Here is a 144,179-nt window from a genome sequence, read left to right as displayed (position 1 = left end):
CTTCAACAGGGCAATAACTTTGGATTTACTCCAGAGCTTTGGGATGTTGTTGGTGCCCAAACATTCGTTGAACATTTTGAGGAGCCAGTTGAGGGCACCTGGTCTAAGTTGTTTGATCTGATCGCATAGGATGTCATCAAATCCATGGGACAGCCTGGGACATCTTGAGAGTTTGGATCGTCTGGGACCTCAGGGAGCATGGCTCTTCTGGGTTGATGGTCAGTGTTTCCCCGGCCTTTCACTAGGAGTTGATGGGCAACTTGGTTTGCAGTGACTTGATATATTGGTTGGGCCTTTGTATAGTCGTGGGCCCAGAATCCGGATCGCTTTCCATGCTTTCCTGCTGCTATGTGTCATGTCAGTGGATTGTATGAATAATTCCTGCCACTTCCTCCTTCTAGATTCACCAATTTCCTTGGTCAGATTTTCTCCAGATTCCAGTGTCTCCTCACTAAAGGGGTCCATCGGGAAGTGTTCGATGTAGTCTGCATACATCACTTTGGAGTGGTTCGTCAAGCCTTGAATGTAGCTTGTGCGACAGCCTCGGGGGATTTCGTTATGAACTCTACAAAGGTGTCGTAGTTTTTAGTTTTCTTGAACTAAACGCATAACAAAAGCCCTATTCTGGCCTGAAAAAAGTTGAGCATAAACGCACCGTTAGTAGCATTTAATAGAAGCACGCGCGTGTATTCATGTGTGCATGTATTGTGGGCGCGTCCGATCTACAGTCGCTCGTATCGCACGGATCATATGCATGTGCATATATAGCAACTACGAAGTCATACCAGGAAGTGGGCTGATACTACATTGACTTAACGAAATTTTGGGCACAACTCTGTGACCCCGTTGTCTGGTAGTCGAATATACAGAACTCGTTCGTACCGCAGAGTACCTCTTCCAATAGGCTTTGGTTAATTGAAAACTTGGCGACAGGCTCAAAGACAGGAGTGTAACTTCGGTTGGTGTGAGATTCGTGGTCCTTGCCAGTTTCGTAATAGAACAATATCGGATTCAGCTGCATCGATTTCCCCTGTGTTGATCAGGAATTGACCAAGAAATAACGATACTTACTCTAAAACTACCATGCATGTTCAAAATCGTAAACAAATACGCTGTGGAGGATATCAAATGAAGCCTGTAATAATTTGGTAGGCGATGGTCTTGCGTCCCCGAGGTTAAGGGGAAGGCCGCGTTCTTTGAAAGGTAATGAAATAATTTGTGAGCTTTCTTATTCTTTGTTTTAATTGTAATTTTGAGCAATATCATACATGTACTAAGAGGGTACACACTAGAAAAGGATTACTAATTAAATTTCGTCACTTGAAATACTACAAGCAATGGCTGACTTGTTTGGAGCAAACATGCAGGTGATAGGTATGTGTAGCCCCAAATGCCAATTTCGAGGTATAGTGCATGTGATGTACGGTCACTAAGGTTAGTCAATACCCTGTAGTTTTAATAACAAAACATATAGTGGACGCTTATATACACTTCATAATTATTTTGTCCAATTCACTTCTTAATGATTTCCTTCAAACTGTAATAGCATGGCCACATCTCAAGTACATTGGTATAATTTCATTTCATTTTCATTTCATTTTATTTTATTTCAACACGGATCACTTGCATAAGCCAATGGCTGTTTTTCAGCAAGTCCGTGCATACATAATAAAAATCTCATACAAAATAATATACAATTCAAATTAAGACGCCATACAAATTAACAATTACAACAGTAAAAGAAGAACGGATTTAAAATCAAATGAATAAAATATTATGAAAATAATCATAACGAGCATGATGAACAACATAATAAATACATACATAAAATGAAATAACATAAAGTAAAATTTAAGTTAAAATTAGGAATTGACAATTAAAAATTGATATAGCAAACTGGTAAACATTGATTATATATTGAAAAGGCAGCTAGTGTGATTGCACAGCATATTGGACAGATTGCGAACAAGAGGCATAACAGAGAGGGAGATAGTTAGAAATATTAGAGAGAGAGAGAGAGAGAGAGAGAGAGAGATGTGGGAGAGAGAGAGATAGAGAGAGAAGAGAGAGGGAGAGAGAGAGAGAGAGTGTTAGAGAAAGAAAGAGAAATAAATGGAGAAAATGAGCCAATCTAGTACTATCTCACTCTACTGTCCAATTTGAAATTGTAAAAGCTCAAAGCTTTTACATCATTAGGTAACTCATTCCATCGTTTTGCCCCACTGTATTGCAGACTTCTTTTTTTAAAGTTAGTTTTAATCGGTGGTAGTTTGAATTTAAAATATGAATGTCTTAAAACATAATTACTGTTACTAAATACAAATTTATTACATGTACTCTCTGGTAGCATATCATGTGCAATTTTGTACATGGTATGTAAAGTGCGTGTAATTCGCCTCTCATCAAGTCTTTTAACATCTAATTTGGTACATAATAGTTCAGACGGATACATCCAATCAACATCTAATACACAACGAAGAGCTCTATGTTGAAGTCTTTGTAGATGGTCGTTAAGTACTTTTCCTAAGTTTCCCCAGATTACATCCCAATAGTCAAATTTGCTTTGTATTAGGCTCTTATAAAATACCAATGCTGTCTGTTGTGATATAAATGGACGAATTTTTTGAGTAGATACAGACTTTTCCCTACGTCTTGTTTAAGCTTATCTGCTTGATTGCTCCAGTCAAGGTATTCATCAAGTACAATTCCAAGGTATCTAATTTTCGTTACTCTTTTGATTACATTTGTTCCTATACAAACATCAGGCACATCTATCTTTCTAATCCGATTTCTACTCCCTACCAACAAAAACTCGCATTTCTTTACATTCAACGCCAATTTATTTTTTACCAACCATTTGTTAATAGCTGAGAGATCATCATTTAGATTGTTGACCAGAGCGTTCACATTCTTATTTTCTACGTATATACATGTACCATCTGCATAAAGGGACACTCTGCAATGGTTGAGTACATTAGTCAAGTCATCAACATATAAAACAAATAGGAGGGGGCCAATATACTCCCCTGTGGAATTTCACATGTAATACTTTGAAAAGATGATTTAATGCCATTAACAACTGTACATTGACGACGTCCAACCAGATAATTCTCGAACCATTTCAAAACATTCCCATTAATGCCTTTTTTCTTTAATTTTTTTAACAATAAATCGTGATCTACTGTATCAAATGCTTTTTTTCAAATCTAAAGCGACTATCCCAACACGGTTTCCTTTGCCCAGACTATCTAGTATAATTTCAGTGACATTGAGTAAGGCAGTCATTGTTGAATGATTCGGACGAAAACCTGATTGTTGCGCACATAGTAATGAGTTTTCATTCAAATACTTATACACTTGGCTAAATACAATTTTCTCTATGATTTTAGCAAATACAGACAATATAGAGATGGGTCTATAGTTTCCCATGTCGGTTTTGTCACCCCCTTTAAATATAGGTGTGGCTCGTGATAGTTTAAACCGAGGAGGCATTTATGTAACAAATGTAATGTAACAAAGTGGTTTTACTATATGAGTTAAAATAGGTTTAATCAGTGAAGCGGGTATGTCATCGAGTCCTCCGGCTTTCTTACAATCGAGGTTATTGATAACTTGTTTAATGTCATCCTCAGTCACTTTCTTAAACTCTGATATTTCGTTTGGACACACCATTTCAGGATTAACATCAGCACTGTTTTCTACATCATCTATCATAATAGCATTTTGTATATTTCGTCCAATACTCGAAAAGTATCGATTAAATCCCTCTGAAATTTCTATTTTATCATCATAATCTTTACCATCATTCTTAATATGTTGGATTTTTGATACATTTTTCTTCTGAAGCATAACATAATTCAAAGATTTCCATACTTGTGTAGACTGACCATTGCTACTTGTAATTGAGATAGAGATGTAATCTTTCTTAGCTCTCCGAATTTTTGCTGTTACATCATTTTTCAGTCTCCGATACGATGCCCAATCATTAGGCGATTTGGTATGTTTTGCTTTATGCTTTGCCTCGTTACGCTCACGAATTGTTTCTATTATATTGTCATTGACCCACGTTGATTCTTTTTTCCTTATTCGAGTGCGTTTTAGAGGAGCATGCTTATCCGTTACACCTTTTAATACTTTTTCAAACAATTTATAGGCTTCTGTGACGTTCATAGAATGATAAACCAACTCCCATGTAAGTGATCTAATATTTTCATTATAACGTGTCATATTAATTTTCCCAATGTTCCTTGCCATCTTATATTTATGTACATCTTCTTGATATACCTTTTGTTTCCCCCATATACAATATATCATATAATGGTCACTTAGTGCAATGGGTACAACTTCTGCATTTCTTATTTTAGCTCTATTATTAGTAAGTATCAAGTCCAACAGGGTGGAGGTTGTAGCAGTAACCCTAGTAGGTGATTTTATTGCTTGAACAAAACCCATAGTATTCATCAATTCAAGTAAATATTTTGTTTGCCAAGAGTGGTGATTTGCTAACATGTCACAGTTTATATCACCAAGAACAATATAATCGTGCTTTAGAGTATCAAGCTTGAGAAGCACAGTTTCAAACAGATGAAAGTTACTCACATTAGAATTAGGGGGTCTGTACCACACCACCACAAAGAATGGTTTAACATTGGATTTGATCTCCAAAACAATCATTTCCAGATCAACTTCACCTTTATCACTCCGAACTTTGTAGTTTATTAAACTTTTTATGTAGATAGCTATACCGCCACCAGCACGATTTCTATCTTTACGTATGAGATCGAAACCATCTATACCAATTTCGGTATCACAAATATTCTCACTTAAATGTGTCTCACTGAGAGTCATTAGTTCCATGTCAGTTTTCTTCATTAGTAATCGTATTTTATCTAAGTTCTTTGTTAACGATATACAATTCAAATGAGCTATTTTCATTCCCTTCTCAAGGTGAAATGATTCCAATTGGGCATCAATGTTCATTTTTCCTCTTTGACTTCTACCCGAACTATTGTTCTGTGATTTTACATTTTTTTCCTCAGTAAAAATGTTTCCAGGGAGTTCGTTAAAGTAACACTTTGGACATATCCAGTCATCGGCACTTAAAAATACATCAATATTTTCACGAGAGCATGTAAGGTGACACCAGTTGGTACATTTGACACATAGGAGTGCATTCTGGTTGTTATATACATTTTTGCGGCATATTATACATGGATACTTAATTATCATAATTTGATGATACAACTCTAGAAATCATTCTACACCTCGAACAGTTCCTATAGTTTATCAATTTCATGTCTGGAGTTGATGTGAACACGTTTGTTTTCCTTAGTGAAGGCAAAGATCTTCCCGTCTTGTGACCAGATTGAATTTACATTGTTGTTCTGGAGTGTTTCCCGGTACAACTGAACGCGTTTGTTCGTCAATGACTCATGGATAAATACCTTCATACCTTGAGCGTATCTAAGCTTGGTGCGTGCTTTGTATAACGATACTAAATAACCTCATATTTGTTTGGTTTCAGTAACAATCCTATTTAGGCCGGGAAAATTTCTCCAGACACCGTTCCCCATTGGCGTCATAGAAATGAATATACGTTAAGTAAAATATGTAGTTTTGCTTCAAGTTCGAACAAGAGCTGGTTAGTGGGAAGCGTGGCGGCATTTCCGTGCACGGGCCCCTACCCTGGCCATCGAGAAGCTGGATTGATCCTTGCGAGGGAGGGGGAGCATACCGCCCTCCCTCACACTCTCGCACGCCTTATTTCATTTCGGGAAATGCACATTATCGACTGATGAAATCATGTGGACAATGCATATCGTAGTTCTAAAATAGTTTCAAAGGGTTTGCCTTAATTTAATGATGCTTAAAAATGTTGATATTTTATGACTGGGATAAAAAAAAAAATCCAGGTTGAAACGGTTAATATTCGTGTTTGTTACCAAAAAAATACCTTTCAAAATATAATTAAAAGATTTTCTATTAGGACTGTCCAATTTACTATATGAATATAATTAATAACAACATAACAATGAGCACCCACGCATACACGCACGCACACATACACCCACACGCACATACAACACACACACACAGACACACACACATATGTATATTATATCTATAAATACTTTACAGCTAACTTATTCGCTTGCTTTAGATTGAATCGAGGAGTCGAAAGTCTGGTTTGTATCGCTTGAGGAATTTCATGTGGGGAATTCCACGTTGGGAACAAGTGGGGCATGTCCGATTGAAGGCAGTAGTATTTGTTTTTCGCCATGTTTCCTATAATACAGTCAATATTCAACCGTGTGCGTTGCTGTTTACAAGGCAATGGATGTTATGAACTCGGTTTATTGTATTCGTATGCAGCTTGCTGTTTGGTCGTCGAGCTCTCCAGTATTAAAGTGCGGTATGGTATGTTTTTTTACCAAAATTGATTTGTTTGTTGTTGCTGTTTTGGCTTCAAAAGGGTCCCAATTGGCCAAGAATGATTGGGTTCAAATTTTCAGACCCCTCCTTCACTTCCTGGGGGGTCCATATTGGGCGACAAAATGGCTTATATAAAGTGCAATATGGAAATTTGGTGTCTTTCTTGAAAATTTGAACCCCATGAATTTCTGAAATCGGTCTTTGCTATTAAAAAAACAAATAAAAGAATGTAAAGCCCTTACAAAGTGGAAAAGTTTTTTAGATTTTCAAGATGTACTTTGGGGTTCGTACTGTCAAATTCCATTTCAGTCAACAATAGATATCAGCATGAGGTGGTTTCAAATCAAGATTTTAAATAGAATATTATATATAAAGGACAGTTTGTTAAGATTTGGTGTAGTGGCTGACAAGAAGTTTACTTTTTGTAGTAACAATCACACATGTTTTTTGCTTTTGTAACTATTCTTATGAAGTATGGTCAAAGTTAGAGTTCTGGATATTTCGTAATACGGTGGAAAGGATCAAACTTACAAATCAAAATAAATTGTTTGGATTTTGCGGTAGCAATAATAATGCACTCAACTGTGTTCTGATGGTTGTAAGACAAGAAATATTTTCAGCTAAATTACGAAATCAACTACCATCATTTGAAATAATTTTATCAGCTGTAAAACGTTATTATGAAATGGAAAAATATATATACCAAACAAATCTCAGAAAGAATAAATTGAAAAAGAAATGGTTTCACTTGAGAAAATATTTTGAGAGTGTTGGAAATGTGCTAACATAAACATGATCATGTATTTTATGTTTGATATTTTTTAATTATATATTTAAAGCACTAATTTTGTCATAAATGTTTGTTTTTATCTGCCACAAAGGTTTTCGGCCGAGATGATTATTATCTGTGTCAAGCCCAGCGCTCAAAATACACGGGGCGGTGGGCGATTTGCCCCCGTGAGCTCCATAATCGCCCCCGTCAGGTTGCTCACGGGGGGCGATTGCAAAATTAAAAATCGCCCCCGTGGAATTATAAAATAAGATTATCTTTTCTGATATAACTTTAACACAATATTTGACTATCAATTTCCAAACCTTGATTCAATCAAAATGGAACTTAGATTGCGCTTTCTCTCGCATCTCTATGAGTATTACCGATACAAAAAACAGAAGCTCGCAGTGCAGCTAGTGCGGCCGTCAGCAGTGGCTATACTGCTCCGGTAGTACCGGTGTGCACGCTGACGCCCAATATTTGCTGGAGCTGGAGACGATCGCGCAAGGACTGAAACATGGAGAAGTTTTTCGTTGTGAAAAGTGTGAATCCTCTGAAATCTGGTTATTGTAAAATATCAGCAAATAATGTAACTCGACCAGTAAATCAATATTGAGAAGAAGATCACCAAAGATGTTGCAGGGGCGGATCTAGACGGTTTAGGGGGTTTACCCCCCCCCCCTCCCTCCCCCTCTCCCCTCCCCTTTGGGCTGCCAAGTGAAACTGTGATGTGCATAGAAAAATGCTATCATGTGTCCAGACCTACACAGTATTAGTAGATGTCAGTAGATGCCAGGAAAACATCACTTACGGGGGTTCAAAATAGCAACAACAAAAATCGCCTCGCCGCTACGCAGCTCGTGGACGATGCTCCACATCGTATTTGGGTTACCCCCCTACCCTTAGCAAAAAGCTAGATCAGCCCCTGTGTTTTGGAAGGATATGGTAAAAACTAAAAGTAAAGAAAGAATGTAAATAAGGTTGCTCCGAATAATAAGGAGGACATTATGTGAAGAGCGGGAAAAAATGGAGAGAATGTCATAACGGAGATAAAAGTCAATAACAGCTTTGTAACAAGTAAATTTCTAAGAGGGAAATTGCCGACTTAAATAAATGATAATGATAAAATACCAAGGAATTTAGGAGTTTCATGGGTACCAATTCAATGGAAATTTGTATTAAGATAAGAGCCCCCGTCAGCACTCATGGGGGCTCTTTTTTTTGGAAGAGCTCCCGTGGACAAAAAATTAATTTGAGCCCTGGTCAAGCCATTATGTATGGAAATTATTTCTTTAATTATTTGTATATGATATATGGATATACTGTATATGATGGAATTTGTTTTGAAAATAAAGAACCCTGTGGAAGGGGAAAAAATAAAAATTCTGATAGCTTGGACCCCAATGAATCCAAAAATGTTGGCACAAAAGTCCTACGGGAGCTGTTTCAGTGACATACCGTACCACACTATTAGGGACTTTTAGATTTGCACGTCGACATAGAGGACTGCTATTTATTTATTTATTTTTATTTATTTCTGATCTTTTGACAGGGTAGCCCATTCACCAGCAAGTAGTGGTCTTCCATGGGGCCCTGAATGAACATATTTACATCGTTTATAACATTTATACAGAACAGTTACAAAAATAATACTCGTTTGCAAAATTAACATAATCATTAACCTAGTAAGCAGTAATGTCAATAGGAAAATATTAATTAAGTCGCAATTATGTGAATAAGACATGTAAATATTACAGAACATGCACGTAGTGTATGTACGGCTGAGCCATTCACAAATTACAACTTTGTTTAAACAATCTCTTAAATGAATTGACAGAGGAAGCCGTTCTCAACGAATTATCTAGCTTATTCCATTCAAATATGGAAGAAACAATTGGGCTACACTTATAACAATCAGTGTGAAATCTAGGCACACGTAAACATCCACTGTCTATTTGCCTTGTATGATGCTCATGTACATCATTAGGATTGATTAAGCCTACCTGAAGGTAAGAGGGTGCTAAGTTATGAACGCATTTATATATCATCATAACGCGACTTAACTCAAACCGCTTGTCTAGTGTCATCCATTTAAGACTTGTGAACAAATCAGCCGACGGTGTGTCATATGTCTTGTTCAATATTATTCTTGCGGCCCTCTTTTGAATTTTTTGCAGCTTAGTTGTATGAGAATGAAATCGGTTCGACCATACAACAGAGCAGTAATCTAATCGTGGCAACACTAGACTGTTATAAAGTAACTTTAAGGATTTTTGAGGCAAAAAACTCTTTGCTCTCTTTATCATGCTAATGTTTTTCTGGGTAAGTTTACTTACGTTTTCGATTTGTTTAGACCATTTCAATTCTTCATCTATCAAAAGTCCTAGGCATTTGGTGAATTGAACTCTTTTGATCAAATTGCCGTTTAATGAAATGGTGAAAGATTCAATTTTCTTGAGATTAGCAGGAGAGCCTATTAACATGACACAAGTTTTTTCAGTGTTAAGAACAAGACGATTTTCCTTAATCCATGCCATGACTCTGTTTAACGCAACAGTTAATTTTTCTTCCACAACAGTTGCATCATTTGCACTGACGGTAAGTGTCGTATCGTCAGCATACATATCTATGATACCTTCAGGAGTACATTCAGGTAGACTATTAACATATATTGAAAATAAAAGGGGACCAAGAATTGAACCTTGTGGCACACCTAATTTGATGGTTGATGGATGCGACTTGGCTCCTTTGAATTGGGTCACTTGTTGTCGATCCCCTAAATATGATTTGAACCAATAAATAGTCCTATTACTACAACCTATACAAGCTAGTTTATGTAGAAGTAGCTCATGGTCAACAGTATCAAAAGCCTTACGAAGATCTATGAAGGCAACTCCAGAAATTTCTTTGTTATCAATATTCAACGACCATTGATTTACAAGTTTTGCAAGGGCAGTAGCTGTTGAATGTTTAGGTCTAAAACCAGACTGATTAGGGTGTAATAATTTATTCACGTCCAAGAATTCACTGAGTTGTTGGTGGACGGCCCTTTCTATAATTTTACTCACGATAGGTAATATCGAAATGGGACGGTAATTATTCAAAGAAGAAATATCTCCAGATTTGAATATTGGTACTACCCGAGCCTTTTTCCATTCACGTGGAACAACTCCTGTAGACAGGGATTTGTTAATGATATCACAAAGAGACTCTGCGATAACATTCTTCGTCATCTTTAAAAGTTTACAGCTGATGTGATCTTCACCAGTTGCTTTATCTATACTCAGATTATCAATCTGTTTCAATACAAAATCCTCAGTAATCAAATTCAAATTAAATTGCGAATGAGTTGGACCAATATTATTGTCCTCGTCTACTCTCAGTTGAGACTTATTCCTTCGCAGGTCCTTTGTAATCTTAGTAGCATTAGAAATGAAAAAGTCATTAAAAGCTTCAGCAATATTTGCATTGTCTGACACATTAGCACCATCAACATTTATGCTATTGGGAGATATAGGTAATGACTTAGGCACAAGGTTTCTCAAACATCTCCACATTTGCTTACTATTGTTATGATTTTGCGAGATCTGGTCTGCATTATATTCTCTTTTTCTTTTCCTCATGAGATGAATAACTGTATTCTTTAGATATTTGTAGGTGTCCCAAAGATCATCACTTTTGTTAGCTTTAGCAGCTTTGAGAACTTTATCACGTTCCGTCATAAGCTTAACAATCTCGTCAGATATCCATGGACATGCCTTTTTTCTTATCCGCTTTTTACATACTGGTATGTGCTTGTTGATTATATTATTGAATAGAGTCAACCACATATCCCACGCAACATCAACATTATCTATATCTTTTATGACCTGCCAAGGAGTACTTCTCAATTCACTGTAAAATTTCTCCTCGTCAAGATTTTTAAACGAGCGAAATTCTGCGTATTCGGATTTGTTATGGATCTTTGCACTAAAATCGCGAACCGTATACACCAAATAATGATCACTTATGCTAGTTTCAAATATTCCCCATTCATTGTAAAGTTCCTTGTCTGATACAAATATCAAATCAATTAAAGTAGAAGAGGTATTTGTAACTCTTGTGGCAGTATCAATTAGCTGACTTAACCCGTACATATTTGTATAAAACATTAACTTTTCAGCATTCAGATCAAGTTGGTGTGGCATACAATCACAATTGAAATCACCTAAAATAATACAGCTCATATCTTCCGAGAGAGCAGAGTCCAAATTTCCGTCTAATTCTTCAAAGAAATCAACGTGAGAATTTGGAGGTCTGTAAAACTCTCCAACCAGGATGGGAGACTTATTTGGATAATGCAATTCAAACCAAAGGCATTCTAAAGTAGAAGAAATCAAATCATCCCTTCTTTTATAATTGAACCTCTTGGATATATATACAGCCACACCACCACCATGTCTCGTACGGTCTCTACGTAATAAAATATAATCATCTATATACAATTCAGAATCATCAATCATGGAGTCGCAAAATGTTTCATTTAAACCAATAACATCAAATGATGCATTTCTCAGAAGTAATCTAAGTTCGTCAATCTTAGCAACTAAGCTATGAATATTCAAATGGGCAAATTTTAAGCCCCTGTTTCTAAACGGAGGAACTGAACCACCTTCCAACTGTTTAATGTTACTCTTATTCAGTTCATGAGATTGATCCTGAAGATTATGATGTAGTATGCCAGTACCAGAGACAGAGTTTAACTGCATGTTGCCATGACGAGACGTAGATGCTCGTTCCACCCCTGTTGAGCTTTTGTCAGTGGAAACATTGGAAGAGCAGGTGCAGACTTTAGCCTCCCTCTCGGAGCAATCATCTCGAAATCCTGCGTTGAAGATCCAACAACTTCAGCGTAGGACGTTTGCTGAGTAGGTGTAGGTGGCCCTCGAGGTCGCTCAATAAAGTGGCGTAGATTAGAGGCAAGAACAGCTTGTCCTGCCTTATTGATGTGGACCCCATCTCTGCCAAGGTGCCTGTCACCTATGTTGTCGTTGCCAACGAAACCCCATCTCCTTTCACGGGCAGCTCTTCTCAATCGCCCATTAACCCCATCGACACTGCGCCTCTGGTGAACCGATTCCCATCTGCGGTGTATAACACCAGACAAGCATACATCACAGCCTTTCGCTGCAATCACGTCTGCTAATGCTATGATGTCATTGGCGGTTGATGTACTACCATTACCTTTCGACAAGTCATTTGACCCGACATGTAGAATGACGTCTCCTTTCGCCTTTACACCCTCAGTAGCCTTCTTAGAGGAGATATCAGCCACCGTTGCCCCTGGGTTCGGATGGCAGACTACTCTATGTTTTCGGCTCAGGAGTCGGCCCTCGATGTGCTTGATCATAGAGTCGCCTTCGATGACAACATCTGGTAGCTCAGACAAGCGGCGTTGGCGATGCCCTTGTCGGAACTCATTGGTTTGGTCGCTCGTCGACATCGAAGTCGAAGGCTTTGCGTCAGTGCCTTCGAAAACAGCAGCAGGTACCTCCAACAGGCGGCGCTGGCGATGCCCATCTCGGTACTGTTTCATCTGGTCGCTCCACGACATCGGAGTAGGAGGCTCGACGTCTGTGCCTTCAAGGATTGTGCCTTCAGATTCATGTAGCTCAGATAAGCGGCGCTGGCGATGCCCATCTCGGTACTCTTTCATCTGGTCACTAGTCGACATCGAAGTAGCAGGCTCAGCGTCAGTGACATGATTATCCGCAAGGACATCGAACCTATTCATCGTCGGGACGGTATAAACAACTCTTGAGATAGTTCCCACTATCTCATTGAGATCTGTTTTCTCCTTTACCAGATCAGCACTATCGAACTTAGCTTCAAGATGGATAAGCCTGTCGGCTAGTTCATTAACTGACGACAAAACTAGATTGAATAGGTCATAGAGATCAGCTTGCTCAGTATTCGTCTCCTGATTTCTTTTGTCATTACTCGCTTGATGGATATTGTCATTGATTGCACTTTGCAGCCTATTAACCAAAGTTTCTTTTACACCATTTTTATTTAGACCACGTTTCTGCAGTTCAGCTTTGAGTTCCTTCACACGGAGACTTCTTACGTTAACGATGGTCATTGTGACGTCATTTAAAATAATTGTTCACCTGTTTGCTGAAAAGTACTGCGTTAACATCAGTGCGTAATATACTGAGATAACTCACTAGCGCACACTTGCGTTGTATCTTTGCGCTCACTTGCGCTGTATCCAAGATGAATTCTGCGTAAAGTGTTTATATTGCGCTTAATGTTCAAAAATCAAGAAAATAAATATTTAAAAAATTGACCAAAATAACAGTATAAAATGGCCAAAATCTTTAAAAGTCTAAAAATTTGTGAAAAATAAATTACACAAATCTCACCACTGTCCTTTCGTCGTCAGTTTGGTATAAAAAGTTTCCTTGAGTCCATTATTTGGCTGCAGAAAAGTGCATTTTTCGGGAGCTCGCGAAAAACACGTCCATCTCAAGTTGGCTAGAGGGGCTATGTGTGACGTCATTTTAAGGCACTGGCGCAGTGTCTTAAAATGACGTTTATTTGAACTAAACGTACTTATAAATACTTTGTATGTTCTCTTCACTAATTACTTCACCTCTGAAAGCATGAAATTGCATTACCTTTTTCTAATTTTAGAAAGCGGTAATTTTGCCATTCAGAATCCACATCATAAAATGACACAGTACGGTGTGCCCTTATTAAAAGATTGTGTCTAAACTCGTTCACATGCATTCAATATTTGTTTGAAATCCTCTCATGTCCAAATCAAGTGATGTTCAAATTATTGTGGGCCTGTCTTATTACGGATATTGTCGGATATTAGAATGCCATTCGATAAATTAGTGGTGTTCCTTTTTGTGAAGATTCCTAAATGTCATCAGTATGTATCACGTCATTTCCACTTTTTAGTAATTTTTCAATAGAACAAATGAGATGTATACTAACTTTGTTTTAAGGATAGTACCATGATCCAATTGTTATTTATTTTTTCATCACTGCAACCATAAGGTTAGATTGAAAATGTAAATGATTACTTTGAAATGCCTGTATAACTGTACGGATTAGACGTATGCCATTTATTTATCATAATGCACAACACTTGCAATTTGTAAAATTTGAAGTATTTAAGGAATATTTAGATACATTGCTGTATCACAATAATAGTAACCAGGAACATTATTTAAAAATGCAAAAAAAGCAAGAGGATAAAGATTTCCTTTTCTTTTTGATAAATACTGGTATGCATACACGATTAGTAAATTCAGACACCTATTTTGCTAAGGATGTTGCCCCCTACCCGAAAAAGATATGAAGAATGAAAAAAAAACAAGAGCTAACGCAAACAAAAGCAAGCAAAATAAAGAACAATGATAAATGGTTGAAAATAAACAAAAGAAAACCAACATTCAACAATTGCTAAGGATTGCTTTTTTTAGGGTCATAATCTTTTTCTGTCTATTTCTCTTTTGTCCTCTTGTTTGTTTGCAGTCAGATCAGTATCAAAATGGATTGCAGATAGTTCTTCACAGTTTACAGAAAGGTAACGATTCGATTTTTGTTCTTGCATTCTAGAAAGCCAAGTCTGAGGCCCACCTTGCAAAAGTGTGTATATTTAGTCCACCGATCTATGCAGTGCCAAAACTTAAGTCTTGCCATCCCTTACAAATACAAAATGTAAATCCCTGATTTAAATTAGAAGTGCAGAAACATGTAAAAAAATTGGATTACTATCTCATTATATATTTCTAGTTTTATAGAAAATGTCATATTTAAAGGTAAATAATACAGTCATGGTCATGCGATTGCATTGTGAAAGAAACGGTGTGTAATCGATCAGAAAAGGTTGATCATCTGGCATATAAGTATTGGTGTGTACCGCAAGGTCGTGTAATCATCACAATGATAAGAAATTTGGCCCAGTCTTGGTAAAGTTAAAAGTACTGTACACAGAAAGATGTATATGGGACTACGCGATATCTATCCAGTCCGGAAAGATATAATAATTTACCAAACATATCAATTAGTAGGCAGTTTCCGGGCTAAATTTTGTATCATCACGTATTAGTCAAAACATATTCTTTCACATGATTGGTAATAAGAGCTACATTTCATTTTTTGAGAGGGGGCGTTTCCATAACTGGCCTAAACCTTTAAGGGTCAATGCTTGGCCTTCCATGAATCAATGGAAAGTCAACCCAGTGCTCAGTGCCCAGTGCGGTTGCGAAACTATTTTGAAATGGAGGTGGGGGCAATTTGTCCGACGAATACACATGTAACGTATAAAAGGAAAATGCTTTTTTTTTAAATTGGATACATTCTGACATTTTATTTGTTGTGGATTTAATGGATGGTAAAGGTGTTCTACCAGTTAATGAGTTAAGTGCGTAAATATTATTTAAGGATGGAAGGTGGTATAGTCAATATGCACGTATTAGAAGAGCGATTCAATCACTCGGGAATATGTTAGTACTTGCAGATATGAATGTAGAACATAGAGAGTAGGCCTATATGAAATTTAGATCCACAGCGTTTGTATACAATGATATAAAATTGATTGAGGATATGATTTCAGTTAGACAGTTGACAGTTAAAAGAATATATCATGAGTTAATTTAAACAAAAATCGAAAAATCTAGAGGGGAGGAATTTTAGCGTAATACTTCGGAAATTGAATATATACCTGTATGGTCAGATGTTTGGTTATTTAAGTTAAAACGTATAAAAGACAGCTTACTAATTAATTTCAATTTCAAATTTATGTATAATATTTTAGCAATACCATATAATTTGTGTAAATGGAAAGTTAATGCCAATGATCAATGTTATTATTGTAATCAAACAGGTGATTGTATGCTCTTTTTTTGTAACGAAGTCAGTATGTTTTGGAATGAAGTTGAAAGGACTATAAAGAAATATTTCATGTCTAATTTTAATCACAAACCATGTCATCTATTGTTTGGTATTAATTTTAATTCAAAGAAAGCAAAAAGATGTTGATATATTTTGAATTATGCACATTTTTACTATTTACAAAAGATTTGTTGGAAAATAATTAAAAAAGAAAACAACTAAAAAGAGGCTTCTGCATATTTTTATTTAACTATTAAGTTATCGTTTACCAACAGAAGAAAATATTAGAAAACCATGTATATCCCTCCAGAAATGAAGGCAAATGCTAAGAATGTGAATATGTTTATATTATTATGAAGAACAAAATAAAGAAGACCTGAAATGGTTATTTTACAACACCAACAACAACAAAAATAAAAAAAATAAAGTCAACCCAGTGCCTAGTGCCGTTGCCATACTATTTTAAAACGGGGATAGGCGGGGGGCGATTTATCTGAAGAATATTCTGTCAAGCTAGCTGAAATGTTTTCAAAAAATTGCTGACAAGGTAATAACAGTTGTTATAATTTTAATTTGCCAACATTTCGCCTCCCCCTATTACCCCCACCCCAACCCCCGCCTCAATAATTGAAATACATGAATGAATAAACATTTTTAGTGTCTAAGTTTTTCAAGTGCCTATACAAATGTTTAGTTACTGTCGACAACTACATTTGTCATAGAGAGCGGGAGAAGGGAGGGGTGTCACATTTCTGGCCAAGTCGTTAAAACTTTATACGCTTCTTTGAACAAAGTGACAAACATTAGTATTCATCTATTTAAATCCCTGGATAAAAGTTACCCACAAGGTATAGAGTTATTGATTTGGGTAATGTTGAATTGGGGGGTATGTTCTTGGTAGATTTGTTGATCGTGAATATTGAATTTCATATTTGGTAGTTTAATAGATGTTGTTGAACCTTTAGGGATTAATAAAAAATTAGTTTAGAAGTTTTGTAGAAAAAAAAGGTTAGAAAATTGAATAAACAAACTAATTTCATCAAACATGACACTTTCAAATGAATGTGGCCCTTGTTTTTTTTAAAGTTATATGTCTGAGAAGATGTATGTTTATCTTGCTTTCTATTTATTTTTATCGACACACACACACACGAATTGACAATTTTAGTTATGTACGAGCTTAGGGTTGATAATTTGTTTTTAAAGATTTTTGCACACGTTACATTCTTTTTTTCATTTATAGTCTGGATATTGATCAAACCAACATTCATCTAATTTGTTATATTTAATCCATTTGATATCAAACGTTTTCCTCCTGTTGCAGAAAATTACATTCTATTTATGATTATTCATTGTTTCTCTTCTTACAAGAAAAAAGTTTATCGGCCCTTATTGGTGATAACAACATTCTCAGATTTGTTGCCGAGCTGAAGAAACAGTTGCTGGAAAAAAAACGAACTCAGACGGTTTGGAAACATTTTCGCTAGACAAAAGCAGGAAATACAATAAAGAACTTCACTTCTGACCATGATACCTTGGTAATATATGTAGATTATTTTCTATTTTGCTTCCATAACATATTTAGAGATTTTAGAGTGCGTTTTAAACATTCACTTATTATTGTTGTTGTCATTCATTTTCTTCTTTTTCTTCCTTGTATTATAAATATTATAATTATTATCATTATCATTACCATAGTATTGTCATTTCTATTACCATCAGTACTATTAGTACAATTATTTCATTAGTATATTATTCTTGTGACAAAGAATGATCATTTCCTGAGGTGTTAAATTTATTTGATTTGGCGCTTGAATTTCAAAATGAATCAATGCCCAAACAAATTCATTAAACATATGCCTAATATTTCCATTGGATTGTTAAGTAAAACATGGTGCAGAAAATCATTGTTCATAATAATAGTTTATTGTTGACTATACTAATAATGAAGATTAACCTTTGGAAAATGGAAGAGTCATCTGTTGATAGCCAGAATGAGGTTAACTCTATGTTAGAGAATATGAGTCAGCGCAGTGCTGGCTCCAAACAAGGGTTATGTGTTTAATAATGCAAACTTTTGATAAAAAGAGTAATTAATGCATCTGTTGTAATTGACAAATCAGAGAGAGTGAGAGAGGGAGATAGAGAGAGAGAGAAAGAGAAAGTGAAACAAGAGAGAGTGAGATGGAGTTTGACAAATGTATTCAAAAGAAATATACTTGTCTTTCACAATTTCTGCATTAACACAACATGTTAAATAATACTGGACAACATCCAATGTACAAGTAGTACACATCCTTTTACATAAACGCATATGCATTGATACGTGGTATCGTTTTCAGGAAGAGAAAGAGAGAGAATATGGTGGGGTGTCCTTTTTCTGCTGCATGTTTTGTCCACTGATGGACTTTAAAATGAGATAATAAGCTAATTCAGGAAGTGGAATTTATGTTCACATATTGCACTGACATTTGTCAAGAAATGCTCTCCATGACAGTTTGAGTTTGAGTTGAGTTTTATTAACAACAAAAATAGTAACAAGTAAAACATAACTTATCAAGCTTTATTACATAAAATATATCAATTTAAGATGAATAACATTAAACATGAATGGGATAAATATTGTTTTACAAAGTATGTTATATAAATGAAATAAAAGATTATGTGTACACTTTTCTGTTAAATGGGGTACAAGAAGTTAGCACAAGTGGTAGTCGAGTCTGATTCCCTGTCTCTGGTATTAAATGTTTTTTTCTATTTGTTTACTATTAATATATTACATATAATTATATAAATGTAATATAGACTATAAAATGAAAGTAAATAGAATAATCTTTTGGAAATATTCCTTAATATATACAAGTCAAATTTATGTCGACATCCGTATCAGAACATCAAAAACCTTTTTAAAAAATACATCATTATTTACTGAGATGATCTTCTAGAAATTCTCTAATCTGAGATTTCTTTTTTTGCCATTTTAAGAAGTCATAACTTATGTTTAACTCAAAGTTTTTAGATGCTTCATTAAACCCTTTCGAAAAGCATTTTTAGATCTTATTGCTCTTAAGTCATAAGTTATACGATTCCATATTTTCACGCCCATAAATGATATTGAAATTTGACCATGCGTGGTGTTGCATTTATGCAAGTATAATTGTCCGTGTTCTTTGCCCCTTGAGCCATATTTGTGCGCTATTACCTGACAGCATTTAATTAAGGAGTGAGGAAGATAGGAAATGAAGGTTGTAAATATTTAAATTGTTTATCTTTTTGAACAGGGGTTCCGAATGGGGATATATTCTCATCGTCATTGTAGTGGTAAGAAAAAAAAAATTCAACTTGGTTTCGTATGTGGTTCCCCATACTTCAACTCCATACACAATATGTGGCTGGATTAAGGCTTTATTTCATAGCACTAAAATATTCTGTGGGACATATTACCTTATTCTGAACAAAATTCCGACTTTTGAACGAATATTTCGAATTACCATTTGTATATGTTCAATCCATGTGAGATGCTCATCAATTTGTAGTCCTACAAAAGATGCCTTATCTACTTCAAGTAATTTAGATCCAGATATTTCGAGAGCACCATTTATTTGGACAGATATCCTTTCGCCCTTTATTATCATAATTTGATATAATTTGCTGAGATTAATTGCTTATAATAATTGCGCAATACTAGAAAAAACAAGAACAAAGGGCTGCTCAAAATGTGGAAATCCCCTACTTAAAAAACTATGTAACACAAAAATAATTTGGAAACTGTACTCGAACATGAAACATTCGACTGAATGTGCCCATACATGAGGATTAAATGGTAAGTGTATACTGATGGGTTTTTACAAAAGCAGAACATTGAAAGAAACAGCTAAGTGAAAGTAAAAGATGAGAGTAAAATCCAACACAAAATAAGATAGTTATACATTTTTGAAATGTAATTAATATAAAGATCTAATTTGCAACACTACTGTTTTTTTAAAACTCCCATTTTATTAGTTTTTGATGAAGGAATTTTTGTTATCAAGTAGGGGATGTGTTACATGCATGTGTTTGCAATAATAATATATATGGTGTATATTGAATGACATGTTTTTATTATTACATATTTTCTGTAGAGGAAACGGAAAATAGATTTTGTTTTACTGTACAGGGCAAGCATATATATATATACATATAATACTATTTTAGTTGCGGTTTTACCTGCTGACCTTTCAATCAGTACCGTCAATGAACTGAAAGCATAAGTGAAGAAACTATTCTATGGTAACGTTATATTTCTCTCTATCTAGGTATTCGTGCTGAGCTGCTTTGGGTTTAATCATGGGCCTGCCAATGAAAGCCCCAGTGCATCGGCTCAGGGACAAGGACAAAATGGGGTGAATTTGAGCTGGATTCCTCCAAACAATATACAGAGGCAACACTCAAACATACAACAACATGTTGTAAGCGAGGTTTTTCGTTTTTTATTTTTTAAATGATGCCCATATTGACATATTTAGGGTCTGCATGCAAACAGCCCAATGTTCACGTTTTTAAATTTAAATCTGAAGTAGAATTAAGGGCTCATAGGAGAGCTGGTGACCGCTGTACAGCATTAACACTAGTGATCATTTAACATTTCTAACATAATATATGTTTAATGAAAATGCATGAATGGTGGGGTATGGTTTGGAAGTCTTGTTGTTAATAGCTGGTTAACCTTGACGCAGATTTTAAGAAGTGTTATTCTGTTTTGGTATTCGTACATATTTCTTTTACGATTATCTTCAGTATCCCCTTTGGATTGTTTTGAATTTCAGGGGAAGAAGAAGGAGAAGTCCCGCCGTCATGGGAAAGATAGACCTCATGAAGAAAGATCTCATGCCTCTGGATCTGCCCCCAAGCTGCGGAGTAGTGAAGGAGGTACGTTAACTGTCAGGGACAAAGGTCACCCGGACATCCACCTAGGTCAGGGAGATCTTCTGGTGGCTCATTCACCGTGATGTCGGTTGCCAGAGACAACGGTGGCACACCAACCTAAGAGCTTGATTCCAAAAGGAGCTAAATCTATATTTCTTCAATTTTTTAATTTTTTTTTAACCTGAAAGGCCCACTGCACTACTTGTAGATACTTGCGCCCTTTCTATATTAAACAATGCCTTATCGGTGACCATTGGTCCCCCATGATCGTATTTTTGTTATGTTAACTGAGAGCTAAGTTGATGAGATAACCGCCTGTCCAGTGACCTAGCAGGGCGGTCTAATCCCTCCTGTAAACTAGTACTGATAAGCTTTAAAATACTTATTTCCTACAAAGGAATACGATGCACCATATCACATTCTGAAATTTCGTCTTGAAATATAAAAAACAAATTAGTACAAAATAATGTTATTTCCACAAGGAGCTAGATCCAATTGGACAATCAGAACGCAGTAAAGAAAGACACCACTGTCCTAGGGCATGCACTTGACAGAAATAACCGTCTGATTTGGGTCGTTTCTTTAATAAAACTGACATTTGTTGACATTCACCATATACAGACGGGATCCCAGACGACTTTCACTGGGGGGGGGGGGGGGAGGGTAGATTGGCCAATTTCTGTACCTCATTTTACTCGGAAACTTTCTTCCCCGATTTTCAATATTTAGATCTAATTTTCTAATTTATAAATCAGATAGAAAAAAATATGTATATTTTTCTCCTATTTACAGTTATGCAACTTTTTATTACTTGTTTCAAAATGCGAAATTGACGGACTTACAGTGTATATGAGTTATCCAATTTTGTATCTCAGAACCGTGAAACGGTGCGTTTATCCATTCTAACTGGCTATCTATGACATGACCCGGCCAATATATTTCCGGGTAAACCTACCAAAACATAACGAATGACCAATCAGAGCACTCATTTAATATTGGGTTCATGAATATTCATATATCACTGGGTCAAGCCGGGCTGACTCGTATGTAGCTATTGGACGTTCGAAAAGAAAAATAAATATTCATCAACTAAAACCAAGATGGCTGACAACGAATCATGTTGGCTACGAGACTTTGTCGGATTAGACATTAATTTAGGATCTAAATGAGCAAGCTATCGTAAGTCAAAGTAGATATTTCTGTGTTATTTTTTATCTTAAATAACAATTAGCGTAATATTACAGCCAAATCTATATGAAGACGTAAAGAGTAAACAACTCGTTGAAATCTCATTCATCGAACCGACCCATTTGTTCCATTCAGTCCTCATAGGACGTACTTCAGTCTATGTATTGAGGTGGTCAGAGGAGCCAGATTCAATCTCAGCGGAACAACCGTCGATATCAGAGACTGAAGCTTTCGGTCTATGCATGCTCTGACTTTGTTTCCCCGGTGCATTTTTCATAAAAGTCATGTTTTATTCCTCCAATACCCCCCCCCCCCCCCCCAAACAAAAAACAAAACAAAACAACAACAACAACAACAACACAACACAACAACAACAACAACAACAACATCAATACAAATTTCATGAACATAATTATGCATCATATACATAATTATGCATGCGCACAATAAACACACACACACTGGCTTCCTTCTCATCAATTATGCTAGTATAGTAACAATAGCTGGAAAAGTTGTATTGTATTGTACTGCTGTTTTATACATTTCCTTTGAGCATTTCAATCTTCTGTTCTAAATTCGGTACTTTTTTTGGCAACAGTCGTCACTGAAAGTTTTAAATGTCATACCTTCAGTCGCTACAACTCTTATTAATTGAGAACTTCTGTTCTGAAGTCAGATCTTCACTGAATTGTTATTATTGATTCTTATCAACATTTAAGTTGTTATGTTTATCTAAAATTTAACACATCAAGTTTGGCCACACTTATCTTTAGATTCAGGAAATGACCCCCACATGAACATTGTGTTGTTACATGAAGCAACAATTACATTTTTGTAACGGAAGTTTTAGTTCAGGTAAAATATGATTTACTTGCTAGATTTGTTAGAACGATATATTATTGGTCAAGGCCTTAAGGGTAATCCCTCTAACAAATATCCAAAGATGAACATACACTACTAAGGGGAAAGTGGTATAATAGGAAGGGCGATTTACTCGGAAATACCGGAGGTAGATCTAGCTTATTTTGGAATTAAACTCTTCAAATACAGGATTGAACTCTCAAAATGATGCTACAAGCAGGCCAGGGACAAGTTCCACTAATCAGACCACAGGACACACTACCGCTAGAATGGATCATGGTCCACAAAATCCCGGAACGAACAGGTAAAGTTTACGATGTTTTCCTTTACGAATTCGTAGACAGAGACTGGCGATTTTACACTGACTTAATTGGTATCAACGTCTTTTGTTTTCTTCTCCAATGGTTGGGTTTACATTTATGTTTATCCAATTATTGATAGTAAGACAAGGAGTGTTGTATAGCACATTCTATTAAAACATGTATCTTCATTATTTTCACTTTCTTCATTGCAGTGTTTTCCACGAGTACCCGTATATTACTAATGGATGTTTCAATTCACTGTACTTCTTTCTGACCCACCTGACACACGTCACTCTGACCCACCTTTTTCATTCATTTTCTACAAAGTGGCATTTTTTTAGACAGGTTCTGTAATTGACTTTTTTTGCGAGCGATTATTCATACATGAGCGCGGTCATCTTTTCGTCGTGCGATAAATACGATACTTTTAACACACGGCGCGCGCGCTTGCTTACTATCGACTTTGTACATGCGGCCGAAAACTACCTCCGAAACATTGAACATGAAAAAATGAATATTGTCTTGGCAATTCATTATTTTTTTCAGGGATTCTTTTTTTCGTTCAAATTATAATAGTATTTGCTTCATGAGTTGAACAAGAAATGATAATAATTAGGAAGTAAAGAGTCCAAAAATAGGATTCTGTCTTAAGTGACCGAACCCCCCCCTTTTACTCTATAATAAAGCTCCGCTCATTTGGTAAGTAGATATAAATCTACCTCATTCAAATATAATTTCACTTGTCAATAAAGTTATGACAGTGCCTTGGTAGCTCTGGAACTGGACCGAGAGATGAGCAAGGGTCTACAGGGCCTAGATCTATACCACACATAGCTGCATTACTAGATATATCCTAGATGTGTAATAAAAGCTGTGCTATTGATTCTCACTTGAACATTTCAAACACCACTCTACAAAACTCAACTGATTTCACTAAAAAATCGGTACTTTTAATAGTAATGACACCTTAATAGCAGTAAAATACAATTATTTCAACTAACCGATGTTAAAAAGAATAATTTAAAAATTCAAAATATAAGTCTACTGTCAAACTTGCCAATCAACCACATCGTATTTATTGCGTGCATTTGTGTGTGTATTGACTATTCATGTGAAGGCCTAACATTGCTGCCAATTAGCCCGTTTGCAGCGTTAAAGGTTAATAGCATTATCATGACTCTCTATGCTTTGCTAGAGTGGTTTGGACTAGGTCGACAAATCGAACTCTTTCAATTTACATGGAGCGAAAGGCCGCCTAAGGCGGCCCTTTCTCGAGTCTATATTACAAATTGAGTAAGGAAATCCATTGGAGCCTAAAAAACTTTTAGGGTGCTGCACGCCTCCGGCTGAAAAAATGCCACGTGTCATTCGTTTTGACTGCAGATTGTTCTAAAGGCTGGGATTTTTAAAATAAGTTGTTTGAAATCTCGAAATGAAATATAAAAACTCACAATAGTTCATGAAAGAGGATGGCAACAAATATCTGTACTTGCGCTGAACAGTGAATGTACACTCTTCAAATTAAAATTGAGGATTATTAGCGATACCTTTAGCATGTATCTTCTTTCGTATGAGGTAGTAGCTATATCAGTATGTATAAAGGAATGGTTCCGCGGGTGAACATTTCTGTACTTGTCTATGGGATTTATTCTCTGCAACTTTTCACAGATAACTAAAATAAGCAACAAGTACGGTTGCGTTTGCTGGTGCCTCCCTCTATACGCGCGCACAGTACATAAGTGCTAGCATATTACATATCCCGCACTTACCATAACATGCCAGTTTCACTAAAGAACCGCATTTGCAATGGAAAATATAACCTTAGATATCACATTTTAGCGATGTAATCGGAGGTCCCGCTACCCGAATCTGAAAAATCGAGTATCTTACGCGTGTTTGTAAAGAATATGGGTACTATAAAATGAGTTTTTTTTTCAAGTATTTTTCAGATTCAGAGCACGATTTTGTGTGAGTCGCAAGCTCAAAGGTATCTCACCGCATGTATTAAATCAATGCAACCGGATTTGCAGCGCACACACGATATCTCTGTCTAATTCAGATTCCAATTTCTGATCACCGCAGGGGTAGTTTTTGGCGCGCCGAGCTCCGGCGTGGGATACCTGCTCCGGCCGCACGTGCTATAGATCAGCAGGGGAACGCACGGCGGGCGCTTGCTTCCTAATGACTTTGTACATACGTTAAAGGTCAATAGCATTAGCATTGACTCTCTATGCTTTGCTGGAGTGGTTTAGACTAGGTCGATAAATCGTACTCTTTTAAGTTACATGGAGCGAAAGACCGCCGAAGGCGGCCCTCTCGCGAGTTTACATAGTAACACTACCGCATAAGCATAATCGGTTTCACAACTTTGGGTTCAACCCTTGCGGTGCAGTGCTTCGGCAGATCCTTCTTCGCAAAACATCCTTCTGCCTTTCTTGGAACCTGTATCTCGATTGTTATCTTTCCTGGTCATGCCGCACTCAACGATGGGCATTTAAATTGTATTTTAATCACAGGCATAGGACCGATTGCGATTGCGGTGTACATCATCTATGCAGCGATGTTGACTTCTCTTATGCGAAAAGAACTCTCTACAGGTGTAGCACTTCAAGTTGTTGTCGTCAGCGACCCGATTCCTCATCTTGACATTCTGCATAAAGGAGACACAGACATGAGATAGATTGGATAAGTTGCAGTCCCAAATGTGTTACACATTACATAACAATCAGTGCTAGGAGGTTTTTTTTAATTTCTTGGGGGATTTCTTCTAGGAGCTGGGACAGGAAGCTTTCTTGGTCCTGGTTCAGTGGTTCAACATAGTTTGTAGCTTCCCCGTCGCCGTGATCAACCTCCTTCTATGTGTCTCGAGCACCATGAACATCATTGCACTGATTTTCACTGTTCTCTATCCATGACCGAAGTGATAACCCTTGGTAGGGTTTCAACCTGTCTACATGCACTACCTTCATTTTGCCATTTTTTTCTCCCGTATCCGACAAGTGACGTCAGCCAATTTACAAATGATGAGATAAGGCCCTTCCTACTTCCTTGGAAGTTTTGGGGAAATTCCTTTGGCCCTTGCCTTGTTGTGGAGCGTAAAAAGCTCTTCCACTACGATAGGATTACCTTCTGCCTTCGCATCATACGTCTTCTTTTGCCGCAAGGCACTTTCTGCGAAGTTGCCTCGGGCTCTCTGGTGTGCTACTCGCACTCGTTGCCTCAGGGTAAACGCATAATCCGTCTTCACATCATCCTCCTCACCCTCGTCATCCTTTAAGGCCTCTGTCGTCAATTGGTAGATGAAGCTCTCGCCCTAACATAAGCATGTTAGGTGTCTCTCTTGTGGAGTCTCGGAGAGCACTGCGATAGGCAAACAATGCAATTGTCAATTTTTCATTCCAATCCCTTTTTCGCTTATGTGGTTTTATCATCATAGAGATTATGTTCAGCAGAGTGCCAACAAACTTTTCAATGAGTCCATCAGACTTGGGGCTGTATGGGGTGATACGTGTCTCGTGAATGCCGAGAGCACGGCACATCTTCTGAAAGACGCACGACTCAAAATTTCGGCCCTGGTCCGAATGTAGTACTGTAGGCACACAAAACTTGCAGAGAAATTCGTTGATCAACTTGTCTGCAACCATTACAGCTGTTTGATTTGGTATCGGGTAGGCTTTCATCCACTTGTTAAAGAAATCCCCCACTACCAAAATGTACTTGTTTCCTCTTTCCGTCTCTGGAAGAGGACCTAATACGTCCATAGCTACCCTCTCCATGGGCATTCCAACACAATCCTGCTGTAAGGGGGCTTTTCGTTTCTTCGTCGGTGACTTCTCCGAGGCGCAGATATTGCACTGCTGAACTATCGAGCGGATGTCAGCATCCATTCCTACTCAATAGAACCTCATGCAAACTTTATTTCTGGTTTTGTTTATGCCCAGGTGTCAACTAGACTTGCCACCATGTATTTCCTTCACAACCATTTCTCGAAGCTTAGCTGGTAAGACAACATGCCATGTTATCATGTGGCCTTGGTCACATTCCCATTTCCTGTAGATAACGCCTTGCTTCATTTCCAACTGGGCCCACATCCTCCAATAGGACTTCTCCACTTTGGACTTTGAATCCATTGTTGACCAATTCGGCCTGTCCGCTGACTGCTTCTTTGCTTCCAGGATCCATTTGACTGAAGGATCTTGTGCCTGGTCTTGGATCATCTGCTCATCACTAATGCTGGGTTCTATCGTAACTGCCCTTGCCTCCGCTTTGCTATCTCCAGGTACCTCCACTTCCAGTGCTATTTATTCATCAAAGATTGCTAACTCCTCGAAGTTCCGCTTACACAGAGGACCAGGTCGCTTTGAAAGGCCATCTGCATTGGCATGTGATCGTCCGGCACGGCGCAAAATTGGGAAGTCGTACTCTGCTATCACTTGCAACCATCTAGCCATCTGTCCCTGCAGATCTCGGAAATTCAAGAGCCAACGTAGCGCCCCATGATCAGTCCTTACCGTAAATTTCTAACCATACAAGCACTGTCGGAACTGCTTCATAAATACTACCACGGCCAATAACTCTTTCCTGGTGAAGCAGTAATTCTTCTCTGCTTTATGCAGCGCCCTGCAGCTAATATACATGTAGGATATAACCCGCTCCTTCCCGTCAACCACTTGAGACAGGACAGCTCTAATTCCCTCGTTGCTAGCGTCTGTATCCAATATACATGTATACGCTTCTTTTGGGTCGGGGTTTGCCAATATTGGTGACTCTTGCAGTCGCTTTTTGAGTTCTTGGAAGGCATCTTCACACTCTTCCGTCCAGGAGAATGTTTGGTCTTTCCTGGTAAGACGATGTAATGGACGGGCAATGTTGGCGAATCCTGCGAATAACCTTCGGTAGTAGGAGGCGAGTCCTGAGAAACTCTGGACTTCCTTGACACTTGTAGGGACTGGCCACTCCCTCAACACTACGATTTTCCGGGCCTGTAGAGATGCCTCCCCCAGACACAACATGCCCCAAATACAGAACACTCTCCCGAAACAAGTGGCATTTCTTGGGCTTCAACTTCAGACCTGCCTGCCGGAAGCGCTGAAAAACCATACCAAGGCGAGCCAGTTCGTCTGCAATTGTCTTTGCAAATGCAATCACATCATCCAGGTAAACCATGAGTTCTTCCAAATGCAGACCTCTAAGAACCCGTTTCATCAATCTTCCGAACGTAGAGGGGGCGTTACATAAGCCGAAAGGCATCACCTTCCAAATACACAGTCCTCCTCTTACAAAAAAGGCCGATTTCTTCTTGGCTTCTTCCTCCAAATCCACCTGCCGGTATCCTGAGGCCAGGTTTAGAGTCGAGAACCATCTTGCATCTCCAAGTGTATCCAGCTTATCATCGATGCGAGGAATCGGATATCTATTTTTTTAAGTTTCGATAGTCCACACAAAATCTCTTTGACCCATCCTTCTTCTTGACACGTATTAGATGAGCATGTTCGGAATCTGTCGATCAATTTCCTCTTGTTCCTGACATGGGAATCTACGGGCCTCTCCCAAGTTCATCAGATGTTTTACAAAGTTTGTCTTTCCGATGTCTGTATCGGATTTTGCGAAAATATCCTGATTTTTGCACAACAACTAAGCCATTTTCTTTGAGATGTTCAGGGACTACATAGCTTTCTTCTGTAGGTAGTACGTTGCCTCCGCACTCTTCTATATCTGTCTCACTGATGACAGAAAGATGCCCTGCTAAGGTACCCTTGCGGATCATGCATGCCTTGGTTCCTGGATTGAAGACTCGAAAAGGTAGGGTTGCTTTTGTGGTCTCTACTACCACCCGTGCGACAGCAGTTCCCTTATTGAGAACTTAACCGTTATCCAGTGGTTCTGTGAGGGCAAATCCTGTCCTAATTGGTGCTCCTGTAGCGTTACCTGAAAGCACAACTTCCTGACCAGGTAGTACACTGATGCTAGTCCCCACCACAACCCTGGAACAAAATGCACCTCCTCGTCCATCAGTACATTTTAATCACTCTCCCTTGATCCGCGGTTCCTTGGCCTTAAAATCCGGAATTGCCTCATTTGGAACTAGTAGTCCAACCCTAAGAGTCCATCTATTTGATCGATATTACAGAAAACAACCTGAAGCGGAAATATGTATTTTCCCCAACCCAAGCTCCAGCCAATCAATACCTAGTGTCTCCATGCCTTTACCATCTGCATTCTTGACCCTGACCCCAGTGAGATTTGGTCTGTTTGCTAAAGAGACCCGATGATACAAGGATGAAGACAAAATTGTGTCCGTTGCTCCACAATCTGCCAAAGGTCTTTCTTTCACACCCCCCCCCCCATAACTTCTACTTCAACAAACAGTCAACAACGTGCCTGGTTTGATCTGTAATTTGTAGTTAATTGTCTTACAGAATGTGCTCCACTTACAGACTCTGTGTCTCTCCTGAGCCCGTGTTCTAGTCCAGCCTTCTCCCGGGCTCCTGATTCGGCTGAGTTCCTCGCCCATGAGGGCAATCCCATCGGAAGTGTCCATACTCGTGGCATTTGGAGCACTCATCGGTCTGTGTTGCTTTACTCCGCTTGTAGGCACTGGGTCTCGATTGTCTTGGTTCACTAATTCTGATGGGTGTTTCTTGCTTGAGAAATATCTCTTCTATCTTTTTGAGTTTTTCCAAGATCTTAATGATTGTAAATCAATATCCACAGTCCTTGAATGTCTTTGTCTCCGGCCACAACTTTGTTCTTCCAGCTTGACTAGTTGTCTGTTGCTAGGGCTGCCTGCATGGCTTTAACCATTGTTGCTGGCTTTGATCGGAAAACGCCTTCTAGGATAGATTCGCTTCCGAAAAATGTGTCCCAGCCAACCGATCCTGAGCATCTTCACTTAGCTCTGAATATGCCAACGAAGACGATTCCCTGATGGCCTGGCCTTACTCATGTAGGGTCTCTCTTGGCCCCTGGCGCCTATGTCGCAGTTCAATAAGGTAACTCTCAGCTAACTGTCTGGGCCCAAATCTCTTAGATTCACCAATTCGTGATGTGCGATCTGTGACTAATCTACTGTCTTGTTACCCATGATATTTATTACGGACCCCCTGAGACTAGCTACAAGGAACTCCTTCGCCTGACTGTCACTCCAACTATTTGCCATTCGGCAGGCATTCGGCAGTTATGTTCATATTCAGCTTGATGACTGACTGTGGCCGAAATCCCATTCCATCTTTAGGCACCTCGGGTCTGCGCAGCTGATAGTCTAAGGGTTTGTTCTGGGTGTGCCAACCTTTGGCATGTCCAAATCATGTCTATGTAGGATACTTGCCACTTGCGTTCCATTATGGGCTAGACGAGCAGCTGTAGGAGTGGTGGTTGGAGCCGACATTGCAACACGAAAACTTCCCTCTTTGGCTCCTGGATGAGCCTCCGTGGACTCGTGTTCATTGCGAACTGTAGTGGGCGCTGTCTCACCCTGGAGGTAGTTGGGAAAACTTATGGAGATTGCTTTATATGTAGCCTCTGCACTTGCAGACTGAGAAGTCGATTCTGTTCTAAGAGTTGTTGGTTTTCAATATTAGACTGTCGAAGATCCTCATCTCCATGCTGAACCTCTGCTGCAAGCATCCCAATTTCATCCTCCATAGGCACTCGTTGAGCAGCCATTATAGCACTCTGTATTATTTAAAAAAAAACGCAAAACTCCAGTCAGTTGCTATGCTTACAATGTATAGGCGCTATATCTGCCGTCGCCCAGTAGGCGCTATACTTCCCACGTATAGGCGCAATCACTCTCGGCGCCTACACACATTCGAAGCTCAATGCGCTCTACCTCCGACATGTAGTTCAAGTTCAAGTTCAAGTTTTATTTCAATTCAAGTCCATAAAAAACATATAAGATACAGATTATATACAATATAGAAAACACAAAATACACACAAAATGGAAACATGTCTACAAATATATCGGAATTATAAAAAGTTAAACAGCAATAGAAATGAATTGGGGAAACTGCAAATAAAACCATAAGGTTCTGTCGAGGCAGCTCCCTGTTATTAAAAGATACATATACAACTTCCAACAATTGGCTATAAAAAGTATAACAATAACAAAACAGTGTACAAAACATAGGAGACGTATTAACATGCAAATATTATTATAGATTTAAAAACAGATGAAGTATTTTTTTAGTTTAGATTTAAAAGAGTTTAAGAAAGCAGTATCACGTATATCTTTGGGGAGGGAATTCCATATTTTCGGGCCAGTGTGTCTAAAAGTAAATAAGGAATTTGTTGATGGACATTTTTCAATAAAATAGTTATCAGGATTTCTAGTATTATAATTATGAACATATTTTTTACATTTCATCATAGTGGTAAGATTAATCGGCAGTTTATCAGTTTTATGTTTAAAAACCATGAGTGATATACAATATTGATTCAATTGAAAAATATTTAAAAACTGTAGTTGTTGAAATAATGGTATTGAATGGGCATTGAAATCAGACATAAGACATATTCTTACTATACGCTTTTGTAATATATGCAGTCGTTGTAATCTCGTTGGGTATGTGTTGCCCCATACAACATTACAATACATTAAATACGGTAAAACCATTGTATTATACAATAAAATCAAAATACTTTGTGGCAAGATATGACGTAATTTGCTGATGACACCAATATTTCTTGAAATTTTGTTTGAAATGGTAAGTATATGAGGATTCCAAGTTAAATTTTGGTCAATAATTACACCTAAAAAGCTAGTTGATTGCACTCGTTTTTATCGGAACATCATTCATCTTTATATTTAATACATTCAATGAATCAGCTGAAATAATTTTTTGCTTATAATGAAAATATATAAAATTTGATTTAGATGTATTCAAAGACAATTTATTACTATTGAACCATTGCGATACATGCTGCATCTCATTATTTAAAGTTTGACATAAAATATTAATATCTTTATGAGAATAGAGGATATTGGTGTCATCAGCAAAAAGGACAAATTTCAAAATGTTTGAACAATAATTTAAATCATTTATGTACAATAAAAATAAAAGAGGACCTAAAATTGAGCCCTGAGGGACTCCACACGTGACTTGCATTGGGTCAGATAAAACATTGTTATATACAACTATTTGGTGTCGATTATTCAAATAATTTTTCAACCATGTGTAAGCAACACCTCTTATTCCATAGTGATTCAATTTATCTAACAAAATATTGTGATCTATAGAATCAAAGGCTTTGCTTAAATCTAAGAAAAGACCTACAGTGTGTAATTTATTACTTAAGGAAGATACTAAATAATCATGAACATCAATTAGAGCCATTTCAGTTGATACATTTTTCGTAAATCCATATTGGCAAGAATGTAATATTGTATTGTTTAATAAAAATGTATTCAAACGATTATATACAATTCGTTCTAAGATTTTTGAAAAAAAAGTTAAAACTGAGATTGGTCTGTAATTGCCTAAATTATGAACATCATCTTTTTTGTATATTGGGGTGACTCTCGCTATTTTCATATCAGATGGAATAATTCCTGTACTTAAAGACATATTAAAAATATGAATAAGAGGTTCTAAAATATAATCAATAACTTTCTTAATTACACATGGATTAAAATCATCTACTCCACAACTTTGAGTACTTTTTAATGATTGCACAATTGTAGTTATTTCATTTGCATTAACAGGTTTTAGAAATAAAGATGTAGCACATGGTTGAGGCAGAAAATCTCTATAATTTACAATATTATTTACAGGAATAGTATTGCATATATTCAATCCAATATTAATAAAAAAATCATTAAAAGAATTTGCAATATCATGTGGATCATGAATATTTTGTCCATTTACTATAAAATATGAAGGCAAAGTCTTCCTAGATTTACCAAATATTTCATTTATTACAGACCATGTTTGTTTAATATTACCTTTAGTTTTCTTAAATCTATTTGCATAATATGCCTTGCGTGCCATTTTTAATAATTTATTTACCTTGTTGCGAGCTTTATGATACTTAAGTTTATTATTAGAAGAAGAATTCTTACAATATATTCTATACAACTTGTTTTTATTTTTGATTACATTCAATAATTCTTCGCTTAACCAAGGTTTCTTGCACTTATTCTTATTTTTTTCTAGTAGAATACGTTAAGTTTTTATCATAATATACCATAAATCTATGTTTAAACCGACCATATGCTACTTCTACATTACTGGGATACATAACCCCATTCCAATCCTCATTATTCAAATCCAACTTTAAACTATTTATAGTACGTTCATTGATTATACGTTTTTTAGGAATATTACACACATAATCTCTATAAATAATTTTCCCTGTTATTTGAAATATTGGAAGATGGTCAGATGCATCATTAAAAAATATTCCCGGGGTTATACATGAAAAAACATTGTTTGTAAATATATTGTCTATAAGAGTTGCACTATTTACAGAAATACGTGTGGGTTTAACAATTAGTGGCAAGAGTGATGAGGAATGTAACATGTCTAAAAAATCAGCACTATATTTATTTGAACATTTTAAAAGATCAATATTAAAATCACCCATAATATAAATTAATTTATTTTCTTTATTAAGTTTTTGTAAACATACATAAACTGCGTTAATAAAGCTTTCTACTCTTGATTGCGGTTTCCTATAAATTATTCCAACAATTATATTTTTTCCAATCTTATTCGTAATCTCAATAAAAAGACATTCATTACCATCGCATTGCAATAAAATATCATTTCTAATTTTAAAATTCAAAGAGTCCAAGACAAGAAAAGCCACTCCTCCTCCTCTACCACTGATACGATCAATATGAATGAATGAATATCCTTCTAAATGAAATAAAATGGGAGTATTACTTTGAATCCATGTCTCCGTGAAACCATAAATAGAAAAAGAGTAACTTAATGAATGAATAAATTCACTTATAGCTAAAAAATTCTTGGATAAACTTCTTGCATTGAAATGTATAATACTAAAATCAGAATCTAATTTTGGTAAAGACATAAATTCATCTTCCAAATAATAATTACTTTCAACAATATCGTCGGGTAAAAAATCATCGTCATCATTGTCACACGCTGGATCACATTCTAAAGAATGTTTAAATGTATTTTTAAATTTATTTATATCAATTTTATGTTCATGCAATGGTGTTGAAAAAATATTCTTAAATTCATCATCGCTCAAATCAGAAAATGGAAACACTGGGTTTAAGCATATGGGATACTGTGCGTCATGTGTATCATCCATGTAAAAGGAGAACATTAAATATGACTATGACAATCCGTCTACATAAAGACAAACAACAAAACATAGGGGTACAATAAATACAGAACATAAAAAATAATATACTGTAATAACAAAGTATGTAACAAGTATTTTTGTTAAATGAGGGGGAAAAAAATTAAATGAAAAGTTCACTCACTTAGTTCAGAATGTGCCTACCCTAACCAGACTTTAAAACTTCCGTAGGTCGTCTTTGCACAAGATCAAGTGTTTTTTGTTGTTTTTGTCAGTCATTAGAATACGCCCATCTCGTGTCCATGCTGCTTTTACTTTCTCAGAGGTTCGTACATGTGCAAGCAGGTCTTGATTTGCTTTCGTCAGATCTTCCTGGATGGACTTCCGCTTACCGGCGAGCTTCCGTCGTTTGGAGATTACTTCCTGGCGCTTTCTATATGATGTAAACTTCGCGATGATTGGGCGTGGCAGGTTCTTTTCTTGATGTTTCTGCCTGGAGCCATTTCTATGGGTACGTTCCAGATCATCCTTGGAGAGATTGACCTGGAGAACTTCATTTGCCACTTGAAGAATGATGTCATCGGTATCTTCTTCACTGCGTTCCTCGAAGCCAAAGAACAGGAGACAATTTCGCCTGGAGTATTGTTCCTGTTGGTCGAGCTTGCGTTGTAGTGTTTTAATCTGCTCGTGTTGATTTTCAAGTTGGTTTTGGACGTTTGCGATCTCCTTCGATCTCCTGTAGGCGCTTTCTATTCCTTCGCCTACATACAGGCGCCAGCGAAAGCCCAGGCGCTTATGGTGGGCGGGACGTGCCATATTCATGACAACTATATATCCGTTCGATGGATGTATAGTTTTAACCAATTAGAACGCATAAAACTGTAAGACTATACAACTATACAACTATACGCATGTATTGTTTACAGCGTGTGGGCCGAAGTACCATAACCAACAGTTAACTAATATACAACTATACATCCATACGACTATACGACTATACAACCAGGGGTATTAGCCCACTGCACGTGCAGTAGTTTCTCTCTGCGCACAAAAACAACTGCTGCACGTGCAATTATCACCTCCGCAATTTATGGAGGATTCGTAGATTCATAGATTTCAAGACATGTCACCATGCTTCATTCTAGGTTGGATTATTGCAATAGTCTTTATTCTGTTGTATGTGCTACAGAAAGAAGGAAATTTGAAACTGTCCAGAATCGTGCCGCTAAATTATTTTTTGGCCTTGGTTCTAGAACTCATACTTCACCCTCACTAAAGGAGCTTCACTGGTTACGTCTCCACCAACGTGTTCTGTTTAAATTATGTTTGTATGCGTTCAAAATGCTCAATCATTTGGCACCTGAATATCTTAATGACACCCTCCAAATATATACACCAACACGTTATCTTCGTTCAGCAACCGACACATGTAAACTTATCATTTCCAAACCTAGATTCTCAGCAGCTGAAAAACTTGTTGCAGTAGCTGCATCAAAGACCTGGAACAGCATCCCTCTTTCATGAGGGAAATTACCTGTCTTTCCACCTTCAAAAGATCCCTCAAAACTCACCTTTTCCCCCAATAATCTATGTGATATACTTCCTGTACTGTCGTTTTTGTTCTCTTTTCATATATTTGTTTTTGTAAGCGCTTTGCTAGTTATTGTTTTTAGCCCTCCTAAATATTCGGTATTATTATTATTATTATTATTATTATTATTATTATCTATGTAAAGAAGAACGACGAACACCCCAAAATCCCAGGTGAATGTGTGTACAATGTGAAATGCGCGCGACACTTGTGTGTTTGCGTGTGTGTACAAAAGTTTTCTAAGTGCTTCGTATGTACAGTGCGTCCCAGAAAAAACGAAACCGAGAACTATCGATGTTTTATCATAACTTAGTCACATTTATAATTAATAAATGACACATATTTGGAAAGCTGAGATCCTCTTCTTTCATTTGATGCAACTCAATTGATGCATAACTTAACTCCGTTTCGTTGACAATCAGCCATTCATGAAGTCTTTAGTCTACGGCTGATTGTCAACGAAACGGAGTTAAGTCTTTTACTAATTCCGTTTGTTGCTACAGCAGACAGTCAGTGAAAACGAATTCGTTTTATCAATTTATGGAAATGCAAGCTCTACGATAAACAAACAAAAATTTGTAAATCCTAGCTCATTTTTCCTGACTGAGGTGTCATATTAAAAGGCAGAAACTCAACTTTCTAGAAATGTGATTTTCTCTTTGAAATTCAGATACCGTCTGCCAAATGACTTTTTGTTTTCCTCTCTTCAAATTTATTGTAATCACTCATGCGTGACATATAGATTATACGAGTTGCATCAAATGAGAGAGGAGGATCTAAGCTTTACAAATATGTGTCATTTATCAATTATAATTGTGATTAAGTTAAAATAAAACATCGATAATTCTCGGTTTTGTTTTTTTCTGGGACGCACTGTGTAGCAAATAGGCCTAGATCTTGAAGATCGTCGACTAAATCGGGGAAAGAGTAAAAAGCAATAAATATTTTTATTTTAGCGCTAGTAGGGCTTTCATGTCGTTACAGTCATCAGTGACTAGACGATACAGACGAATCAACATGATTGTGGCGTCTTTTGTAAACAGATGTCTGCCAGAGAAGTGGCTAAACCTCGAGAAAAATTGATAATTCTGTTGGAAGTGAACTTCATGCCAGCTCCTGTCATTTGTGTGTCTACTTTGCAGACCACCATGCTCTTTCAAAGTTGAATAAACAAGGGCTGGCAAATTTTGTGAGGAATGCTGTGTTGAATGTGCATTAATATAGTAAATTATCAAATGATTAATAAAGACCAATCACGCAATATTATCAATGCTATCTTTTTATTGCTACATGCAGAATGGAAAGGCGAATGTGTACGTGCGGTAACATTGTACTACATGAGCCATGGTAATCTAGGTACTGTCAACCATGGTAACGAAAGGTCAGGAGAGCCATGGTACCCATGTTACACCGAACCGTGGTTACCAAAGTTCCGTGTTACCATGGTTTTCGGTACTATGATTACCATGTTTTTTTTGTCCAAATTACCATCCACCCTAAGAACCATGGTAACCATGGTACTAAAAACCATGGTAATACCATGGTACATTTTTTTAAAGGAAAGAGCTGGAAGAGATTTTAACTCACACAATTTACGATTGAGGCACGTTTGGCTTCAAACAAACGATATATCAGTTTGACAATCGGTCTCGTGTACTTTTTAGAATACGTGAGATGTTAGTTAAATAGAAATTGTCATTGATTACTTGATCATATAGGTATACAATATGCAGGTATAAATATACATGGTGATGCTAACCCATTCATTTTCATTCGTTCCAAGAGATTCCGTTGCTGTTGCTGTATCTGCAGTTGATGAGGAAGACTTGCCTTATGATGAATGGCTTCAGGAACTGAGGTTTCAGGTGAACGAGGAAAGGGGAGTACCAGTACACACAGAGGTAACTACACTGCTACAGAAGTTACGCATGGAGCAAGAAGAATGTCGTTATGCCTTCCGACTAGATTATAAATATGATGTAAGTTTGGAAGAAACTAATGTTAAAGAACTTCGTCGCAAGGCTGATCAAACGCCTGACAAGTACAAGATCTGTATCTTCCGCCAAGACATGACTGGACGTGCTTATGCTGTCCCCCAAGACAAAAAGTCCGCAGATGAAATACCCATCATGAGTAAAAAGCGTCGAGGACATGCCCTGAACAGTGATAAGGTTCTTGTAGAGGTCTTAGAAAATAAGGATGAGCAAGAAGTTGAAGAAAGTCATGATGCCGAAAGAGAAATCAAGATTTCTGGAAGGGTAGTAGGCATTATTGAACACAATGCTAATCCCCAAATACACAAGTTTGTGTGCTACCTTGATCCTCGGATTAATAATGTTATGGTGCCCATTAACCGTTCGTTTCCTAAGATGATTATCCTGGGAGGAGGCACCTCAAAGAATAGTGCAGCTGTGGTAACACTGTTTGAGAAAAAGAAAAACAAGGCGCAAACACGACCTGAACGCAGCCCGAGAAGAGAAGTAGAGGTTAAATACGCGGAGAGACATCATAAACTCTTTGTTGTTTGCTATCGAGAGTGGCCTCCAAAGACTCCATATCCACTGGGAGCAGTTGTTGAAGAGTTGGATCATGGAGATACAGAACAAAACGGGCTTAAAATCCTTCGACTTGTGCACGGCATCAAAGATCAATGCGAGCCAGCTGCAATAGAACAAATGCATCAAGCTTTCCCTGAAGGATGGAGTATTCCAGATGAAGCTGTTCAGAAAAGAGAAGATTTCCGAACGACAAAGACCATCTTCACTGTGGATCCTCCTGAGTCCACAGACTTGGATGATGCCATCAGCTGTGTCTGTCTACCTGGGCAGCGCTATGAAGTTGGTGTACACATTGCAGATGCGTCCTACTTCATTCAACAGGACAGTTCAATGGATAAAGATGCCTACGAGAGGGGTACAACGTTCTACCATCCATTCGGAGGTGATGCCTATCATATGCTGCCAAAGGATGTGATCTTGAGACTTCTAAGCTTGCTCCCGGGACAGGATAGACTTGCATTGTCAGTCATTTTCACTCTTGATCATGAAGGGCAGATCATAATTGACCAGCCTATCATTTATACAAGGTCCGTGATTAAATCATGTAAGAGACTTACCTATGCAGATGCAGAGAAGTTGATTGTTGACAGCAACAGTACTTCTAATGCACACATGTGTGTTGCAGAACCTATTAGGTATTTAGATAAGCTGTCAAGACATCGCCGATTGCAGCGATTGGGAGATATACATATGGTGTACAATACTGATGACGATGATGAAGGGGCACTTTCTTATCCACATGCTCACGTCATGATAGAAGAGCTGATGCTTATGACTAACAATGCTGTTGCTAAGCAAGTTCTTTCCAGGTTTCCTGAGTGTACACCACTTCATAGGCAGCTGGCACCATCGCAAGAGAAGGTAGAGACATGGAAAAGATGTCATGACAAGACATTAAGAAACAGCATTCGTCTTTCTGGGCTTGCGGATCCTAATCACAATGATGCAGTGCTTGGAGGCCAAGAAGCAGGTCAAGGTGGAGCAGACGTCCTAGTTGCTGCAGAAGTATGGCAGAAGGTCAGAGAATGCTGTGAATCAAAAAATGCATCAAGAAGTCATATGGAGGATATGGCTAATCTCATACTTCAAGATGAAAACCATCCACAACATGCACTGGCTCAGTTTGACCTCTACGCTATCATGGAATCTGCAGAATATGTCGTATCAACAAGCGAAACCACGCCAGAAAAGCAAGAACACTATTCGCTGCAGATGAGAGCATATACTCAATTCACCTCACCCATCAGACGTTACATTGACCTTGTTGTGCATAGGATGCTTGTTGCTGGCATGGAGAATAGCAAATGCCCTTACACTGCTGAGGAGATGGCTGAGATCACCCATCATTACAACAATCAACATACCAAAAGTAAGCGCTTCGGCATAGCCACAAAAGAGCTGAAGTTGGCTCTGAAGCTCAAGGAAGCTCCTCTTCAGGTTACAACTTTTGTGGAAGGGATCACTGAGTCATCTATGAAATTGCTTATCCCGTATCGTAGATACATCCAATCTAGGCGGAGAGAAATTCCCTTTAGTGTTCTGCAGCCCTTCGAGAAACCAGTAGTAAATAAAGGTTTCACAGATGTTCAAGTTACATGGAAGTGTAGCATGTATGACTACAGCAGGAAATGCCAAGCAGAATCACCAGCCAGCACTAGAGTCACAAATTCAGACGTTCCTTTCACAATTCCAGAGGACAAATGGCAAGAGATCCTGCAATCAATCAAGAGTATGTATAGGGATGGAAACGTAGAGAAAGTTCGGACTGCCATTGGCACAGCCCTGATCCATGCCCAACCTAGCGATAATCCCTTCACGGAGGAGGAAGGAAGTAGAGGAAATTTCCAACGAAGCTACAAGTTGGGTGATCCATGCAGGGTTCAGATGCATGCACAGATGATGGAGGGTATGCTTACTCCAAAAGTACAACTCTTCAACATGACTCCTCACTTGGATATTTGTGCAGACCATCGATCACAACCCATTCAGTGCTTCTCAAGGATAGCCACTAACATTCCAGGCAGGGAGGAAAACATTAAAGAATACAAGTCAAAATGGCTTCAAATCCTGTCTATGATCTCCTGCCACAACGCAGTCAGCAATGATGACACCATCATTATACAGAATGTGCCAATCACATGGCGGAAAACTTCAAGTGAGTTCACAGGTCACTTTCAGTTAGAAAAGAATTTCCTTAAAGTGAACCACATACAGATCTGGGAAACAAGAAAGGTAATAAAGTATTACCTGTGCATACACCTGGCCAATCTTGACGTGGAAACCAAAGCTTTGCTACAGATCAAGGAGTATGATAACCGAGAACATAGACATCATGTAGGTCCATTCAACGCTAAGGACTGGGAGAAGCAAACGTGTGTTCTCCACTGCAGCATATTGAAAGACGAGGATTGTCAGGATTGTCGCACATTTCAAAATTCAAAGTCACTTCCAGTCCACTTTGTAGTGCATCAGAAGTCCGTGCCACTTCCAGAAGGGAGTAATGATCATCATGTTGCAAGTACTGTGGAGATCATTTCGAAACCAGAGCCAATCAGGTAGGTCTACTTAATCCTCAATATAAACAGATTTAGGCCATTATTTCGCTTCATTCGGATATGACGCGGTAAATAACATTAGTGTTCCTTGTTACAAAGAGCTTAGTAGATACCTGTAAGGCATTTTATGTGCGCAATTGCCATTCACTTACAGGTTGTAAAAATGAACGAGCCTTTTAATAGCACATAACACCAAAAGCATACACATAACAAAGAAGAAGAGAAGAGCAATTCCCATTAGTTGCATTATCTCTTATATATATTGTTATTTTCCCTCTCTACAACCGATGAGCAGTCAATGTTTGAATAGTTTTTCTTTGAAAGAGGATCATTTAATGGAAAATTATTTGTGTGATTTACATTTAATGTTGTTGAATTGTAGGGTTGAATAATGACAGTATTACCAGGCTCCGATGTCCTCAGGTGTGTTAGGTACACATGGCAGATTATGATGAGAAATTATAGTAAATTAATGATGCATGTGAAACGATTTAAGTAAAGAAAAAAAAAAAAACTGAACAAGGCTTCCCTTCCATGTACTTAGCACTTGAATATGGTCCCATATGATTGTTGATACCTTCGGTGACTAGGTTTTCCATTCCATTTTCATTATTTTGTTAACATTTTTTCTGGGCAAATAAGCAAATGGTATAAAGTGCTTGCTAGTACCAAGCAATTCAAAACTTAATATGATTATTTCCGTTTCTTTCCCAAAATAGCTGCATTAAACAGAGCACGATGATTGGCCTTTAAAGGGCAAGTCCACTCCAAAATAACTTACTTTCAATGAAGCAGACAAATTAGACAAACCAATCAAAAAAAGTTGAAGCGAAATCGGATAACTAATAGGAAAGTTTTGAATTTTTTATGACATTAAAAACTTTGAAAATCACAAGACAAATTGGCAACCTACTCATAATTGTATGACGTCATTACCTCACACACTAATTGTTTTCTTTATATTGGATATATAAATTTCTAAGTTTCCCCTTGAAAATCTTATTTCCCCACACCAGCATCCAACTATATCGATAGTTATATGTTTTTGTGTAATTTTTTTTCAGTTATATCATGAAAACTATGAAATTGTATAGACTATTTCAATGAAAATCAGTGATTATGAATATACAATATTCAGAAAATAGTATCAATTCTTTAAAGTTCGTGAAAGATTTTGTGACATATCATGCATGCCATATGATACAAATCATATAGCCTGGGCAAAAGCATGGGGAAATCAAGTTTTCGGGGATAAAAAGGAAAATAAATGGGATAAATATATATAAAGCAATTGATAAATAGTGAGGCAAACTGATAACCAAATTGGCAATTTGTTTAGGGATTTCTAGGTTCTATACTTGTTCATACTTTAAACTTAAAACTTCCTTACTATATTTCCTATTTTAATCAAATTTGATTTTCTCTGTTACTCTTGTTTTTCTGCATCTATTAAAAGCAAATTAATTTTGGAGTGGACTTAGGCTTTAATGAGTCATCTGTATTTAATTTTACTGCAGACGAGAAGAAGTGGCTGTAGAGGGTGTGGACTCAGAGAGGGTGCCGGTGTTGGTACATGACATCGTCTTGCAACGAGACATCGTCTTGCAACGTCCGAATCATCCTGATTGGCACTCGGGTAAATTAGAAGGAGTCATGGTTACAAAAGATCTCATGGTTTTAACCCTGTTATCGCAGTGTACATTTATCAAGTACAATTTGATCCTTAAGTTATTAATAATGCACACTAATACCAATTAGCGTGCACCAGCACAGTTAGATAAATTGATCATATTTTGAGTAAAATAAGGTCAACTGTAAAGATATTAGCAGGTCAATATACATGAAATTTAAGGTCATTTTAACCTTAGTATATGGCCAAATCAATGACTATTTTACGCTATTTTAGTACTCAACTCAACCAAAATATTTTTGGATTTGCATGTCATAGGTCAAAGGTAAAAGGTCATACAGTTCTATTGTTAGGACATGTTAGGTAAGGCTTTTTGTTCTCACCGTGATATTCCTAAATAATTGAATCCAGGATCTTATATAAATTTAGGCCGAGGCATTTTGGTTACAAAGTCGCATTTGTCTTGTTTTTTCTACTTGTCTTTATCTTGAGGATTCATTCGAAGGCCTTTATGAATAATATTCGACATCACTATATGAAGAAATATCGACTGCAAAGTGACTCACTGAAGGCTTTTTAATATGTTGATATTAGACAAAGGATGAATTTAATTTATCTCCACTCAAACATAAAATAAAGAGTGATATCGATATCTCAAATATGGAGAACATCACCATCTTCTTAAATATTTGATAACCCAGTCATTCGAAATTTAGGCTCCCAACATTTTACATTGTTTTGTTTACCTTGCCTGTAATTTAAATGTATTTCGAAACTACGTACTTATTTTTCGTACATTATCCTTAATTTGAAATCTTTAATTTTGTTTTGTGTATGAAATCTATACGCTTGTAAAAAACAAAAACAGAATTTAAACTGTTTTTCGATGTAAAATGTGGAATAAACAAACCTCACTTTTAAACTTCACTTAACTTCTATAGCGCTCACAGACCTGCATGTACCAGAGTCGACACTGCATCCGTTGAACCCCTCCCAACAAGTTGCTGTGAAGAAAGCTCTCCAAAAAACATTCTCTGTCATTCAAGGGCCCCCTGGTAAGAATTTATTATTCCATTATCTTCAATATAACTGCAAAGCAAACATATTGCTTGCTGGATATCTTTTTTAAAAATACCGTAATAATGTTCTCACGTTGTTTTTACACCGCATGCAACTCCCTTTCCCATTCATTTGGAGAAAAAGAAATCATAACTTTATGTCTTTCAAACATATGAAGATGAAATGTGGACTGAACCTTAGTTTCAAATTTCAGGCCATTTTTTTTCTATAATTAATTGTGCCACAAAAAGGGCACCGCTTAACACTGGGTATGCTACTATTAGAGATGTATCCATACTCTTATTACGGCTTGCCTCCTCGCTTAATACAGCAATGACTTGTGGTCTAGTAGATAGGTCACCGGACTGTAGATCACATGGTAAATAGTGTAAATCCCAGCCCAGCATAAACTTCATTTGGCCAACATACCTTATTTTAGCCAGATGTTCATGACCCTGTCTGAATTTCATATCAACGGAAAGCTTGTAAGCCTTAGATTACAATAATTCCAATAAAAATATGCTAGTTGAGTGTCTGTTAGAGGAGTCAAATTTCTCTGAAGACCCCAAATTTAGAGCTATAAAAATCGAAAGTTGTTCACCTTGCATTAAAGCAAAGCTCATTGCTTCAGCTAAATAGGCGAGCCGAATGGGTTCACGTGTTATTCCGTCACCGTGACTAAGGCAAATTTGTCCCATGTCGTCCTCTAATTTGGAGGGTGTGGAAAATGAGGTTTTAATTTGCCTTTGTTCAATACTAAAAGGGAAACTACTTTGTATTACTTTATATTTTTATTCTATGTTCATTCAACTTTCCATTGATATGAAGTTGTATCTTCATCGGATCGGGTCTTTTATTTACAGGGCGTTCACAAAGGTGGCTCTATTGACGAAAAATAGTATTTTGTAAATAATATTTTCAGGAAACCTTAAATCACATGAAAAACTTTGAAAATCACTAGACAAATTGGCAACTCATTCATTAGTCTGTGACGTCATTGCCTCACTTTCACTAATTGTTTTCTTTATATTGATAATATAAATTTCTATTTTTCCTCCTAAGAATCTATTTTCCTTACAACAACATACAAGTAATATTGATAGCAATATGTTTTTGCGTTCATGCACCTAATATAGACTTATTTGTTTATCAGTTAAATCATGAAAAATAGGAATTTGGACAAACTATTTATATAAAAATCAATGATTATGAATCTACAATACTCAGAAAATAGTATCAATACTTCAAAGTGCATAAAAGATATTGTGAAATGTCATGTATGCAATATAATACAAATTATATAACCTGGGCAAAGGCATCGGGAAATCATGTTTTGGGTGATAAAAAGGGTAATAAATGGGATAAAAATATATAAAGCAATTAATAAATAGCGAGGCAATGACTTCACAAACTGATAAAAAAATTGGCAATTTGTGTAGTAATTTACTTTGTTATACTTTTTTTTCTAAAAATCATAACTTCCGTATTGGTTGTCCGATTTTACTCATTTTGGGGGGAGCTCTGTTTTTCTTGTTTTCCTACATCTATTAAAAGCAAATTATTTCTTGAGTGGTCTTAGCCTGCAAAACCTCAAATCACCAATGGTCTGGTGTCATAATAGATGAATAATCAAAAAACCTTTAAGTTGATATAATTTAATTGAGTTATGGAGTGTGTAAAATATAAATTTTATATACCAAGATACTGTGCTCAAAATTTATATTTTACAATGTCATTAATGTGGAAATCGAATCAATAAAATTAGGTTGCTGTAACTTTGTACTGAAAAGAGAATGATATTCAGCCTCCCCTTCGCACTGAAAAGTGTCCTTGTACATGGAAAAAATTCCGTGGGAGTCGCGACAAAGTGTACCTTTCCATTTTGATGTATAAGAAGAAAAAATAATGCTTTTACTTAAAATCGCAATTATATTAATCCTAATCATGTTGAAATCGGTATCAAAATATAGATTATCCACTTCGCTTTCCTGTGCACCATATCCATGGTGATTCAACGTTTCCTTAAAATATTTGTTTGTTTTTTTTTTTCGTCAAAAGCGCCCCCTTCGATTTAGGGGGTGGTTGTCCTTGGGGGTGTTTGTTCAGGGTTAATAGTCCTCGAACCTGTATTATGATAAAAATCTGTTTAATGAACAAAGTGAGCTTAGTTTGTGTAGAAGTGGCAAGCCCCTCTTTTCTGACTTTGGCCCCCCGTTAAAATGGCGGCTTATCTTGAATCAGCTAAAAGCACCCAGATAATAATGTACATGTATATGAGCGCTATTCAACTGGCTAATTTAATTATCATTATTATTTTCATAATTATTAATATTATTTGTATTAATGGTTTTATTGTCATCGTTATTATTGATATTCTTATAATTATCATTATATGTATTATTACTCTCATTTTTTCCCCATTATTATTTAAATAGGGTATTTGTAAGAGAGCTTCCCTATAGGCTTTAAAAGAAGCTTTCATAGGACTCAACATTGTGCTAATATGTGCATGAGCGTGCATTATAACAACCATTTTCCCCTTTTGTTCCTTCTGTTAATAGTAAATTTCACTGTGTTCATCACAATTTCCTACACGTATCCATTGTTTCCATTGTCCTAGCTACGCACATACGACATGTAGGGCTTCTTAAACCTCACTCGAGATACAACAATGCATGAATTGACTCTTTACGGGATCCGGAAACTTTGTCTCATCCTTGATTTAGCTCATGCTGCAATCATAATTATAAACCTTTAGGCCATTCAGGAATCCCATGACTTTTACAAGCCGATCTCCTGTCTGATTATCATTATCATGAATAAAGATATTTTTGATTGAAATCGAAATTTCATTTTGCGTTTTCCTAACGGTTTTCATTACACTACAGTCTATCGGGACAAATGAGTATGGTAAAACCGGTCACTCAAAGATTTTTACTTTTTAGAGGCACTTCATGATCATTTTAAAGCGCAATTTTGTTTAGGGCTTCAATATTACACCATATCACAGACGTAGGGCCTGGAATCTCAGATGTAACATTGTTAAACGATGCATTTAATTAATAATAATAATAATAGTAATATGCATTTCTAAAGTGCCGGCTATCTAGAAATTCTATTCCGAGAAGCATTTATTATTACCCCGGCTTTAGCCTAGCTGCCATTACAGTGCTTCAGCAATTCAAGGAATCAATTCTTTTCAGGTACCCATTTACCCCATCTGGGTCGAGTGTGGCAAATGAAGATTAATGCCTTGTTAAATGACATCAGTGTCGTGTCGGGGATCGAACCACGACCTTCGAATTTCGAGTCAAGTGCTTATGACCAATCGACTACGACACTTCTAATTCCTTTTTAACAAATATTAAATGCGCGGATGAGATATTAATACCCTTTATTTCTTAAATCCCATTCGTACTAGTTTGGCAGGGGGGGGGGGGGGGTGAAAGACCGCTGCAAGGTCACTGACAGGTGGTTATCTCATCAAATCAGCTCTCAATTAACATAAGAAAAAGGGGATCATGGGGGACCAACAGGCACCGATTAGGCATTGTTTGCTATAACATGTAGAGGGTGCAGGTAGCTATACAAAGTGCAGTTGGGGCTTTAAACAAATATTGAATGCAGATCATCATTCCATATAACAAACATTCTCCTTCAAGGCACTGGAAAGACTGTAACGGGAGCTTACCTTGCATACTTCTTCACTCGTCTCAATCAGCTACGAGTTGGCGCAATACGTCCACAGGTGCTCTATTGTGGACCCTCAAACGATTCGGTGGATGTTGTAGCCGGTTAGTTCTTTGCATTCCTTCGTTACCAATATTAGTGCAAACAAGTGCAAAATCCTTTTATATGATGACCAATTTAATTCAAGAATATAGATGTATTTTTTTCTAAAAACAAGTTAATTCTGCTTTGCCAAATTAATTTTATCGTGGTTTCATCATCCCGTATTAGAAATATAGTGTCCTTTGTGTTATTAACTTTAATATTATTAACTTAATTTATAATACATACATTACAAGTAAATCCTTTTAGTGCTCCACATGGTTCTGTATCGGTCCAATATTGTTTCCTTGTATTTTTGACAGCTTACAAAACTCTGTCACAATACGACTTTTGTTTGTTTTCCATTACATATGCAACTCTTTCATTTATATCCAAACGTATTGTATGGCCGAGAAAAAAGTTGTCCTGAATTTGTTTCCAGATTAGATGAAATCCCTGTTCATCAGAGTTCCAAATTAGAGTCTCAAGTGTTCTTGTCTTCTTGTTCATTCAACCGTGTCATAAACTTGCCTTAGCTTATCTCAAGAACTTCAAAAACATCTCAATTGTGCGAGTCTACAGTAAGCAAATCGAGTATGAGGAGTACCCCATCCCTGGTGCTTCTCGACCTAAGTGGTCCAGGAGAGAAGCCTCTATGTCAGAGGGGCTGTCAGACATTGCGCTTCATCGCTTGATCAGGAAACATGGGAAGCCGTATGCAAAATTATTAGCGGCATACGAGGAGAAATTTCGCACTGATCCAGGTACAATACTTCCCACAGAAATCAGACTCTACAAAAGCAAGATATTTGAAGCCACGGTGAGTGTTTATTTTTGAACTATAAGAGAACGCCTAATTGCTCGAATTTGTGTAAAGGTCATGGATGTTCTAGGTAGACACAAAAGATTGGTTTACGTTCTCATATATATTTTTTGTAATTTGCTTATTTATTTTGTTATTTATTGTTGTATTAATGTTGTTTATGAATTCAAATTTGTTATGTAAAGCGCATAGAGAAATTTACAATTTATTATGCGCTTCATAAATATTCTCTATTATTATTATTATTAATATAGATGAGTGTAATTTAGGTCATTTTGTTCAATATACATTGTCTTTCTTTTCTAGTTTAGGAGCTATGTATTTTATGCATATTCTTTATGAATTCCCATCTACGAAAGTAGTTATTTTGTATTTTAGTGGTTCTTTATCATTATACCACACATACAAGTATATTCAAAGTATTAGCTTCAAATTTAACTTCTAGAAAGGAATATTGACAATTTCCATTTACTCCCAATAATTGTGAAATTTACCTGTGAATAGAATATAACCATGCTCTTAACCTTATAAGCCCATAAAAATGCCTTTATTTTTGTTAAGGTTTTTTTCAGAAACATAATTTGCTTCATTTACCGCAGAAACAAGAACTGAAGAACCAGGACATAGTCTTGTGTACCTGTTCTGCCGCTGGAATGATTCGCAAATCAATTTTCACCAGTTTTATCCAGGTGATTATTGATGAGGCTGGGATGTGCACCGAGCCAGAAACTTTGATCCCTCTGGTTTCAGTGCAACCCGAACAAGTGGTACTGATCGGAGATCATCAACAACTCAGGTAGAGTGGCATACCCTTGCTTCATTTTTCAAGAAGGGAGGGTGAAAGGTCAAATTCGTATGTGGATATATACATGTAGCAAGAAGAGGACATTTTCCCAACGATTCTCCTCAAATTATAATTCAAGAAATACGGGATTATTCGGGATTTTTTGTGACTCTGAATAAACTTTGTGTACATCAAATCTTATTCACGAATACATTTATAAATCTAATCACAAATCACTTTTACCCTAATACTCACTTTACAATAGTATATTTTAAATACAAACAGGATAACAAAATATGCTATTTTTGGCAATGGAAGTTACCGAAGTTATATTTTAAGTATGAAGAGGATACAAATATGCTATTTTGGGCAATAGAAGTTTGAGAAGTTCAGAACCTCAGACTGAAATATACTGGGAAAGCATCACCATGTTCAGGAGAGAATATTTCTTGTTTCCGATGTCCTTACCTACAACTAATATCTTTGGTCTATCTGTATTTCTTTTTGGAATAGGTCAAATATGAAGTTACATATTATTTTCCAAAACAAAGTCACATCCTTGAAATATAACATAAAGTGAAAAAGTTTAGACTACTTGTCCACAAGAGTTGCATAATTTGTTATTCATAAATGTCCATGTATATAAGTTTTCTTTTGAGGCAATATACCTATGAATCAACTTGAAATTAAAAAAGAGATGTACATTTGCATGAAGCCCACTTTTGAAATATCATTGCAATGAATTTGCGATCTTTTAATTGTATTCTTTAATATCAACAGTATTATTTGATGCTGATGTATTGAATGTAGTAGGAAACAAGCATGGAGCCGAAAACACAGAGGGAAAAAGGAAGAAAAAATGTTCGATATAGATCTCATACTTTATGTAAGTCTATTTATGAATTTAGTTCACTGTTAATGCGTGAGAGAAATCGGAAGGCTCTGTGTTGGCTTTTGGACATCAATTTCCTTTCTTCAATAATATAACGATATAAATGTTTGTGTTGATGGACCACGAAAATACTGTTGAGCCATTTTTTTTTCTCTGTCAACTGTATTGCCTAATCCGTGTTTGATGCTGACAGGCCAATAATCACAGAGCCAATTGCTAAGCAGCTTGGAATGGATATCTCACTGCTAGAAAAATACAAGGAGAAAGCCGAGATGCTTACCACGCAGCACAGAATGGTGAGTGTGGTCCTTAGAAGAAATAAATATAAAAACGATACCATGTGCTAATGATAGTGGTGATGATGATAAGAATGATGATGATGATGATGATAATCATAGCGATGATGGTGATGATGGTAATATTGATGCTGATGATGATGATGAATGAAGATAATGATATATAAGGATAAAGATGATCATGGTTATGATCATGGTTAGAATGATGATGGTGCTGCTGCTGCTGCTGATGGTGATGATAACAATGAAAGTGATAGTAATGATGATCATGGGGATGGTGATGGTGGTGATGATCATGATGATAGTGATGCTAGTTATTGTGATGATGGTGATGATGGTGATGATGATGATGATGACCAAGATGATCATGGTGATGGTTATGATGGCGGTTGCCCTAAAAAGCGATGCCCTAAAAACAAGCGGTGCCCGGGGGCCGCCGCTCCGTGCCTGGGCGAAATTGGCTCAAAACTCGCAGCCTCGCCGTCGAGCTGGCCATTTTTAGGTCTTGTGACCATAGTTTTAAGTTCGGGGGAACTACTCACCGCGATCCGCTATTAATCAATCCGTGGATCGGCTGGAGCGTCATTCTCGAGTCTCGTGCAAACATTGCACTGTTCCACCCTAAAACTACACATGCACTGAGGGAATAATAACCAGGCACGTAGCCAGAGTTTGGTGTGTTTTTTTTTTATTTATTTGTTTATTTATTTATTTATTTATTTATTTATTTATTTATTTATTTATTTATTTATTTATTTTTTTTTATTTTTTTTATTTTTTTATTTTTTATTTATTTTTTTTTTTGGGGGGGGGGGCACATACAAGTAATCGATCGCGGTCAAAAAAGGGGTCTAAAACATTTCAACCGATCTTGGAAAAATTTTGGGGTACGTGTCTCCATTACAGGTTCATCCCACCGTTTGAATATTATTATACTGCGTGTGTTTCAAAGAACATGTAATGCAATGTTTTACATGTCAATGAAATGCAAATGGAACCAATGTCTTCATTTATTGATTTACAAGTTAATGGAAACATAATTGTGACTTGCCTCCTGGGCACTTTATCTGGATGTTCTTGTTTATTCTTTCCTTCTCATGTACAGCACCATCGGATATGTGAATTCCCATCCTCGGCGTTCTATAATGGTAAACTGAGGACGGCAGAATCTGTAATGCGGCGTGGCCCTGACCCCATCTACAGTATCTGGCCCAACAATGGTGAGACGCCTACAGTCTTCTGCCATGTTGACGGGCGAGAGGACAGACTCTCGGTGAAGTCGGGAGAAGGCAACGAGGGTTCAAAGAGTAACGGTGCTGAGATTGGCTATGTGGTATGGACGAATTAAGTTATATTTTACGTGTGTCCCTATATACTCTCATCCCCATAGACTTATCAAAGGGACCAACCGGTTCACGTAGACAATAAGTTAATACCTCAATTTGACTCATTAAACCTTTAAGCCACAGACATTTGAAACTGTTCACAGGGGCAAACAATCATTGCTATTTTGGGGCATGTCCATTACAATTACAAAGATTCCATTTTATCTTCAAGAATGAAGCGGAATACTGTGAAATGTGCAGGGCATGTCCCTGGTAGTCATATTTTCTCAATTTACTTAGTAAAATTTGTTAACGGACCCTTAAAAAAAAACTATCTAATATCAGTTTTTTCTTTTTAAATCATTTTCGCTGGAAATGACCCTACACAAATTAATGTAACATCATTACAACAATTATTTTGTAATAGTTATCTATACAAAATGAAGCTACGTTAAAAACATGTACTTGTATTATTTTGTAAGCCTCATAAATTAAGGTATATGTACATGTAGTAAGATTTTTCAGTGGTGGTTATGTACAAATGAGGTTCATATGTTATGTACATGGAATTAACCCACCTGGACATGTTTTTGGGGGCGATGGGGTTTTGCTCATGAGTGTGCTTCATGCTTTGATAGTCTGCCCCTCCCTCTGCTCCCCAAATCTTAAACCACCACAGATTAGAATCGTCCAAGGGATGATCAGCAAAGGGGTGTCACCCGAGAAGATCATTGTCCTGTCTCAGTATAACCTTCAGTGTGCACAAATTGCAGAAAGGCTCAAGAAAAATTCATCTCTCCGAAAGATCAAAGTCAGCACGGTGGTCAAAAGTCAAGGTACATTTTAAAAATCATAATAATCACAAATCTGTTTTTAATTAATCTATTCGCGCTTATACAGTTACATGCAACAACTTTGGAATATAGGTGTTTTGTTTTTCCTTCTCAGAAATGGGTACGAACAGTGAAAAGACTGGGGTATAAATTAAGGAACGTTGAGGAGAAACAATCAGACTTTATAATGCTACATACATTTTATAGGAACCTAATCATGTACTAATCTAGACTTCTCACATTTTCATTGTTTTACAGTGCCTGTTGTATCATCACTTCCCTCGAAAAAAATTGGCTTATTTACCTTTATTATGATACTTAATTTAAGTCATCTTTCCGTAGTACTCTGATCTTCATCTAGTGTGATACTTTATTTTGTATGCAATTTCTCAAGACTCTCACTCAGGAAATACACCCTAGGATGATCCATACCAGGGCAAATACTATCTAGGATTATCTCAGGACAAATAAGTGCGTCCCTTGGATGTAATTTCGAGCCCCTTCCGGGATTTACGTACTTCTGACGTGCGTAATTTACATATCCGAAAGCATTTTCTAGATTTCTCTCTTGTCGGCTACTATTGATTTCCTGTGATTTTTTGTACAAAGTCCATGATTGTTTAAGAAAAAATACTTAGAGAATCCCACTGCATGTTCCTCGTTTTGTAATTGTTCTTTGTAAAAATACCGCGAGCAAAGTTGCAATCGTGCAGTGATTCCAAACTTGTCATGCCTTTAAATATAGAAACAACGTTTTCCCAGGTTGTGCGCTGAGCAGGATTTGTTGGAAATTTTACCTAAGTCACATCTCTCATTCAGTGATATCTCAGAAGAAAAAAAATTCTTCTGTTTGTTCGTGCGACCAGCAAACATCACATTCACCGTATCGCACCATATTCTAACTGACGATTCAGTTTGTAAACAAATAGAAAAGCGCTTACGATATACTATATCAACAAACCGAAGTGAAAGGAACCAGCAACTATTGCAATGAATATACAGTGCGTCCAGACAAAAACGAAACCGAGAATTATCGATGTTTTATCTTAACTTAATCACAATTATAATTGAAAAATGACACATATTTGTAAAGCTTAGATCTTCCTCTTTAATTTGATGCAACTCGTATAATCCATATTTCACGCATGAGTGATTAAAATTAATTTGAAGAGAGGAAAACAAAAAGTCATTTGGCGGACGGTATCTGAATTTCAAAGAGAAAATCACATTTCGAGAAAGTTAAGTTTTTGCCCTTTCATATGACACCTCAGTCATGAAAAATGAGCTAGGAATAAAAAGTTCTGTTTTTTTTTAAAGTAGTGCTTGCATTTCCGTAATTTTATTAAACGAATACGTTTTCACTGGCTGTCTGCTGTTGCAACAAACGGAGTTAAGTTTTTTGTCAATTCTGCTTGTTGCTACGGCAGGGAACCAGTGAAAACGAATTCTTTTGATTAAATTATGGAAATGCAAGCACTACTTTTAAACAAACAGAACTTTGTCATTCCTTGCTCATGTTTCATGATTGGGGTGTCATATGAAAGGGCAGAAACTCAACTTTTTAGAAATGTGATTTTCTCTATAAAATTCAGATACCGCCCGCCAAATGACTTTTTGGTTTCCTCTCTTCATATTCATTTTTATTACTCATGCATGAAATATGCATAATATGAGTTGCATCAAATAAAAGAGGATGATCTACGCTTTCCAAATATGTGTCATTTATTAATTATAAATGTGACTAAGGTATGATAAAACATCGATAGTTCTCGGTTTCGTTTTTTCTGAGACGCACTGTATAGACAGCTAGCTCGGTGACTACTGACTACCGGTTACCACGCTCTGCCCCGCGCCGGCCGAGAGCAGACGGCAGTATACAAGCGCACGAAATAAACCAGAACCGACTTAAAAATCATGAAGCTATCCCAGAGTGCTTTTGAAACGGACGTCCATAACTCAATTAAAAAAGAGAAGATTGTCTAGTCCCATATAATGATACTTTAGAGAAAAGGGTGTTTATGTAGTGTGTTGAAGCACTCTAACTCCCAAGGTCTTGTGCAAGGTGACAAAAGGAGGAATAAAACTCTGTTGAAATTCCGTGAAAAGAAGAATTAGTTTGTCTGAAATCTTGGCTCTCCAATTAATTACTTTTTGCTCTTTATTTATTCAATGTAATGGCATGCCCTGTTTCAGAGCTATTGGAGATCAAAATGAAACCAGTAGCAAGGGTCGTAAATGAATATAAACTACTTAACAATCTTATAATCCGTTGGTTGTGTGGTGCGAGGCTACATATGAAATAAGTGTGTTTTTTAATGGCAGATTTAAACTTTTCTATTGTATTAATGTTTCTAAGATAGTTAGGGAGGCTATTCCATACATTTGGGCAGCATTGGTAAATTAATGTACACCATATGTTTTTGTCAGAGTAAGAGGGTCGATAAACGTATTCATTGGACTTGTTCGAAGATCTCTTGATGTTCTGTATGCAGTGAGTAATTTATTTGAATACGAGGGAGCTCGTCGATTAAACATTCATAAACAATCAAAAGTGTATTGAACTGAATGCAAGACTGGTACCTGCTGGTAACCAATGTTTATACATGAGAATAATTGCCCCCCCCCCCTCTGGACAACCAATCATACATTTCTCCCTTCAAACAAATCAAAATACGCTAAAACCTATCGAAGACTTCTTCATATGGCATGTGTGTTTGTTGTCTACCAAATGAAAGGCAAGTGGGGATGAAAAAAGGAGCTGCAATCATATGTATACTACTACTACTAGGTCGAGCGTACTCGCACTGATTTGACAAGCTTTATCCATTCAGTTCTATTCTCCGTGATCTTTGGGAGCTCCTACCTTGGAAGACAGGTGTCCTTTTCTAACTGGTCAATGTAAGTCATTGCTGGGCGCCGTCTGATGGGTTTGCCCCTTGAGGGCTCCCAGAAGAGCATTGTGAAATGATTTCACTCTTGCACCTCTCGCAGTGCCCGCTGAAACGGAGGCGGCGGTCTCTCAGTATGGCTGATGTCCCTATACAATTCTATATTTAGTGCTGCTGTCAAGAGTCTTGTATAGCAAAATAATCCAGTTGTTTTTCCAGGCTTCTTGTCAAAGTCCAGGCTTCTGATCCATAGAGCAGTACAGTTTTCACTGTAGCCCTAAAGAATCGGACTTTCAGTTTTTTACCAAGGTTTGATTTCCAGATGGCTGTCAGATTGTTCAAAGCAGTCCAGGCTTTTGCCTTTCGGATAATCAGATCTTGTTTTGACTGATCAACCCACGAGCCAATGTACTGAAAGTTTTGGACCTGCTTTAGCTTTGTCCTGTCAGCAGTACAGATCTCGTCTTCACGAAGGTTGTACAACATGAATTATGTCATAGTACTGTTTATGTGTAGACCGACTTGTTCTAGGAGCTCCTGTGCCTTTTCCAGATTGTCTGAAATAAGTGCAATATCATCAGCAAAGTCGGTATCTGTGATGATTACCGCAGGATATCTGCTACTTTTCCTTTCCCGTAGGGTGAAGCCTAAATCCCCGAACCCTTAAGTAGCCATTTTTAGAGTATAATCCAATGCTTTGATGAATAGGTATGGTGCTAAGGTATCTCCTTGAAGCACTCCTGCTAGGATGGTGAAGGAGTCAGTCTCTCCATCTGGTGAACGCACTTGAGCTGCGGTATCTTTGTACATCACCCCTACTGCTGTAACTATTGTGTGTTGTATTCCGTAGGCTCTTGACATCTCTAACATCTTCTTTCTATTGATTGAATCAAAGGCCTTCTTAAAATCCACGAAAGTAAGCACCGCTGTCAGATGCTTTGCTTTAATACCTTCCACCAGTCTTCGCAACGTTACAATTTGCGCTACTGTAGATCTTCCTGGACGGGATCAATTCTGGTTCTTGCGAAAAGGGACACTAGTCCTAATTTAATGATTACGCTATCATCGGCTGGTAGAAAGTAAGGGAGAGGTAGCAATTTTGAACAAGTGTACTTTCCTGGGTATGTGGTGGGTCTGAAAGGAGCCGTTTTGGTGGGATGGGAGGGTTGGCGTGCAAATCACTTGGACTTTGCAGCCATCTTTGCCACAGGCTTCTTGGGCTTGGCGGTCTTGGGTTTTTTGCGGCTGTCTTCTTGGAAGTCTTCTTAAAAAATAAAAAATAAATAAAAAAGTTACGTTGGTGTGGTGGAGATCAAAATTAAATAGGCCAGATTCTGGACTAGGCTGATAGAAGATGGGGTAGTTGTTAAAAATAGTTATGTCTAGTTACGTTGACCATAAAATTGTTTCAAACTCATTTGTTTACAGGGAGTGAGGCGGACTATGTTATCTTCTCAACCGTGCGCTCCAAACCTCGGAATGAGATTGACGAAAAGCCAAGCAAAGGCTGGCAGAAGAGACATCTTGGATTGATAAATGATGAGAACCAGATGAATGTTGCCTTAACAAGGGCCAAACGAGGGCTTATCATTGTCGGTAAACTTTGAAGAATTTCATGGAGTGGTTGATTTTTTTTTTATTCTTCTTCAGAATATATGTTTTACTTGTAACCCAAGATTGTAGAATTGTTTAACGCCGTAAATGGACTTGGTCTCTTTTCGATTGTTATGACACAAACGCATTTTTTAAACAATTCTAAATGCAAAAACACCGTTACATGGATGGCTTACATGGATTACATGAATACAAAGATTAGCACTGCTAGAAGATTCCTCGAAATAAATTGCAACCTCGTTTGACTTAAGTTAAAGATTCCAAAGCTACACAAAACACCACAAAATTAAAATAAATTTTGAAATGCAATTTGTATTAAAAAATACTCTTGCTTCATGACTCTCCTTTTGGAGGCAGTTTCTGTGCGTTGACTTTTTGTTTCTTCTATTACTTTCTAAAGTTGTCCTGTACCCAACACTTTTGTACTGTAGGCAGATTGTTCTGTTAGTATTTCCCACAATAACTGACGTTTGTGAACTAACTTTTCTTCCTTTTTTACTTTAAATCAGGTAACAAGTACCTACTGCGATGTCAAGACAAATGGAGGACAATGCTAACGATGTATAAAAGGGATAACTGCCTTTTTGAAGTTCAGGACTTCCTTGCTATCCTTACAGATAAAACCAGTTAAAATATACATCTGGTTCCATTGAAATTCATATGGTTCCCAGTTGATGGCAACTGGTTCCAGATGATTCAAACTAGTCCATGATGCACATCAAGCGAATATTTAGTGCGACTACATTTCATTTATTGGAATCAGTCCTTCATATGACCAGTTTCACCAGTTGATAACTGGTCTGTGCATGGCATATTTCCAGGTAACAGTTGAAAAGTGGTCTGTGGGTATATTTCCAGTTGCCAAAGTTGGTAACTGGTCTGTTGGCATATTCCAGTTGCAAAACTTGATAACTGGTCTGTGCATGGCATAGTTCCAGTAGCACACGCTGAAAAGTGGTTTGTGGGCATATTTCCTGTTGAACCACACCAGTTCATTTGCATGATGAATATGGGGTGCGTGCAAATCTATGTTTGTTTATAACATTTATTTGAATTTACAGCACATATCTTAATTACTGATGATTTAGTTAAATGCAATTCATTACGAGAATACTATTAGATATAAATTGTCAGAAATTATGAAGATATTTCACTACTTTTTATAAAGAACAGTTAATTAAAAATTAATTAGGGAAACATCAACTTTGAACTAAAATGAATTCAATAAAATGCAAGAATATGTAAAAACGTCTGATACATTGAATCGACCAAACCTTCTCTATACCAATACAATTACATTGGATATAGCGGACGAAACAGTATAACTGTTTTGTAGCCAATGCTAAAATTAATATATAAAAGAGTGACTTGTAGTTTAAAATACTAATCAAGTTTTTAAACTGGATGTGTCAACTGGTTGGAAGTTTTGCCAAACAGTTGAACTATTCAGTTAGACCAGTTAAAGCCAACTGGTAACCCCTGAGATTGAAATAGGATAAATGGACCCATTTGTGCTTGACCAGTTAAATTCTGTTACTGATCCAGTTATAATTCAACTGGTCTGTGTCAACTGGTCTGATCCAACTGGACCAGTTATCCCATTTCAATTTCCAGGGTTCACTATTTGGCTTAAGGCTTAACTAGTCTAAATGGACCAGTTGCTACTGGTTTTTCTCTTGGGTTGACATCGCTGAAATAAGCCTGTCTATCAAATTGAACTAACTGTATCTGAATGTATTGATCACTTGGGGCACAACAAGAATATTCCACTCGGTTTTTCCTTTTAAGCTAGTCTGTGAAGCATGTGATAGTCTCTATGTATGTATATTTGATAAATAAATGCATTATTTATCTCCCTTTCTCTCAAGATTAGATTCTGTTCAGTCTTTTACCAAGGGACAGCAGATGTAGGTTTTTATGATTCCACTCCTGATACCACATTATGAGTCAAGTTTATAGAGAACTTGGTTACGTGTATGTATCTTGCAAGATGCAATGCAGGTATATTTTGTGTGTATGTCATCTACATACTAGCTAAGCATGTGGTGCTGAAAAGTGATAGTGACTCACTGGGTACAATATAGCATGAATGAATGTCTCTAATTGCAGACCTAGTTATCGAAATGGACACATAATTAAACCAGCATTAGTTCTTATTCTGCAGTAAGTTATGCAAAGCGAAATTCCTTTAGATTTGATATTGTAGAATGGTTCAGTTTCGAAGAAATGTGGATTGTCGTTATATTTACTTGTTAAAATGCTGTGAAAACTTCTTTAACATCACGTTGTGAACCTAATTTGATACAATGGTTACATTATACCAATGAACTATGAAATGTGTTGAATGTTATTGATCATAGTATCGAAAGTGTGAGTGCTAGGAAATTCAGGTACAATATAAGACATGGAAGTATATCCTGCATTAGTACAAATTGGGTTTACTGCTGCTTCGGTTTGTGTTGATTCGTTTAAAGCCATTTTGTGTACATAATAATGTTCAGACAAAAGAATGCTGTTACCAAATGTATCGTTGATTTCATGTACGTAGATATTGTAAGAATAAGATGCATCGTAAATAATACTCTCTCATATCGTTACCTGTTGTTCTGGTGTGAATATTAATGCTTAGACTATGCTATTGGGGTGTCCATGAGCATTGCCACATTGATTTGTGTAGATGCTGTCATAAAGTCATCTGTCAATTCAAAGTTTTCTAGCATCTTTTATTATAGGATTTCCCGGCCGAATTCGCGAGTTTGTCATTCGAATTCATCTACTTTGCATTTAAGTTAGCGCAGATCAGCTTTGTCATGCCAATTATCATTCAATTTTCCCGATTTTGTATTTAATTTAGGATTTTGGTCGAAGGATTTCATAGATCTGTCATTCAATTTAGAAACAGCTCAACTAGCATTCAAATTAATCGTCACTTGTCGAGGCGTCATGTTTATCACTTAAATTAACACCTGTCATTTGTATTCGAATTATGTTTATTCAAGTTAGGAATGTTAGGGGGAAGAAACGGCAACACACGTTTACAGCTTTTAAAAAATGCAATTAAAAAAAAGATTTTCCATTGGGGTCTTTTCTGTTATTCAATTATTCATTTTGAGGACAAAGCATATGTTTGTAGTCAGACATTAGGTAAAGAAGGGGCGAAATCAAGGGATATGGAATCTCGTTCATATACCCCGGAAAAGTGGGGATACAAAAACACCTACCCAAGTCACAATATTGTACCGTTCCTCCATAATGAAATTGTGATAAATTTATGATGAAACACAAGACAAACAACTTTCTTACATGAAAATTTACACAAATATTGAGACCATCAAGTCCGTAAATGTAAGTCTTTTTTTTAACAATCAAACTTAAAGGCTGATGAATATCTGATAAATCTAAAAGTATATAAAGAGTATAAATGCAAGAAGAAAAAAATAGGATGTTATACACATGAAAAAACGGTCTTGAAAGAAAAGAATGAGCTATTAAAAGTGTTTAATAAACGAGAAATGTATATTGACCATTAATTTTAGTGCACAAAGTGTTAATTTGAATGCTACAAATGAATTAGAATGCTAGAAGTACACCGTCGCGATGTCAGAAAATCGTGTTGCGCTAAATCGAATGACCAAATAGCGAAAGAAGCACTTTGTTCATCAATTGGAATAAAACATACATAGATTATAACGACAAATTCATAGATTTTAAATCTAGAAAAAGGAATATAAACCTGAGATATACCCGACAGCACTAAAACCGTCGAATTTGAACGCAAGACAAATGAATTTGAATGACAAACTCGCGAATTTGGCCGGGAAATCCTATAATTAGCCTATATGTTATGAACATTAATGGTACATTTTTAAATCTTACTTGCTGCTATCCAACTTTAACATACATACATGTAACTTTTGTTCTATTATTGGCCATATTTTGTTGACATGCACTGGTTAAAAGTACAGGTTGAGACTTCTTAATTACATATACCTGTATATAACTATGTAATGTATATATGTATATCTATATACATGTATATTCAAAATTTGTTAAGGCGCCTTGAGCATCCCTTGGGGTGGATATGTGCGCATTGTAAATGTTGTTATTATCATTATTCATTATCATTAAACATATACACACAAAATCGTTTTACATATTCTTTAAACCACAATAGAAGACATGGAAATAAATCCTACATTAGTACATAGTAAGTTTACTGCTGATTCGGTTTGTGTTGATTCGTTTAAAGCCATTGTAAACATATGGGTACATAATAATGTACAGACAATAGAATGTTGTTACCAAATGTATCGTTAATTGCATGTACATAGATATTATAATAATAAGATGCATCGTAAATAATACTTAAAGTCTTAAATTGTTACCTGGTGTTTTGGGTGTGAATACTATTGCTTACTAGCTGTGTGTCCATGGGCATTGCCACATTGATACAGTCTATTTGTGTAGATGATGTCTTAAAGTAATCTGTAAATTCAAAGTTTTCTTGCATCTTTTATCAATTATATGTTATGAAAATTAATGGTACATTTTGAAACCTTATTTGCTGCTATCTAACTTTAACATACATGTAACTTGTGTTCTATTATTGGCCATAGTTGTTGTCATGCACTGGTTAAACGTATCGGTTGAGGCTGTCTACTTACATATATCTTTATATAAATATGTAATGTATATATGTATATGTATAAACATGTAAATACACAATTTGTTAAGGCGCTTTGAGCATCCCTTGGATGGATACGTGCGCATTATAAATGTTGTTATTATCATTATTCATTATTATTATTATACATATACACACACATTCGTTTTACATGATTCAAATGATTTTATTTCTCATCCAAAACATAATACAAGAATAATTATATCACAAAAAATATACAATGAAACGACAAATATAATAGAAAAAGTACGAGAAAGGGGGAACTAACTTGAAGCAGAGCTTGTTTAAGTGTTGGTTCCTCAGATGCTGATTTACAATATAACATGAACAAGGTATGTTTAGAAATTCTTTAAAACAAACGAAATCAGTTGTAGTCAATCTTGAATTATTTTTAACAAATCGCTTTCTTTTTTTTGGAAGCTCTCTTATGATTTGGTGTGATAAAAGTGTTTTTCCTGAAAAACATTTTTATATTTATTTTTGTTATATTACCGGAGCTTTTTTAAATTAGCCTTTTATATTTTTCATTTCTGTCTACAAATAGTCAGTATCAAATATAATCTGAATATTTTTTAAAGAGATTTCCTGAGACAACCATCTAAACCCCTAATAAAAGGAAAAGAGAAAGAGGTATGTTTAATATAAATAATAATAATAATAATAGTAATAATGAGGGTGAGCGCTCAAGTCTGGCATATTACCACCCCGGGCACTCCATTATCATTACCCTGGCTTTATCGCAGCTACCGTGCGTTACGGCGCTCAAGCATTTCAAAGAATAAATTCCTACCAGGTACGTATTTACCTCCTGGGTGGAGTGAGGCAATTGTAGATTAGTGTCTTGTCAAAGGACCATTACTGGTGATGCGACAGGGATTCGAACCCAGTATCTTGTGGTTTAAAGTCAGGAGACTTACCCACTGGACCACAACACTTTTACATATTAAAAGTATAATTGTTTGTAGTACAAAGTATAGAAGCATATATACTGTATACATGTAATATTTCATTGCACAAGCTGCTTATTTAATGTTAGTTTTGATTGACGCCACACCCATACCCTCTATTGTGAATGTATCATGGTAACGATTTTATTTGTATAGCACTTTCACTCAACGCCTCTATTTATAAGGATTGTATACATACATCAAATACCCAATCATTGGATCGAAGTGCAAGAATTTATTGGAACATTTATTGCATATGCCATTGGGAATGGGGTTCAATTCCCGAAGGACAGTTTTTGCAGGTACAATAAAAGAGCGGTGCTGTCACCCCCTTCGGAATTCGTTTGCAAAGGTTGCAAAATGTCTCCTTTTGGAATCGAACCCGGGTATATGTATACATGTACACTGTATATGAGACACTGACATATTTATTTTTCTAGTAAAAGATATTGACTACTTAAATGACCAATGGAAGTAATCTGTGTTGAATTCCTATTTTTGATAGTGTTTGGCTATTTATGGAAAAATCATAGATATTTCGTCATTTTATCATTGATTGTAGATTAAAAATGAAAGTACAGTGGTATAAACTATTTGATCAAAGTATATGCATCTTTAAAAGTTTCTATTCAAATGTAAGTTTGTAAATATCAAGAGTATTGTGATATTGTGATTCATTAAACTGTTTTTTGTAACGCCTAATATTCAATTTAGCTCAATTTAAGTTAGCAAATTCATTTTTATGTTGTAAACAAACAAATAATATTTTGGGGAATTTTGTTGTTTTCCTCGTATTGGAATCGGACTCTTTGTCCCACTTTACAGTACAACCATTCCTAAGTTTGTAGCTCGACCGGGCCCGTTTCCTTGTTCATCCCGTTGAATGTCTTGATCTGCTCAGCTTGAAAGTTGAACGGGAATAAGGAATGGCAAGCACATGCTGGTTTTTTGTATAGCCCTCGAGTCAGGAGGGTATGGCACACGCACTATAAGGGCCACTGAGAACAAAATCAGGAGGAACTGAACTGTCTCTAAACGGGGTGGTCCGGTTACAAACTAGTTAGCACAAGTTGTGAACTCCTAAGAATGGGGTTGGACGTATCGGGAACTCGAGGTGTAATTAGTTATTTTGACTACAAATGGGCTTAGACTACTTGGAAATTTACATTTACACATTTACCCGATTTGAACTTGATATGAATTGACTGTAGAAGAGGTACAGACGAGATGGACGTTTTGAAGACTGTTTAGGAACGAACTAGGTTTGTTTTATAGACATTATTTACACATTCTACCTAGACCCCAACCCCGGCGTTTTACGATTTTAGGACGGGTCAAAAACGTAGTGAGATCTAGTTTGGTTTGATGTAGGCTTTAAAGAGACACGCGGTTTATCTTTGTGGAAAGTGTTTCTACAATTATTTAGCTGTCTTTATGAGTATATGTTATGCTTCTAGAAAAAATATATTAAATTTAATCATGTATCAAAGTGAGTGATAATGCATAGTTTGAGGAGGATATAGATGTATGTTTATGTTGAACATAGGTTTTGGTTATAGGGAGTTGATTTACTTATATTGCGCTGTTCATAAACAAAATGTTAGAGAAATTTGTGGTAAAATTGTTTATGCACCATTTTCTGTCGATATAGATGTTTTGAGGGATATAGAGGTTTTGAGGGATTTCAAAGATGATTTAATAAACAATTATTCCGGTTTTTTATTTCAGTTTGTGTTGTTTGCTGTTGACCTTGGATACGTTTAGACGTCAGTCTGTTAGAAGTTTGTAACAGACGTTGTGTAACTTAACTGAGTCTAATATTGCGATGTGTATTATACTAGTATCATGTGTTACAGAATTTACAAGATGTTAATTAATATATGTGAATCATGTTTACATTAAAAGTATATAAAGTCTGACTTTGTGGGACGATTGGGCTTATAGTTTATCAGCATTGTTCCAGGCTTCCAGCCTATTATACATACCTACCGATTGGTATATTTTCGCTTGTCTGGTAGTAGTATATTGCTCCGATTGCTAGACTTATATTACTGTTTGATGATTGATGTTTTGATATAATTAGATCATTTATTCGAGTACATGATTATAACATTTGATTTAAGTGAGTATACGAGAGAATTACGATTAGGCAGATTTGAATCGGAGATCAATTTTGAAATACTTTATATGATATTTAATCAAGAGAATAACAATATTTCTGTATAGTAATTGTTTTGTTTTATGTTCATCAAGACAATCATGTTGTTGCGAAGATAACCTATATAATTGATTTCATACTAAGGTGTTTTTTTCTGCCAATTGCAAGGTTTTCAGTTTTGCGTGAACACCGAAAATTAACGGTTTATGAATAAATAGCCAGAATTATGCTAAAAAAACGTCTCTTGGGCCTCATTTATTGTCTCGTCGTACTATGACATTAATAAACCTGTTTAGTATACATTTGAAAGTTTGATTCGACACACATAATTATGTATGGCGCACTGAATCATAAAACAGTTTTTTACTCAGAATATAGGGCTCATAAAAAATCCTATATTTCAACAAACAAATTACACACCATAAATTTGTCCATTAAAACGCTTTTTTCATGATTTAACATATGACGTATGTTGTCATGCCGCACAATGTAATGGATAATTAATTTTGAATTATCCCAGCTGAATTGATGACTTTTTACAGAATGCGCATTTGAAGTGGAAAGCACAATGTACATTTACACATACCGTGTACATGTATCGTGAATGGTAATTCTCACAGGTATTATTATCCCATGACAAGATAACTTAACGGATAAATTGATACATAAAGTTCTCATAAAATTCTAACTACATTTATTCAACCGACTTCTCAGAGTAAAATTAGAAGGGAGAGAGAGAGTGACAGGAGGTGGGGGGGGGGGGCGGGATGGGCCAAGGCTAAGAGAGTGAGCAATGAAGAATTCGAAACAAATATTTTTTTTGCCGACGGCCATTGGTAATGGATGATTAAACCCAAAAGGATTTTAATCCATTTTATGAGGTTTCGTGATAAAAGTGAGACAAGATACGAAAAAAAAAACGATGATGATGACGATGATGATTATTATAGAGATTTTCATTTCTCATTATATGATAATGTATTGTATTTCTCTCCTCTCTCTCTCTCTCTCTCTCTCTCTCTTTCTCTTTTATGACCTTTTTATTTATCAAACCGATGGGCGACATGTCACCTCCTATAGACGTTTTAAAAATATATATTTCTTAAAACTACTTCAAAAGAAAAACAAGACTACTTGTATATAAAATCAGTTAAGTATATTCGTGCCAAGAACAAATTACAAAATAAATGCTATGACAAGTCTACTGCTTACTCGTGTAAGTCTAATACTTTAATTTTTCAAAATTGTAAGAAACAAATATCTATATACGGAGTGAAAATTCACACAACGCCATGAGCATTGTTGATTACGTTACCAAATTAATTATTTCAATTTTTTTTCATGATAATGTTTTAAAATTTAAAAAAAAATTATTGTATAGCTTAAAAGAAAAATTTGATTTTTTTTATTGATTTAGTACAACTATTGCATTTCTGGATGTGTGAATTAAAATCTATTCGATTATTTTGTTTTAATGTTATTGTATTCATCGTAACATGCATGTATTGTGTGTGATATGTAAAAAAAAAAAAAAAATACCAATGCTTTATATGGATATAAATGGATTTGCTTTTCACATGGTCAGAAATTCGATATTATTATTATTATTTTTATTATTATTTATTTGACCAATCGGAAAAAATACAATGAGTATAACAATCAGATAATACATAGACATTTCATAATACATTCAAACAGCTTTATGAAAGTGGAGAGGAGATAGAGAGAAGGATACAATCTGCTGGTCAGGGGTGACAAAAGCAATTTAAATTGCTATTACTCGAAAGCATGTCACCCCCCGATCGTAAATAATTTTGAAGTAAAAGATATTCCCAATGAAATACTTTGGAATAATAGTAATATTGTAATTGATAATAAACCTCTGTATTTCCCGTCGAGGATAAAGGTAGGATTTTTTTAATCAAACATGTTATAAATCAAGGTACATGGATAGATAACTCTCTATTAAATAACCGTTTTGATGTAAAGAATCTGTTGTTTTTATTCAAAATGGCAACATTAAAAAAAGCATTCCCGAAATCTGAATATTAAAGTACATTGAGACAACTTTAGATGTAATAAACGTTGAATGTACTAAAGCGAAAAGTTACTATGATTTAATGCTAGAAAAGAAAAAAGAGAAAATTGGTTTCCATTACTGGCAAAATATTTTAGGCCTACCAGAAACATTTGTTTGGAAAGATATATTTCAGTTCGACTTTAATAAGATAAGAGACAATAATATCAAACAATACAATTTTAAATTAATTCATAGGATATTACCCTCTAAAGACAATCTCTTTATATGGATATCGTACAGTCTAACGAATGTGAATTTGTCGTGAAAAAGAAACTATTGAACATTTTATATTTCGTTGCAAGACATTAAGAGTTTTCTGGAAAATTATCTAAAGAATGATATATTTCATCTTTAAAATAGAAATTGAAATTGATATGAAAATATTGTTGATTGAATATAAAATAATGTTTTGATAAATTATTCTCAACTGGTAATATACAAAGACTACGTAAAACGGAACTTTGGGGAAGTACCAACCAATCCAAAGAGGTTAAAAAATAATTTTATTTCATCATTAAAAAGTTATTTGAAATACAAAGAAAATATAAGATACTTCGATAATGAAGTTAAACAAGTATTATAAATGTTAAAATTATCATTTGAAGAAATTATGTAGATTTTGTATGTAATTAATTTTACTTGTTTTGTTAATAATATATTTGTGTTTTGAAATGGAACAATAAATTCCTTCTGAAGAGTTAAAGAGATAAAAAATAAAAATAAAAAAAGTATTGTGTGGAATCCTGTCATCAATTTAGTGTATTTTTTTAACCATTCTTATTTTGTTGTAAATTTTCGTCCATGTTATGACCTCTTCCTTTGTGACTTGTAATTAACTGAAGTTTATTTAACGTTTGTTATTCTGTTTGCCTCTTTGTTTCTTTTCTCACCCACCCACCAAACCCAACCAACAGGAAACGTTTGTGTCTATATTCAAGAATTATGAATTTAAGTAATCTTTGTAACAGTGAACTCTTTATTAACGTGATCCATTATTTTTGTTTCCTTTGAATGTTTTTCATTTCCCAAGTGGTATTAAATAACCGTTGAAACCACTGTAAGATGTACAACTGCCACCTCGTGATTGGAAAATGAGAGATGAAACTAATATCAGAAGGATGAATGCAAGCAGCGCGAGAAAAACCAGAATATAACAGCAACAGAGGTAAACAAATCCACTTTCCATAAAAGTAGTTTATTGAGAGTAATAGTAAGATACTGCAACAACATAATTCTAAATTATTGCGTGTGTAATAGTTATAGATAATGGTATCATTGGGAATATGTTGATGAATACTGCGCCGTCCTACCTAGTTCCTAAATGACAATTGCATTTGATTTTAATCGCAAAATTTAAAAGGACGAAACTACACATAAAGGAAAATAGTAAACTTTGTAAAATATATATTTAAGCCGTTTATGTCTGAGTAATAGCGATTTCTGGGATTTAAAAACAATACACATTATGAAAAGTAAAAGAGCCCAGAAAAAGCTTCGATTTGGTTATTCGCTCATGCATACATTTGGAGAGATTTCGAAACAGCAGCTCTCTCCTCATGCGTCGATAAACTCGTTGTATTGAAGTTTACTGCCAAGCCTCAGCACTATAGAGAAAAAAGAGACAAAAAGAAATGCCATCAACATTAATTATGTTTCTTTGGCTTTCTTTTCAACCCACCTCCACTATTTCTTGTCTCTGGGTCTGCCCTAATGGAACAATCACAGTGTTACCACATAGTAAACCACACTGTGTACCACATAGTCAAATATAGTGTGGTACCACAGCGTGCTACCACATATGGGCCACATGTGATTTTGGAACAACATTAATTATGTTTCTTTGGCTTTCTTTTCAACCCACCTCCACTATTTCTTGTCTCTGGGTCTGCCCTAATGGAACAATCACAGTGTTACCACATAGTAAACCACACTGTGTACCACATAGTCAAATATAGTGTGGTACCACAGCGTGCTACCACATATGGGCCACATGTGATTTTGGAACATGTGGTAACGCTGTGGTGTACTATGTAGTGCGCACCACATAGAACAACACAGCGTACATGTCCCTAACATCTCATGTAGCCCACACTGTGGCATCAACCACATAGTATACCACAGCATTACCACACTGTGGTACGCATGACATAGTACACCACAGCGTTACCACACGTCCCAAAATCACATGTGGCACCCATGGGGTAGCACGCTCAGGGACCAAACACATTATTACCACATAGTCTACCACAGTAATTCATACCACATTGTGGTTAATATGTGGTACACTGTGTTAAATATGTACGACTATGTGGAAGACCACATGATCTGAAACCCCTCACTGTGAACATACTTTGATCGCATAGTTTGCGCATAGGTAAATGTATACCACACTGTTATAAATATGTGTCACTCTGTGTTAAATATGACCGATTATGTGGTAAAGCAAACCCCACACTATGACAATACTTTGAGCACAGAGTTTTCACATAGTAAACACATATACCATGCACTGAGAGGCTCTAGTTGAAATTCTGGATCGAGGTGGCAGGAATAGCACTATTTTCTGAGGGGAGTAGCCCCGAAGAAAATAGTGCCATTTTTGTCGCCGAGGAATCCATAATTTTAACTAGTGGTCTGAAATAGTGCATGATAAAGTTGTTTTATATTTTTCAAAGCAACCTTCGTACATATAGTAATAATAATAATAATAATTATGTTAACTGTCACTAAAGTAGTGAAGAGTGCAGTGAGAGCAGCACGGACGACAGTACCGCGACCGCGACCGATAGCAGTGGCGGATCCAGGGGGGGCCGAAACGGCCGCGGCCCCCCCTATTGGCGGCGCAAAAAAAAGGAAGAAAAAAAGAGGAAGAAAAGAAAAAAAAAGGAGAAGAGGAGAAGAAAAAAAGGAGAAGAAAAAAGAAAGGAGAAGGGAAAAGAAAAAGGAAGAGAAGAGAAAAGAGAAAAGAAAAGATAAAGAAGAAAGCCCAACTCCCCCCCCCCCTTCCCCTCCCTCCCACTCCGGGGTCGGAGGGACCGACTTTGTGTTCCCAAAATTTCCGATAAAGAGTTACTTTTCACGCAACAAAGTCCGGCCCGTACTGACTTACACCGGAGATAGAGGGGTGCTTTCAAAGAGAGGGAACATACATGTGCGTACCCTATAGTAAGTGGGTGGGGGATTCAGTGAGAAAGGGGGAAAGACAAGGAAATGGCGCTAAGTGACAGTAACGACGAATAAGGGAGAACTGTAATCGGGAGATTTGGGGTCATTCCAGAAGGTTTGGCAAACGTTATTGAATAGAGGGGGCCGGGCCGGCCGCATAAAATCTCGAGCCGCGGATTCAAAGTTAAACGTAAAAAACAGCCCCCTGCGCTACAAAGGTCATCACTCTTTAGTGAGAAATTTGAAAAGGGCACAATATTTTGGATGTCTTTTAAATAGAAGCTATATACTCAACAGTCAAATTTTAAATTAACGGTTGGGCCGCTTCATTACTCTTATTTTGCCCTTCATTTGAATTCAGCTCATACCAACTCGCTCGTGTTTGTATTTGAACTCATGTTGGTAGTAATCATGGACAGGGGCGGCAATCCTGGGCCCGATAGGGAGACACGTCCCCCAGGAAATTTAGAAATATAGCTAGAAAGAAATATAGCGGAATTTTCTAGAATGCATAATTTCAACATTGCAAAATCTTGCTTGGTTGCTACGCCCCGGCCCTCGCCCGATAACACAAAACTATGATATGACGCTCCCGGCCGTGATTTATCCATGGTTAGTGTAATAGATCTTTTCTCCCTTTCATTTCTACTAACCTAATTGTGTGCTATCACAATCATGATTGTTTCATTTTCCCTTGTAAGCAGGCGCGTAGCCAGGGGCGGTAGGGGCAGGAAGAGGACATAGGACGAAAAAGGAGCAGACAAAGAAAAAAAAATTCTGACAAGTCGAGTACGGTACAACGAATCGTCTTCTTTCTCTAATAATTATATGTAATGTCAAAGCTTCGGCGCTTCGCTCGGGAGGGGGGCAACTGAAATCAGACAAGGAATGGTAAAACGAATCGTCTTCTTTGTCTAATAATTTAATGAAACGTCAGAAGTTTACGCGCTACGCGCGGGCGGGGAAAAACTGAATTCAGCCAAGGATTTAGAGTCGAGAATGATATGGAACAACGAATCATCTTCTTTCTCTAATAATTCAATGAAACGTCAAAGCTTCCGCGCTTCGCGCGGGAGGGGGAAAACTGAATTCAAAGAAGGATAAGAGACGATAATGGTACAACGATTAGTCTTCTTCCTCTAATAATGTAATGAACCGTCAAAGCTTACGCGCTACGCGCGGGCGGGGAAAAACTGAATTCAGACAAGGATTAAGAGTCGAGAATGGTACAAAGAATCGTCTCCTTTCCCCTTATAATTTAATGAGACGACAAAGCTTCCGCGCTTCGCGCGGGAGGGGGGGGGCGGAACTCAATTCAGACAAGGATTAAGAGTTACGAATCGTCTTCTTTCTCTAATAATTTAATGAAACGTCAAAGCTTCCGCGCTTCGCGCGGGAGGGGGGGGGGGAACTTAGTTCAGAGAAGGATTAAGGGTCGAAAATGGAACAATTAACGAATCATCGTTCTCAAATAATTTCATTAAACTATGAAAAGCCTAAGTTTCCGTGCTTCGCGCGGGAAGGGGGGGGGGCTGAATTCAGTCAAGTAATAAGAGTCGAGAATGGTACAACAAATCTTCTTTTTTCTCTAATAATTAATGAAAGGCCAAAGCTTTGAAAAGCCAAAGCTTCCGCGCTTCGCGCGGGCGGGAGGAAACTGAATTCAGACAAGGATTAAGAGTCGAGAATGGTACAACAAATCGTCTTCCTTCTCTAGTAACAATTAATGAAGGGTCAAAGCTTCCGCGCTTCGCGCGTAATGGAGGGGGGGGGGGGGGCAGCGAGCTGCCCGAATATGAGTTTTTGATATCTTTTCTCGTTTATTTTGGTGATAAATAACACTTTCACAAATTATTGTTGCTTGCTCGCTTCGCTCACTATTTCGAATTGTGAAACCAGAAAATTACTTTCCGGGCAAGAGGCTATAGCCCCCCCCCCCCCCCCCGACGAAAATGTCAAAAATTCTACCGGTATCGTGCTTCTAATATGACCTTGTCAGTATTGGTATGTTGAGTTGAAAAAATGGTCTGCGCAATTTTCAAATTTCCGGCCCCCCCTATTGGAAAATCCTGGATCCGCGCCTGGATAGCACATTGATCTTGATCGATCGCTTATATATGACGTCATCCATGTTATAGTGCCATGGTATAGTAAGCAAATATTAATCGACTACGAGGTTAATATTTGTTTTATATCCCACATCGACAATAAGGTCTATTTAAAGTGAATTTTACATAATAATAAGAACTGATTCTGCAGACAGTTTAGCTTCAGCTAGATTTTACAAAGCACAACATGCATACATGTAATATAGTCGATGCGCGCTCATTTGACAGTGACATTTACTTTGACATTTCGCGTAACCTACTTTGCTATGCGTATCAAATGGGCAAGGGTGAGCAAGTAGGGTAGCAGCAAAACATTACTTTACAAAAGTACTATCTCAGGTAGATTGTACTTATCTATATTTTATCACGTAACCTCGTTTAGACCAATCAGATTGCAAGATTCTTAGTATGCGGGATATAATTTGCACTATACCATGGATGACGTCACAGTTACATCATAGCAATGTTATATTTGGCCACATGATGCTATGTTGACCAATCACTGAACAGAATATCATTGATCAAAAATATAATTAAAATATACCACACTGTGTTAACCCTAAAAAGGCCGGGCTATTTGAGGTCTTAGTACGGCCGGGGGGGCCATTATGGCCCCCCCCCCCTTAAGATCTCGGCCGCGAAGCGGCCGATCGCCGCGACAATGTGCACGCATGTCAAGTGAAGTGTATAGAATAATATGATAATTTTAATTTTTTGAAAAATTCACTCATTTGCATATTTATGGTAATTTATGCAAATAAAGTCATTTAAATCACATTTTTACCCATAAATCATATTTTATTTATATTTAAGCATTCCATTTTCTCTCCATTCATTAGACCATTCTGAATAATAATACGACAAAAAAAATTGGAAGAGCCAGCTTATTCCTTATGTTATCCCTTGTTTTGATAATTTGTCATGTATTTCATTGTTTTTTTTAACTTATGTATTTTATTGTTTTTGTTGTTTTATTTTATTTCTTACTACAATTCAACTATTTTGACTCCCAAAATAACCACCTAAACTTTAAACAAGACCCAATAACCCATATTTGATCTGTTTTTAGGAAAAATGACTTTTCCATATGTTTTGTACACAAATCACGAAAAATTAGCGATTTTCGGGCTGAAATGCAAAGACAAAAGGTCACGTGACCTTATGACCGTAGGTCCGATTTTCAAAAATCTTCTTTAAAAAAAAATCTTTTAAAAGTTGCGCAAGACTCGAAAGAAAAAAGTCAGCGAGCGGCGGGGCGCCATCCATATGCGTTCCCGAGCAATCAGAAAAAATCGTGGAGGCATAATGGCCCCTCGGCCTTATTAGGGTTAAATGTGTGTCACCCTGTGTTAAATATGTCAGTTTATGTGAATAATATATGGTAAACCACATGGTCTAAAAGTTCACACTGTGACAACAACGTGAACACATAATGCCCACATTGTGAACATAGTGTGGCAACACTGTGATTGTTCCATAAAGGTGGATCGCTCAATTATGATTATATTTCTATATACCTGTTATTATCAATATTATTGTCGTTATTTACCGCTTTTATTAGTAATATCATTTAAATCATTATTATAATTATTATTTTTATTAACAATAATTATCCATGCTTATATAGCGCCAATACTTACTTTATCAGAATTCTCTAAGCGCTCTAAACGATCTCCAATAATGCAGCATAATTACCCTGGCTTTAGCAGTGCAGCTGTTACGCGCGCTGCGTTTCAAGGAATAAAATCCTATTATTATTGTTATTTTTGTTATTATTAATATTATTATTATTATTCATTTTATTTTTATCATTACTATTATTAATTTTCTTGTTATTATTATTATTATTATTTTCAATCCTATCATTTAGTATTATCATGAAATAAATATCATTATTAATAAACCTTTTTAAGTTGCTTCCAAACAGTTTCATTCACGATGTAACTGCGCGACAATTACACAGGTGTATGTTTTAGAGGACTTACTGGTCATAAGTAGGATTTTCATGATCTTCAGCCTGGTCTGTTGAAGGGTTTACCTTCCTAATACAAGAAAACAAAAGAGCGACAAGAAGTTTGAAGATGGAAAAAGAAGGTAATCATTATAATGATGATGAAGTACACGAACAAACGGGATAATGAAAATAGTTATGTGATGAAGTCCGATTGATTATTTGTATCATTTGCGGTAATTTCTTAAGAATTTCTAGCCTCGACACTGAACCCAACACTATACATAAACTTAACGCTAATCCTAAGCCTAAACCAAAAGAACCTATTGCAATCCTTATATCTACATCATACTCTTGGGGAAATGAAGTCAGGAATGATTGTCGCCGAGGCAAATGTCGGAGCACCCTAGCGAAACCCTATACAAGAAATGAGTTATATGTGAAATTCATTTCTATACCACGAACAATATGGCAAAGACTTGTGGAGAGAAAATCAACTTCAGACAATATCAACGTAATCCCAATATGGTTTGTATTGGATGTACAATAGAGTATAGAAATTGTCTTCAGTTGATTTTTATGAAGGTCTTTGCTACCATGATGGCCTTGCTTTTCTATGTGTCTTTGACGCCAACGAGATATCTAACATACCCGCTCGACGGTGGACGTTTCTTTGGTCGGCAGATCACACTGACGATAAGCACGATCACAACGATCAGAATGACTGATCCCACAGATATTCCGATGACCGCGGGCGTCGAAAGAACTGTAGGGAAAGAGGAAACGATTTATTTAATTCTTGACTTAAAAACTTAATACATGGATAAACTAGGTGCGATTAAGCAAGAAGAACTTAAGAAGTACGGATATTTGTATCGTATTTGTAAAGATAAAGCATATGACATAGTTCATGGTATTTCGTCTTAAAAAAGGGATAAGGAAAAAACAAATATTTATTAATCTAGAAGCCAGAATCGAATACCTGAAATCTAACATCTGAACAAGAGGGTTATGGCCCTTTTAACATCGACCTGACTAAATTTTTACCTGGCCCAAGTGGCGTCCCTGATGTAGGGTCCTTCTCTCTGTTTGTAGTCAACTGCGGAGAAGTCTCAAACAAGGGCATGGTCATTGACATTGTCTGTCCGGATGCCTCACTGATGCAGGTCGGGATATCGTCATCACTCCATGTACCATCTGATTGGCAGGTTAAGTTGACCACGTGACTCATGTCGAAGCCGGCATCGCACACGAATCTAGCCACGCCCCCTGCCATGTAGGTCGTCACGATGGCACTTCCATTAGCAGGGGCGGGAAGAGTTGGGCAACTCACTGAAGATATAATTAAAACAAAATATTAACAAAGGAAATACAGGTATAAAAATTGTCACTAGGCATATGGAAAATGTCAAAACTAGGGCTCCGCAACACTGAATCAAACACTGGGTGAAAAACAATGCGTCTCGGTCTGTCCTGTGCATTTATTTATAACTGACCCTAGGGAATTAACGCTTTCTGTGCAGCCAGCAATACGCGGCGTTTTTCCTATGCGCGAATAGATTGCTTCAAACAGAATGATCTATAACATAGAAAACAGCGAACAATACATATAATACGAGATGCACATAAGGAATCAAACCAGTATCAAGTGGTTTGCCGAGCGAGTGTGTTTTGAATGGCGGTATATATTTAAAGCCCGCTGCATACGAGATGTTAGTTTACTGACGGAAAAAAGCGTCAGTGACCGAACAGTCCGTGATATGCTATGTGAAAGTGAAATCATAACCAAAGTGAATGCGAAATGAATAGTTCTAACTCTGCCTTGAACTACTGGTGAATTCCTATTTACTTTCAAAGACTTAGTTAGCGCAGGTAATAACGAAATGGACATAACGCCTCATGCGCATCGCGCGGCATAACAGAGACGCAATCTTGCGCTAGGTTGTCATAACCTTGCGTCATGGAGTTGCGTCTGTGCTAGAGGCTCTGACGTGTTCTGTTGATATTTTATGCCGATGGATGAATGTGATTGGCGTAATACAACGAGATTTTATGAGCAACCGGTATGATATTAAGCAAATAATTACCGTTGGTGAAGGTGATGGAACAAACTATCACTTCCGAGGCGATGTGGATGTAGCTATCTCTATGAAGCGAAGCTGAGGAAAGATAGCGTATACATTCAGATCGCCTGTGATAGTGATAGTTTGCCATCACCTGAAACCAAAAGGTGATTATTTGCTTTATATTCCACATCGGAAACTTTTAACTTCTTCCGTCATTTTAGAGCAATTCATCAATTAACAGCTAGCAAACGGTGTACGATAGTGCATGCAGTATGGTGGTGTGACCATATAGTTCGCGCGTGACCAAAGTTCGCGTACTAACACCAAATGCACTTAAAGAGGAGAGCAATACGCAACATATACAATTAAAGTGCGTTGCACTGTGTAGACAGTAATTATATCTTCAGTGAAAGTGCGTTGCACCGTGTAGATAGTACTACTATCTACACAGTGCAACGAACTTTTCTTCTCCCATCAATGAAAGGCGAACTATCTTTTATCAGGTGATTTACTTTTGACCAAACGTAGAGCAAGATTCTTAGTATGTGGAATGTAATGTTAAATATACCGAACGATACTCTGTTGTCGACTGCCTGCTGATACTGCACGAGGGACTTCACGGAATTCTGGGCAAAACTCTGCGACCCCGTTGTCTGGTAGTCGAAGATACAGAACGGGTTCGTACCGCACACCTCTACCACAAGGCTTTGGTTGACAGAAGGGTTGGCGACAGGCTCAAAGACAGGAGTGTAAGTGCGGTCGGTATGAGATTCGTGGTTCTTGCCCGGTTCGTAATAGAACAACGATTCTACTGCATCGATTTCCCCTGTATTGATGCAAAAGAGAGTGACCAACAATGCAGACATTTATTCCTCTGCGACAGCTACACGTGTTCAAGATGAGAAACAAGGACGCTATGCAGGATACCTAAAGATTCCTGTAATATTTTGGAAGGGGTTGGTCTTGCATCCTCGAGGTTTATTTATTTATTTATTTATTAGTCTTTTTTAATAGGGTGACTCCATCAGTATTAAGGATAGGTTTTTTTAAAAATGATAACATAATTTGTGGTCTGTTATATTCTTGTTTAAAGGATAGTTTAGAAGAAAAGCATACATGTAGTATTAAGAGTCTATACTAAAACGAGACTGCTAATTAAATGCCCTCAATCGTAAAATGACCAGAAATGGCTGACTTTTTTTCTCGAGCAAACAGTCAATGTGACAAGTGTGTGTAGTCCTAAAAACCCATTGAAGTGCGCAGTGCATGTGATGTCAGCAAGATTGAGTGGATTTCTTGTAAGTTTGATGATTCTAAAACATTATATAATAGACAACAATAAATCCATACTAAATAATCAAGTTTTTCCGAATGTGTAACATTAGTAAATGTAATACTATGACCAGGATTTAAATTTATCTTGAATTCCCTCATATTCTGATTGTTTAGGTCAGGCGCGGATCCAGGGGGGGGCGAGCGGGCCTTGCCCCCCCCCCCCGCAAAAAAAAAAAAAAATGTGACAAATTCCTAAATTTACAGCCAGGCAAGAAATGTGATTCTTGAGATTCCTACATGTCAGGGACCGAGGAACGGCGGGGATCGGGAGCCTCGAGCCCCTCCCCCCCCCCCCCCACTTTTTTTGGAAAGGTATATTAAAGAAAAATACAAAAGAAAGAGAGCAAGAAAGATAAAATAGTTAACTGCCAGTGTCAACAAATAATGAGGCATCAAAATAGGCAAATCTGACCGTGATTAAATGCCTAAAGCCCCAAGCTTCCGGGGGCTCTGCTGGCCCCTGTAATCCACCTAGGGCCCTAAGGCGGGCCCTTAGATGCTCATCTGACGGTAATTTAATGTCTAAAACCCCTGAGCCTTCGGGGGCTCCACCGCTTCAACCCCACCAGGGCCCCTAAGGCGGGCCCCTGAATGCTTATTTCACCGTAATTTCTTGCCTTTAACCCCTGAGCTTCTGGGGTCGGACAAAATTTGTTTATCTGACCGCAGGCGCGTAGCCAGGGGGGGGGGGGGTGGGGGGCGATCCAAGAAAATTGCCGGCAAAATAAAAAAAGAGAGGAGAGAAAAGTAAGAGGACGTAGGAATAAAAAGGAGCAGACAAAGAACATCTTTGAAATTCAGACAAGAATTAAGAGTAGAGAACGGTACAACGCATCGTCTTCTTTCTCTAATGATTTTAATGAAACTTCGCGCCGGAGGGGGGGGGGGGACGAATTTAGACAAGGATTAAGAGTCGAGAACGGTACAACGAACCGTCTTCTTTCTCTAATGACTTAATGAAACTTAAAAGGTTTCGCGCTTCGCGCAGGGGGGGGGGGAGCCTGAATTCAGACGAAGATTAAGAGTCGAGAACTCTACAACGAATCGTCTTGTTTCTCTAATGATTTAATAAAACGTAAAAGCTTCCGCGCTTCGCGCAGAAGGAAAGGGGGGAACTGAATTCAGACAAGGATTAAGAGTCGAGAACGGTACAGCGATTCGTCTTCTTTTTCTCATAATCTTATGAAACGTCAAAATTTCCGCGCCTCGCGCGATAGGGGAAAACTGAATTCAGACGAGGATTAAGAGTCGAAAACTCTACAACGAATCGTCTTCTTTCTCTAATCATTTAGTGAAACGTAAAAGCTTCCGCGCTATGCGCGGGAGGGGGGGGGGGGACCTAAATTCAGACGAGGATTTAGAGTCGAGAACTGTACAACGAATCGTCTTTTTTCTTTAATGGTTAAATGAATCGTAAAAGCTTCCGCGCTTCGCGCAGGCGCTGAAAAAATGATTTTAGACGAGGATTATTTTCGAAAACGGTACAACGAAACGTCTTCTTTCTCTAATAATTCAATGAAGCGTCAAGAGGGAGGGGAAACTTGCCCCTCCCTGCACCCACCCCCCCCCCCCCCGCATTACGTCACTGCTGGTCACCATTACGTACCTATATTTAGCTCGCATAATTTAAAATTTGGGCCTCCACCCCCCCCCCCCCCCCCCCCCCCAAGAAATCCTGGATCTGCGCCTGGTTTTGGTGAATGGTCAATAGCACTTCGAAGTCAAAATGAAGGAAATATAATTGTAGACAAAATTGATATAAAGTGAGAAAGAAATATTGGAAGCACAAAATATGATCTTACATAATAGACCGAACTGGTTGTGCAACTGCTCAGTAGTCAAATTAGGTGAGAGCAAAGATCCCTGAGGGGTGAGGAAATCGTCGCTGGCATTATCGTTCCACGTTCCCATCAGGCCTTGCGTCTGACCTCTGAAGGAGTCTGGAGCTACAAGAAGAATGCTCATGGCTCCCTCTGATGCTTTCAACGTCAGTCCTACCCCTCCGTTGAAAACTACAATGATTCCATCTGAGGTAATGTTGCGACCAGTTACCGAGACCCCTAGTAAAGCGAACAGAAGCAAAACGATGTATGCATAAGAACTCAATTATTTAAAATACAGATTTACCTATTGTAAACATCAAACGATTGGTATCAAAATAAAAAAAATATATGTCAAAAACAGTTATTATAAAGCTCGGAGTTTCTTGTATCGAACCCCATCATAATTTCCAGCGGTGGGATATTCCTCAACACCAGGTTACTCGAAAATGTATTTAAGTCTTTCGATTGTTGAACTGACCTAGGTCTCCTGGTCGCCTTCCTAATACAGATAATAAACTGCTTTCTCAGCATCTTATTGATAGGAGAAGAGGGTAAAACTTCGGGGGGGGGGGTAAATAATATAATCCATACAATTCTTACCGCATGACGTAAACAAAAACAATTTAGTTTATAGGCGTGTTATAATTCATTAACGGGAGAGATATTGTTTTTTTTTTTCTTCTAATACCTGAATATGACCATCGAGAAGCCTGATCAAAGTCAATCCTTGTGAAGTTTTGTCCATCCTCGGCTAGTTGGACATACGCATCAAGAACCCTGCGTTCATTCGTTTGAACATGAATGACGTCACTATCACCATATCGTGCTGCCATGGCAACAAACACAGTTGCATCAGTAACTCCTATAGCGGAAGATACAGTGTGAAGGACTTTTTCATATGAACCCTCCCAAAATCTTCCCCTGAAAGAAATATGAATTATCCTATAGAATGATGTGTAAGTGTACAGACATTTCAGAAAGATAACGAGTGACTTCTTTTTGTTATTATGAACAGGATGAATGATCTGGCATTAGTTTCATCATTTAGCATAGACAGAAGTGTTTCCACTCTTTGAACAAAAATGGTTAACAATCAAACTGGTTGGGTTCCTAATCTTGTCTCATTTTTAGAACCCAAAAGAGTTCTTCCGAGTAACGTTTGTAATATGGCTCTTAAAGAACCTCTTGAAGGTTGTTCAATTAAGAACATCTTTTCAATGTTTTAACATCAAGATGCTCTTAAATGCACCTCTCACGCAGGGTGGTTGAAAGAATCTTTAAAGAACCTGTGGTAAATTTCAAGAACTCGTTCAGAACAATATTCTGACAGTGAAGTCTACGATGAGAAGAATACAATAACTAAGATCTTGTTTTTGAAATGCCTGTCAGAAAATTGGGAATAGGGTTTCAAGAATAAAAATCTTATTGTATCTAACTAAACTCACATTCAGGCAAAAAGATGTAAAATCGACGTAACAATTAAACTTTAACTGAAGACGGAAGACTAAACAAATAAATGGAAGATGTATTTTACCAACGAGAGGAGCCGCTCTTGCTTGTAAGATGAAGATGCCATTCAATGCGTTCAGCATAGTAAATTCACCATGACCGTTGAAGGTGTACGTGGTCGAGTCAAGAGTTGAAATATGTGGATCGCCATTGCCCAATGCTGTGATGTGACAAAGAGAGAGAGAGAGAGAGAGAGAGAGAGAGAGAGGAAGGGAGGGATAGATGGAGGGGGAGGGATGGAAGAAAACATTTAAATACAAATAAATGGAAAAGGATCTTGGAATGGTGTAAGTGGTGAATTTCTAAGCAGTAATTGATGTATTGAAGGTCACTAAACATGAACTTAAAGTGTTGCGCTCAAACATACAATATGAAGTGCATTGGTGTCACGAAAAACTGGATGGGCGCCTGCGTGTGTGTGTGTGTGTGTGGGAGGGGGGAATAAGATACACTACTCGAACCATTTGTCACCAATTTCGTGATTTTCATTGGTCATATTCGTCGGCATGAAAATATTGTTATTTTAACGTTGTTTGTAATTATGTAACCGCATAGGCGACGTTCAGATATAAGGTGGTAAAGCGTGATACGGTGCGGTTGTCATGTTCCTTGCGCGCAGTTGCCATTTATTTACTCGTTATAAAGAAAAACGCGGCGGCTTGCCGCGTCATATCTTAACATGGTTACACAAATTTGAATTCCAAATATGCATGACTATGTATAACGGTTGAATGGTAATAATGGTAATTGGGAGAACCTATTTAGGTTCAATTAGCTTTCCCAAAGTCGATGAAATAGGCATACCTGGAGGAGGCGGTACATAGTTGTTGCAAGTTTGAGAAGGCCGTTGCAATCCAAAGATATTGCACTCGGAATTCTGTGGTCCACCGTAAGTACAGCAGTATGTCCACGGCAAGATGTCGACGAGGAAGTGCGACAGATACGGAACCTGAATATTTGATTGAACTCATATGATATTATTCATAACTTTCACAGAATAACGAACGAGTAAAGCGTGAAAAGAAACAAAAGAGATGTTAAATTATAATTGACAAAAAAATTCTCAAAATCGCTCCTTCAAGTGCTGTTGACTTTCTCTTTCGTTGGAAATGAGAAAGGTCGATTTTCTCGTCGATATATTCTTTTGCAAGTAATCCTTTGAGACAATTTTCTCTTTGAAATAATAAGCCATTCTCTCATTTCCGTTCTCAGAGGTTTTGATTGTTTATTTAAATTAATTTTAGATGACCAGTTCATTAACACTACGAATCGAACACTTACTTCACCTGCACACATCCACTTGCACACACTTGCACATTTTTCTTCTTTTTTCTTTTATTAATTTCTTTCCACTTTTTATTCAGATACTTTCTGAACAAAATCTTTATATGCGACTCTCTATTCCCCTACATTCTCCTAAAACAGCGCCATGTACCCCCCCCCCCCCTTCCCGGCTGCTATCGACTCAAGCTTCCTTGCTTATGATAGTTCGCCTCTGCATTTATCTTGATTATTTTTACTCACCTCCATATTTTCAAGCTTTCAATTATGCATTTAAAAAAAACTCAGACCGGCGACCGACCGATCTGTAGCCTGCTCGGTCTCTGCTGGAAAACGGGGTAGAGGCAGTCCAGCAATATTTTGGACTGGTGATATCAAGAAAGTGTCTGGACAAGGAATGAAAGGTGCAACACAAATGACAAGTGAAAGAGTTGCATGACGTGCTCTCGTGAAGACCACAGCAGCGCTGTACAGCGCCACCCGAAGTTGATGAAGATGAACGGTTACGTCATTGCCAATGACGTAACATATCAGCCAATCAGATGACCGGAAACATTAGCATAGGCAAACCTGTTTGGGAAAAAAAAAATTAGCCGCCCGGTCGCCGAGCAGGCTACTTTTTTGGGTTGTGACCATAGCTTTAAGCCAGTAAATTTTGCAAAAAATCCAAAACGGTGGAAAGCCTTTGATTTTATGTTACGCAACCATTATTCTTTCATCTCCTTTCGCATTGTATTTTTTTCCACGAGATTTATTAAAGCTTTTGTTGAGGTAATTTGTTTCGATGTATATGTATGTATGTACGTATCGATGTGTGTGGAGTCGTTAGGTTCGATATACCAAGAACTTCTTGGATATACGGTAGTGCAGATGATCAAATGAAGCTCTAAGAAAAACAAATCATCTTGGTAATTTCCATTCATTTCCCAGTGCTTACTTTTTGTCTCTCCCTTTCTCTCTTTCTCTCTCTCTCTCAAATCAAATCATTACCCGATAAAATCCCAGGGTTGAAATTTTCTAAACCAATTTCTTTTTGCACGGAGGGTCACTAATTGTTCTATTTTTGCGTATTTCCTCGAAGTCCAAGCAGAACTTAAAAATATGTGTGTGAGTGTATGTGTTCATCCGAAGGAATGGTGTGTGTGGTAGACTTGCTCTATACTTTACTGTGCATACCACTCCCCCTCTCTTCTTCCATCTGTTTAAAACAGAGTCACACTAAATACATATTCATACGAAAAGAATCGTACCTTCTTAGGTTCTCCATATGGGGTGACGCCACCATGGTGGTATCGATGACTGTAGCCCCCTCCCAGACTATCAAAGACATTGATGATCATTCCATCAAAACCATAGCAGCACTCTTGTCCCCCTCCTAGTGAGCTGAAAAAAACAAAGCAAAAGTTGACATTTATTTTTTCCAAAAGACATCCATCTTCGAAGCTTCCAGACACGTCCTATTGTATTTTGTAAGAACAAATTAATATTTTAAAGTGAAAATTGTAAAAATTGCCGTATTTAAAAAGTTAAATAATGTCAATATCGATTATCTTATTGGCATCCTTGAACACTTATAACCTTGAGCAAAGCATTTTATCTTCATGGCTACCTCTTAAACTAGAGGTTAAATGACTGGTCGCTGGTACGCGGACCTCAAATGTGATATGGATTAGCGTGTGGGTTTCCTAAATTTACAATAGAGTTTGTAGAAGCTAGCTCTTCCAAATTAGTGTTTAAAATAAAATACCTCGGTGTGTCTGCTCGTACACAGTGTATCGCCCCAGGTTTATGGATGCAGTTGCTAGGCGACAAGATGTCAATATCACACAGCGGATGCGGACTAAATCTCCCTATGTCGATCTGGGCCTGCTCAAGTGTACATGGGCACGGGTGTGTGACGGACAGAAAGGAAAGATCAGACCGAATTTCTTTTCCAATCCAATCATTGCACCAAAATGTTACGTCATCGCCGTTGTGCCACTGTAGAACATGGACCTTGCTCCAGAGGGCAGCATGTGTAGAACTAAAATAAAATAAGAAAATAAAGAATAGGGAACTAAGGAAATACATTTAAACATTCCTCAAATGGCATATACCAAGAACACATCAACACCATTGGTCTACATAAGGTAACATGTCAATATATGCATGGCATATTCTTGGCATGATGGTAAAAACTATTGTTTACATGTATGTAAAGTTCTTTTAATACTGAGCTGATGTCATGGATCTAGACATACCGGTTCAATCAGCCATGTGACGTAGTTCAATGCGAAGCGCTTATGCTCATCAAGGTGCAAGCAGAAAATTGTGGGAAAATTATTAAAATAAATTTGGATAGGTCAAATTATACTGGACGTACCAGTATTGCCTATGTGGGATACAAGGCGAATTACCGCCTTCTTTTACTAATGTGGAAACTATCATCGCCTAAGTGATCTCAGGCATGTAAGGTACTATACAATCTTCCCTCGTGATCAGCCCCAAGATCACCTCTGGGATAATAGTTCGTCGGACTCAAAAGAATCTATGAATATTTAATTATTTATATTAATTATCAAGAACGATAGATGAACTCAGACTACATTTTAGGTGCAATATCACACATTTGCTTTCATTCTTACTCCTCCGCTTGACCTCCAGATTCCAGGACGCCAATAACACCGACGTCGAAATGGATCTCAATGGCAGGTAACCCTGAAACGCTGTAGTGACCGAGATGGTAGTTAATACGTTGTGCCACTATGATCAGAGGTCCACTAAACTCCACGTCATTGTCTTCTTGGTAGCCGTAGACAACGATATCAACCTCGTCCACGCTTTCGAGGGCATCTGTGTTCCATGTGATCTCGAAGTTGGACTCTCTTTGGCGGCTTTCCGTTACCGAGGAAAATACATTGTCAGGAACGTCCTCGACACTGACTAGTGGGCAAAAAGAAAAGTTCATCGTTTAGATAATCTGGGCATTTTTTCACAAAATTGTCAGAAATACGAGTTCGTCGACATCCTTCTAAAGCGTCAACAGTGTATATTACAATAAACCCGCGTTTCAATGGGATGTCGGCGAACTTGGACTTCCGACATTTTCGTGAACGATGCCCAGTTACATAAACATGATAACGAAGCAACCTATTTATCTGTCATGCTTCTGCTCAAGTCACTCTCTACTCCCAACCTCCAATCAAAGCACTGTATGTCTATGCTGTAGCCCTTCTTTTTATTATCTACATGCTTACAATAAAATAATCTCAATCTGAATAATGTGTAGATGGTTATAGCTTTAAATGAAAGACGATGTTTATATGAGCGTACTAATTGTGAAAAATCCTGTAAAATCGAACGTGACTCCATCGTCTAGAGACACGCGCAGGGGAATCCGTCCAACTTTATAGAAAGTCGGCGAAACGCACAGGGCGATCTCGTCTTCCAGAAGCCTTCCAGAAGTCTCGATTCCGTCGAAGTCACAGATAATCAGGTTGGTTGAATTGAAGCATGGTCCGTTGATAAGAACCTGAGTTCCACCAAGCATTGAACCGACCAATGGGAACAGGGAAATTGCACCTGTTAGAACGAAAACAAACCTGTGGTAAACAAAGTGGAATAAACAAGGGCGTGGCATATTAATATTACGCACTTCGGTATTTACATGTAGGCTCTCTCTCGCAATGCCTTAAAGAAGTTCACGCCGGAAAGCCACACACACTCACTCACGCACGCACGTTCTCCTACACAAATTCATTCGTCTATGCACCAGGTTGTGAATTATTAATGAAAAGATGGATGAAAAAAATATTTTCGGTACATTCTAATTGACCGAAGGAAAGTGGTTTATTTGGACCCATTTTATGATACGTTAACAGATCCTGATTATTCAAAATTTAAAAAAAATTGACGAAGCAGAAGTATCACAGAATACACAGAATATATCAAAGGGAATAGGAAATGTTTTTTATGAAAAGAAACACGTGAGTCATATCTAACTCTTAACAATGTATTGAGGTCTGGTGTGAAGCCGTCCGATAAAAAGGACACAATTGAGTTCATAGAATGGTTGAGTCAGGGAGAAAATGTGGTAGAAGGGGTACAGAAGAGTGGATTGAGATGCATGGGTCATGAGTTGAGAGAAGAGGACGAGGAGCCTGTGAAAAGAGTGTGGGATCTGGAAGTAGATGGCATGAGAGGAGAAGGAAGACCGAAGATTTCTTGGAAAGAAATGATGAAGACAGAAAGCAGTACGGTTGGTCCACAGAGGAAGTTTGCTCGAGACAAGAAGAAGAGGAGAGAAGGAGTGCCATCATGACCCGAAAGTCGGTAACCTCTTTTTGGAGGGAAAATGCTGATGATGATGATGCTGATGGTTGCAACAACAAGTGCGAGAATAGTAATTGTTTACATACCAGAGGTGGTACATTCTAGTCCTTCAATGTTTGAGTTGTCCGTTCTAAACACCCATCTTCCGGGTACACCGATGTTCGATGTCGTTTCGATATCGACGACGACCGCTGTCTGAGATCCAGGGACACTATAAGAGGTCACTCCGTCACCAGCGTTGAATCCAACCTAGGAGGCAAACATGTGACCTTTGAAGCAATAAGTCTGAACACATGTAACTTGAGACGGGATTAAGTAATTTCTTTATTCGTCTCATTCCATGTCTTATTGCTTTGTCCAGTGTTGATGTTTTTTTTAAAGAGTAAAAGTCTTGAGAGTTCTTTTGCCGATTTATTAGTTGATGCGATACTTGATTGATATATTTTTGACGTTAAGCTAGATGGAAATATACCAGACGAATCGAGCATCTTTTTCATATTATGGATCGAGATCTACAGTAGCTTTTACATTTTCCTCTTGTTGTGTGAAACTCCTCCTTATGACAAAGTGGAGTTCGAGTTAACGATTACACACGATTGGGTGTGAAATGTGCTTGTCAGAATAACTGCACATCCCAGTACAATAAGGTTTAGAATGTGATTGCCAGAGAATTTATGTGTGGCACTCTAATAATGTAACAGGTGTCACTAAAGAAATGAGCGACAATCGAATGAAATATTTACCAATGCAAAATTCTTCTAAGTCCAAGTCACTACAATGGAACCATAAGGCACTGAACCAAAAGATCGTCCGAAATTAAGACTATAGTATTACAGTCTCAACCGAAATGACCAACACCAAAATGACAACAGACCCTACCAAAAATTACATTACACCGAATGGTTGAGAATTGGACATTCTGAACTCGATCGGCTTGGAGTCGGTTTGGCGGTGTGACTGGATGATGTAAATAAATGGGAGGGGCTACTGCAATACATGAGCTCGTTACCGCATTTATAAGCGTGTATCACTTTTATAAGAAGAGGGAGCTTCGACCCAAACGATGTAATAATTTACCTGAGCGGGGGTTCCACCAAGACCAGTACCACTATCACCACCACTGGCAGTTCCCGTTGTCCAGTTGATATCACCGTAATTAAAGATGGCGAAGGAATAGCGACCATCCGTCACCATCACAGCTTGAAAGGAATTTCTCTGAACAATGATACAAACATGTTATCAAAACCTATAGTATGACATTAATATGAAACGGTTTTGTTTAATGAATAAATCCATACAACAAAACGGGTAAAGCGGGTGAATGAAAGTGACCCGCAAATTTAAATACTTTTGAATAGTGGAAAACATGAACGGACCAATTTGAAATTAAAAAAAATAAAAAAATTGATATAAACGTTCATTTACCAAATTGCGTTACTAGTCAAAAAGTGTTTTACACATTTTCAAAGGTGACATTTGGATGGTTTCTAGGAGGTTTGCATTAGGCTCAAATACCTGATGTAATTCCTTTATCGTGTATGCAAATTGGCCGACACTATACTTTCAAAATGGTCGAATGTCATCTAGTAATTGTAAGACCCCGTAGCATGCATGCTGGGGTTAGTGGTAAAGATAATATTCTCATTAAAAGTAGTCAGGGCACTTGTTTGGGTAAATTATATTACCTTAACATGAAACAGTTCCTGAAAGCCATGTTAAGGTGGCGACAAATGATAAATGAATAGGGAAGCGGCGAAAAACCTCTTTCCATATCTCTCGCATTAAAGAATGGAACAGTCTCCCAGATGACATAAACAAAATAGTACAACTCTTTCTAGGTTTAGAAGGTTATCTAAAACGTACCTACTTGAAAGACTGACATTTATTTTTATTTGCATCTTAGTAATTTCTTATTCTGAAATGCTTTTTGACCACTAAGGACCTACTCGTCAGTGTGCCTGCTGTGTATAGGCCTGTGTGTACGTGTGTGTGGGTTTGTGTGTGCGTGTGTGTGTGTGTGTATGTAATAGAGTATTTGTATGTTCTATATTATGTAGCTTAATATTTTCATCCATTGTATAATCATACGTAACATTCTTTTTACTGTAAATGTATGTATCTATAGGGCCCCGCTCACAAGCTTAGCTTCTAAAGGGGTCCTAAAATCATTCAGTTTATGATGTAATCAATTTAGAATATGTTGATTGATGTACTATTACCAGTCTCTTTTTTATGTAACAGATTATATCATTCTTTGTGTGGTTTTGAATAAAATGAACTGAACTAAACTGAACTGAAAAACAGTGTACTTACGATGGAGGTATCAGAAGCACCGAAGAAAGCCACTCTGTCCCAGGTCGCGATGTACATCCATGACGACATAAAGTCTCTCATTTCAACAAATGATGCTCGTATAATTCCATCGGCTTCGAGGAACATGCCGTCGTTTTGGGCGAATCGTAAGACCTGTCGATAGGATAGAGTCCCGCCATTACGCGTGTCGATATCAGCCCAGAATGGGGTCAAAAGTCGTCGGCCATCAGCGAGTGGAAACGGTACGGAGGTATATTGACTAACTCCCGCCAAGAACGAGATGACACCGTTATTGTTGACCTGCATCAACATTTATATGTAAGCGATTGGTAATAAAATTAAGTGTAAAAGAGGGGGGGGGCTGGTGATATTACAGAGAGAATGGGAATGAAAGTACAAACACGAAAACAAATGGGAAACAGATAGAGAAAGTTGTTTTATTCTACCCAATAACTTGGCGCAAATGAGATCTGGCAGTCTTGAAAAGATTGTCTGATGTTCAGTCATGCATGCAGAGATTCAAATGAAAATGGTACCTAAATGTACTGGGGGATAACTCTATCAAGACATATCATGATGAAACCCATGATTAAATATTCATACTTCAAACTATACAACTTTTAAAAAGTGGGACATTTTTTTTCTGACTCACTCTGTACATAGAACATCGATAGTGTTAAGATGATCAATACAAATTTACTTTATTTATTCCAAAAAATATGTCATAACATCCTATGTTTGATAAACGTTTACAAACTTGATGTCACATAACGGACGAGTACAACTAAGTTTTGTGTTCCGATAAGCTACGAGGGACTTACAAAAAGACTGGTGTGGTCGTGATCGAAGAAAGGAAAGGCGACGGAAATTGGTAGCTCTTCTGTGGAACCGTCATCGTTGGCGGGTAGGAATTCATCCCCTTCATTCAATCCAAATGGGAAAAACAGACCTGAAAATGATAAGAATAAGGGCGAATTATTATAATACTAACATCAATATCAATACTAATCATAATAATAATGATGATAGTAATAACAATAATTTACTTAATTATTTTAATTGATTTATTTATAAAATTTCAACGATTTTTAAGGTGCCATTACGACCGATATTGTTCTCTTTCTTAGATGACCCGGATGCTGATGAGGCACAATGAAAGAATGAATATAAATCTTCAATTCATTACTTTATTTATAAATGTGCGCGAGCGAAGCGTGCGGGCTTTGGGGGTACATTTGAGAAAAAGATTGCCCCCAGTCGCATTAAATTAGGGCCAGTTATTAGGATGGTTATGACAAAATATATTGTTTCTGGGGAGATGTGGGGTGATAAGATCATTTCATCGTAACACGTACAGTAATCGTGTATCATTCTTTCAACATAAATGACATTTGGTGTTGTTAATGCAGCTCTCATTATTTAAAAAGCTCTGGCAATGTATTTACCTGAACATTATTTAACGAAGGGCACTTAATTTTCTGACCTTTCTATAAAGTTCAGAAGAGCATTAGGTTTAAAAGAGGATAGGTCGGAAGATCCCTTTTAGAGAGCACGATTATATTTCTAATACGGGCACAGTTCGTTCTCATGAAATGTGGGTTATTTTGCCTCTGTCACCGGCTCCACTGCCTTTTACTTGTTTGTAGAAAATATTCCTGTTACTACACAAAGTAATAGGGCGTATTTTTTTTAATTAAACCAAAGGGCAATTATATCAAAAGTAACGAGGGGAACTTATCATTATTTGAAACTTTGAAAGAGTCACTTATTGTGCAATGTTAATTAAGGGCACTTAGTAAAAAGGAAAAATGGCCACTAATCAGAAGGGAGACGGGCAACAGAGACAACTGTCAAAGTAAAAGGAGCATTTCCCAGAACAAAAAAGTGGCATTGCTCTTACCCAAAAAGTCATTTATCAGAGGTGAAAAAGGGTCATTTATAAGGAAGGGAAAGGGACGCTTTTTACAAAATAGGGATAAGAGGCACTTTTCTTAGAATAAAAAGTGGCACTTGAGGCTTATTCTAAAGTATGGGGGCACTTTACCCCTAGTAGTTCCCCCTCCCCTCCTCTCACCGGGGCGACGCCTCTGCATTAGTGACTATTATTTTTGGAACATGGGGAAATATATGGTTATGGCAAAATAATGTTAATGTTATCTCCAAACCTATAACATAAGGCATTATCTTGTACGAAGTTTTACTTCTCTCATTTGACACCTCATGAAATGGTAAAATGAGGTTTTATTAAAAAGTGATATTAAAAATCCGTCAGTATTGGTTTAAATGGCGGCCATTTTTGTTATCAGTAGGTTGATTTTGGGGTAATGAAGTATACTGAACACGTTGGTACTTAACAACCTTTGAAAACATTCGATGTCTCAAAAACTTGATCCCCCCCCCCCGGTTGATGATATCCCTCAGCGAACCTGTTTGTAGAAGTTATCGCAAAGGGGACAGATAACAATGTTGACTTAGGATGTATTGTTTGGTTGTTATGACAACTATGTCTATTTTACTTTGGAATCGATAATGGGAATATTAATAATCAATAGACGTGATGCTTGTTGAAAGAGATATAGAAGGGAACATCTGTTTATTGCGACAGAATATCGAGCCACGTTTACACCACAATTCCCCCACATTGCGACTTGGGTTCTAGGACAATCACAATCACCCCCAGAAAATTAACCCCCGAGGGTAACTACCCCCCAAGGACAATTACCCCCCGAGGACAATTACCTCCGAGGACAACTACCCCCCCCCCCCCCCCACCGAGGACAATTACCTCCGAGCGAAGACAACTATTCCCAAGAAAAACTACCCCCGAGGAAAATTACCCCCCCCCCCGATACAATTACCCCCTCCCCGGAGAATTACCTTCCCCGGGGACGACTATACCCCCCCCCCGAGGACAATTACCCCCGAGGACAGCTACCCCTGTTGGACTCAGACTCTGGAACCCGTCCAGTGATATGTACATACGTATGGGCACATTTGAGAATATTAAAAAAAAGGAAAAGACATTTTGAAACTTGTTAAAAATTAGTTTGTAATCAACACACTAGAAACGATTTAAATAATAATAATAAAAATAATTCGTCCTTATATAGCGCATTTCAGGACGGCAGGCCCTCTCAATGCGCTTTACAGAGATATATTATTACCCCGGTCATCGTATTCATGCTTACTCGCACACAATGTATGCACATTTTGCAACCACACTAATTTTCGCATCCTACCGGGTACCCATTTAAAACCCGAGTGGAGAGTGGCAAATGTAGATAAATGTTTGTATGCGGGAACCTTGCCGCCAAATGTACATGAATAAAAAGCGAGATATTCGGTCTTGACCTTGATACACGAATATGGGGATATTCGGGCCTCTCGTTACCCTTATTTATCATGTTTTTAAAGGTAATGAGTGTGGTAACAATGTTATCTCGAGAAAAAAAAGATATAATATATATTTGGGTGCCTTGCTGTCAAAATATTGTCAGCGAGCAAGGAAGAAAAACACTATATTATCTTTAGCATGTTATTTTCTCATGTCATTACATACATCACAAAATTTACGTTTCCAAATGGAATTAACATTCTCTTGCGGCACCTTGGTTGAAAAACGCTGAGCTGGAGTTATAAAATCAAATAAGATGAGTTAACAGAGGGCGGCTATTTTTTTTATTTTAACATGGCACCGTAAATATAACTTGAAGGCGATTTCTGTTTCAAAATAATTTATCGTACAAGAAAACATATTATTCTCCAGCATGTCAACAGAGATATGTATAGATAACGTGAAGAAAACCTTAATTTTGGATCATGGATAAGGGCCCAATAAACATACAAAGACAAATACACGATCAGTTGATTAAAAATGTTACAGAGGATGCATACATGAAATCTGACGTCCTAATTTATTTGTTGTGCCAATTGTTGGTGAGAGACGCTGTAACGCGTACTCATCTGCGCGCAATGTATTGTTAAATTTCTAAGAAATGTAATTTCTGTTCTTTATTCTGTGGCAAAACTACGGGGAAATTGGGCAAGCCCCCCCCCCCCCCCCCTCTCATCGATTTGAATAATTTGAAAAGACTGAAATGAACTTCATAAACAACTAAGAAAATAAAAGTTCATGTAATTTTCTGGCATTATACGTCACAGTGTTACAAATTCCTCAGGGGTCATTGTCATTTGGGGGGTACTCCTGGGGTGGGGGGGGGGGGGGTAATTGTCCTAGAGGGTAGATTTCCTCGGGGGTAGTTGTCCTCGGGGGTAATTGTCCTCGGGGTAGTTGTCCTCGGGGGTAGTTGTCCTCGGGGTTAGTTGTCCTCTGGGGGTAATTGTCCTAGGGGTAGTTGTCCTCGGGGGGTAATTTTCATCGGGGGTAGTTGTCCTTGGGGGGTAGTTTTCCTCGGGAGTTAATTTTCCCGGGGGTAATTTTCCGGGGGGTAATTGTCCTCGGGGGGGGGGGTGATTGCCCAGGGGGTAATTGTCCTGATACACACTTCACACCGACTCCATAATATGGTCAACTATTGGTCGTTGGTGGTAATGTGCTGCCTCAACCATACCAACGAGCCCGTTGGTATGACTTATCTGATAATGATTATTATAGGTTTTCCCGCCCAACTTCGTAAACTTAGCATCCGAATTAACGTTACGTTCATTCAAGTTCGTGCGAAATTGAATGACTATGTAGATCAACATTTAAAAAGCTAATTGCGTCTTTCAATTTGATTTAGTAGCATGCGATTTCATACTCTTGTCACGGAGAAGTGCAAAACGAGCATTCAATTTAGAAAAGCGTGCAAAGAGCATTCAAATTCGCGCCGGACAGACGGTGGTATGTATTCGAGCATTCAATTTCGTGATTGAAAGAGGTTGCCCATAGACGAAAATGAAACCGCAATTCGACAAAGAATTGTCCTCCCACTCAACTTTGGCGAAATTGAATGCCGCTTGCGCATTTCCAAATTGACTAAACCAAACGTTAATTTGAATGTGGTTGTTTCGAAAATTCGGTGACTCGAAACGAAATTGAATGCAAAAAGTTTAAAAATGAAACAGGGAAGTAACGAGGGGAGAGAATTTGCTCGAACATGAATGCACGTTAGTGAAATTGATCGCTGCTTTGACGAAATTGGCCGGGAAAACCTATATTACTAATGTGGTTTTTAAAAAAGACAGAGAGAGAGAGAGAGGAGAAGAAAAAATAGAGATGGGGGTGAAATTTGTTTGATGGACAAAAATGAATGTTGTTAGCCTTCAAAAGACAAGAACACAAGCCTTAATAATTTACAAACAATATTATTTCGGAAAGTTGGATATAAATAATTGTATGATCTTACTTTGATCTGCCTCTGATTTCTGAGGTACATCGAAGATGATAGCCACGCAGAAGAAAATAGCAACTTTCCAAATCATCGCAGAGAGTTACAAGTCTGTCAATATTTTAGAATCCGTCCAATAGGCCTATCTTTTGCAGTTATCTTCAAAATATAGCGTCTTTCTTCTTCTTCTTCTTCTTCTTCTTCTTCTTCTTCTTCTTCTCCTTCGTCTTCTCCTTTCGTCTGTGCTCTGCTGATCGTCGTCTGTCTTTCTATGATTGTCTTGTTGCTCAGCCACCTGGTTTCTCCCTTTACACGTTCTGTCCACTCACTAGTTCACAGCCTGGAATGTTCTCACTGTCTACCGTACTCAATTCGTCGCTTTACGGACGTGCGCGCCAGTATATCTTCAAAAAGATTGCGCAAGCATACACATCCTGGTTAAATAATTATCTTGACAATAAATTAAATCCCTATACAAACAACCGCAAAGACAAACATACAAGGTGTAACTGTATTACAGATTGGTCACGCACTTTGATTTTTATTTTATCAAGAATTACAATGTAATTTCGTGTAAAAACATTCCAGTCAGAGAGGATAATTATGTTTTCTGCATTATCTACTTATTGATTTATTTCCACGGTGTGGATTTACGAGGTTAATGATGTCCAAAGATTGAAACATAATAACAAGTGTTCGGATCAAACACCAATTATCATGATAACTGTATGATAAGCGAATGCATGTGGACTTTGCGTCATTATTTTGGGGAATGTCTATACGGATATCTGATGTAGAGATAGTAGTAGACTAGCCAATCATAATTGGAGGTAATACGTGGCATCCATGCTATAACCTTTGCAACAACAAAAAAATAAGCAATAATGTGACGGTAGGAGTCGATGCAGTCAGGCGCGGATCCACGGAGGGGGTGGGGCGACGGACTCGGAACCCCCTTTGGACTTAAACAAAATATAAACAAAATATATGAGTGCACTACCACCCCCCCCCCCCCCCCCAACTACTGACCGAAAATGTCGATCTGCGCAATTTACACATTTACTGGGCAAAAACGAAAAATTAATTATGCTTACATTATGCATCACACTATTGTCAATACCAAGTAAAATGTTGGCAAAGATAATTATTACCCGTATCATAGATGCTGTTGACCAAAATCTCAGAAGGAAACAAGCAGGTTTTCAGAAGGGAAAAGGTGCACTGACCAGATATTTGCACTACGTAATACCATGGAGCAATGTACAGAATGGCAGAGGAAACTTTATATTAGTTTTGTTGACTTTGAAAAAGCAATGGATAGCATCCACCGAAACAGCCTTTGGAGAATACTACGCAAATATGGGATACCAGTGCAACTAGTTCTTGTAATTTTCACATGAATAGTAGGAAAAAGTAACCATAAATTCCAAGTGAAGACTGGAGATAGGATGTGTCATGTCAGCACTGCTCTTCAATATCGCCATAGACTGGGTAATGAGGCAGGAAACTGAAAACCCAAAAGAGGCATATTATATGGACCTTTTTTTTATTTGAGGACCTCGACTTTGCAGATGATCTCGTTCTACTTTCACACACCCACCAGCATATGCAAGAAAAAACATCCAGACTCAGTGATTTTGCCCAGAAAATTGGCTTGAAGATCAGCCAAATGAAAACAGAGGTGATGACTCTGAAAATCTCGAACCCTTTACCAATACAAGCAAACGGGGAAGACCTACCTATAACTGAGGAGTTTACTTACCTGGGCAGCACTGCCAGGCACGACGGACGCGCAGGCAAAGATATTAAGAACCGTTTTGATAAAGCCAGAAATGCATTCAGAATACTCAACAATATATGGAGATCACAGCAGTACAGCATCAAGACCAAGTTAAAGTTGTACCAGAGCTGTGTCTTTTCCACTCTTCGGTACGGCTCTGAATGTTGGAGAATGACAAAATACGACCTCAATAAGCTGTCGGTCTTCCACACAAAGAGCCTGAGAAGAATATGTCGCATTTTCTGGCCGAACACCATTTCAAAAGAAGCACTGTATGCCCAATGCCATCAAGGCAGCATGGAGAACATCATCATGAGCAGAAGGTGGAGATGGATCGGACATGTAATGAAAAAGGACATAGATGACATCACACGAACAGCCCCAACTGGACACTAGAAGGCGATAGAAGGAGGGGAGGTCCTTAAAACACTTGGAGAAGAACTGTGGAAGGGGAGAACCATCCAAAGACTGGCCCAGTATCGGAAGGAGTGGAAGACGTTTGTTGCTACCCTATGTGCCAGGAGGTATAATGGGCAGTAAGTAAGTAAATAGGGGTCGATGCCATGCAAGTAGTAACTCGTATTACAAATATTTTTACTCAAAATTTGAAAGTAGAAAACTAGGCTTTTTGATTTTTTGATCACAAAAAGTATTATCTGATATTAAAAGGAATTTTAATTGATGTAATTTTTATCACAAGTTTTAGGTAATTAACCTTTTAAATAAACAATTGAAAGTGGGATACTACACAAGTAATTATGTATGATGAAATGAATCATGAAACTGTGATATACTTCGAATAAGGGGGTTATAAAAAACTACCTATATTTTAACATCAAAATAATACAACATAAATCTGACGACTGAAGCATTTTTCTTGATTCAACATATGACATATTTTGTCATGCCAGATATTATTTTTAAAAAGTCATTTTAAATTAACCTAGAAGAATTGATGTCTTTTTACGGGATGCGCATTTTGAGTGAAAAGCACACTTTACATGCCAGTTACGATGATGACGACGACGATGATAATAAAAAAACATGGAGACTCTCCCTCCTCATTATCTGATTGTTTCTTCTTCTTTTTTTGTTCCCTCTATCTCTCTCTCTCTCTCTCTCTCCCTCACTCCTCTTTCTCTCTTATGACCTCTTTCGCTATCAAACTGATGGCCACATGTCACCTCCAACAGCCGTTGTAAAAATATATATTTCTTTAAATTAATGCAAAAGAAGAACAAGACTACTTTTAATCAAATCAGCTAACTTTATTTTCGCCTTGACAAGATCGAAATATTTATTTATATGACAAGTCGACTGCTTAACCATGTAAATCTAATATTTATATTTTCCAAAATTGTATTACTGATGTAGATTTACCACAAATTATGAAACAACTATATACATATAGAGTGAACATTCACACAAGGACAAGATCATTGTAAAGTTCCATTAACAAGTTATTTTTTTCAATCTTTTATCATGATAATACATTTAAAATTAAAGAACAAAACAATCGTTGGCTTCAAAAGAAAAACTATTTCATTGAACTAGGACGACTACTGTGTTTGTAGAGTTGTGCATTAAAATAAATTTGTTTATTTTGTGTACATGTAATTGTATTCATCGTAATTTGCATGTGTAATGCCTGATTCTTGTCATCATTTTTGTGTATTCCTTTGCTCCTTTCAACCATTCTTCCTTTGTGTAAATCTTCCGTCATATTATGACCTCTCCCTTTGTGTTACCCACATCTGATCAACCTGTTGTGTTGTGTTATGTTTATCTGTTTCTTTCTTTTCTCACCCACTCGCCCACTCGCCCAACCCACCCACCGAACCAGACCAACGGAAGACAATTGTGTCTTAATTCAGGAATTACATATTGACTCTTCGCAAAAGTGAAGGCTATATATAATCCTTTTTTTTTCTTCATCGTTTTCCTTTTAAATGTTTTTCAGTTCCCAAGTGGTATGACATTATCTTCTTTTTTATTCCTTCAAATTTCAAATTCAAATTTAATCAATTAAAATAAAATATGATATGATTAACTTACAATCAACTGCATTTTTTTCTTCTTTTTGGCTCGAATATATAAACAGCAAAAGTCATAATTCGGGAAAGAGATACCATCTCTCTGGAGAAGTATTTGCTCCTATATATGACGCATATAATTGTCTTAGTGCTTCTCAATATCTTAAATGTTATACGGAAATCAAAAGATAAGTAGGCCTCTGACAATTGTCAATGACTTTTACCTTATCTTAAAGACACACGTTCTAAAAAAAAAATGTATAAAGCTTTTATGCCTTTATTCAGATTTCCATATACACAATTATGAAGAAGAACTTAAATTTTGTTACATAAACATAGAACATTGTATCCTACATTATAAACACAGACAAACTTTATTTTTTTATAAGTATCCAAACTAATATAGTACACAAGAACAGAAATTGTGATACAATTCTACAATTTGGGAGGAAAACAAAAAAAGAAGAATTTTTAATATAGACAAAAGCCAAAGGTGACGGTAATACTTCATATTAATATTTTCGGACACAACGTTATGAAAATTAATATTTGTTTTACAGTATAAACATAAATTCTATGCAAATTAATTGGTTCAATATTTAATTAAGCAATCTGAATCATTTGGGACCACTGTAAGAGGTGCAGCGCCACCTCTTGGTAAGAAAACATGAAATGAGAGAGGAAACTAATCTCAAAAGGCTGAATTTAAACAGCGTGAGATAAAACCGGAATATAACAGCTTCAATGGTAAACGAACCTACTGCATCTAAGAGTAGTTTATTGAGAGTCATGGTAAGATACTACCCTACAGCAACCACCGTTTAACAAATTTATGTTAAAGACATAATTATTAAGTATGACATGTATAATGGTTATGAATATGGTTATCATTTGGAATATATATTCACGAACACTGCGCCGTCTCTAATATCTAGTTCCTATTGGCAGTTGAAATTGATTTAAATCATAAACTTAAAAGACGAAGCTACACAAATAGCGTATAATAGTAAAGTGTATATGCTCTATATCAAAGCCATTTATGTCTGAGTAATAGCAACAAAACATATTCTGAGATTTGTTTTCTCCAAATAATGAAAAAATAAAAAGCCTACAAAAAGCGTCAATATGATTATCCACTTATGCATGTATTTGCAGAGATTACAAAACAGTGGCTTCGTCCTCACGCGTCGATCCACTCGTTGTACCGAAGTTCACTGCGAAGACTCAGCACTACAGAGAAAGAGGGAAAGAAAAAAAAAGAAAAACGCCATCAACATTAATTATGTTGCTTTGGCTCTCTTTTCTGCCCACCATCACTTTTCTGGTCTCTGGGCCTGGATCTCTCATTTATGATTATATTTCTATATTACTGTTATCATCAATACTATTGTTGTTATTATCCTTTTTATTAGTATCAATATTTACATCATTATTATAATTATATTATTATTATTATAATTATATTATTATTATTATCATTAATATTATTATTATTATTATAATTATTTTTTAATTACTATTATCAATTGTCTTCTTCTTCTTCTTTAAAATGTTATTATTATCATTACTATAAGTATTATCATAAAAATAAAATTTCATTATTGATAAACTTTTTTCCAAATTGCTTCCAAACAGTTTAATTAAAAATTCAACTGCGTGACCCATACTCAACCTCATGTTTAAGAGAACTTACTGGACGTAGGTAGGGTTTTCATGTACTTCAGCCTGGTCCATTGCAGGGTTCATCTTGCTAATACAAGAAACAAATTCAAACAAAATAAAGGAAGAGCGAAATGCAGTTTGAGGAGGGAATAATAAGGATTCATTATAATGACGATGGAATATACAAATTAACGGGATTGTGTGATGGTGTCAGGTGAGGTTTGTGATAGTTGTACGATACTCGTTCCGAGTGACCATTTGTATCCTTTGCGGTAATTGTCCTACGAATTTCTAGCCTTAACAATGGAACCCAACACTATACCTAAACGTAACGCTAATCCTAAGCCTAACCTACAAGCGAATTACAACTCTTATCCTTACCCCATCATTTTGAGGAAATGAAGCAAGGAATAATTGTCAGCGGGGCAAGTGTCTGACCACCCACTCGACATCCTATACAAGAAATGAGTTACAGTTGAAAACCCATATCTGTAACACGAACAATACGGCAAAGACCAGTGTAGAAAGGAAATCAACCTGAGACAATATCAATATCCCTATCGATCAACTATTAACACGTGCAAACATTACACTTAATTTCTGATCCCAATATGGATGTACAATAAAGATTTGTCTGAAGGTCTTTGATATCATGATAACCGTGCTTGTCTATGTGCCTTTTGTGCCAACAAAATAAATGCAGCATACCTAATGGACGGTGGACGTTTCTTTGGTCCGCAGATCTGAACGACGATAAGCACGATCACGACGATAAGAATTACCGATCCAAAAGATATTCCGATGATCGCGGGCGTCGAAAGAACTGTAGGGGAAGAGGAAATACTTAATATTGACGTTAAAAATTGATACATTGATACACTAAATGCGATTAAGCAGATACAATAAAGAGTAGCTAAGCCTGATTTAGCCAAACGGATTTTTATAATCATGACATTTTTTTTTATTTGATCTGTAAGGCTATCTTGCAGATGACAAAGATTAACGTATTTTGTTTTATAAAGCGGGATAAGAAATTTCTTTCATCTAGTAGACAGAATCGAATACCTAAATTCTAACATTTAAACAAATATGTAAGGGTCCATTTGACATTGACCTCACTAAATTCTCACCTTGACCAGTTGGCGTCCTTGCAGTCTTGAAAGTTTCCGTAACATGCCCCTTTGTTACGTCAGAGGTCATAGGGATTGTCTGCCCGGATGCCTCAATGATGCACGCCGGGGTATCGCCATCACTCCAAGTACCATCTGATTGGCAGGTTAAGTTGACCACGTGACTTAGTACGAAGCCGGCATCGCACACGAATCTGGCCACGCCCCCTGACATGTAGGTCGTCACGATGGCACTTCCGTTAGCAGGAGCGGGAAGAGTTGGGCAACTCACTGAAGATATGAACGGAATATGAACAAAGGAAATACAGGTACGAAATAGTATAGCCTGCCATGAGGCTACATGCACGCTACCGTTAAAGTACTTTGTATATGCGAGCGAGCCATTGCTTCGCTGTCATTTGCATGTTTGCACGCATTCGTAATAGCAGTTACTGTTCATGCTCATTGTAGTGTGCTGTGTGTTTCGCAAGCGCTTGTCATAGATCCATCGCGTTAATCAGATTATCTCCCCAAAAAACTTGGCATGGGGGATTTAGGGCTTCGCACAATGGGGATAAGCCCTGTGGCATGAACATTCAGTGTAAGTTTCGTTTGATTTTGTGAGAATTCATTTTCTTTTCTTTTTCCACCAGAACTCACCTTTTTCTTTAAAAGCCCGTTACACACAAGGTGTTATTTTGCTGACCAAAAACAGCGTCAGTGACTCGCGCGATCTTTGATATGCCATGTGAGAGTGAAATCAAAACCAAAATGAATGCGAAATGAAAAATGTAAACACTGCCTTGAATTACTGGTGAATGGCTGTTTACTTCCTTAATTATAGTACAGGTAGTAACGAAAATGACATGACGCCTCATGCGCGACGCGGCTCTATCGTGTTATGTTGATAGTATATGAATGGATGAATGTGATTGGTGCAATAGAATGAGGGTTTGTGAGCAACCGGTATGAAAAAACTTACCGAACGATGCTCTGTTGTCGACCGCCTGCTGATACTGCACGAGTGCCTTCACGGAATTCTGGGCAAAACTCTGTGACCCCGTTGTCTGGTAGTCGAAGATACAGAACTGGTTCGTACCGCACACCTCTACCACTAAGCTTTGGTTGACAGACGGGTTGGCGACAGGCTCAAAGACAGGAGTGTAAGTGCGGTCGGTATGAGATTCGTGGTCCTTGCCCAGTTCGTAATAGAACAACGATTCTGCTGCGTCGATTTCCCCTGTATTGAAGCAAAGGAAAGTGACCAAAAATACATACATGTATTCCTTTGTAACGCACATGCGTGTTCAAGATCAGAAGCAACGACAGTACGACACTATGGAGATATAATAATAATAGGCATTTTTATAGCGCCATCTATCTAGATAATTCTATTCCGAGGCACATTTAATATTACCCGGGCTTTAGCCTAGCAGCCGTTTATACAGCGCTCCAGCATTTCAAGGAATAAATTCCTGCCAGGTACCTATTTACATCACCTGGGTTGAGTGTGGCAAATGTAGATCAATGTCTTGCCAAAGGACATTAGTGCCACGGCGGGACTCGAACCACGTACCTTGCGATCGACAGTCCAGCGACGTATCCTCTCATCTAAAGAATCCTGTAATAGTTAGGATGGTCTCTTCGATACCCGAGGTTAAGGAGAAGGCTGGGTTCTTTAAAAGGTAATTAATAATCTAAGAAGTATTTTGTTGTTGTTGTAATGGAAGTCTGAAGGAATATAGTGCACATACTAAAAAATGATTGCTTGTCAAATGCTTTCATTCGAAACATGACAAGAAATTCCGAGCAAACATTCATGTAAAATGTGTGTTTAGTATCCAAAACCATTATGTGTGTGCAGTGCATGTTGTGTCAGCAAGATTGAGTCGATTTTTTTTGGTATTTTTGATTATCATAAAAACCTCTTAGCGGACGCCAATACCTCTATCTCTATCAATAGTACTTAATAAACTTTTCAAAATAAATGACTTCATACAAAATGTATTACACCGGATGACCAGATTTCAACCATATCTTGAATACCTCACATTTGCTCACTCTCTGTTTCTATTCTACCTAGGACGGGAAAATTAAGTCAAGGTAATGAAGATTATAGACGAATGACTTCAGAGGTCGCAGCAAATAGAGTCTATTTATGTTAAGGTGAATTATAATTAGTGTCAATAATATATGTACTTCGAAATCAAGGGAATGAAAGATAACTATGAACAATATTAACATACAGTGAGAAAAAAGGGTTGGGAGGAAACAAAATGTGATCTTACACAGTAATCCAAATTGGTAGTGCAACTGCTCAGTAGTCAAATTAGCTGAGAGGAAAGATCCTTGAGGAGTTAGGAAATCGTCGCTGGAATTGCCATTCCACGTTCCCATCAGGCCTTGCGTCTGACCCCGGAAGGAGTCTGGAGCTACAAGAAGAATGCTCATGGCCCCCTCAGATGCTTTTAGATTCAGCCCTACCCCTCCATCGAAAGCTACAATTATTCCATCTGTGGTAATGTTGCGACCAGTTACCGAGACCCCTACGAAATCGAATAGAAGCAACAAGATGGGTACAAAAAACTCAACGATTCATGTTATTGATTAACTTATTGTAAACATCAAACAGTTGATATTTAAAGCAAAATATGAATAAATGAAGTATCTGAAATAAATTAGTTCTGCTCACTAGCTCTTTAATAAGAAAACTATTCGGTTTTCGTATAGCGCATATCCCATTAAACAACGTCTATATGCGTTTCCTGAGAGCTTTGACAAATTATTACCTGTGGCTTGTGGAAAAAATGGGATCCCTATGAAAGCTTGGAGATTTTTGGTTCGAAACTACATCAGAATTGACAATGGTGCGATACTCCTCGATACCAAGTTACTCGAAAACTGAAAGTCTTTCAACTTTTGAACTGACCAAGGTCTCCTGGTCACCTTCCCACTACTGCTAATAAATTGCGTTATCAGCATCTTCTCGATAAGAAGAAGAGGCAATAAATTCGAATGATAAATAAATAAATTAATATAATACTTATCGCATAACAGAAATACTAATAAACAACTTTAGTTGATGTGCTTGATATGACCTAAGAACGGGAGCGACATAAACACATTTTGTTTTTTAAGGAATACCTGAATATGACCATCGAGAAGCCTGATCGAATTCAATCCTTGTGAAGTTTTGTCCATCCCCGGCTAGTCGGACATAAGCATCAAGAACCCTGCGTTCATTGGTTTGAACATGAATGACATCACTATCACCAAATCGTACTGCCATGGCAACAAACACCGTTGCATCGGACGTTCCTGCAACGGAAGGTGCAGTAAGAAATACATTTTGATACGAAAATTTCTTCCATTTAACAGATAACTATAGAATGAACAAATGTGAAAGTGTCAGATATTACAGACAAAACACCCTGACTACTATGTTCACTATGAACAGGATGAATGATCTGGCGTTAGGTTCATCATTGGGCATAGACAGCAGTGTTTCCCCTCTTAGAAAGAATATAAATGATGCCCCCGCCATAGATAGATTTTACAAACCAAATCAGACGCAATTACAAAATTCAAGTTTGATTGTAATCCATTAGCAGGTTTTCAGAATATCGTGCCTATTCTGTATATACATGTATGACCCTTTGATCTTAGACCTCAAAATGATCCTGAATTGCCTCAAAAAGGTGCTAAGTTTTGGGAAATATTGAACATTGGGTGGATAGTAATTTTTAAAAAGGTTGATATATTATAAGCATTAGACAATTTAGCCCCTAAAACAATTCTGCTTTCGAGTAATTAGATAATCAAAATTTACCGGTGCTCCCGGTAAATTTAAAATACTCAAATAGCGCCTAAGGCCATTCCATAGCAGTTGCGACCATGGCAATCTCAGAATATGCAGTTCTGATATATAATTTCAAGAGGGAGCTATACAACATAACGAGTTTATTATTTAAAATCTAATCACTTTAAACTCGATTTCAACCGCGACAACGATCATTGAAGGTTGTAAAATCGCATATGCTTCCAATATCTTCATTTGAACCAAATTCATGAACCTATACCAAAACTTGGTATTACCTTTAAATGCCCCTTTCACGTAGGTTTGTTGAAAAAAAGACATTTAGAAGCTCGGGTCAATTTCAAGAACTCTTTTAAAACCAATTCAGGATGAGAAGATTATAATAACTTAATTCTTGTTTTAAAAGTTCCTGTTAATAAAACCGTATACAGACTATCAGGAGTTTTTTTTTTTATTGTATCTGAGTAAACTCGCAAACGGATGTAAAATCGGATTGACATCGACGTGACAAAAAATGTTTACTGAAGACTGAGCTAAAACAATAAATGGAAGATGATTTTACCAACGAGAGGAGCCGCTCTTGCTTGTAAGATGAAGGTGTCATTCAGTGCGTTCAGCAGAGTAAATTCACCGTGACCGTTGAAAGTGTATGTGGTCGAGTCAAGAGTTGAAATATGTGGATCGCCATTGCCAAATGCTGCGTTGTGACAAAGGGAGGAGGAGGGGGGAGGGGGGGGGGGGTGGAGATTGGGGGTTTGGAAGGGGTAAAAAAAGGGGAACAATTTAGTACATATTATTTAAGGGGGAAAAGGCATTGGGACAGTATCAAGGATGATTTTCCTAGCAAGAATTTATAACAATTCACAGAATATTTCATTTAATTTCATATTTCTCATGTTACATGTACATTTCAAATAAAGTACAAAATGTTTTTTTTTTTAAAGAATTCATAATAAATAACAAAGATAAGTGGTCAATATCGAGTACTGATTTAACTAAGAAAAATATGATGGGACCTACATGAAAGCAAGCTTGTAAAGCTGAAGGCCCCGATATGATATTAATTTCATGCTCTTAAAGGTAGTATGTCCCTTTTGCAGCCAACATCAGATTCTTTAGAACGTTGCAGGAATAATGAATATGTCATGTATGTCCTATCTATGAAATTTAAACATTAGCAGTGTCCTTAGTATTCAAATTATGCAAACAAACCTGTTAACCTTTTAGACTTCACTGTCAGACACTAATGAGTGACGGACCGACATATATTTTCTTTGGTAATAACATACATAAAAAGAGCTGTAGGCAGGTACATGAGCATTTGTCTACATCAACAACCTACTTCTTGCCAAGGCCAAAATTAAACTGATTGAATCTTTGTGCAGCACAAAACGCACGACCATTCGGTAAAAGGGTCTGAAAATCAGACTATTACTTAGGTGAGTGCAATATTATGTGATTGTAAATATTAATAAATGATAGATACACACCATAAAGACTAAAATAACAACAACAACAGCAACCACTTATGACGATTAGACAACTAATGGTCGTTATTTACCCACTAAAAGCCTTTTTCAAGCCCTTTCGTTTTGAGGGAAGTTTTAAATTAGTATTGTCTTTCCAATGCTGTTGAAATTTGTCCTTTTTTGTTGGCCTGCAAATGGTACCTTTAAGCATGAAATTGGTAATGCCATGGTCTCACCAAAAACTATGTTTGTGTTTGTGTGTGGTGGTGGTGGGGGGGGGGGGCATTTTTTACAATATTTTTCATTTGTTCAACTTCATCGTTCAACCTATTTATATCCGTTACTGAAAATGAAGTTGCAAAGTTCATCACTACTTCTTATTCAACAACATGTGAATTGGATTCTGTTCCTAATTAACTTATGAAGAGATTTATTTTAACTTTTTACTGTTTATGACAAAGGTGATTGATGTTTCATTACTGACTTTAAGTTTTAAGTGTGCAACTGTTAAACCTAGATTGAAAAACGAAGCCCCCAATGTTGAAGTTCTTGAAAAGTTATTGTCCCATTGCAAATATGAGGTTCTTTGGTAAGGTTTTACAAAGAATTGCAGCATTTCAGCTACAACAGTACTTGAGTATTTGTAAGCAAATTCCCAATCTGGCTAACGCTCGCTTTATATCATTGAAACTGCTCTATTTGGAGTAACAAATGACATCCTTGCACTGTTCGATTTTTCATGCACGTTCAACACCATTCAGCATGACATATTGGTGCAACGCTTGGAATTGACAGTCAAGCCATTATGTGAATACAGTCCTACCTATCCCAGCACCAAAACCTGTTTAAAACCTAGGGGTAACTTTTTGTTTTCCCTTTGTCGGCATTGTTTGTAATAGAATAACATAAGCCCCGTTCAGAAATGAGGTAGTAAACCGCGGCGGTCATCTTTTTCGCAGCGGTTCACCGCGTCTTTTTTTTTTAAGCTGTTATGGTTACACATATATTTCCAAATATGCTTCCATAACTAAGTCTAGCTGACATCATCATGGTTATGCGGAGATTGATAAAATCGATAAATAAAAAATACCTGGAGGAGGCGGTACATAGTCTCTACACATTTGAGAAGGTCGGTATCTTCCAAATTGGCTGCACTCATATGGTCCACCGTAAGTACAGCAGTAGGTCCACGGCAAGATATCGACGAGGTAGTGCGACAGATATGGTACCTGAATAGTTCATAGAGTCACGTGATATTATTTATAACTGTCACACAATAACGAGTATAGCGTGAAATAAAACAAAAGAAATGGTATTAACATAAACGTGTTTAACCTGATACGCGGCTCTCATGTTATATATATAATCAACCACTGTAAACTATAGTCGATAAGAAAGACTAACTCACAGTTACGTATTCATATGTATTGACTTGTTGATTACTATGTCAAATTGATCAACAACAAAATTCGCAGTGAGACAATGAGACAATTTCCTTGTCGACCTATAGGCCCGAATTCACAAAGGAGGTTTATATTTAACCCACGGTTTAATCATGGACCTATTACGGATGGACATTCAACGTGATTCTTTCTTTGATCCAATGATAGTCGCCGCCTTCTGATTATGTGCATCTTAATGAGAACATTCAGCTGTTTTAACAATAACGACTGCGTAAGCATTTTCGGTCATTGACAAAGGAGCAGTTTCCCTCTCTTGGGTTTTGTTTGTATGGTGTGCTCTGTAAGAGTGTGTCTTAAATGAAAGCATCCCAAATGGGAAGCAGCAAAGTTGAAAAGCAGACGAATAGGTGATATGAAATGTATTATTACTGATTCGCACACTTTCGCACACACCCATGACCTTACACAACAGTTAGAAGGCCATGATCTGTATAAGCCCTGTGCTTTGTAACTCTGGAATATTATGAGGAAATAGGGGGAAACGGGATTTTAAATCACAACCCAAAAATCCAAAAATAACCTCTATCTGGTAATATTAACATGTTTTTCAAAATAAAATACATGCACAGTACACGGAACAACAATTTCCGATTATAAGTCAGAACTGCACATCGATTTTCCATGATTTAGGTGAGTTATTATCTTCTGCGCATGTAGATTAACATGTGTAAAATCACTATCTTGATTCTCTCCGGCTTTTTGGCGGTGACCATCATGAGATCAAAGTGACGAAACATGTACGGAATGTTATTGAGATGACATTGACGGAGACAATCACAATGAATTCGTTTCGAAAACGATGAATGTCCATCCGTAATAGGTCTATGGTTTAATAAACCGTGGGTTATTTAGCCCAGGCTAAATCTAACCCATGGTCTAAACCTCGCTCGGTATTCACAAAGCGAGGTTTACATAAACCATGGTCTAAATCTAACCCACGGCTTAACCCACGGTTTAAGCATGCCTAAGAGAGCAAAAAAAGTGAACTGAGCATGCGCGTTCAGTACACTTAGTTACTCCACCTAGTTCACCTTCGTCTGCTTATAGTCCAGATTCAGTTTTTCTTAGGGAGGTGGGGCATTAATTTGTTCTCAATTTGTTTATTTGCTGTATTAATTCTTTTCTTAGTGGGCATTCATTTTTTAATTTTTTTTTGCTGTAGATCTATTGAATTTCTTAAGGGAATAGTGGTTTAAACTAAAAGGAAAGTCAAACTTTAAAAAAAACTTTTTTTCTCGATTTCTCACTTTTTCACCTTCCCTGTTTTTGTTTGTTGTCTCTCTTTTTTCACCAGCTCTCTACCCCACCTTCTCTGATCTTTTTATTTCGTTAGAACTCCATTTTTTCTTCCTCCCTCTCATACCCCTTTTTTTCTTTTTTCCTCCACCTCTCTCTCTCTCTCTCTCTCTCTCTCACACACATACCCTTTTTCCTTCTTTCTTCATCTCTCTCATTGTATTTTGCTCTCTCTCTCTCTCTCTCTCTATCTTAATGTTGTACTGCACAGGTGTTTGGATTTAGCGAAAAAATACTGAATCCATTTTAATTCATGGTGGGTACTGGTTACAAAGTAATTATGAGTAATAGATAACAGCAAATGGTATATTAATAATTGAACAAGATGAACAAAGTAGGTTATTCACTTGTAGAACTCCCCAAGGGGGTTTACCTTCTAACTTAATGATCTCCCGAGAAAAACCACACCATCAAACAAGAGAAATGTATATTTAAATATTGACGATTTAATATGGATAATCAAAACAAGTATTCAAGGTTATTGACGAAGACAATGTTGAAGTCGATGATGTCAGTATTGATAATGATGACAGCGATGTTGTCGGTGGCGATGAAGCAGTCAATGAACGATTTCAGTGATGATGTCGATGATGATGATGAAGATGATGAAGATGATGAAAATGACGATTAACAAAAAGTCAGCACAACACAACAAATGACGGCAATTGAAAATACAGATGTGAGAATACTGCAAGATGCTGCTATATGTTGCTTCTACTTCTTCTCTTGATGTTGGGTTCTTCATGAATTGTCTCCTTCTTCTTGCAAACACTTCTGACACGTCTTTGATGACTCTGCATACAGAAGACTGTGAAAGCTGTGCCTCATCATCATGCATCTTTTGGAATGACCCTGTAAAAAAAAAATCCTTTTAGTGAAATATCAACTCGTACAATTTCTTACAAGTTACAAGGCCACGTCAAATTCTCAAACTGAGAAATATTTAATGTCCTTAAAATTGTAGAATAGTTTTTTTTTTTTATTAAATCAGGGCTGTCAACCCTCTTGCATTTGGAGGGAGTCTCACGCCACCACGCCCTTCCTCCAACTTTCATGTAGAATATCCCGGTTTATGACAAAACCTCCCGCCAAACATGGTAACCACAATTTTACCCTTTTATTTTTTCGCTCAGCCCAGATTACATAGAATTTTAACATAACATTCCCATACTAAATAAGATAAATTACTCACCAACAGCATATAGTCGAAGTGCTGTCACTACATGTATCAATACAGGTATTGGTCGTTCCTGTCTGTCGTCCTCCTCAGCTCTTCATCCACCAAGTTGATGAGCTATAGAGCGCTGTCTCTTTGGAAAACTGGTACCTGGTCCGGAAGGACTCATCATCATACACTTCAAAAGGATTCTTGCGGTCACGACGGCCTCTTTGAGGTCTGCCTATCAACTCTCTGTTCCTGTCAAGCCGGCGGAGATGGTGAATATATTCAGCCATGCTGTCTCTGTCACAACAAAATAGAAAAAAGTGAATTAAGTTAGAACATGAAATGAAAAAAATCATTCATTGCTTATCGAATAAAGCCTATGATATTACATGGTATGCATTTTTTGTATTGTAGACAATCTGATTTTGAATAGCTTTTGCAAACTCTAAAAAAATAGTAACGATACTTTGATTGCAGTAAAGAAATGAGTGTTATTAGTACTACTAGCTGATTCATACTATTGGGTAATTGGGACAGATGATGTCACTGAACCTCAATTTTATTTATTTATTTAAAATGGTTTATTTCATTAAAAAACATTCGCGGCCCGAGAGCCGAATTGCAGTTTTTTTTACAAAGTAAACATCAGTGGCAAAGTAAAATTACACGTAAAACATTATACATGGCGAAGTAAAATTGCAATTCTTTCGTACATATGATATATTGTGCTTCAACGACCTTGGCAAATAGGTTGAAACATATACAGAAATTTGAATAAGAACGTATGGGACAATTCCTGTCATGTTTTGTTAAAAATCTACTCATGCTTGATATTTATAAAATGCGAAATTAGCTAGAATACATGTACATGTAAATTAGCATTAGATGTCCCATGTGAAAGGATGAATATAAACTTAGAATAGGAAAAACACACATTGATTTATTGGCTATTAGCTTGCGCAAATTTTAAACTTGCTTCTAAAAGTAAATCAAAATTCAAGTACAACAATAAACATGTATTGATATAGATCTAGGCCTAGGCATGATGTACTATAGTAGGAGTTGACTGTAGAGACATTCGACAGTCAGTACTACTACTGGAGTCTAATCTAGATCTAGATCAAGATGGGCCTAGGCTAAAGAAGTAGGCCTAGACCTACCTCTCATTCAGCTCAGTCAGACTCGAACTCGAACTCAGCGACGGTGAGACACACAAACACCCAACTTCTTCAGACATCTAAGTAGACCCCATATCTAGATCTAGGCTAGATCTAGGCCTACGTGTTTGTGCGTCTCACCGCCACCGACTTCGAGCTGAAGCTCAAGACTATTCAGTACAGTATCAGTGTCACTAATAATTCGTAGGCATAGGCCTACTTTAAGTCTAGATCTAGGTCTAGACCTCTAGTAGATCTAGACTAGGTCGAGTAAAATCCGTCGGCTTGGAAGAATTTTCATTTTCATTTCGGCATGTTTCGTTCTCCTCCGTTAGATGAGAAGCAGCATCAGCTAAGTATCAGCAGAGCAAATGCTCGAATCAACGACAAGCATTTTCAATCCATCGCGTCAGCCGAGGCCAGGCAGCTGGCAGCAGTAATGCCAATGGAACTGTCGCTACCCGCCCCCCCCCCTTCCCGAAGCTAGGAATGTCTCGAATGTCATGATCAACATATTTTTTCTTCCCGATTCACACAATTATGTGATGTTATTTCGTATTGCTACTATGTCAGCTGGCATATTCGCAGTTATTGCGAAGTTGCCTCGCCTCGCAGGATTACATAAACTAAACACAAATACACACGCATGGGTCCGAGCTGTGTTAGGTGCCACGACAATGTTCGCAAGGGCTGTGCAATTATAATGATTAGATTATTATTCGTGCACATTTTACGCACATAAAACATGTTTAGTTTGGCTTCCATTATAGTAAAGCTGAGAATATGGTACAAATATGTTGTAAATAACTCGAAATACTTACAATGTAGGCTATCACAGTTGAAAGCTTGTTGTGAGAGTGACAGAGGTCCTCGCGAGGGGGCTCTGATATTTGTCCAAAATTTTCACTTTTGGGGTCCGATTTTTCCAAAATCTTCTTGATTAGTAGTAAGATTTTGTGTTTTGGTAGATTTTGGAGGGTGGAGAGAATCTTTATTTTGGTCTGGTATCTTGGATTCTGGGAAATTAATTTCATTAAAACGTGTGCTGGAGGTAACGCCTGTAGTGTAGCTTGTACGGTACTGCTACAGTACACAGCAGCATGGACAGTGACGTCATTCAAAATGGCAGCCAGCCTACTTCAACCGGCAGCAACGTGGTAAACTCTGCAAATTCTACCGAGCAAACCTTTTTTCCAGACCACCAATGAAAGGAAGAAAAGAGGGAGGCCTAAAAATAAGGATAAACAAGGAGAAAAAATTGCACCTCAGCAAGAATTGGCTACAGGTGATAGAGGCACCGGGGTGACTGGCAGTTCACTGGAAATTGAGGTATGGCGTTGCAAAGTTTGTAACTTAGATTTTTGCAGTGATGACGACAAGCTCATGAAGTGTGAAAGATGTGATGGTCCCACATGCATTAAATGTTTAGATATGGATACTGAAATGTACGAGGAACTTACAAGCAGAGTAGATGTCCATTGGTATTGTACAGCATGTGACAGACAAGCCATGTCTGCTATCAAAACAGATTGGGAGATATAGGAGAAATGTGCAGCATATATGGCTACGTTTAACAAAAAGTTGGATGACATGCAGAGCAATTTAGACCAGAAAGCAGACAAAAAATCAATGGAAAATAATATCTGCTGAAGTGATGGCTACACCAGTGGCGGATCCAGGCCCCCTCCCCCTTGAGAAAAAATCATGTAAAAACACGTGATTTTTACCTTTGTTGGGGGTTGGCACATTTTTAAATTTTCGAGGACCCCCCCCCCCCCAAAAAAAAAAAAAAAAAAAAAATGTGCTCACAACCAAGAGAAAAGGAAGCTTCTATTGAGAGGTGGTCCTAAAGTAAGAAGAGTTAATCCTGAAGGGGTTAGCTTTAACCCTTCCAAGGTCTTCATAAGTCCAGATATGATTATTCTACAGCGAGAAGAGGACTTCAAGTTGCGTGAGGAGCTACGTAGGAAAAGGATAAGGGACCCAAACTGGATAATAAGGGGAAAAAAGCTCTTTTTAAAGACTCAGGTACCACCTCGAGATCTTCCACCAGACAGAGTAGGAAGTTCAGGGGAAAGGAGTTAGTTCGTAAGAAGAAGGAATCTGCACCGCACCCAAGCATCGACAACACTTTTATTTTCGAAGGAGAACATGGAAGTACATGTACTACTCCCTAGGATGGATCGAACCGCACTTACTGCACAAGCACAGGCACATCACAAATTCGTAAAGGAAAAGAATTCGATCCACTCAAGGTTGTACACATGCATGCTTTTAGCATCAAGAACAAATATGTTGAACTTCAAGACTTCTTATGAAAATGACATTGACATCTGGCCATAACAGAAACATGGTTAGATAAGTCGGTGAGCAGTAACGAATTTTTCGCCAAGACCGCAGCCTTGATTTTTACAATGAAGGTACCTACACAGAGGATGGAAGAGGAGGGGCACTACTTCTTGTGAGAAGGAACTTAAATCCCACGCCATATCAGAGAGGAGATACTGATGCGGAAGTGGTTTGGTGCACATCGCATCCAAACCCAAAGACAGAATTATTGATTGGAGTAGTTTACAGGCCTGAGCGTGGTGGTGAACCGTACTTGGAGAAAGTCTGTAATTCAATTTCAAGAATCGACACAGACAATGTGATATTACTCGGAGACTTTAACTTTAGAGACATCGATTGGGATAAAGGAGAAGCGCATACTGCCCTTTCTCGGAAATTCCTTACATGTATTGAGGAGAACATGCTTTTTCCAGTTGGTGAAGGATCCAACTAGAGGTCGAAATATCCTCGACCTAGCTTTTACCGGAAACCTGGATATCGTTCACTCTGTTACTGTTGGAGACAAATTGGGATCTAGTGATCACAATAGTGTGCTATTGGAACTAAGGATACCTGTACCTCGTAATTCATTGACAGAACGCAAGATGTTTTGGACTCCAAGGGAGACTACTCGGCATTATCCGACGAAGTTAAATCTATTGACTGGGTGAAGGAATTTGTATCTAGGAGTATGAACGAAAGATGGGAGTTACTCAAATCCAACTATCTTGAATGGATTGACAAATACATTCCAATTAAAACTGTGAAGTCGGATCAACGCCACAAACCTACATGGATTAACTTCAGATCAGTCAAAAGAGCAAAGAAATCCAGGAGGGGAGCAGCTGTTCAAGCAAGGAAGATTGGACTTAACGCCCAAAAGGAACAGTATCTTCGAAAGAAACTTAATACTGAGGAAGTAATACGCCAAGCCAAAGTAGACTTTGAATCGTCTCTTATCAATCAGATTAAAACTGAACCAAAGAATTGTTATAACTATGCAAGGCACCTCTCTAGATCTTCTGCTACGATTGAGGTTCTTGAACACGATGGAGTAGAGATTCTGAACGAGTTTTTTTGCAAGTGTATTGAAACCTGAACCACTTGAACTTAATCTAAATCTACCTCTTCCCGAGATATCACACAACATTGTATATGACATTGAGACTTCCCCTTCTAGAGTTAGAGAAAAGCTTTCCAAGCTTCACATCAACAAGGCCTGTGGTCCTGATGGGATACATGTAAATGTGCTATTTTTTAAAGGAATGTTCCTGATTTGGATGTACCTCTTGGTATTTTATTTGATCAATCTATCCGAACCGGACAGATACCCCGCCCCCCCCCCCCCCCCCACTCAGTGTCATTTAGGGTACGCTTATGCTCGTTCACTCTTTTTGAAAGCATACCCCCAAAATGGAAGGACGCAAATATCACTCCACTCTTCAAGAAGGGATCCAGGTTGTCTCCAAACAACTATAGACCAGTCTCCCTTACCAGTCAAGTGGTAAAGCTTCTTGAGTGAATTATCTACGACAAACTGATGGAACATGCAGTAGACAATGATATGATTTCATGTCACCAACACGGCTTCCAGAAAAAGTTTTCATGTGTGACACAGCTCTTGGAATGTCTCTATGACTGGACTAAAGCATACGATGAAGCGAAAGGAATGGATGTCATATACCTTGATTTTCGAAAGGCATTCGATACCGTCCCCCATCGTCGACTGTTATACAACCTCAAGCACAATGGTATCCGAGGACACATTCTCAATTTGATTGAGGGGTTCCTAACTGGACGCAGACAAAGAGTAGTGCTAAGGAACGGCGCCTCAAGATGGAGGTTGGTGACAAGCGGCGTGTCGCAAGGGTCCATTCTCGGGCCGCTCCTCTTTCTAATCTTCGTAAATGACATTCCCGATATGGTTCTCACTACTGCGTAGATTTTTGCTGATGATACCAAGATTTACCGCCAAATAACATCGAAAGATGATTGTGACATACTACAGAGAGACTTAAATGCACTCGCTGCATGGTCTAAACTATGGCTACTTAAATTCACTTTGTGAATGTCTCTTCGCTTTGTTTCACCATAAATCTGTCAACATAATCTGTACGATCGATCGAAAGCTAAAGCTCGCCGATATGACGTCATATTACGCGTTAAATTGTGGGTTAGATTTAGCCCGCTGTTTAAACCACCCGGCCCTCTGAGCAGGCTAAAAATATGACGTAATATGACGCGTTAAACCGTGGGTTAAATCTAAACCTCCTTTGTGAATACCAAAATAATGACCCATGGTCTAAAGCTCGGTGTTATGACGTATTATGACGGCGTTAAACCGTGTGTTAAATCTAAACCTCCTTTGTGAATTCGGGCCATAGAATACCGAAGCTGTGACATCATAACAGTCTATTTGAAGAATTTCTATAAAAAAAAATCTTCATTTTCGGAAAGATCATTAAAAATAATGTCCAAATGTCGAAAACTAATTTAATATGTTAAGTATTGGCTGAGATATGATCATCTGAACAAATGGATTTCCTATATGAACTCTGTGTTATTTTGCTCTGGTTCATAACATTTCGAAATCTATTCATTCAGATGGTCATATCTCAGCCAATATTTATCATATTCATTTAGGGTGCGTTCAATCGAATTTTCGAAGCTAGAATCACAAACATGAATCACACATCAAAACGCCATTACAAAAAAACAAGGTCACTGCGGTTAGCGTTCAAGCGATTTTTCATCAACGCTGATTCTAGCTCATTTCGAGCCCAGCCACTGCGGATCACACTCGCAGTTTGACCCAGGAAGTATAGGTCAACTTCGGTGCGCGCTTTTTGGAATTGTTTACGGCAGACTGTTGACTGCTGTTTTGAGCATAGATCGCAATAATAAAACAAAGAATGAGAAGGAAAGACAGAAAGAGAAAGTGATAGAATGGTTAAAACAAAGAATTACATTAAAAAAGCTGATAGAAGGAAAAAAAAACAAAGATTAACATAAGAATAGAAAGAAGAATCAAAGAATAACAAAAGAGAAAGTGATAGAATTATAAAAAAAAAAAAAGAATAACATAAGAGAAGGTGATAGAAGGAAAAAACAAAGAATAACATAAGAATAAAAGGAAGAGACAAAGAATAACACAATGAAAGACAACAAAAGAATGTGATACAAGGAAGAAACAAAGAATAACATAAGGCAAGACAGAAAGAGAAAGTGATATAATGATTAAAACAAAGAATAACATAAGAGAATGTGAGTGAAGGGAAAAAACAAAGATTAACATAAGAATAGAAAGAAGTAACAAAGAATAACAAAAGAGAAAGTGATAGAATTATAAAAACAAAGAATAACATAAGAACAGCTAATAGAAGGAAAAGAACAAAGATTAACATAAGAATAGAAGGAAGAAACAAAGAATAACAAAAGAGAAAGTGATAGAATTATTTAAAAAAAAAGAATAACATAAGAGAATGTGATGGAAGAAAAAAAACAAAGAATAACATAAGAATAGAAGGAAGAAACAAAGAATAACATAAGGAAAGACAGAAAGAGAAAAGGAAGGAAAAAAAGGAATAACATAACGGAACAGGCCACGATAAAGAGCAAGGTATAGTGAACGCAAAATTTTGCATGAAAAGCAGGCGCGCGGTTTTTGCCCAAACCGGACCAGGCTCCGTCATACAATCATGATTGAGAACTCCGTACGTTCAATCGAAAAAATCGCTTGAACGCATTGCGTTTTAAACTAAACGTCTTTAGAAACCGTGATTCTAGAGTGAAAAAGTGTCGATTAAACGCACCCTTAGTTTTCCAGTCGACATTTTGACATTTGTATGCTCTTTCAGAAAAAGAAGAAAAAACGTAGAAATTCAAAAAATAGATTTTTTGATGACGTCACACTTCACCACTCTATAGTTTTGCACGTATTTATTATAAATGGTGTTCTCTTTAAAAAGAAATGAACCATTCTCTCATTTCCGTTCGCATTAAACCTATACAGCAGCTTTAGCAACACTTACTGAGTTTCCAAAGCTCTTGTATAGATTTATAATTCCTGACATTCCTTGACAAATATCCAAACCTATACATGATTGTATCTTCAGGCATTTGCTTGGATCCAGCTGAGGCATGCGGATTCTCATTGCTCAAAACTCACTTGCCCCCAACATATGAATTCATTAACGCAGGTTGAAGATTTGTCAGCCAATTGAATCTGTGTCGCCTAAGCTAACTGGCCTGTCTAGTGGTCTAGTGGTTAATGCATTGGCGTTCTAAGCAAGCGAATTTTGCAAAAAAAATGCTAATCGGAGGACAGCAATGGGTAACTGTGATTTAAACTACTCGACCATTATTCTATCATTTAAGTTTGTTATATTTATTTCCACGAGAGTTGTCAATGCTGTTGTTCAGGTTATTTTCATGGATTTACCTTTTATACATAATAATATATGAATGTTTGTATGTATCTCAAAGTTTGTAAGTGGTTAGATAACATGGTGGTACATATGATTAACGGAAGCTACGGGAAGAACATATCATCTACCGGTTGGGCTGCTTGCAGCCGGATAGACTCATTGTCACTTTTCCAGTTTTTGACTTTTGTGTTATATCTTCGCCTTTTCTGTCTTTCCATTCTTTCTCTCTCAATCTTTTTTTTTATTCTTCTCTCTTTCGCTCTGTTTCTGTATGTTTTCCTTCCACTTTAGTGACCTGTGTATTCTCTCCATGTGACGTAATTATTCGTGCTCTCCCCCCCCCCCCCTCTCTCTCTCTCTCTGTGCACCTCCGCAGATTTTATGGGGATAGGATGCGCATATTTTTACGCACAATAATTATAGATAAAGACCAGTAATGGTCATGCGATGCGAGTGAAACAAACGTTGTGGAATCGATCAGAAAAGGTTGATCATCTAGCATATAAGTATTGGTGAGTACTGCAAGGTTCTCATATTGCTCCGATTGTCTCATTTTCGCTCGCGTGAACATTGCCAGCACAAACCACTGACCGCTACCTCCTACACGGATCATCGTACATTCCCATTCACTATACGTTACGTACTAAAAGGCTGTATTGTCTGACCGTTCATGAATATTCATGTTTTTGCTAAACTCGGCAAAATGTTTGCTATTACTAAATGGAAAAATTACGGTGGGGGGTTGGATGAAATGGACAAAACGAAATAGGCAGAAGTGATCTATGATAATTCATGCTTTTTATGTTTCGTGTGCTCGACCTATAATCTTCAAATCGCTTGGTAAACTGAGTCCAAAGTTAGACTTGTTTCACATGTGTATTATAGGCAATGACGAGCTTGCAACCTATTTTGAAAAATTACGGTGGGTGAACTTTCAAAAGACAATGAGACATGAGGGCTCCAATGAAAGAGCTAGTGATAACGTACGTCGGGGTGGATGTGCTTTTCGTTTAAACAAAAAATGAATTTTTAACGATTTTTTAAAAAACGTCCATAGGCTAACATGTTAGGCTGCTGAATCTGACCATGCTCTGACGATGGGGGGCGTTGTGAAATGAGACTAAACGGAGCTATATGGTAATCATCAAAATGATAATAAATTTGCCCCAGTCTTGGCAATGTTCCAAGCACTATACACAGAAAGGTGTATATGGATTACGCACACGTGCGCGACACGTGCGTTATATCTTTCAGGTCCAAATAAATATAATAATTTACCAAATATATCAATTGGAATTTTGACACAATAAACCGAAATGAATGAAGAAAAAAAATGAATGAATGAATTAGTAGGCGGTTTCTCCGCAAAATTTGTATGATCACGTATATGTATTAGTCAAAACATATTCTTTCATATGATTGGTAATAAGAGCTTCCATTTCATTTTTTGAGAAGGGGGGGGGGGGCGTTTCCAAAACCGGTCTTTACCTTTAAAGTAAAATAAATCATTACTTGACCAAATCCTAAGGGCGAAAATTCGCAAAATAAATTCTTCTTGTACGGAGATCATTATTTTTTGTGTTTTTGCTCATTTTCTCAAACTCCGAGTAAACTCTTGGTAAAGTTACAAGCACTGTACACAGAAAGATGTATATGGGACTACGCACACGTGCGCGACACGTCTATCAGGTTCAAATAAACTCAGAGTAAAACTCAAAACTGTGTGCATGGGTGTGTGTGGTTGACTTTCTTTTTACTTTACCATAATTATACACCATACCCTTTTCTAATTTTCTTTTCTTCTTCTAATTTGTTCAAAAAAGAGTCACACCAAAATACATAATCATACGAAATGTATCATACCTTCTTAGGTTCTCCATATGGGGTGACGCCCCCATGGTGGTAACGATGACTGTAGCCTCCTCCCAGATTATCACGGACATTGATGATCATTCCTTCATCACCATAGCAACACTCCTGTCCCCCTCCTAGTGTGCTGTAAAAACAAAGGATAAGTAGACATTTACTTTTTTCCACGATATCCATCTTAAAATCTATACATATCTTGTCATTTCTAACACTTTGATAAGTATAAATTGAAATTGTAATAAGTGTTGCCGTATATAAAAAGTAAAATAAGTTGAATATCAAAGATCGTAGAGCAACTCTTCAGCCAGAGGATAAATGACTATTCGGTAGTATGCGGACTACATATGTGATTTAGATTAGCATGTGGGTTTCCTAAAAAATGACGTCCGGCTGGAATGCTCCAAAGTGGAGTGGAGAGTGTGCACAGTGAAGTACAACATTTTAATTAAATCAAGGTTAATAATATTGTAAGCGCTTCGGCATGTAACGTTTGAACTGGTAAAGTGCTTTATACGGATCGTAATCGGATTCGTAATGATTATTAACAATCACGCCAATAGATTGTGGAGAAGCTAGCTCTTTCATATTAATAATTATAATAAGATACCTAGGCGTGTCTGCTCGTACGCAGTGTATCGCCCCTGGTTTATGGACGCAGTTGCTAGGCGACAAGATGTCAATATCACACAGCGGATGCGGACTAAACCTCCCTATGTCAAGCTGGGCCTGGTCAAGTGTACATGGGCACGGGGGCGAGAAGTCCGAAAAGGGTTCAGACCAAACTTCTTTTAGAATCCAATCATTGCACCGATGTGTTGCGTCATCGCCGTTATACCACTGGAGAACATGGACCTTGCCCTAGACAACAGCACGGGTAGAACTAGAAAAATATAAGAAAATTAAAAATAGGGATCCAAGGAATTATATACTTATATCCCACATTCCAAGAATCCTGCAAAACGGTTGGTCTGAATAAGATCACATGGAAACTGATGAATTGCATTATTTGTGGTGTGATAGTAAACAAATAGGGAATGGCCGTCAGTGCAATGGTGCAAGATTGTGCAGGAGGTGAAAGATAAGAGATTCTTTATCCAACTTAATTTTAATTATTATTACATTAATTATTACATTTATTAAATCCATATGTTTATTAAACGAATTCGTTTTCGCTGGCTGCCTTCCGTAGCAACAAACGGAATTAACAAAAGACTTAACTCCGTTTCGTTGACAATCAGCCGTAGACGAAAGACTTCATGCATGGCTGATTGTCAACGAAACGGAGTTAAGTCTTTTGTCAATTCTGCTTGTTGCTACCGCAGGAACCAGTGAAAACGAATTTGTTTGATAAAATTATGGAAATGCAAGCACTACTTTAAACAAACAGAACTTTGTCATTCCTTGCTCATTTTTCCTGATTGAGGTGTCATATAAAAGGGCAAGAACTCAACTTTCTAGAAATGAGATTTTCTGTTTGAAATTCAGATACCGTCCGCCAAATAACTTTTTGATTTCCTCTCTTCAAATTCATTTTAATCACTCATGCGAGTGTATATGAGTACATATGAGTTGCATAAAATGAAAGAGGGAGATCTCAGCTTTCCCAATATGTGCCATTTATTAAATGTGCCTAAGTTATGATAAAACATCGATAATTCTCGGTTTCGTTTTTAATGGGTCACACTGTATAATAAAGCCCCGCCCCCCCCCCACTCAGTGTTATTTAGGGTACGCATATGCGTGTTCCAACCGACCCCCCCCCCCCCCTTTTCAGCAAAAGTCCGGTGTGTAAAGTCAATACGGCTCGACCTTTTTCTTTTGTATACGAGCCTTTTTGCGCACCCCCCCCCCCCCCCCTTTTCAGCAAAAGTCCGGTGTGTAAAGTCAATACGGCTCGACCTTTTTCTTTTGTTACGAAAAGGACATTTTGGCAACACGCATGCGGTCATTTTGAAACCTGAGTGGGGGGGGGGGGCGGGAATAAAGCATGTTGAATAAAACTAGTCATCTAATTGGTCGAAATTGTAGTCGTGATTTTAGCCATTGTCCGATCATTCGGGGTAACGGTCAATAGTTAATGACAAATATGCCCGCTGCCTCGGGTAACGGGGCCGCATAGTTAAATTTTGCTGATATCCCCATTGGTTAACGTGTCAATAGTTTATCTCTGCGAGCGCGGATACCATACAGTGTGTGTGCGATTCCCGACTGATCGTAACATTAGGGCAACTTTCCAACAAATAATAACAGACAGTGTCTCAGATTATCTGTCATTATGTGGTGTTTTATCCAATCTTTACTCAAGAAAAGGATAATAAGGTGAAAATTCTTTGTAGACTATTTTGTGAAATCGGTATATAAAAGATATATGAACTGCTTTTAATTCGACACATAGCAGTAAAGGGGTCATAGCAGGACGTAACGTCCCCTTAAACCTATAGACACAGCTATGCCTCTCATAGCAGTCAATATATCTATATTATTTTCTTGGCGTGATAGTGAATATTATATCCTGCATCAAATATTTATTGGTTTTTGATTGGTTGAGAGTTCTTTACGTGACCAGAAATATTTCACCCATTTTAAGGTTGTCCTGAAAAAGTGCTGTTTAGGAGTATATTTGGGAGTTGGAAACATAATGATTTTTTTTTTTAATTTTTAAATTTTATTAAAATTCTATAAATTGTTAAATTGTATAAATAAGAATAATATATTTTCTTTTTATGAAGGATACTGGTTAAAACTATGGGTCTCGGTGAACCAAATAGTACTATTGGAGTCACCTATTGCCCATAGTTTCAACCAGGTACTCTCAAGACAGTGTATGTTTGTATGCTATTGAATACATTTATGAAATCTCTTTTTCAGCTGATGCCATAGATATAGACGTTCAGGTTACATGGGCCATTCTGACGCAATTCAATGAGCAGCGTTTTTTTTTTAATGTCCAACAAAGCGCAATCAGAAGGTGGTGCAAACAATGTTATAGTATTTACTATGTTGCACGATTGTTGTGTCCCAATTAATGTCTCCCATCATTGGTTCAAATGATGTTTTTTTTTTAAATTTCAATATTAATCCAAGCATGTCTTTTCTGCCTCTTCTTCTATGTCAAGCTATATCTCGTCTGTCCTTGCTGCCCCGAGATCACATCTGGGAGAATAGTTCATCAGACTTAATTATCAAGAACGATAGATAAACTAAAACTACACTTAAAGTAGAAGATATAAAATTTGATGTAATTCTTACTTTCCCCCTTGACCTTCAGATTCCCTGACCCCAATAACACCGACGTCGAAGTGTAGTTCAGGGTCTAGTAGCCCTGAGACACTGTGGTGACCGAGATGATAGTCAACTCCCTGTGCCACTACGACCAAAGGTCCACTAAACTCCACGTCATTGTCTTCTCGGTAGCCGTAGACAACGATGTCAACCTCGTCTACGCTTTCGAGGGCATCTGTGTCCCACGTGATCTCGAAGTCGGACTCTCTTTGGTTGCTTTCCGTTACCGAAGAAAATACATTGTCAGGAACGTCCTCGACACTGACTAATAAGTACAAAAGAAAAGTAAATCGTCTAGATAATCTGGACATCGGTTCACTGTGACAAAATTATCACAAATACAAGTTCGTCGACATCCTATTGAAACGTCTACATTACAATCAACCCGCGTTCCAATGGGATGTAGGCGAACTCATACTTCTGACAATTTTGTGAATGATGCCCACTCAGGTTCATAAACAATATAACGAGGCAATCTATTTAATCTGTCATACTCACTATGAACATGACGGACAAAGAAAGAGGATATTTACTGTATATTTTGTCCTCTTTCTTTGTCCGTCATGTTCATAGTGACTTGTGCTCAGGTCACTGTCTAGTCTCAACCTCCTAACAAAGAAATTTAAAGCGCTAAAATTCTATGTTTATCTCTTAGCCCTTCACAATAATATATCCAGGCTTAGACTCAAATGATGTTGATATGCTCTGTATATTATGCTTTGTATACGTATATGAATAGCAAACATTTTCCGAGAAAGATGATGAAGACAAATGGAGAGGCAAATAAAATCAAAAAATATTTTGTTGGTTCGAATTAAGATTTATACCATGCACGTAACATTTATTTGTTCATAAACTTTCATTTCAAAGAGCTTTCGGCAAAATGTATTGCAATGTATAACTATAGCACAAGCTAACGATTCTGATCTGATGACAGTACAAGGTGGACATGGTAATAGCATTTTTACAGATTTAAAGACGATGTTTATATTAACTTACTAATTGTGAACAATCCTGTGAAATCGAACGTGACTCCATCGTCTAGAGACACGCGCAAGGGAATCCGTCCAACTTTGTAGAAAGTCGGCGAAACGCAGAGGGCGATCTCGTCTTCCAGAAGTCTTCCAGAAGTCTCGATTCCGTCAAAATCACAGACAATCAGGCTGTTTGCGTTGAAGCACGGTCCGTTGATGAAAACCTGAGTTCCGCCAAGCATTGAACCGACCAATGGGAATAGGGAAACGGCACCTGTCAAGACAAAAGCCAACATATGGTCAATACAGTAGAATAAACAAGGTCGTGACACTATATGAAGCACTTCGGTGTCCATCAGTATTTTCTATCTCGTCATTCATTAAAGATTTTAATGCGGTAGAGTGAGGAGGGCATGCTCGCAAGCACGCATCCACGCTCGCACCACTCACTCACCTACACACCCCCACACAATACCTCGTCATCCGACAAGATTTTGATTTATAAATCAAGATATGACTGCAATATCTGTTAGATATCTACTTATTGACCGGAGTAAAGTGGTTCATTTTAACAATTTCATGATGCGTTACGAAATATTACAAGATACCATGAATTTATCGAAAGAAAAAAAAATATGTTGATGTAAAAAGAAACATTGGAACGATACCTAACTCTAAACAGTTTGTTGTTTATGTGTGGTGTGAAGCATGCAGTCCGAAAGAAAGAACAAAAGTGAATTGTTGGGTCTGAGAGAAACTGTCGTGAAGGTGGTAAGGGTGAGTAGATTGACATGGGAGGGTCATGAGTTGAGAAAAGATGATTGATGGAGATGTCAAAAAGCGTATGACGTGGAAGTGGATGGCATAAGGGCTAAAGGAGGAACGAATATTTCATCGAGAGATAAGGTGAAGAAAGAAAACAGTATGGTTGGTCTTTATGGGGAGGATGCTCGAGACAAGAAAAAGTGGAGAGAAGGAGTATCACCAACACTCTAAAGTTAGTAACCCCTTCTAAGAGGAAATTTATGCTGATGATGATTATCATAGTTACGTCAGCAATTGCGGGAATGGTAATATTGTGTTACACACCGGAGGTAGTACATTCTAGTCCTTCGATATTGGAGTTGTCCGTTCTGAACACCCATCTTCCCGGTACACCGATATTCGATGTCGTTTCGATATCGACGATGGCCGCTGTCTGAGATCCGGGGACACTGTAAAAGTTCACTCCGTCACCAGCGTTGAATCCAACCTAAGATAAGAGTTGAGCATGTCAGCTATGAACACTACTTCCCAACAAACGTACTGTAACTTGATGTGGGAATGACCCGCCCCCTCCCCCCCCCCCCCTACTCCGTGAACGGAGGGATACCATGCGTGTTATTAAAATGTCTGGTAAAGGGGTACTTTTCACGCACCAAAGTCCGGCTCGTACATAAACAAAAAAGACTCTACACACCGGACTTAGGGGGTGTTTTCAAAAGGAGGGAACATGCATATGCGTACCTTAATAACATTGAGGGGCCGGGTGGTATGATTATTGTTTTTATTAGTCTCATTCCATGTCTTTTTGCCCAGTTCGGTGTTGGTGATTCCCCCCCCCCCCCCCAAAGAGTGAAAACATCAGTTGTTTTACCATATATTAGTTGATGAGAAACTAAAATGACTATACTTCTGAATCTAAGCTACTGCAAAACTTTTTTTTCTCTGTTTAGGTGGAAATAGACTAGACGGATTCAGCATTTTCTTGAAATATCGATCGGGTTTTACGCAAGATTTGATTTTTCCTTGTTTTTGAATACTCCTCTCATATTTTTACTACAAAGTGGAGGTCGAGTTAAAAATACAAAAAAGTATATTCACTGTCATGGATACATGCGTCATAGCATTTTTATCGGGTTTTATATTCCAGCAGTGCATCATTATATACACCGAAGCATCACTCCTTGAAGCTATGCGAATGGACAGTTCATTTCTGCCATTCGAATTCCTGATTAACTAAAAGTAAAACAAAAACTAGGAAAAGAATCGTCTAAAACATCCGATGAGACCGACTTCTAAGTGACAATAGACCGAACGGAAAATCACATTACGCCGCATGGTGGAGAATTGATTGGTCTGGACTGGCTTGGAGTCGGTTTGGCGGTGTGACTGATGTACATGAGCACGTTACCATATAAACAATCGTGTCCCTAGTTTATAAGAAGGAGGAGCTACAAACCAAACGACATAATGCATTACCTGAGCTGGGGTACCACCTAGACCAGTATTAGCATCACCTTCATTGTCAGTTCCTGTTGTCCAGTTGATATCACCGTAATTAAAGATGACGAAGGAGTATCGGCCATCTGTCACCATCACAGCCTGAAAGGAATTCCTCTGAAGAAAACGGGTAAAAATACAGAATGGTGAATAAAAGTGGCACGCAATTTTGTGTTTCATTTAGTGAAAAATACAAACAGACCAAAGTATAATATTTATGTAGTATTGTTTACGGGGCCAAATTACATAATTAGTCAAGTTCAATGATTGCTAGAAGGTTTGCATTTGGCTCAAATATCTGCTGTAATTTCTTTATTATGTCACAATTTGGAGGACTGGGAATATCCTCAAATAACTGCAAGACTCCTTAAAATGCCGGGGATTGTGCTTTGGATACCGATCTCGTGAAAAGTAGCAGGGTGATTTATTTTGTTGGTTCACTTTATCACCCTACCATGAAACAGTATCTAAAAAATGATAAGGTGGCGACAGATGATAAATTAATAGGTCCTGTGGCGAACAATCGATTCAGCCATTGTACTCACGTGGGCGGCAGGAGAACTACCGTAGAAAGACATGTTGTCCCAGGTCGCGATGAACATCCATGACGACACAAAATCTCTCATGTCAACGAATGATGCTCTTATAATTCCATCGGCTTCGAGGAATATGCCGTCGTTTTGGGCGAATCGTAAGACTTCTCGATAGGATACATTACCGCCGATCTCTGTGTTAACATCAGCCCAGAATGGTGCCAAAAGGCGTCGGTCAATAGCGAGGGGAAACGGTTCAGGGGTATATTGAGAAAATGTTTCCAAGAACGAGATGAGACCGTTATTGTTGACCTGTACACAATTTATGTGAAAGCGATTGGTAAGACATTTTAGTAGCAAGGAGGAAACATTATAGACAAAATGAGAAGGAAAGCACATATCAAAAGTTGCCAGAAAGGAACGGATACAACTTGAAGGAAAAAGAAGAAAGAACTAGAAATGCAATCGTGTCACAACGATGTGCATGCAATGACGCCATGTTTCTACGTGTCAAACGAAAGAGCTTCTCTCGGACTATCCAGAGCAATTTGTACGAAGTCTGTAGCTTCTGTGATATTGGAGATAGGTAGGGCGAAAGAAAGGCCTCAACAGTGACCTTGATTCATTTCATTTTCATTCATTTTTTATTTTTTCATTTCCAACAAAATATAATACATAATAACGAATACAATGTAAAATGTATACAAAACATATTTACATTTGTAATAAACAAATCTTAAAAATAATTTATACATTTTAGTAAGACAAAAAATGAATTTCAAAATTTAACTGCATTTATATTTTGAGGAAATGGAGAGGTCCACTCAAAAGCAAAGCTTGTAAATTGTGGACCCCTCAGATAATAATGAGTGTGAACAAAATATGGAATACATAATCAATGAAAGAAGAATAGTGGCCAACAGAGAACATTTATTAAAACACGTAATGACTGTAAACAAGAAAACGTAACAAAATAATTACATGACGAAGAAAGAACAGAAAAAGAAGAAGAAAAAAAAGGGAAAAAATGTAGGCTGCGTTTGGAGGGAAGGAGGGGAGAGAAAAGGAAAGTTGTAGAGATCGAGCACGAAATAGCGAGCGCACACAATCCTTGAGATAGCTGATCCCTTGATTGGATGGTAGTGACTATGCCTACGAAGTTTGAAAGAAATTGGGATAGGGGAAAGAACCTAGAAAGGGCTCGCAAGCACTGCGTGCAAAAACCAATGAGATTTGGTGCATGTTCATCATTGCAATAAAGATCGTTCTGGGGGCCAAAAGCGTGAGCCCGATATGCCCCATAGACAATGCGTGTAATACATGGGCGGAAAACGTACAGGATCTGTATCATGACCGGCGCTAAAAAAAAAAAAAATTCTCTCTCTTTATGTGTCTTTATGGGCCGTATTTGGTATCATTAGAAAGAGAATTTCATGGTTGCTATTGTAAACCACTCTCTTTTTTTCTATGATAATCCTATCGAAACACGTGATGTAAAATAGATTTATAGGACAAAATGGCGTCTTAAATGGCCCCATTGACCAATTTCAAAAATCCGGCCATGAGGTGCCCTGCGTATTGCAACTCGGAATGTCACTGCAAAATTTTAAGGAAAAAAAGTTATTTCCATAACTCTCCTTCCTTTTCCTGTTCCTCTTCTTGCCACCGCTGGGCCGAGGGGCCTTGACTGTTATTTCTCAATTTTCTTGAAAATGGCGAATTTGGAGGGCATTTTTCGCAAAGTCGGTCAGTGTTAGGGTATATAATTTTGTATATGGCTAGAAAGGGCATATCTTCAAGTATCTAAATCCAAAAAAGGGTACGGGTTTGTCAAGCCATAATGGAGATACGGCCACAGAGAGAAAGCCAATTCCCAGAACTTTAGAGGGCGCTTTTTATGTTTTACAAAGCCATTGGAGCGTGAAATTTGGCATGTCTATGGCAAAATTCGCTCGAAGATGTCGTTGACGAAGCTGTTCATGATGATCATGGCCCGACTGGAGATGCCGGAGATGCTGGATTCAGCCGAGAACGCAGGTTCGAAACTGAGTCACGTCTTTCGGATGGTGACGTTAAAAGTCGGTCCCCAGACGTAAATAATCATATCTGATTGATACACGTCTGTAAAAACCCAAATACACACACACACACACGCTATGTGCAATCATGAGATAAAGATACTGTGAGATTTAAATACAAAACGAAATTTATATGAGAAAGTTAGGACAGTTTTAGATTATTTAGGGGTCAATTTTTCAAGAATTTGAGAGATTTTTGACGGAGTCGGTTTCAGATTTGAATTTTGAGTACGAAGATGGCATTTTAAAGGGCAGGTTATTCGTCGCAGATTAAATAACAGCTCTTAGACTATCTAGAGGAATTTGTTAGAAGGTTGTAGGATCTAGGATAGTGGAGATAGGAAGGAAGAAAGAAAGGCCTTAAAATGGACCAGAAACGGACAAAATGGCGCCTGGACGGTTATGCATGAGTGATTTCGAGAATCGAAGAATGTAGTGACCTTGAAGAAATGTTAGAGACTATGCTTATGAAATTTGAAAGGAAAAGAACATGAGGAAAACATCTAACTGGGAATAACAAGCACTATGTGCAAAACGAATGCGATTTCCTGACGATAAGGAAGATAAGGAAAACAAGGAGGAGAATATTAATGCAGGATAGTGGAGATAGGAAGGAAGAAAGAAAGGCCTTAAAATGGACCAGAAACGGACAAAATGGCGCCTGGACGGTTATGCATGAGTGATTTCGAGAATCGAAGAATGTAGTGACCTTGAGGAAATGTTAGAGACTATGCTTATGAAATTTGAAAGGAAAAGAACATGAGGAAAACATCTAACTGGGAATAACAAGCACTATGTGCAAAACGAATGCGATTTCCTGACGATAAGGAAGATAAGGAAAACAAGGAGGAGAATATTAATGCAGAATGGGGCAGAATGTGAACGAAAACAAGGCAATGACGAAGGTCGTCATTGCAAAAAGGAGAATAAATGGGGCAGAATGTGAACGAAAACAAGGCAATGACGAAGGTCGTCATTGCAATTATCAGTTCACACGGATATAGATAGACACAAGCATACGCACGTAGGGAAAGAGAAAGAAGACGACGATAGATAGGACGAGAGAGAGAGAGGGGGGGGGGGGGGAGGGGTCAAGAGTGGGAGTTAGTGGTGATGACTTAACCCTTTGACTGGCCTATATCATAGTAAGTCGTCAATGTAAAGTATGCTTGGAATACTAAAATATTGTCTTTCCTCTTTAAATTCAAAAGAAGTTGAAGGGCTTTTAGGTTTGATATCTTTATCATTTTCATGGTACCTTGATTGTATTAAGATGATTATATAAACAAACGTGACGTAAACTCATATCGATGATATGTGTTCATACATTTAACGTCACGTAACGTGTTAGACAGATTTCTCAAACAAAATATTTTAGTTCAAGCTACGAGGGACTTACATAAAGACTGGTATATTCGTGATCGTAGAACGGAAAGGCGACGGCAATTGATAGCTCGTTTGTCCCGCCGTCAACGGTGGCGGGTAGGAATTCGTCCCCTTCATTTAATCCAAATGGAAAGAGCAGACCTGAAAAGTGGGGAACATAAGGGAAATAGTAAGAACAACTATGTGAATACTTTATATTTTAATTTGAGTAAGGAATTCCTTTGAAATTTAAAAACTTTTAAGGTTTTGCACGCATCGGGCTGAAAAAATACTACGTATCATTTGTTTTGACTGCAGATTGTTCAAAAGTTTGGGTTTTTAAAAATAAGTTGTTTGAAATATCGAAATGTTATATTAAAACTCAAAATAGTAAATGTAAAGCCCCCATCACACCATACTAGTTCTCACTACATTCTCACAAATGTTGCCAAACGGGCTCAAACTGTGTGCGAACGGAGTTGAAAGTAGTAGCAACTGTTTGCGACCTGTTTAATGACTTTATGGATGGGATTGGACTCGACTGATGTCTATAATACGATACTATAGTTCGTTCATTAACAGTCCACAATTCGTCCAACTTGGCTATACCCCACCACAGTCAATTCATATCAAGTTCAGATCGGTTAAATTTGACATTTCCAAACAGTCCAAGCATTCTTATTAGTTCGAAACTTAATCTAACTACTATATCTCGTTCTGAGTACGTTTGATCGCGCTCTTATCGTAGTGTGCAATTCTGTCCTGGTTCGAGCGCTGTAAAAACCTAGCGCGTTCTTGCTAACTGATGCTCGACCACATCACGTTGTTCATGTTCCTAGTACGGCAATTGTGTTAAAGTTTAAATTTAAGTACATTGTCACTCCGTCTAGTTGCAGGACGGGGAAAATTTCGAACAGGCTTAAAGTTCTAGAGCATATCGATTCCTTAAGTCGCTGGTGTGATGATAACGATATGGCTCCTAAACCGGAAAAGTGTCAAGTGTTGCAAGTCTCTTTCCTTCGTCATGCTCCTCCCCCTGTACATTTGTCCATTTGTGATGTGCACTTGCAGTCCTGCTCATCTTTTAAACTTCTTGGTGTTATCGTTCAGGATGATCTTAATTGGAAAGAGCAGGTGAAACGCATGGTTGGAAATGCATCATGTCGCCTCTTCATTCTATGTAAACCAGAGGATCTCTTGTTCATATACTCTATGTACATACGACCTATACTAGAGTATGCAGTACCTGTTTGGGGATCAAGTTTAACCCTGTGCCAGTCTGCTGACATTGAACGACTACAGAAGAGAGCTCTTCGCATGATTTGTTAAACCGACTGACGCTCACTATGGTGACCTTCTTCACCAATTTGACATTTCATCTCTTGATAGCCGACGTGTTGAGATCCTCACGCGATTTGCGAAATCACTTCTGGGTTCCTCAAGGCACCGCCATCTCTTGCAACAACCGCGCCATAATACCTGCCGCAGCTTGAGAAACTATAATCATTTGTCGTTATCACGATGCAGAACTCAGCGCTATAAACAATCGACAGTTCCCTCTCTTGTTCGTTTGCTAAATTAAATCAACTGAAATCTTGTTAGACCTGTTAACAATGTATTGTCATTATTCGAACTCTCTCTCTCTCTCTGTCTTTCTCCTTCTCCCTTTCTCCCTTTCTCTAACTTTTTCTCTCTCTTTCTCCTTTCTCTCCTCCCCTCTCCCGCTATTTCTCTATTTCAGTCATGTATTTCCTCTTCTCAATTTTCTGACAATGTGATAATTACTCATGAACAATGTTCACCTATATATAGGTCATTTACCAATGTTAAACAGTATTATAACAACTCCATAATGGCATTCGTATTGATGTATCATTTGACATTTCCGTATTATGTGCATTTTAACTTTTACAATGCTTCATTAATCTAATTCAACTCAATTATCGGTCATTTGCTTGCATTGTTTTGTCATAAATTGAACTCTTTTTTCCTCTCTTTCTCTCATCCCTCATCTTTCTCTTGTCTTTTGTTCCCCTTTGTTCACTTCTCTCTCTCTCTCTTTCAAATGCTATCTATCTTTATCCTTTCCCCTTCCACTCTTCCACTTGTCACTCTATCTTTCTTCCTTCTTTCTCAATTCACTGACAATTGATTATCACCATGAATTTCTTCAAATATATAATAGACTTATCCTATTGATACTAATATACCATTTTATATTTTACAATCCTTTTCTTTTGTTCGTGATATTTTGTCGTACTTTAAATTATTGATCTACTGTTTTTAATGCATTTTTATATGATTCAATGTAATCCAAATATTGTTAGTCTTTGGAAATGTCATTTGGGTTATTTTTAAAAACCGAAATTGAATTGAATTGAATAGAATTCTTCCCGTCCAAGCCAGTCCGAGCCCGTCTATGAAGTTCTAAAAAAGATCGTAAATAGTTGCTAATACTTTTAATCCGTTCGCACACAGTTTGAGCCCGTCTGGCAACATTTTCCAAAACGTAATGAGAAATAGTTTGGTGTGATGGGGGCTTCACTTAAATGTCTTGATCTGCAAAGCTTGAATGGTTGAAGTTGAACGGGAATAGGGACTTTTAGATTTGCGTGGACTGAAACGTGTGACGTCCATTCAAGACAGTGCATTAAAAGGACGTCGATCGTAGCATAGACCTATTGTCTTGGTGCGAATCTAAAAGTCCCTATTGAGGAACGGCGAGAACGCGCCGAGGGTATATAGCTTCCGAGCCAGGACGGGATTACACACTCGAACGCACTAAGAACGAGATAAGGACGAGTTACACCCTCTCTGAACGGGTTGGTCGGGTTAAAACTAGTTAGAACAAGTGGCGAACTAACTAGAATGGGTTTGGATCGACGTATTGGGAAAGAGGTAGAACTAGTAAATAAAATGGGTTTAAACTGACTACGGACTGGTAAGGACTGCCTGGAAATGGCAAATGTACCCGATCTGAACTTGATATGAACTGACTGTGGACGGTGTACAGACGAGATGGACGAATTGAGAGCTGTTTATGAGCGAACTAGGATCGTATTATAGACATTTATTACACATTCGGCCCCGATCACAACCCGCTTTACGATTTCCTAGGACGGTTCCAGAACGTAGTGTGAACTGGTTTGGTGTGATGGGGGCTTAATTCTTCAAATTGAAATTGAGAATAATACAAATAAGCAATACCTTCAGCATGTATAAAGGAATGGTTCCCGGGAGAAAATGTCTGTACTAGTCTATGGGATTTCTTCTCGGCAACGTTTTCACCGACGACTGAAATAAGCAACAATGTCATAGTACCGTTGCGTTTGCTGGTGTCTTCGTCTACGTGGAAAGCGAACACGAAAGTTGTGATTGTTTGGGTTGTATCTATGTAATTGTGCGCACTTCTTCAAATTTTAGAGGGGTGGGGGGCAATCCCCCTAAAAAAAGGAGGAGGGCAGGCCGTATAACACTTCTAAAACCAATGTTAGTCCCAAATAAATGTTTTGTCAAAGACATGATGTATAAAATAAAAAACCTGTCTAGATATTGTAGTCCTGTTCTTATCTGGTTAATTCGATCTTTCGAAAAAAAAAGATGTAGCAGTTGTAGTTGCTTTAGGACTAAGAGTGGTCTTAGTTGATAGGAATTACACAAAATTATTAAATCATACCTCATTGAAATGGCATCCAAAAATATACAAAATTCATTTTAATAATAAAGTTGTGCTAGTGTGATCGGAAGAAGTCCACTTTAAAGGCCCACTGCACTACTTGTAGCTACTTGCGCCCTCTATATAACAAACCATGCCTAATCGGTGACCATTGGTCCCTCATGGTCCTCTTTTTCTTATGTTAACTGAGAGCTAAGGTGATGAGATAGCCACCTGTCCAGTGACCTTGTAGGGTGGTCTAATCCCTCCTGTAAACTATGGCAGATAAGCTTTAAGAAAAAAAAGTCGAGTTAAGCTACTTGCTCCCTTTATATAGAAAACTTCCCCAATCGGTGCCTGTTGGTCCCCCATGATCCTCTTTTTCTTATGTTAAATGAGAGCTGACTTAATGACATAGTCACCTGTTACAGTGACCTCGCTGGCTCGCTGGGTGGTCTAATCCCTTCTAGCTAAAGTAGTAAAGACTGCCTTTAAAGGAAGGTTCAATTTCGTTCATATGGCATGAGGTGCTGATAGAAATTTAATTTAACAAAATCGTTCATATTGGTTAACTATGGCGTAATGTCGCCCATTCTTCTATTTCTGAATATTCATTATTGTCATATACATATAATTCAAATTCCATGAAAAATTTGTTGCATTTTACCATTTTTTTTTCTTGAAAAGATTGATATGATAATGCATCATTATTACATTTCTCATATGTGCAGAATTCTCTCATAAGTTCCCACTTTGGCTAACATTGACAGTTGGCTTTTTGACCCTTGGTAGATGAAGAATAATGCGAAAAGTCTTTGTGTAGAAGAGCCCGCAAAGAGGACAAATAGAGGTGTTGACATAGGAACTCCTATTTGGTTCTCATGACCACCATACTCATTTCACTTTGAAACTGATAATGACAGTGTTTTTACGGGGTCTACAGGGGAATTCCCTGTATTTCATATTTCAACAGAACATCGTGCCACATTTACACCCAGCACCAGCCTACCCTTTCCCCACGGAGCGACGCCTCTGCATTTAATAGTGATCATTACTTGTTTAAATATATAACAAATATATTTATTTTTTGCGAAAGTGATATTTTTTGTATGTATGGTAACAAAATAAAGTTGGGCTCAAAGTTGTCTTACAAATATTCTCCCCAAATATAGAATGTGACATTAAATTGTAGGAAGGTTAAATTTCCTTTACATGACATCTCATAGAATGGTAAATTGAAGTGATGTTATAAATTATTATAAGACGGGTTCTAGAATCTAAGCAGTCCAATTGGTGACATCACGTGGGCGTTCATTCCTTTACATGACACCTCATAGAATGGTAAATTGAAGTGATGTTATAAATTATTATAAGACGGGTTCTAGAATCTAAGCAGTCCGATTGGTGACATCACGTGGGCGTTCATTAGTTTCTCCCACCGTGCAAAAAAGCTCCCATCAAAAATTGATTACATACGCTCGATACCTGCCGATGTCTCTTTCGCGTAATTCAACCAAAGTTAATTTGTGCATAATTGTCAATATCTAGATCTGGATGTAGAATATTCTAGGCCTTGATCTAGTTAGATCTAACTTAGATCTAAATCTGATATCTATTTTTACTCTAGATCTAGACTATATTGTAAGAATATATTGCCGATCCATCTTATAAAACAAATAATGCACTATTTCGCTCCTGTGTTAAGGCAGTTCCAGCGCAATCAGTTAAGTCTAAGAGCGCTTTAGCAAAACACGACGGAAGCAAAGATGACGGGAGAATGGCTCAACTGAAATAATTTTTTTATGCAGTTTGGTCTATTGAAATATATTTTTCTTATCAGGTGAATGAAATAATTTGTATTGAGGCACTTTACAAAGACTAATGCATTACATTTGGTTACATTACGAAAATGGTCCATTGTAAGGCGATACAGCTCTTCCGTCGTGTTTAGGGGACGAACGCTATTATGGCCAAGAACGGTCGTGAACATCAACAAGACGGAGAAAATTCTGGTTCACGCAAGCGCAGATTGGTTGTTTCGCTTGGTTACCCTCGTCTTTGCCTTCCGTCGTGTTTGCAAAAGCGCTCTATTTACAGGTTACAAATGAAGACGGGAGCATAGTACAGGACAATCTCGGTTGAGTGAATTATCCCGTCGTCTTTGCTTCCGTCGTCTTTGCTAAAGCGTTCTAGTGCGATAACGCACTTGCCCTGTGGGCGCGTGCATTATAACTATGTGCACTGACTAAACTTCGTGCACCGGCCCTGCGCTCACACACTCGCAACAGTGCATTATTTGTATAATATAAACAAACCATTCAACATTGGTTATTCATGGATGGCGCTCATTGTTCTATTTATAAATATATATTCTTTTCATATACAGTTAACATATTTTCTATGACGAGTTGTAGCACGCTGCCTAGCCATCATGCATATTTGCATTATACCATTGTGTTGGCAATAGGTGTGTTTCCAATTTGGCTAACAATGTAAAGTTGGCTGTTTTGGCCCTTGTAGATGAAAAGGTTCTAGCAAGCCTCTTTGTAGAAGTTCCCGCAAAAAATAACAAATAGAGGTGTTGACGTAGGACCTATTATTTGGTTATCATGACAACTATACTTTTTGCTTTGAAACGGATGACAATGTGTGTACGGGGATCTAGAGGGGAAATTCCCTTTTTATTGTGTTAGAATATTGGGCCACGTTTACTTAACAATCACATACTATTTACTTACATCTAGTTTGTTGCCGAATTTGTCCTCTTTTTTTAACAGCTATTTTTTTTTTGTAAATTCAATTTTCAATAATAATTATATATCTTAGTATGTATCTTGAAGCAAATACATGTGTATTAACCATGTTTTGCCTAATTATGTAAAGCTTTTTATATTTAAATGTCTATAATGAATATATCAATGACATTGCGGTTTGTGCTTTAGGATTCATTATTTAATTTTGTAGTCGGTTTAAGTTGGTCTCAACAATTATGCTGCATTTACATTGTACGGTATTATATTTGTATTATAGTTTATTACACTTTATCCGATTATATATCTAGATCTCCATTTCAGCCTATTTATCTGTCCTACTCTTTACCTGTCCCTTTTATTGTGTAGTCTGCTCGCCAGCTTCTCTTTCTCATTTCTCTATGCCCTCTCTCTCTCTCTCTCTCTCTCTCCCCTCTCTGTTATTATCTTACCAGTCCTTCTAATCTTCTGTTACATTTGTCTTATTGTCTTCTGCTACGCGATCGTTCTCCTTCAATTATCCTTTAGTCATGCGTTTCAATCTCTTCTCTTGTTTCTCTTCTTTTCTTTGATCATATCCTTGATTCTTTATTGTATATCGCCATTTATAATTATGTATATGTTATGCTTTTGAATGTATCTTTTGTAAATTCAATTTGTTTCAGCCTCTGGCTGCTATTTGAATGTTTTTTAATCAATAAACCATATCAAATCAAATCAAATACCTTTTCAAATCAGTGATAGATCACAATTATACCAGACAGATCAAATATTTACATTAACATTACAGCTCGGTCACACAATCAAACTGGATCCACACCGACTTCAATCCAATCGACTCTTGGACATTTGGGATAATATGATACGCAGTCACATTATTTAACAAGAACGACAGCAGACCGAGCAAAAAATATATTACCCCGAATAACCAAGGTTTGGTCGGTTCGGAGTCAGTTTAGCGGTGTGACATAGGTATATTGTTTTGTTCGATTTGTTGTCGGTTCGGTGTCGGTCACATTAATGTGTCTCCGGTAAAAATGGACGTGCATTGGTCGGTATCGAGACGGTGTGGAGTCAGTTTAATAGTGTTACTAATACCTCTGTCACACAAACGAGACCGACACCAGACCGACAGAACACCTAGCAAAATATTGTATTACCCCGAATAACTAAGAATCACTAGGTTTGGTGTCGATAAAGATTTGATTAGGGCACAAGATATGATAGAAGTAAGATTTCATTCCGAGGAGTAATAGGAGTCATTCCTTTAAAATACTTTAAAATGTAGTTGAAATTCGCTCCAAAGTAGCGATTGAATAAAGCTTTTGAGTATAGTTTCTACTATCTTTTAAAGTCAATTCCACTCCAATTAAAGTCACTCTCTCTCGAAGTTGATGTTGTCTCCTTAACATTTAGAATGTAACATCGCGGAAGGTGCTTAGCAACTATGAAACAAAAACAGAAACATGAACAATGCAAACAAAAAGAAAGACATAACAAAAAGGAGCTGAAATAAAACAGCAAAATATGCTCCACTAGTGAAGTTTCTTATTATTTTGATAATTAAACAAAAGTTTTTTGTAGAATACCTTTCCAAATCAAGTCCTTTATGGCAGCGTTTTTATTACCTGTTTCATCCGCATGCGCCCTTCTCAGAAATGATAGCGTCTCCCCGAACCTGAATTCATCACAAAATATTACTTATACATCTTTATGAAACTCATCAAATGCCATATAAACACTAACGGGCATAACATTGATGCATATGCACATAATTTGCGTCAATCTGCATGTTAACATCCAATTGTGTCAATTGAATGGCATTTTGTGTGCAATTCCATGAAATGTATCCGTATTTATGAATTTCTTTGAAAAACCTACAATTATCGCCATGCCGTATGACACTTGATCTAAAGCTATGGTCACAACTCAGAGCGGCGACCGACCGATTTGAAGCCTGCTCGTTCGCCGCTGGAATTACGCTTATTATGGAGCTCTCACACTCTGCCGTGTAGGCCTACCGTCCAACTGCCGGGCTATTAAAAAACAACAGAGTCCACAACGTTGGGTTTTGAGCGAACTTGTCCCCGGCCGCAAAAAAAAATTCATAAAATTAATTTTTTCACCGTTTCGTTGCCATCTTCTGACCGTTCTCACCGGGCGCATACCGGGTGTTAAACGTACTTCTATCGTCTTCACCGCCCAGATTGACTTTTGTTGAAAATTTTGGCCGTTTCCATACCGGGCCCATACTGGGTCTCGAACGTGTGCACCGGGTTTGTAGCAGCCACCTACCAGTCTCTTAGCGTCTCCTCACCGCTCGGAGCGTCCTGTGAGCGAGTCCCCGAACTGCTGACGTCATGACACGACTGCCATAAATACCCCGATTTGAACGGCAACGGTCAGCCGGCCAAAGTTTTGAACATGCCCAAAACTTTCGCCGGGTCCCACCGGGTGTAAATAAGTGCCAACGCCCTATTAACGTGTTGCCCGCTTTGATAACGAACCACCGTGTGCCCTCGCCGTTCTCCACCGTCCGCAGACATTTTCGCGCACGGTGGCACACGGTAGGCCTACACGGCAGAGTGTGAGAGTCACTTTACACCCGGTGGGACCCGGCGAAAGTTTTGGGCATGTTCAAAACTTTGGCCGGCTGGCACCGGCCGCAAGTAAGCGGCAATAGGACGGTGTTGAACGGTATGAGGACGATATGAATACGTTATGAAAACGGTCACACTGTATGAACACGTTCACAACACGCTCATAACCCGTTACAGAACGGTGATGAACGGGCAAAAAAAAATCCACCGTCTGCAACGGGTTGTAAGCGGGTTGTGAATGTGTCATGAACGTCAGCAGTCCGGGGACTCGCTCACAGGACGCTCCGAGCAATGAGGGGACGCTAAGTGACTGGTAGGTGGCTGCTACAAATCCGGTGCACACGTTCGAGACCCGGTATGGAAACGGCCAAAATTTTCAACAAAAGTCAATCTGGACGGTGAAGACGGTAGAAGCACGTTCAACACCCGGTATGCGACCGGTGGGAACGGTAAGAAGATGGCAACGAAACGGTGAAAAGATTAATTTTATGAATTTTTTTTTGCGGCCGGGGACAAGTTCGCTCAAAACCAACGTTCTGGACTCTGCTGTTTTTTTAATAGCCCGGCAGGTGGACGGTAGGCCTACACGGCAGAGTGTGAGAGCTCCATTAATTTTTGACCTAAATCACCCGACAGCGAACGCTCGATTAGGTCGGTGCCCGGGCGGCGACCGCCGGGGCACCGAGCGTATTTTAGGCGCCGAGTGAAACGTTAGCAGGGCCTGGCGCCGCCCGAATTTTAACTCCGCGTTAAAACAAAAAGCGATGCCCTTAAAACAAGCGGTGCCCGTGCCACTTTTTTGGGTTTTGACCATAGCTAGCAGCATGCAGCAGTCAAAACCACCCGATCCGACCAGCCTAACCTCAGTGAAAAATAAGGTGAACGTTTAGAGACTCTGACGTTCCTTGCAAGAAAATCGACGGCCTCTGAGACGAAACAAAAACCATGCACTGCAAATTTCTGATATTAAAGCATCACTAAAAATTGTGGCCTGAATATTAAACAAATGAATTTCCGAAGCTTCTTATATCCCGGTCACACATATACGTCGCTCCTACTACGATGAATAAGTGGCCGAGAGCGTGGCCAATCGTGGCCAATCGTGAGCCATACGTGGGAGGATCTCCATGCGCGTGGGTTGGTTGGGGTGGGATCTCCTATAGATCGGGAAGCTGCATGCTTTCCCTACGCTTATTTTAAACGTGCTCAAAATTAGCGCAGCCGGTTCATGGCCAACAATAAGCGGGGCATAGCCTATATTTTGTTCATAAAGAGTAAATAATCCTGCAAATGTTTTCTATAACGTTTCAAGATAACACACTCCTGAATGGAATGCCACATGATGCAAAAGATCGGCAAAACAGTGAAGAGCAAATAGCCGAAGATATTATAAGTGAACGAGTGCAAGTCTATATAACTGGTGGTGTGTTTGTCTAGTAATATGTGACGCCACTATACAGAGCTCGCCTTTCTATTATATCTATATGATTTTTTAGCAGATTATTAGTGTTTTTCAAGAGAAAATCTTTCCATCGATATGTAATTTGTCCATAATTATCAGTTTTAGTGAATTTTCTTCGGGTTACTACTTTAAGAAATTAGCGTGATGAGATCTATGTAACAAGCTTCGAAAGACAAGTACAGAAACTTAAGTACCATACAAAAATCTCATTTTTGGAAAGTTGAATATAAATAGTATTATGAACTTACTTTGACCTGCCTCTGAATAGATTACAGCTACGCAGAAGAAAATAGCAACTTGCTTTTTCCAAATCATCCTAGAGAGTGATAAGTTTGCCAACTATATCAGAATTCGTCAAATATCTTCGAAATACAGCGTATTTCTTCTTAACCTGCCACTACTTTTTCTTCTTCTTTGTTCCTCTTCTCCCGTATTTCCTCTTCTCCTCCTTCTTCTTCTTGTAAGTCGTAACACCTCTTGTTACTTCTTATTTGTTCTATTATGTGCTCTACTGATCCCTGTCCGTCTTATCTGATTCCGTTGTTACTCAGCTTTCTCACTTTTCCTCTTCTGCCACTCACTAGTCCACTGCCTGCGTTCTCGCCTTCTTTGGCTCTCAATTCGTACGCCTTTAAGGACGCGCTCGTCCGCCCACGAAATTACGCACGTTTATACAATCATACCCTTTTAAGGTTGGGTAAATAATGACCTAGACAATGAATTCAATCTCTATACAAACAACATGCTGAAAAAACAAACATGCTGAGCATTATAGACTCAAAATTCAATGGAAAATGTATGGGACACACAACATTTCTGGTTATGCACTTTTGTGTATTAAAATATTATCACTAATGAACATTTCAATTTAATTATCAACAAAGGGCTATAAAATACAGTGCTGATATAAAGATTGTGAGGAAGAGGAAATATGAAGAAACAAAAACAGGTATATAAAGAAGGAACGATTTAAATAGCAAGAGTAGTTTGGTTTACAGGGTTTATTCCAACAGAGTGTTAATATTTTGTATCAGATTTTAGTATTATTCCATCCCTATCGACATACCGCTCGGTTATTAAATTGTGTTTAAGTTTTGAAAGCAAAAACAGGCAAAGGATTTGAAAGTTCATCGCTTCTCAATGCTCTGATGTGAAATACTAAGAAGCCTTAAAAAGGGAATTTGCAGTTTGGAGAAAAGGAATGTGATTTATTTGACATCACTTTTTAAAGAAAATACTTAAAGTTCCAAATACGACTAATGACAAAAACGTATAGTAGGAAGAAAGTGAGAGACGATTATCAGAAACGGATAGGGTTAGAAGACGAGTTTAACGAGATGGACGTACTACGAACGGAATTGCCGTACTTCGATCCTACTAGGAACGTGTTACCACGTGATGCGGTCTAGCATCAATAAGGAAAAACGCGCTGGGTTTGTATATCCCTCGAACCAGGACCGAATTGCAAAGCACGATATAAGCGCGTTCGAACGCATTAAGAACAAGATGAGGACGAGTTGAACTGTTTCTGAACGGGGTTGTTTTGGTTATAAACTAGTTAGAACAAGTTCCAAACTAGTTGGACTGCTTGGAAATATCAAATTTATCCGATCTGAACTTGATATGAACTGACTGTGGACGGGTACAGACGAGTTGGACGTATTGTGGACTGTTAATGAACGAACTAGGATCGTATTAGAGACATAAGTCCAGTCCGAGCCCGTCCATAAAGTCCTTAAACATGTCGCAAACAGTTACTAAAATACGTTCAACTCCGTTCGCACACAGTTTGAGCCCGTTTGGCAACATTTTCGAGAACGTAGTAAGAACTTGCTTGGTGTGATGGGGCTTTACTCAAAATATTGGGGTCATGAAATCGATCTATATTTCAAAAGTTTGTACACACAATAATTCTGTCTATTGAAACACTTTAACTTGATTAGACATGAAATATGATGTCATGAAAGACAAAGTAATGAATAATTCATTTTAAATTATTCCAAATGGATTGATGGATATGTACAGGTGCACTTTTGAATGGAAAACACACTGTACATGTGCATCTACAGCGTACATGTACCGTGTACAGTAATTATCGCATGACAAGGTGATTAACTAAACAAATAAATTGATGCATGAAGTACTTCGCTTTATGGTATAAAAACCACAAACGAAAACATAACTTACAATGTTTATTGAACCGACTTCTAAGAGGAAAATTTGAAAGAGAGAGAGAGAGAGAGGGGGAGGGGGAAGAGAGAAAAAGTGGGGGAGGGGGGGGGGCAAAGCTAAGAAAGTGAGCACTGAAGGATGTGAAACTAATTGTTATGACTACGTTTATCGGATGATGACATGTGTAGGACTTTAATCCACTTATGTGGTTTCATGTTTAAAGTGAGGAAGGACGCAAACACATTACGATGTAAACGACGACAATAATGATGAAAATTTCATTAATGGAGAATCTCCCTTCTCAATTCTCATTATTGTCTCCTCTCTCTCTCTCTCTCTGTCTCTCTCTCTCTGTCTCTCTCTATGTTTCCCTCTCTCTCTCTATATATAATATTTCTCTCTCTCTCCTCTTGTTAATGAACTCTCCTTTAAACAAAAACACTGATGGACGACATGTCAACTCTGACTAATATTGCCATTAATTCAAAAAAAAATCAAGGCCGATTTTTGCCATGACCAGATCATCTTTAAAATTTTGTATATGACAAGTCGGCTGCCTACTTATGTAAATCTAATATTTTCATTTTCCAAAATGTCATTACTGAATTTGTAGATTTACCACTAATTATCAAACAACTATCTCAATGCAAAGGTATGTATTCATAATAGGTCACGAAAATAGCAAATTTCATGACCAAATTGATTCCATCGATCTTCTCTCATGATGATGAATTTAAAATTAAAGAACAAATATCATTGGGATTAAACAAAAACACTTGATACTGGTGTTTTATTGAATGAGCAAGACTACTATGTTACTAGATTTGTGTGTTAAAATCAATTTGATTATTTTGTGTTAATATAATTGCATTCATCGTAATTTGCATGTGTAGTTTGCGATTCATGTGATCATGTTCGTGTATTCCTTTCAACCATTCTTCTTTTGTTTAAATCCTGCTTTATATTGTGGCGGCCCCCGCCTTCGATCCTGACCTCTACGTCAGAATTGTTCCCATTCCCTGGTGGGGAATTTGATTCTTCTTTATACTTTATTTATAACCCAGCAACTCTGTAAGGAGTTTCGTCAGATGACATATTATCAATATCTTTCGAGCGGTCAAAGAAAAATAGGTCCTAACATCATTTTTAAAGGGGTGGAGGCAGCTACA

At 37.7% G+C, this 144,179-nt stretch overlaps 5 protein-coding genes across 5 annotated transcripts; 2 read left to right on the top strand and 3 right to left on the bottom strand.

The window, feature by feature from the left end:
- Positions 1 to 37,581: 37,581 nt before the first annotated feature.
- On the top strand, positions 37,582 to 41,330 carry LOC115922753 (helicase with zinc finger domain 2-like). Its single transcript, XM_030982305.1, has 2 exons — positions 37,582 to 37,594; positions 37,999 to 41,330. Exons 1-2 carry the CDS (start codon positions 37,582 to 37,584, stop codon positions 41,328 to 41,330), a joined length of 3,345 nt encoding a protein of 1,114 aa, XP_030838165.1.
- Positions 41,331 to 48,441: 7,111 nt separating this feature from the next.
- LOC105446630 (helicase with zinc finger domain 2-like) lies at positions 48,442 to 57,234 on the top strand. The gene is made up of 6 exons (XM_030982293.1): positions 48,442 to 48,606; positions 49,299 to 49,405; positions 50,479 to 50,581; positions 51,687 to 51,914; positions 52,586 to 52,742; positions 57,056 to 57,234. Exons 1-6 carry the CDS (start codon positions 48,442 to 48,444, stop codon positions 57,232 to 57,234), a joined length of 939 nt encoding a protein of 312 aa, XP_030838153.1.
- A 25,398-nt stretch (positions 57,235 to 82,632) lies between these two features.
- LOC115922747 (protein mesh-like) lies at positions 82,633 to 94,396 on the bottom strand. Its single transcript, XM_030982284.1, has 10 exons — positions 94,321 to 94,396; positions 89,794 to 89,921; positions 88,973 to 89,272; positions 87,737 to 87,874; positions 86,746 to 86,908; positions 85,661 to 85,909; positions 84,973 to 85,270; positions 84,096 to 84,371; positions 83,599 to 83,731; positions 82,633 to 82,713 (listed from the first exon to the last, which is right to left on the bottom strand). Exons 1-10 carry the CDS (start codon positions 94,394 to 94,396, stop codon positions 82,633 to 82,635), a joined length of 1,842 nt encoding a protein of 613 aa, XP_030838144.1.
- Positions 94,397 to 97,335: 2,939 nt separating this feature from the next.
- On the bottom strand, positions 97,336 to 122,785 carry LOC115922722 (sushi domain-containing protein 2-like). The gene is made up of 12 exons (XM_030982209.1): positions 122,777 to 122,785; positions 120,485 to 120,735; positions 119,872 to 120,004; positions 107,263 to 107,401; positions 105,266 to 105,400; positions 104,031 to 104,204; positions 103,175 to 103,432; positions 101,869 to 102,126; positions 100,908 to 101,177; positions 100,486 to 100,600; positions 99,809 to 99,865; positions 97,336 to 99,345 (listed from the first exon to the last, which is right to left on the bottom strand). The coding sequence occupies exons 1-12, from the start codon at positions 122,783 to 122,785 to the stop codon at positions 99,327 to 99,329; spliced, it is 1,818 nt and encodes a 605-aa protein (XP_030838069.1). The 3' UTR covers positions 97,336 to 99,326.
- A 189-nt stretch (positions 122,786 to 122,974) lies between these two features.
- LOC115918539 (sushi, nidogen and EGF-like domain-containing protein 1) lies at positions 122,975 to 141,383 on the bottom strand. The gene is made up of 7 exons (XM_030982218.1): positions 141,087 to 141,383; positions 130,406 to 130,533; positions 126,941 to 127,240; positions 126,375 to 126,512; positions 125,223 to 125,385; positions 124,159 to 124,407; positions 122,975 to 123,424 (listed from the first exon to the last, which is right to left on the bottom strand). Exons 1-7 carry the CDS (start codon positions 141,151 to 141,153, stop codon positions 123,123 to 123,125), a joined length of 1,347 nt encoding a protein of 448 aa, XP_030838078.1. The 5' UTR covers positions 141,154 to 141,383; the 3' UTR covers positions 122,975 to 123,122.
- Positions 141,384 to 144,179: the final 2,796 nt, after the last annotated feature.

Source organism: Strongylocentrotus purpuratus, unplaced genomic scaffold, assembly GCF_000002235.5.
Source record: "Strongylocentrotus purpuratus isolate Spur 01 unplaced genomic scaffold, Spur_5.0 spur5_contig_824, whole genome shotgun sequence".
Classification (NCBI taxonomy): domain Eukaryota; kingdom Metazoa; phylum Echinodermata; class Echinoidea; order Camarodonta; family Strongylocentrotidae; genus Strongylocentrotus; species Strongylocentrotus purpuratus.
This window is presented reverse-complemented; position numbering and strand designations above follow the sequence as displayed.

Bases quoted from the DNA above. Each gene is read 5' to 3' on its own strand.
- LOC115922722 (XM_030982209.1), bottom strand. The intron at 103,433-104,030 runs GTATTCCTTAAA...TCGATTTCGTAG, and splicing joins TTCTCGATGGTCATATTCAG to GGGTCTCGGTAACTGGTCGC. The intron at 100,601-100,907 runs GTGAGAATTTAG...CTTCCCCTACAG, and splicing joins AAGGACGCCAACTGGTCAAG to TTCTTTCGACGCCCGCGATC.
- LOC115922747 (XM_030982284.1), bottom strand. From the start codon at position 94,396: ATGATTTGGAAAGTTGCTATTTTCTTCTGCGTGGCTATCATCTTCGAT. The intron at 87,875-88,972 runs GTAAGTACACTG...ATCATTGTTCAG, and splicing joins GTGCTTCTGATACCTCCATC to AGAAATTCCTTTCAAGCTGT. The intron at 85,910-86,745 runs GTATGTAAACAA...TCGTTCTAACAG, and splicing joins ACTAGAATGTACCACCTCTG to GTGCAATTTCCCTGTTCCCA.
- LOC115918539 (XM_030982218.1), bottom strand. From the start codon at position 141,153: ATGATTTGGAAAAAGCAAGTTGCTATTTTCTTCTGCGTAGCTGTAATC. The intron at 126,513-126,940 runs GTGAGTACAATG...CGTTTTCTTCAG, and splicing joins GTAGTTCTCCTGCCGCCCAC to AGGAATTCCTTTCAGGCTGT. The intron at 123,425-124,158 runs GTAAGTTAATAT...TGTACTTATTAG, and splicing joins CACAGGATTGTTCACAATTA to TCAGTGTCGAGGACGTTCCT.
- LOC105446630 (XM_030982293.1), top strand. From the start codon at position 48,442: ATGTCAGAGGGGCTGTCAGACATTGCGCTTCATCGCTTGATCAGGAAA. The intron at 48,607-49,298 runs GTGAGTGTTTAT...AGTTTTATCCAG, and splicing joins GCAAGATATTTGAAGCCACG to GTGATTATTGATGAGGCTGG. The intron at 49,406-50,478 runs GTAGAGTGGCAT...TGATGCTGACAG, and splicing joins GGAGATCATCAACAACTCAG to GCCAATAATCACAGAGCCAA.